The following is a 144,179-nucleotide window of genomic DNA, read 5'->3' on the forward strand; positions in this document are numbered from 1 at the left end:
AAACTCCGTTCCAAAAATCAAGAATATATTCATATATGTCATTCCATATATATCTGCGTATACAAGCCATGACCCACCATTGTATGAAGAATTTGTATGACAAGATACAACTCCATCAGGTCCAATTTAGTCCATCTTTGACGGTCTTCAAATGCAATATATGTAACTAAACTGAACTATGAAGTAAAACTTTGAACAGGTAAAACTGGATGAGAAGAAAAGAACACACTTGTAGATCTTAAGCGCTTCTATTGCAACGACGTAGGATACTGATACTGGATGTCCAGAATAAGTAAATCCATCATATGAGAGAAAAACCTGAAAGAGAAAGCATATACGGTCATGTACTAAATAACCATCAACTTGAGAGACTTACTCACGAGTGTTCAATGCATGTATGACTTCTGATACTTCAGGCTCACAAGTACAGCTCCAATGGACATATATGCAGAAGAAAGGGCCTGGGATTTGAGGTTCTATCTCTGGGTTTAATTATATCCCAACTTTACCTTTGCAAGGGACACAAGGTCTGGTTTTATGTTGTACTTGTCGCACCCAAACATTGTGCCCAGCCTTCAAAATACACCAATTACCTAAGAAAAAAACATATATGAACAAATCAGGTCTTATAATATTAGGATACAAATAAAGATCGTATGCATACATATATAGGGAAATATAAGAAACAGATCAGAGTAAGTACTACCTCGTCCGCAATAAAAAGAATGTCATATTTCTTTACGTACAACAGCTTGAATCTGCATCAAATATGAAACATTTTATCGTCTAATGTGTCTTCTCCAACAATTTCATAAGGGAAAGGGAAATACTAATTTATTTATAAAATTATTTTATAAAAATAAATTTATAAATATATTGTAACGTTCTTAGTTTTACTATAAAGTAAATATGTTGTATCATATTAAGTCACATTAGTTAATCTGTAACTTTATTTTTACTATATTCTTTGATGGAATAGCATTTTCATTCAAGATTTTAAAACCTTAAGTTTCCTCTACACCTTTTGTGTTTGTGTTTTAAATCTTTTTTAGTTTTTTAATAAATCAAGTGTCATCACGCAGTGATGCTATGTACGTACATTAAGAGGGTCATCTGAACTGTAAGCATCTGATGATCAAGTAGCATTATTGATCTATCATTTTATAAACAATTGAAATTTTAATAAACAATACGAGAAATTTTAAAAGTCCAAATGAATTAGAAGCGAAATGTTTATTAACAAAAATCAGACAGAAAATACATTTTTGCAAATTTTGAAACTCCAAAGAGCAATATATATATGTGTGTGTGTATATTTATATATAGGATGTGTGTATATATATATAGGAATTGAAAACCCAATAAAATTCTTTTAAACGAGTAAGACTCAACTGATTTTGCTTTAGAGAAATAATTCTTATTAGATTTGGGGGTTAGAGCACTGGCAACTGCAAGTGGAAGTTATAATTTAACTAAGAGAAATTTTATTTATAGTCTCCAGATAGAAATTGCATATGTAAATACTTCATTAAATAAAAAAAGTATCAATTTGTAATTTTAAAAAAATTTAAGGATAAAATTGATTAAACTTACATATACAATCTACATTTAGAGATTGTACATAGAATTGTTCTTTAACTAATGTGAAGAAAAAATTATCTACATTAAATTAGTTAAACAAATTTTATCTACAAGATGAGCTACAGTAATTTCAAAACTCAAGTCATATTTGAATTGAATTGTAGCTCAATCAAAATGAATATTTAATCATTTTCTGAGATCACTTCGCACGGCTCCCTTTCGCTTTCCTTCCCGCGGCCATGTCTCCTTGTTACCTCCCTATCTTCATCATCTATCTCTTTCTTCCCTCCCTATCTCCGGCGGCTCTATCTCCTTCATCCCTTCCTATCTCCCGCACAGCTCCTTTCTCGTAGCTCTGGGCAACTCTTATCTCCTTTCCCGCAGCTCTTGGCAGCTCGTGTCGCAGCCCCCTGGCCACAGCTCCTCGTGTCACAGAAGCGCACTTACGAGACAGACAGACACATTCACACACACACACACACTCACAGCTCGATAAGAAGAGAGAGGACCATCGTCCACAAGGCCCAAGGCCTAAGCCTGAAAGCAACAGAAACCTGAGGCTGAGATCGGAGGCAGAGACTCCGTCCTTTCACAGATCGGACCAAAACCGTGAGTTGTTTTCCCACATTTGCCACACTCTGCTTCTTTCTCTGCCCTCTCGGATCTGCTTACTCGTGCATGGTTGAAATGTAGCTCTAAATTCAAATCTTCAATGCCTCGATCCGTGCGGTGTCGTTTGCAAAGAACAAAAATCTCTGATTAGCGGGGATTAACGCAGCTATTTGCTCTAGTTGAGTTCAGTCCTCTGTGTGTACTCGTATATACGTTGTGTGTATTTCATAGCAGTTAAGATTCAAGCAAAAGTTTAAAGCTATGAATTTTGACGTCCGCGTGAATTAGATAATTAATTATTTATAGTTTGAGTCAGCAGATGACTGATCTCTTTTCTTGATTGAATCTAGATCAATTGGTGAAATATTGGCTTTAATGATAGAAGAATATCCTAGTCGCTTATATGCTATTAGTGCTTCTCATTTACTTTGCTAAGACTGAAAAATTATGAATTCTTCCTGATTTGTCTCCCAATTTCTGGAATTGGTGCTTCTTAGTCAGTGATTCTATATTGGGCTCGTGAGATCCTAAATATGGATTGAGCAAACGCCAATACCTGCCTCTACGAGGATTCTTTCTATTGTTTTGTAGTGCTCGAGTGCCTATCTTTACCTTGGGAAACCCCTTCTTTCTCCTGGAATTTTCACATCCAATTTAAGGTTTGCTTCTTGTATGGACAATTGTCTGTGCTCCCTTCCATTCTTCCTTCATTAAAATTTTCGCTTATATTTGGTTGGTCCTGTAGTTTTCTCTTGTTTTCTGCTAATTATTTGTAGTTACCATTACGTATGTTTCCTTCTATAAATATCTTAGCATATGGCTCCAATGATGGCATGAAATCTTTGAGACCTGATTGTCCAATTTGATGACAACTATAAGCATATTTTTTGAGGATGCCTTGCAATTGATGAAACCCTTTGGCGATGAAGCGTACCTTGTGCTGTTCAATGGACTCGCCAGCATGATGTTTTGTGCGGATAACCCACTTGCAACCAACAATGTTAAAGGAAGGGGGAGGAGGAACAAGGGTCCATGTTTTACTTTGGAGGAGGGCTTGAAACTCTCTGCTCATGGCGTTGCGCCACTCAGAGAATCGACTGGTGTAGTAAACAGGGTCTTCGAGAACATCAACAGAGGCGGTAAGGCACTAGCGGGGAGGGGGTAAGGTATGTGACCATGGTTGAGCTGTTTGGGCCTGAAGGTGTTGGTTTTTTACTGTGTAACGATGGGAGATCGTGGAGGTGGTGGGGGATTAGAAGGAGATTCTAAGGTAGAGTTAAGAGATGGCGAGTTGGAGGTTGAAGATAGAGAAGGGTTTGTTTGATGAGACGAAGGGGATATATCGGGTGTAGAGATTGGGTTGGAAGTAGAGTTGGGGTTGTTGGTTGAAGTTGATGGAGTTGGGCGCATAATAGAAGGCAACGTAATGGGTAAGGCTGTGCATGTGGGTCGAGTAGCAATGAGGCCTGATGTTGAACGGGAAGAGTAAGTGAAGGAATTTTCATTCAAGAAAACATCACGGGATATATACATTCTGTTAGAAGGAAGATGTAGACACTTATAGCCTTTATGAATGGGACTATATCCAAGAAAAAGACAAGAAATAGCAAAAATTAATCTTGTAATTGTTATGGGGCTGAAGATTGGACCGACATTCAAAACCAAAAACTTTGAGAGAGGAGTAATTGTGGTCTTTGTTGAAAGGAAATAGGTAAGGTGATTTGTTTTGGAGAGATGAGATGGAAGAAAATTTATTAAATATGCAGTAGTGTGGAACGCGTCCGACCAAGACTTGTAGGGAAGGGATGCCGTTGCTAAAAGAGCAAGACTAGTCTCAACGATGTGATGATGCTTTCTCTCAACCATGCCATTTTGTTGGTGAGTGTGAGGGCAAGAAAGTCGGTGTGCAATGCCTTGGGAATTAAGGACGCGAGTGGGGGTCAAAATTCATCGCCCCAATCACTTTGAACAATTTAAATTTTAACATTGAGTAATCTTTGAACATATTTTTGAAATAACAAAAAAGTAGATGTTGCATCACCCTTAAAGGCGAGGGGGTAAAACCAAGTGTATCAGCTATAGTCATCAACAAAGGAAATGTAGTATCGAAAACCATCATGTGACATATAAGGGGATGAACCCCAAACATCTACAAAAATTAAGTTCAAAGGTCCTGAAGACTGATTAACAGAAGTCTTAAATGGCAATTGCCGACACTTGGCAAGGGGACAAGTAGAACAAAAGAAACTAGGCTGAGTGGGAAGAAACAGTAAACACTTGGTGCGTAGAATGTGAGAGACAATCTGAAGAGATGGATGACCTAGGTGATGGTGCCATTGAGCTATTGTAGTTCTTTTACCAACAAGAGCAACCGAAGATGACTTTGGGATGACAGGTGGAGGAAATAGGTAGAGTCCATTACGTGTTGGTCCTTGGATTAAGGGAGTCCCCGTTTGCTTGTCCTTCACAAAAAAATGTGAACCATGAAACTCAAAGAAAACACCGTTATCTTGGCAAAATTGATGGACAGAGACTAGATTTTTTGTGATTTGAGGAACATGTAGTAAATTACGAAGTAAAAATTTAGAAGATGATATAGGGAGTTGGGAGTTACCAATATGAGTGATGGGAATACTAGTGCCATCGCCTACTCTGATTTGTTCTGGGCCAAGATATTGCTCTGCCGAGATGTTTAAAGTTCTGAAGATCAGAAGCTAGGTGGTTGGTTGCCGCTGAGTCAGGTACCATTGTTGGTCTGAGAGAGAATGAGAGTTACTGTAGTGAGCCGAAAGAGATCTTGGAGGCCCGTACTGATATGCTTGATCAAAGCGGTGGTAGCATTGCAAAGCAACATGCCCAACCTTGTTACAAACTTGACATGTTGGCTTGCTAGTTTGTTGAGAAGGAGAAGAATGAGAAGTGCGACCACCATGATTTTGACCCACACGACCTCCTTTTTGACCACCACGAAAAACACTGCGTCCTCCACGATGAAAGAAATGGGTGGTGAGATTGGCAGAGGGATTGAGTAAAAGACCTTGTTGAATGGAGTTAAGAGAGGTGCGAGTTTCAAAAGTGAGAAGAAGATTGAAAAGCTTAGCTGAGCTTATGGGGGTGGCTCGTGTAGTGACGAAGATGACAAATGATTCAAATTCAGAGTTGAGTCCATTGAGGAGGTAGGAGACAACTTCAGAGTGATGAAGAGGCTCCCTGGCAGCTGTCATTGTATCAGAGAGGAGGTGAACTTTTCGGTAGTAGTCGGTCATAGATAGAGAGCCTTTTTTGAGATTTTGGCCTGAGATTGGGAGGTGAACATGGTTTCAAGAGTGAACCATAGTTCACGGGAGGTGTGAGAAGAAATAACTTGGGCAAGATTGAGTTCTGTAAGAGATGACAAAAGGACACTGAGGAGTAGTTGGTCAGTTCGATGGCACTAGAGGTACGCAACAGGGCTGGTTTATGGAGTGGGGGAGATAGAGGAAAAGGGTGAGACAACGGGAAGAATAGGGGGAGTGTTGGGGTGTATGTGGAGACTGATTTTGGAGCTGAAAAATGTGTTTGCTAAAAGTGTGTTCGATAGTGCGCTCGAGCGAAATTTGCTCGACATGCGCTCGACACTGGGCTCGAGCGAAGCTCAAGTCCGAGAGTTTGCTCGAGTCCCGCTCGACAGTGAGCTCGAGCGAGGCACAAAACCTAGTGTTTGTTATCTCCAAACTCCATTTCAAAAATCAAGAATATATTCATATATGTCATTGCATATATATCTACGTATACAAGCCATAACCCACCATTGTATGAAGAATTTGTATGACAAGATGCAACTCCATCAGGTCCTATTTAGTCCATCTTTGACGGTCTTCAAATGCAATATATGTAATTAAACTCAATTATGAAGTAAAACTTTGAACAAGTAAAACTGGATGAGATGAGCGTATTAACACCTCTTGTTTGTCTTTACAGAGAGCATCTTTTAATTCCAAGATATGTTCCTCTTTTTTTTTTATGGTTTTTCTTTCGTTTCTTTTTGTTGTTGTTGATATTATTCTTCCCTATTTCTCGATTTTGAACTTAGCCCTCTCTTCATTGCCGCCACAACCTGATAGATTTTAAGAGAAAAGTATTCTGATTCTCATTGATTCATCAAGGTATACAAGTGAGGTATATATATATACAAGGCAAGTTCTAGTTGTCAGATCATTGGAGTGGAGCCTTTTTGGTGGAAAAGCAAAGATTGTGAAAAGGATCGCCGAGGTTTTTAAAAGAGTCCGGTAATATAAGTTATAACGCTGGGCTCCAAGAAATGCTTCAAGAAATGATGCAGCTTCTTGAAAACTCTCCTTGAGTTTTCTTTTTCTGCATAGTTTTGTTCCCAGATTTACGTAAGGCTGCATGGCAGCCGCTGATGAAGTTGGTAGACGATTTGTAGATTTAGTTTCGGTGGTTCCTCAGCCTCTTCCTGAGTTGGCCGTGTCTCACCGTGCGCCAAAAACCAAGGACGGAAAACTTTTCTTTCAGTTCTCCAAGGAGGATATATTCCGTTCGGCAGAACCATTCAGGTTCTCAATAGTTTTGAAGTTTCTCCGTAACCAGCCATCTTTGGACTCTATCCGAAACTTCATTCGGAATCGATAGGGCTTGGAAGGTACTCCACTTGTTTCAACCATGAGGCGTCTGAGAAATGTTTTCGTTCGTATGGTTTCGGAGGAGGACTGCATGAAAGCTTTATCAAGGGAGGCATGCAATATGGACGGTATTCCTTATCGTGCCTTTCACTGGACGCCAGAGTTTAAGGAGGAGGAAGAACCATCAATAGTGCCGGTTTGGATTGCTTTACCAGGTTTGCCTCCTAATTTTTATCATGAATCATTGCTTAAAATCTTGACAGCTCCAATCAGTAGATTTATTAGGCATGATAATCCCACACGTTGTGCGACTCGCACTGATGGTGCGCTTCTCTGTGTGGAGATGGATGCGGCCATTGAGCCTATTTCACATTTTTGGATTGGCATGCCGAGGTTGGGTTCTAGTCGAAAGCAGGAGATTGTGTATGAAACACTACCTGCTTTCTGTTCCATTTCTAAAATTCAGGGGCACAATGTGCGTACATGTCGGGCTGGAAAAAAGAAACCAGAAAAGAAAACGTGGGTTCGGCAACAACCAACAGATGGTGATCAAGAACCAGATAGGGAAGAGCCTAGATAAATAGTATTGGAAGAGCCTAAAGAACCAGTTATGGAGGAACCTGGGGTGGAAGATCAATCTAAGTTGGTTCTTGGGTCTTCGGTTTTAGCCTTTCCAAGAAATCATGCAGAACAAGTTGATGCAGAATACGTGGATGTTAATTTGGTTTTAGGGGCCCCTGCTTCTACTTTAATGATAGAGGAATTAGTAGTGGACACAGAAATTGGAGAGGCAGTAAATACGGAGAGTCTTGCTGAGGTGAGGCAAACGGATGCTAGTTTGCAATCGGAGGCAGTCACGCGAGAGACAGAGCAGGTTACGAAAACAGAGCATTTGGCGGAGGAAGAAACAGTGATTACGGAAGAGGCCCAGCGGACTGATGATGCTTTTTGTTTGGAAGAAGGGTCTTTATCGGATCCGGAACCTGATATTCATGCGGAAGTTTTTTCGCAAGATAAGGAGTATCATTCGGACATAGAGGAAGAAACTGGGAAGAGGAAATATAGAAAAAAAAAAATTCAGAAAATTAGGAGTTCTAATCGAGTGATTACTCGAGCCACAAAATTGTCCCTATGATAGGTTCTATTTTGGTGTGGAATATTAGGGGACTAGGTTCCTCTATAGGTCGTTTAAAAATACTGCAAAGAAAGTTGAATTGCAAGATGATTGTTTTAATAAAGCCTTTCCAGAATTTTGTTAAAGCTCAATCATACATGCGGACTCTTCATTTTGATAATGTAATTTCTAATGAAGAAGTTGGTGGAAAAATATGGGTCTTGTGGATGAATGATTTAAATGTACAGATTATGCGGATGACCTCACAGTTTTTGTCTCTAAGGATAGTTGAGGGTCAATTTCAATTTTTGGGTAATTTTATTTATGCAAAGTGTAATATAATGGATATGCGGGTTCTATGGGAGGATTTGAGGTGGAATAGTATGAATAATGATCCTTGTTTGTTTGCTGGCGATTTTAATATTATTCGTACGAATTTGGAAAGACGGGGTGGTCGTCCTAGGCCAATAGCGGCGATGGATGATTTTAACCAATGGATCCATTAGGGTGGTTTAATTGATTTAAGTGCTCAAGGTAGTAATTTTTCTTGGTGTAATGGCCAGAGTGGTTTAGCTAGAGCTTGGGCGAAGCTGGATCGTGTTTTATTGGATGCAAATTTATTGTCTTTGTTCCCTACGGCGTCTTGTTCGTACTTATCAAGGACGACTTCAGACCATTGCCCTATGTTGGTTGAATTTTTTAAGGATACTTATTCCTATGGTCCTCCTCCATTTAGATTTCAGCAAATGTAGGTTGAGCATCCAGAATTTATTGGTTTTATAAAGCAGGTGTGGGATGTGCCGGTGATTGGGACGGGGCTTATCATTCTTGCTTGTAAGCTTAAAAAGGTGAAAGTGGCTCTTCGTGAATGGAATAAGCGAGTGTTTGGTAGGACTAATACCCATATTGAATCTTTGGAAGCGAAGGTTGAGGGTCTGGAAGGTTGTCTGCAAAGAAAGTGAGATATTGATGCCGAGAGGGAGCTTGTGCTGGCTTCGGATGAATTAAATTCTTGGAGACTTAGGGAAGATGTCAGATTAGCTCAAATGGCTAAAATAAAATGGAATATGGAAGGTGATCGTAATTCAAAATTTTTTCATGTATGGTTAGCTAATAAACGACGTAAAAGAATCAAAGGGATGAGAACTCCGGATGGGGTAGAGTTTAACTCGCCAGAAGAAATTCATAATGGTGCTGTTGAGTATTTTGCGGATTTTCTTAAAAATACTAACCAGTCACGAGTACTTCCAGATTTATCAGATTTGATTTCACCAGTTATTGATGTTGAGGATTGTACATGTCTTTGTCGTACCCCTTCATTGGATGAAGTAAAGGAGGCTCTTTCTTCGATTCCTATAAATAGTTCTCCTGGGCCAGATGGTTTTGGAGCAGGTTTTTTTAAAACTTGGTTGGAGGTGATTAAGATGGATGTCTTCGCAGCCGTTTCTGAATTTTCTATTTTCAAAAAGCTTCCGAGGTTCTTTTTGGCTTCTTTTATTGTGCTAATTCCGAAGACAGATGTGCCTACTGGTTTTGACAAATTTAGGCCTATAAGTCTGTGTTTGGTTTTTTATAAAATTTGTTCAAAATTATAGTAAATCGTCTGGCAAATTATCTTCCCAAATTAATATCTCTTGAACAAGGAGCCTTTATACATGGGAGGAATATTTTTGAGAATATTAGTATTACTCAGGAAATGGTTCATTCCTTGAATAAGGACACTCATGGAGGAAATATTATGATTAATGTTGATATGGCTAAAGCATACGATCGAGTAGATTGGAATTTTTTGTTGGAGGTTTTTCGTTGTTTTGGATTCTCTCATTCTTTTTGTGATTTAATCCGTGCTTGCATTTCGAATATTTGGTATTCTGTTTTGCTTAATGGAACGATGAGAGGTTTCTTCCAAGGTGGTCGTGGGTTACGTCAGGGGGACCCATTATCGCCTTATCTTTTTATTATTATTCAGGAAGTTCTTTCTCATCTTTTGAAGCAGAGTGTGTCATCACATAAGATTGGTAATTTCTCCCAACCTAGAGGTACTCCTCAGATCTCACACCTTATGTACGCAGATGATATTGTGATTTTTTTTGAATGGGGGAAAAAATATGTTAAGGAACTTTTGTTGGTTTTTGAAAAGTATAAAGCATGGTCGGGTCAGATGATTAATAAAGAGAAAACAACCATATATTTTTCTTCAAAAATTTCTGTTGCTCGTAAGAGAGCCCTAAAAAGACTGACAGGGTTCTCAGAAGGTTCCTTTCCGTTTAAATATCTAGGGGTTCCGATTGTATTGGGGCGTCTAAAGCATGTGCATTTGGAGGAAATGGTTAACAAAGTTTGGAAAAAAATTAGTGGTTGGAAAATAAAAGATACTTTCATCAGGTGGCCGTCTAATACTTCTTCGACACGTGCTTTCTAGTATGGCTTTACATTTATTTGCTGTTTTGCAGGTTCCTCAATCAATTATTAAAGCTCTAAATCGTATGATGAGTACATTTTTTTGGGGGGAGGTTAATGGTAAAAGTAAAAAAAAGTGGGTGTTGTGGGAAAATATTTGTAAGCTAGAAAAGGAAGGGGGCCTAGGATTGCGTAAATTAGAGGACATGCAAAAAGCATTGCATATGCGGCTTGCATGGAATTTAATTCAGGGTAAATCCTTATGGGCAAATTTTTTTAAAGGAAAATATGCGGGATCTTCTCCTTGGTCTCTCATTGATACTAAAAAAGGTTCTAGATTTTGGAAACTGATTATGAAGAGTATTCCCGATGTGCTTAATAATTCAAGATGGAAAGTGACGGAGGGGAATATTTTTTTCTAGTATGATAAATGGAAAGATAGGGGTCCTTTATTGGAGGAGGTCCAGATGGTGGGGAATCCACGGATTACAGTAAAGGAGTGTATGCTGAATAATAGTTGGGATATGGACCTTTTGATTTCTTTAGTTGGTCAAAAGAATGTTGATGATATTGTTGAAGCTTTGGCCGGTTGTAAGGAGGGTTCGGACGTGTTAATCTGGACTAAACATGAGAGTGGAAATTTTTCTACTAAATCAGTATGGGATTGTATTAGAATTAAAGGTTCTACTTTGGATTGGCATCCATGGATATGGCATAGGTTGTTGCCTCTTAAAATTTCGGTTTTTATGTGGAGGGCATGGAACGTAGTTTTGAGTGTTGATGATAGTCTTAGAAGGATTGGGGTCCCGATTGTCTCTCGTTGTGATTGCTGTGAAGAAGGTAAGTATGAGGACCAAAACCATGTTTTGTTTGGAGAAGAGTTTGCATTTAATATATGGTGTTATTGTGCTAATATTTTTGGTTTACCTCTTGGTCATACTTGGATGGAGACAGTGACAGCTTGGTTAAGACATGCGTCAACTGATTCTCAAGTGGGGATTCTTGTGGGGTTACTTCCGTCGATTATTAATTGGCATCTTTGGCATAGAAGATGCACTGCCCGTAAGGGGGGGCGGATTCAATCTGTTAGTGCGGTTTGGCAAATGATAAAAAATTGGATGAGTTCTTGTAGCCATGATATGAAAAAGGTAAAAAAATGTTCTATGTATGATCTTCAGATTTTACATGCTTTGCATATTCCATCTAAAGCCCCCGTGAGGCAGTTTATTAAAATTGTGACTTGGCAAAAACCTGTTCCAGGATAGTTTAAATTGAATACAGATGGTAGCAGTCTAGGAAATCCAGGACCTTCGGGGGTGGGTGGTATTATTAGAAATGATCAGGGTCACTTGGTTCGTGCTTTTAATTCTTATATTGGTTTTGGTTCCAATAATAGAGCTGAATTGTTAGCATTGCTGCAGGGTCTTAAAGCTTGTAAAAATCTAGGGATTATTTTTGTGGAAATAGAATTAGACTCTCAAGTGGTAATCTCTTGGTGGAATAGGCGAATATGTGGCATGTGGTATTTGGAAGATTTTTGGGAGGATACTCTTGCTCTTATGGATTCAATGGTTTGCACAGTTAGGCATGTTTATAGGGAAGGTAATAAAGTTGTTGACTGGTTGGCTCGGAGTGGGGCAGCTAGTCTTAATATGGATTGGAATATAGCTGGAGAATTGCCTAGGGTCCCTCGAGGTTTACTTCGGTTGGATAAACTTGGGTTACCTTCTTTGAGGTGCTGTTAGAATTAAGAATCTGGTTCTATTTGGTTGTTGTGTTGGTTTGGTTAGATTTTATTGTATATGTTTGTTGTGTTAATGGTTTTTTTGCAGGTGAGGAGGTTGTTTTTGTAATTTTCTCTAGATATACTAGATTTTTTTTTAATATCTGGTTTCGGATTTTTATATTGTAACGCCAGGTATTGGTATGTAACCACGGTTTTCCTCCGCCATAAATGAGTGTTTATTAATATAATCAGGACGGGATCACTCGTGGACAGGTGATTCTCGGCTCTTCATAAAAAAAAAAAAAAAAGTAAAACTGGATGAGGAGAATATTATTGTAATTTTAAAAAAATTTAAAGATAAAATTGATTAGACTTACATATACAATCTCCGTTTAAAGACTGTACATAGTATTGTTCTTTAACTAATGTGAAGAAAAAATTATCAACATTAAATTAGCAAAACAAATTTTATCTACAATATGAGCTACAGTAATTTCAAAACTCAAATCATATATATATTTTTTTATAACAATGGATCTCATTCCCTTCATTGAAAGAGGACATACTTTAAACGTTAGTAGAATCCCAGTACACTATTGTAACTGACATGGTCTAATCTAGACGGCTTATCTCTAAAGACCGAAATCTAAGAGATAGCACAACTATGTTCTCGACAGAGTTTGCAGTAACCAAACATAAAACTCCATACCCAACTAGACGGAATATGGAGAAACCAAACCCCAACATCACCGACTAAGCGGAGGGGGGGATAACACCCTTTGGACCTAAGTCCGAAGGGACAAACATTTTTGGGTTTTTTTGTTTTCTTAAAAATAAAGACAAGGCATAAATAAATTACATTGAGAAAACACTGTAAAAAGAAAAAAATAGTACACAAAAACGCCTCAGAAGGGAAAACCGACGATCGATCTTGGAAGATCTAGAGTCGCCGATTAGGGAGCAGCCGCGCGTTGCAACGGCGAAGAGCTCTTTGGTGGCGCGTGAGGGACACGCGCCGACGAGCTCAGGAATTTTCGTTCCACACGTACAGGCTACGCTCCACTCCGGTTGGGGCCGTGTTCGGTGGACATGTAGATCGGCGGCTGGGCAACCTCTCCGTGGGGCGCGTGTTGACTATAAGGACCCGAAAGATCATGAACAACAATTCTCCATTTATTTGACGTGAAAAAACAAAAAAATAAAAACAAATATACAAAATGAAACCAGAAAGAGGGGAGGGAAGAGTGAGGGGGGAAGGAGCCGAAGCTCCCATCCCCTTGAGCCGGTCAGAAAGTTGCGAGACGTTTAGAGAGAAGCGGATTAGAGCACTCTTATTAGATTAGCTAAAAGTTAAATTCAATGAGTATTTAGTTATTAAAGAGTAAAATATGCTCACATTGGATTAGTCAAATTCTAAATATTTAGAATTTAGCTACAGTGACTTTCAAAAGTTTTTCCAAATTTGAAGATTACTGTACATACATCAAATACATATTTTATTAATTATTTCTCTCTCCCTTTCTTTCTATCACATATTTTATCACAATTAATATATTAATTTGACTTAGTGATATATTAATTTAATAAGAACATAATTATTAATTAACATATAATAAGTAAAATAGTAAAATATGATAAAATTAAATAAATTAATAATTAAAAAAATTAAATATTTTTGAAATTATTAATTATTCATTACCATATAATGAATAAATGTATAATCTAATGTGAAGATTTAATGTGAATAACCAAAACAAAATTTATCTTATATTATTTTATTATTATATAATGAAAAAATAGCTATTCCAATGTGAAGATTTATGTGAATGAAATAGTCAAAAGTCAAATTTCTCTTACATTCATCAAAATTATCCTTTAACTTTGACTAATCCAACGAGAGTGCTCTTAGTGAGAATCCGGTTATGGCTTGTCAACTTCATAGGCTTCAAAACTCAAGTCATATTTGAATTGAACTGTAGCTCAATCAAATCGAATATTTAATCATTTTCTGAGGTCACTTCGCACGCCTCCCTCTCGCTTTCCTTCCCGCGGCCATGTCTCCTTGTTACCTCCCTATCTCCATCATCTATCTCTTTCTTCCCTCCCTATCTCCGGCGGCTCTATCTCCTTCATCCCTCCCTATCTCCCGCACAGCTCCTTTCTCGTAGCTCTGGGCAACTCTTATCTCCTTTCCCGCTGGTCTTGGCAGCTCGTGTCGCAGCCCCCTGGCCACAGCTCCTCGTGTCACAGAAGCGCACTTACGAGACAGACAGACACATTCACACACACACACACACTCACAGCTCGATAACAAGAGAGAGGACCATCGTCCACAAGGCCCAAGGCCTAAGCCTGAAAGCAACAGAAACCCGAGTCTGAGATCGGAGGCAGAGACTCCGTCCTTTCACAGATCGGACCAAAACCGTGCCTTGTTTTCCCACATTTGCCACACTCTGCTTCTTTCTCTGCCCTCTCGGATCTGCTTACTCGTGCATGGTTGAAATGTAGCTCTAAATTCAAATCTTCAATGCCTCGATCCGTGCGGTGTCGTTTGGTTGCTTGTTATTTTGCCCTCTTTGATTTCTCCCTCTCTCCGGATTTGCCTTTTCGTGCACTCGGTTCCATTTTCTGGTTCTTCATTGCTGCTTCGATTTGAAATTGTAATTTATTTGTTTGCTTGTTTGTTTCGAGCTTTGTTTCGCTCCCGTGGAAATGTAGGATAAATTGTCATTTTTGGAATCGAAAGAGCACTTTATTTTCCCTTAGAAATTGTAATTTTGACGTCCGCGTGAATTAGATAATTATTTATTTATAGTTTGAGTCAGCAGATGACTGATCTCTTTTCTTGATTGAATCTAGATCAATTGGTGAAATATTGGCTTTAATGATAGAAGAATATCCTAGTCGCTTATATGCTATTAGTGCTTCTCATTTACTTTGCTAAGACTGAAAAATTATGAATTCTTCCTGATTTGTCTCCCAATTTCTGGAATTGGTGCTTCTTAGTCAGTGATTCTATATTGGGCTCGTGAGATCCTAAATATGGATTGAGCAAACGCCAATACCTGCCTCTACGAGGATTCTTCGTATTGTTTTGTAGTGCTTGACTGCCTATCTTTCACTTGGGAAACCCCTTCTTTCTCTTGGAATTTTCACATCCAATTTAAGGTTTGCTTCTTGTATGGACAATTGTCTGTGCTCCCTTCCATTCTTCCTTCATTAAAATTTTCGCTTATATTTGGTTGGTCCTGAAGTTTTCTCTTGTTTTCTGCTAATTATTTGTAGTTACCATTACATATGTTTCCTTCTCTAAATATCTTAGTATATGGCTCCAATGATGGCATGAAATCTTTGAGACCTGCTTGTCCAATTTGATGACAACTATAAGCATATTTTCTGAGGATGCCTTCCAATCAATGACTATTATTTTTTCGAGGATGAAATATGGGTCGCTAGAAACCAAAAGTTTAGCCACATATTTCATTAATTCAATGGAAGAAAACAATTTGTTTGATATTCTTGATAATCGAGTTTTGAAGGAAGCTAAGAAAGAAGAGATTATTGCAGTCGCCAACCTTGTGAAAAGGTGCTTGAACTTGAATGGAAAGAAACGACCTACGATGAAAGAGGTCGCAAAAGAGTTGAAGGCAGTACTGCAAATCTCACGAAAAGCCTCTAACCTTCACCAAAACTTTGAAGAGGTCGTACTCAAGAATGAAATGTTCGATCAGTATAATGTTTCTACATCAACAATTGCAGGTATGGACAGCGGCATAGCCTCATGTTTAGATGCTGAACCATTATTATCGTCTTAAATATTAGGGCCAGTATTTGCCCAATTTCATCTTGTGGGCTACATAATTTAGTCTTTTGGTTGAATATATCTTGAAGTTAATGCATGCCAGCCATGAATATATCACTGAACATGGATTGTATATGATATTATATCTTATGGTGGAATGAGGCATGCAAACATATACGCCTTTTATGGTCTCAGCTCCTCTGAGCAGCTCTTCACTGCCTTCTGGTTTTCCACATGATTACAGCTTCAGAATTATTAATACTAGTAAAGCAAAAAAATGGAACCTTTTTTATGTCCTTTATACGAGCATTAACAAAGCAAACATACTCTTCAAACTCAAACCAAAAGTTCCACGCTATTATAAATACTATCAGTTGGTTCTTCTATAAATAGAGCTCATTTTGATGTAAAGATAAGACGCTGTAATACAATTTAATTAGTTTTCTCGATCAGTTTGTCCTCATTCCTTTTTTCTCTCCCCCCAACTCCATTATTTCTTTAAGAGTCCCGCTCCCAAGCGGTCTGGCTGCTTTTCTTAATATAACAGCCTTCTACACATCAGCTGCCACATCAAAAATTACATCAAACTTACAATACACTCATGCACATCGTAAAACACTAAAATCAAAAGCGGAAGAAGCCGAGGCTGAAGCAGAGCACTGCTGTCACCCACCACATTTTTCGTCGCATTACATAAATTCACAGACTTTCCCAGGTTGAATCTGGTTTTTCCTGCATTGATGTTAATGGGAACTCATATTAAGGAATCAAAATCTTAATTCTAGAGCCGGTATGTTTGGAATAACAAAGACTATCAACACCGAGGACAAACTTTTGCAAAACAAGAAAAAGGAGTGCAGGATGTACCTCCCTTGACCTCGCCGACTGCTTTTCTTTGCTCCTGGAGCTGTTGCTGAAGGCTGGCATTTTTTTCCTCCATCCTATTAAGCTCTTCGTTGTTCGGGATGTCAAATTGGTCTTGTCGGGTGATGTAAATCTTCTGCTTACCGTACTCCTTGAGAACGAGATCTCTCCAGTATCAGCCAGAGTATCCAATGCCTTTTGAACTACCACCTTCTTGAGGTTAAACTTTTGCAAATAATCGGCCACATTTTGTGAATTTAATGGCATGTGTTGCTGTACAAGAAAAAAAAAAAAAGGGCCCAAAATTTAAGATACAAAAGAAAGTGTGAATATCGATTCAATGCACCTCCATCAAAAAAGAAGCAATCTATTTTTTGAGGAGAAAATTTGGTAAATGATTAAGAGTGAGTATGATAAATGTGATTATAGATTCAACTTTTCTCGACGGCAAAAGAATGGAAAACATCCCACTTGATCAAAACAAAGACAACCAGATGAATGATTGAAAAGAAATCACCACCTCATGCGACAGAAAAGAAGAAAACAAAAATGTCAAAATAATCAACGATTTATAGTCATTGAATGGTTGCTGAAGACTACAATGCAAAACACAACACATAAGGGTAAAATTTTTCTACAAGAAAAAAAGAAAAAACCCGTCTTCATGCAGGGCACCACAGTAGCTGCCCACTCAAATGTGGAAGACGAAGATGGCATAGGAAACTTGGGGAGTTTTGTGAGTTCCGTCCGTCGCAGATCTTGGGGTCAAGCTCCGTCGCGGCTCGGCAGGGTGGAGTTCTGGGTTTCGTGAGGGTGTGAAGAAGATTTGGGGGGCAGAGCGTGGGTGTTCGAGGGGGTACGAAGGGGTTGACAAATAATCTGATGTAGTGCATATACAAGATAACAATGGTGGAAAGCCTAGGTGTCATTTAATTATTTGCGGGTTGTTAATCGAACAACCTTGGACAGACCGGTGTTAAAGAGCTTTGTTACACAACCTCCATCACACTTCAGCTGATTGGTGATCATGACGATTGGCTGTGGATTAATCCGACTTATTGCGACAATTAATTAATAAAGGAAAGAAAATAATTAATCCACTTAAATATACTAAGGACGAGGATCTCATTAATTGGAAACCACCGTGGCCACCTTTTTGTTTTTTAATGGACTTGTTATCACTTGGCATTTGTGATCTCGGCCTCTTTTATCTAGAGTTATAAGAGATATTAATGTTGGGAGATCACCAGGTGGTCTCCATACCACAAATTCTCTTTGTTTAAAAATTTTATATAAATTGGGTCAAACATGATAATCTCAAATTATTATAAGTAAGCTGTATGCATGATAAAAGTAGTACGTACTACAAGAAATTAAGCTATTTCCGGCAATGTATATTGCCGCAAATACTCAATATTATAGCCGCAAATACCTTATTCCGGCTAAAAACACTTGCCCAAATGTCGCCGCTTGAGAAAAGCCAAGTAAACCATTTTGTGCCGATTTTCAAAAATGGACAGAAATGCTGCTCATTAATTTCATAACATTAATGATCTATTAGATGGAACTAAGTTTTGTTATGATTGTAAGGAAAGCTAATTAACTATATCTTAACTAGTTGTTTTGGAATTTAAATTCAAATATAATTAATAACCATGTTTGGATACTAAGTTGTTTACAAAATTTATTAACATTTCTCAAATTTTCTCATAACGTCTTTATAATTCTTAAATATTATTCAAATATTAAAAAACTTTTATTTCAAATTTTCATTTAGGTCGCCTCGTTTAGATCTTAATCTTATCACATCTCATCTCATCTCATCTCATTCTCCAACATTACTCAAATATAAATACTTTTTAATTTCAAATTTTTAACTTTTTTATGTAATTATTCCCTAATAATTACAACTTTCCCAAATTTCAAACAAAACAAAAAAATAATAATTCAACTTTTTTAAATTTCAAAATAAAAATAATGTTAAAAAATTTTATTACAAAAATATTATAACTTTATAGTAATTTTCTCTTCTTTATCAAAACCTAATAAAACATCTTAACTCAAACATTTCACAACTATTCACAAATTTTTCATCTCATCTCATTATCCAAGCGAGACCTTAATCATTACCTAGTACTCATTATTCAAACATAAAAATAATATAGGTTTTACAAATTTCAAAACAAAAAATAATCTTAAAAAAACTAAATTAAAACAAATTTTCGATTTTATCTTATATTCTCACTTTCACAAATTCAAATACAATACTTATTTTAAAAAAGACTTTGATTCATATTTTTTTTCTCTCATTTTTCAAAGCCTAATCTCATACAAATTCTCAAAATACTTTCAAATATTTTTAGAATCCAAACCTCAAACTTTCCTCGAAACGATCTTTAGTTAAGAGCCGACCTAGCCACTAACATATGAAAGGTCATGGTTAGTTCAACGCAACTTGAGTCACGACAAGTAGTAGTACTGCATTAGATCGATAATTTATGAGAGGAGAGGAGAGGAGAGGAGAGGGAAAGGAGAGCTACATGTGGCATTGGGATACTCAATTCAATGTAGACCAGACTTTGAGTGAACATTAGAGATTTGAGAGGTAGAAATTATAATTATGTCCGACAAGTACTCAAATGAATCCTTGATCAATTTGTCAAATTCCATTTTTTTATAAGGAACGGACCGACTGATATTAAGTTTAATTAGCATTAATTATTTTGGAACTATTTTTTTCTTTTCTTTTCTCTGACCACTAAGTACCTTTGAAACGACCGACTCTTCCTACAGCATATGTAGCCAACTTTCATACAAATTCTATATAAGGATAACCATTGGCAACTTCCAGCTTTGAAATATCTGACTGAAGATCAAAGTACAATATATATAAACCGATGATCTGAGGCTTTGGCCTTAGTAATTGACCATAATCATCATAGAAAGAGATCTATATGGCATTGCAAATGTTACTGTTTCGGATGCTGGTGTTAGTCATGTGTTCAGTCAATGCCTTCGCGCGAGAATCGAACGTAATAAACAGTTCATGTCGAGAACATTGTGAGAATAACGTCGTTAGCATTCCATACCCTTTTGGAATCGTAAATGGTTGCTACGTCGGAGATTGGTTTGAAATAGTCTGCAAAACGAGATTTTCAAAACCCTTTTTGAAGAGGTTCAACCTGGAGGTGCTGGAGATTGACATAGCTGTACCAGGCACAGTTCGCGTCAGCTATCCCATATTTTCGAGCTGTACCGGTGGCATGGACAGGAAAAAGAATCTGGAGTTAGAGAAAAGTCCTTTCATCTTCTCCTCCTACAACAACAGCTTCGTTGCCATGGGTTGCAACAACTCTGCCTTCATGTGGTCCTTGCCCGAGGTATCGATTTCATATGGTGGGTGCAAATCCCCTTGTGACAGAGGTCCATTCAAAAATGGAAGTCGTTGCAACGCGACAAACTGTTGCCAAACAACAATCCCTTCTAATCTCCATGCATTCACTACAACTATAGAGCCGAAAAGTACTAAGTACTGCAACTATGCATTTTTGGTTGACCAGGATTGGTTTGAGAACAATTTCACAGAGCTTAATCCCAATATGTCCGTTCCAGTGGTATTGGAATGGGGGCTTGACATTACTTCTTACTATCTCTTCCCACAATGAAAAACTCGACGACAAGGGATTACAAGGACTCGACCTATTATTGTTCTCGGGATTATCCTCCGATTGGGAATAGAAGAAATCCGTATCTTCAGAGGAAATTTCACTTTTTTGTGCAGGTGCCGTTATGGCTACAGAGGAAATCCGTATCTTCTTGGAGGATGTGAAGGTAAATTTGCCAATTTTATAAGCATTGTTATTTTTTGATTGATACTTTACACCATTAGCGTCATATATATGATTTGTGAACGAAATTAAAAAAAAAAAAAAAAGAGTTCTATTGCAAATTAAATCATATTCTGTAACTGTGTAGCTAGAAAGCGGGTCTTTTTATATACAAACACAACTTGATCTTTTTACAAACCTTTTTATAATTATGTTAATTTAGATATAAGATATCAGTTATGAAAAAATTTAAATTCAGATTAAATGGAAAACTCATAATTAAAAAAAGATATGTCTTTTTTATGAAATGATATTATCACATCAGGAAAAATCATTTGCACTGGTGTGCATATTTTATGCTCTTAAAATTTTTTTAAAAACAAGTCACAATATTATTAAAAAAATACTTATTTAATCATTAAGTAAAAAAAAAAAAAATTGTCGAGATCCAATCAGAACCCAACTGTCGGTGAAAGTAGCATTTTTCTTTAGAGTGGTGCTACTTTACCACCTGCAAGTGCCCGCTCATTGTGCCATCTAATGCAAATTGTACTTTTCTCTTTTTTTTCCTTTTATTTCAAAATTTTAAATATTTTTATAAAATAAAAAATACAAATATACTAATAATTACTTCCTTAACCATTAAAAAAAAATTAAATACATAAACAATTAAAATGATAGAATAAATTGAACAAACAAAGTAGGATTATTTTTTTTTTAACAAATTCCATTACAGTATTGACAGATATTGACGAATGTGCAGACCCTCGCCTCAACCATTGTACATATCATACACGCTGTGAAAACACAGAAGGTAGTTACCGTTGTGTCGCTGCTAAGAATGTCAGGCCCTTTATAATCATAGGTATGTCTTCCTTCTTTTGTATCGACGAGTTGAAGCCATATTTTCATAAAAAGTTAAAATAACATTAATTATGCTAATTAGGGCTCGTTTAGATAGTGAATGAGATAAGATAAGATAGTTTTAAATAAATTAAATAAAATATTATTATAAAATTATTTTTTAATATTATTATTTTGAGATTTGAAAAAGTTGAATTATTTATTATATTTTACGTAAAAATTAAGAAAAATTATAATAATGTGATGAGATGAGATGATTTATGTATCCAAACGCAGCCTAGAGAACTAGACCCTACCTCTTTTAGTGAATATTATTTATCCATTACCTCATCCATATTAAATATTTCAACAACTTTCTTCTGATCAATAATATATTTATATATTTATATATATAATTACTATATAAAATAATATATTTATATATATAATATTTTAAATATATATATAGTTCGGTCGATTTCAGTTCGGTCCGGTCCAAAAATCACCCACCCTAGGACCGGACCAAGAACCGAATTCATCACAAATAGTGGACCAAAACCAATCAAATAAATTTTTGGTCCGGTCCGAACCGAAAAGTTTACAGCCCTACCCACCATTTGGGGGACAATTAAAGAAATTGTATGACAAGATAAAACTCCATCAGGTCCTATTCAGTCATCTTTGAGGGTCTTCCAATGCAATATACGTAAACTGAACTATGAAGTAAAACTTTGAACAGGTAAAATTGGATGAGAAGAAAAGAACACACTTGTAGATTTTAAGTGCTTCAATTGCAACGACACAGGATACTAGGTGTCCAAAATAAGTAAATCCATGAGAAAAAGTACCTGAAAGAAAAGGTAAATACGGTCATATACTAAATAATCATCAATTTGAGAGACTTGCTCAGGAGTGCTCAATATACCGAGTTTGTTGCTTTGAGAATGTATGACTTCTGATACTTCGGGGTTCACAAGTACAGTGCCAATAGGCATATATGCAGAAGAAAGGGCCTGGAAAATTCAATACATAATATTGAAAACTGTGCTTTGTGCCAGGCTTTGAGGATCTGTCTCTGAGTTTAATTATATCCCAACTTTACCTTTGCAAGGGACACAAGGTCTGGTTTTATGTTGTACTTGTCGCACCCAAACATTGTGCCCAGCCTTCCAAATCCACAAATCACCTAGGATAAACATAAATGAACAAATCAGGCCTTAGAATACCATGAAACAAATTAGGATTTGCACACGTATATGGTAATATTAGAAACAGAGAGTAGTACCTCATCAGCAATAAAAAGAATGTCATATTTCTTTACAACAGCTTGAATCTGCATCAAATATGAAGCATTTTATTGTCTAATGTGTCTTCTCCAACAATTTCATGAGGGGAAAGAGAGGTCTTTTTGGTATTCAAAGCATAATAACACATAATCAAAACTGAGAGGTGGCAGGTACCATCACCAAGGAAAAATAATTTAAGAAAAATGATAACAGAATAAATGTCTGAACTTAATTAGTCATTTTAAGTATTGAAAGTAGAAATGAAGTGGGTGTTCTTCTGTGTGTATAATGTACTTCTAGAAATCAAGGACTACTTTCATGACAAAAGTAATAACTAGGTATAGGTCGGCCAATACGAGATTTTGACGAAACCAGTTTTCTTTGCCGACAATAACTGGCACCACATGACAATAATCCCATCAATTCTCGTCCTCATCGTTCTCTTCCTCTTCTTCATTTTCCTCTTCATCATTCATCTCTTCTTCATCTTTCTCTTCCTCTTTATTCTCTATTTCATTTTGTCCTAAAGCCTAAATATAAATTTAAATGATGGTCCAAAAATTTCAAAATAAGGTTGATTGATATCAACTAAACATATGTGGGGTGCTCACCTGTGCATGCACAAATGTGTTTACTAAGTTTTGCAATTCAATTAATTTGTTCCGCATTTTATCAAACCCTTCCTTAGATATACCATTTTCTTGCTTAGATGTTGGTAGTGAATATTGACAAGTTTGCGTTGTAGGGGTTGGCCCAAACCCCAAACCGCAAACAAGTCCAGGTCGTTCTGGGTCCATAACTTTATAATAAACATCATCTAATATTCAAACAATGATTCCTCCACATACCCCATTTCTATGGGACTTGTGTCCTGTGTTAAAAGTTCTTCCATCTCAGCTTGTAATAGGTAATAAAAAATACACATTCTTCATCTTATAAATCCATTAAAATTAAAAAATAATAAATTTGAAAATAAACATACCACTTTCTTCCTCATCTCATTATTGTAGTGGGTGCCATCCTTTTTCTTATGGATCGTGACAAACAACTGGGCTCGACTTGGCAATGTCTCAGTTGATTTTTGTTGTGTCCAATATTCTAAATTAAACACATATATCGAAAACAAAGAACTAACAGATATTCAATAGTAAATAAATACTAATTAAATAAATATTGCATCGTGGCCATATCTTGCATAACTTTTTTATCTTCCGCTGTGAACAACCACTTGCTTCTTACAACACTACTTATTTTTATTACATTTTGACTACAACATCACAAAGATTATAAGAATTATGATTAAAATAACTAGTTAGCTAATTTTCTAAATCTATAAGAGAAATGCGCGTATTGTTACCATATATTCTAGATCGAACCAAAGATTGGCCAACTCCGCTAGTTGCGATAAGTCCACCACATCGGGATATGCCCTTGCCACAACTTGTGCTACAGAGGTCTTTTTCACGAAATAACTTTTTTTTCAAGGTCCTTTAGTATCCATTTGTTTAATGTATCCAATTTGTCACCAGAAACTTTAAACTTGCCCTACAGTCAAAAAAAATCTACACAAGTATATGTATTGTTTTCTAACAAAAGTTTCAAAATATACCTATTTAATTAATAATAATGGTTTAATACAAGTTATATTCTTATATTATACCATTATAAGACCTCACGCTTCCTCCTTTATGGTTTTAGGCATCACCTCATATCCTTGTAAATTATTAGAACCAACTTATTAGTTCTCACTATCAGACCACCAAACCTTACCACCTTTGAGTCTTACTTTTTGATGGGTTGATCAAGATTATTGAGCTTCATATCAATTCGCTACCCTTCTGAAAGATGTCAAATGTCATGAATTGAGTGCAATGGTCACTTTACTCTACCTCCATTACTATCTGTAAAAATGGATTTAGTGACATTGTTACTATTATGTAAATGTGTATTCATAATGAAATAAATAAGAAGTAAGAAAAACAAAAACGTAAGGCCAACAATGACAACAAAACGATCTCCAATGTCGGAACACAAGTCGACATTTTCTGCTTCCAAATGTGGTTCTATTGGTACAGACGTGCATGGTTGGGTCTCTCTGCTGATCTTTATATATGTGGATAGTTGGCCTCCCATTTGTATCGATATAGAAGGTTGGGTCACTTTCTGTGAAGATAATGATGGCTATGAAGGACAATCTACAGAAGGTGATGACTCAACCATCCTATCAATGGAAGGGGGCGGCCCATCGACAAAGGGTAATGAATGGGCCGCCCTATCAAGGGATGGGTGTGATTGCGTCTCACTGTGGACAGTTGGTATTGAAGTAGATTGTCTTTGCAAGTGTGGTCTGATAGTCTTCGCCTTCTTTTCTGGACCCATTGTACCTATACAAACATAAGTTTACATATATGCAAATCAATAGAAATAATAATATTTGGAACATGATATGAGATAGAAGTAAAGTTATCAGAGATATCATGTTAAAAAGTCTAAATATATATTTCTTACTCAACACTATTGAGGAGTTTCGATCGTCGTTCCATCTATGTCATTTTGCATCCACACAACATCGTCAATAGCAGGTTCAATAGCTTCAACGTTGGAAGTGTTACAATATTCGTTGACTAAATATTCATCCTCATCGTCGTTTGTCCCTTCCTCTTCACCAGTGTCATACACGTCTCTTGGTTTTGTCTTAAGGATGACAATCCAATTTGGGCATCTTTCATCTGCCACATAATATACTTAAGATACTTGGGAAGATAAAACAAACAGATCATCAGTTATCCGATTACCAGTGTCTACTAGATGAGAAAAATTAACAAGACTAAACCCAAACTTGTCCTCCTTGAAACTTTTACCCCTAGTAACGTCTGTCCAATCACATTTGAACAACACATATCGAGATCCATCATAATACATAATCTCAATTATGCGTGCCAATTGGTCATACCAAGCAGGGCCATCTTCAGTACACACACTAACACCACAATTCTGAGTTTTCTTCCCATTTTCGTAATTCCTAGTGTGATATTTTGTGCCACTGATGACAATTCGCTTAAATTCTTTGGCAACTTGCAAGAGACCTTTAGAATGTATTACGACTTTATGGCCTAAAACACTTCTTCCATTGTCATCCATTTTCATTACCTGAAAGGTTGGGTTAATAGAATTGACTAAATGATGAAAACTAGAGAGACATAACAAATTATGTGATATAATATTGAATGGGGTATAAATAGTACATAGTCTTGAAACCAATTACAAAATCGGTCTTAGTGCCTTTTCTGTAGTTCGTCATTTGATAAATGCCTCTCATCAATTGTATTCCTCAATAGAAGGATAATTCGTCTGAAAATTTTGAATGGGAAGGGACGTTCTAGATTTGTAATGGAAGAGTTCTATCGAATGAGTTTTAGATGTAGTTTTAAGACATCCATGGTTAGAGTTTTCTTTGAATTCTCTTTAGATTTTTGCATCTTCCAACGTCTTTTTATTTTTATTTTTTTAATTTTAAATATTTTTTTAATTTCAACGTCATTCCATTTTCTTCTTTTTTTCGTTCAACGTCTTTTTTTATTTTCTTCTAAATCTTCACAATATGGCATTTTTTCATATTACCTAAAATTGTACTCCTATATTATATCTTTAGCATCTTAAAAAATTGAACTTAACATTTATATCCAAAACAACACTGATGAGAGTTGCTAGACAACAGGCCGCTAAAAATTTAGTCTTTTTTTCTTTACAGTTGAAAAACAAAAATGATCATAGCTATATTGAAGCCTAACACTGATAAAGATATATTATTTAATAATTACTGCTATTAATGCAACAGGGAAAAAAGAAAAAAAAAAGTGAAACATAAGTGCCGCTGAAGAGGAAGGCTACACGAAAAAAAAAAAAAAAAAGAGTTTGGTAGAAGCCAAAGAAGAAAATAGAAGTAATACTTGGCAACCTCACGCCAACCTACAATGACACTTTGCCAAGCCTAGAGACTTCAAATTCAAAAGTTAATGGCGGCTTTTAGATAAATGCCGTTAATATATTCAATATGTTGCCAATGTATTATTGGTGGCATTAAAATAAATGCTGCCAATATATATATATATATATATATATATATATATATATTATGCGCCAGCAACGTACTAGTAGCGGCGTTTATGGTAACGCTGCTATTTTAATTAATGGCAGCGTTTAGCTAAATGTCGTTAATTTATTCAATGTGTCGCCAACGTATTAATAGTGTCGTTTAAATAAATGCCGTTAATTTATATGATGCACCAGCAATGTACTAGCAGCGGCGTTTATTGTAACACCACTATTTGTATTAGTAGCAGCGTTTAGATAAAAATTATTAATTTTTTCAATGTGTTGCTATCATACTATTGGTGGCATTTAAATAAATGCCGCCAATTTATATGATGCACCGATAACGTACTAAAAGCGGCGTTTATTGTAGCGCTGCTATTTTATATTATGGAATGGCAACGAATTAATGGCAGTGCTTTGATAAACATCGTTACTTTATGAAAGCTAGCGATGTTTCAGGCAATGCCTCTAAATTGTATACAAATGCCGCTAATGAGATTTTCAAGTATCAGCGCTTTTGCAAAAGCCGATATGTGAAAATAGCGACCACCCACTACCGGCGAATGGTTACGCCAGCAAAAAACCGCTGGTAATTAATTAGCGGCGTTTCTTTGGGCAGATGCCGGCTCTTAGTGAACACTGGTAATGCCTTTTTTTTTTTGTACTTAACGATGCCGAATTCGTCACTGATGTGGAAGATGGTTATGATAATGAGAAATATTAAAAAGAGGAATATCTATCCACAGATGAAGAGCCAGTGTCAGACTAGACCACCTACTGTAAATGGATGGAAGGTATTGTTCTTGTATTTGGCACATGTACATGTTTATGTGAACCCTATCTCTTGTCTATGTTGGTGGATTTGTTGTTCAGTTTTTCTTTAACTCATGTTTAAATTGATGATCTGTCTATTAGAGGGAGTAATTGTTGACTACACTTGGTGGATATTGGTGGAAATTTTGGGGAATGAATTTGGATTTGTGTGTTGGGATAGTTGTGGAATTTAGAGGTTTTGGATAAATCTGATGGGATTTGGTGAGGCTGACTTAAAAAACACATTTCTATATATAGCTTATAGTGAGTTGGAAAAACACACATATAAACGGCCAGGTTGATATTTGTTTGAGATGAGAAAATAATTGCCAGAAAAATTCATTTGTGTCAATAAGTAAATTAGCCTACCAGCATTTTATTTAGCTGTCGCAACCAATAGGCCTAAAATTACTTAGGCGTATATGCTGAAATTTTATTTTCAGTGAAAAGTTTAAGTCAATGCAAATAAGTATTTTTCCCAACAAATGTACAATTACAACCCAAATTGGCCCTTGAAAAAAGACATTGAAATCAACCATTAAATGCACTATCAATAGAAGATGTGAATATTTTTGACCTTTTTACCAAATTAGTGGTGGAAAATTATCATAGTTGATAAAATTTGTAGTCATAATTTCGGTGTTTGGAAAAGAGTTGAGAAAATTTTTTTGAGGCAAAGTCATGGAGAAATCGACGACCATAAGTTGTTGCAAAAAATTAATGCATAAATGATGGATTTAGTGAACGTTGAATAAAGAGAAGTTGCTTTTTGCAGTATAATTTGTTACATTTGCGACGAAACTAATTTGTTGGTAATTATCTTTTCCAACTATGATATGATCATCCGTTGGGCTTTTTCCGGGCATTTGTAGGAATTATTTGCGGTAGTTTCAGACCGTTGGAAATGATATTTATTTTCAACGATTATTTGAAATCGTTGCTAAAAAACAATTGTAAAGAAACATTGACATCCAACGTGAATCGAATGAGAAACTGATGGGAAAGTCTATTTTTGGCAGTTTTTGGCACTTTTTACAACTAATTACGGTGCTGAAAAGGGCCTTTTCTTGAACTGATTCAAACAATTAAATTGAAAAAAACTAACAGCAAGCACAAGTTAATCATAACATTAAATTCGGATATACAGGACCCAGGTAATTGGAAGATTACCGGCCACTATATTATCTTTAAGTACTTTACATATATATATATATATATATCTACTATATACATAAGTGCGAATGTTGGATAAATAGTATTTTCGTCTAACATATTTTTTTTCAATTTTGTCCCTTATTTTATAAGGAATTTACATTTTGTTCTGTTTCTTTTATTTCTCTGATTATGGCTATATTTTCTTTTTAGTTTTGCTACGCAACATCCACCACACTCTACACTCTACATAATTTTTTAATTATTTTTTTAAAATTTTTTTGAGTTTATTCTTTTTAAATTATTTCAAATTTTTTATTCATTATTTATATAATAAATATTTGATAAAAGAAAAAAATAATAAAAATTAAAAAAAATATAGAGTGTGGAGTGTGAGGAGGTTGTAAAGATTTATTCTTTTCTTTTTACATTTCTGAATTTCTAACTTCTTCTGACGGATTGAAACCATCTGGATATCTACAGTGTTTTCCTCCACTATTTTCTTTCCAATTTTGTCCCAAATTTCCAATAAGGAGGTATATGCTGTAGAGAAAAACCCAAGAAATGACAAGAATCCATTAATCATTACCACTAAACCACGACGATGAAAATCTATGCCCTCTATAAAGAAAACCCATAGACGAGTTTCAAATTTTAAATTGAACCAAAAAGAAAAACACAACCCAGAAACAAACGGATCTACACTCCAGATTAGCGAAGAAAAATAATCCGGAGGAAAGTTGAACAAATTTCACATGCAATCGAGAAACCCACCAATTTCACAAACACCAGTGCGTTCACAACACTCCAGATTTATGAAGAAATTTAGAAAAATGCTGCCTTTCCGAAGGTTTTTACGAAATAGTAGGAAAAAAAACCAGAAGAATCTATGCGTGACGATGGTGAGGACGACGACGCAAACTGAGTTAGTCTCCATCAGCATGAGAAAAGGAGAACCCATCACTGTCCACTCCTCTTCGGACTCCCAACGCCATTACCAACCACACGAAGCCAACAAAATAAAGAGAAAAACAACGGGCTTTGGGAATGTGTGAAAAGTACACATGGAGGCAAAGTATCTACACAAGATAACAAAACGAGAACGACCACCCTGATCGCAGCTTTTTGGAAGGTGTTTTTGTATGGAAGTGAAAAGGTTGGATAGAAACATGGTGGCCATGTTGGCGGAAGAAGAGAGAGAGGGAGAGAGAGAGAGAGAGAGAGAGAAGTACTTGGGTTGGGGGTAAAGGAAAAGAATGGGGTATTTTGGACTTTTGCTCTTCACATCTGAAAAAATAGAGAACTTGCGTAGGTGGGTTGGGGGGAAAGGAAAAGAGGTGAAAATAATACATAGAAAGCCTCGTTTGCATTTAAAATTTACATTAATTCATCTCAATTCATTTCATCTCATTATTATATTTTTCTCAAATTTTTATATAAAATATAATAAACAATTTGATATTTTCAAATTCCAAAACAATTTTCTCAAATTCCCACACAAAATATAATAAATAATTTAACTTTTATCTACTATTCACAAACCATCTCAACTCATCATTGAATCCAAACCACTAATTTTAAAATCAAATTTTTTATTCTTGATCTAGAATTAGATTTTTTTATTATAAAATAAAATGATGAGTTTTAATAAATATTTCTTAGGAGAATAAATTCATCTAAATAATGAGAGTTCTTAACATAAAATAAATTAATGAATATTAAATAATATTCTTAAAAAATAAAATCATTTAAATAAATTAATTTTTTAAAACTATATTTTTTTCGAAACTCCAAAATATAAAAATGTTTACTTGAAAATTAATCTTTGTTCAATAACACTAGAAATACCTCATTTAAAATGATTTTGGTAAAATATTTAGAAGATTATACTTGACTCAATTTAAAAATCATTGGCTAGATTTAAAATAAGGATATTAGATTTGAAATGATTGTTTTTAAAGAAATGTTATTTATCATCTCCACACCACACACCAATATGTAATTTCTTTTTTTTTTCTTGATGTGTAAATACACATGTTTAAACATCAATATATATATGTTTAAATTGAATGATAAAAAAAAAAAAATCACATGTTACTGTATAGTATAAGTGATGATGAGTTAATTTTTTTTTTTATAATTCATTATTTTTTCTTTTTAAAATAATTTCTTTATTTAAAAAATAAAAATTATGTAAAATTAAATTAGATACACGTGCAAGACACATTGTCCTTTCCTAATATATATATATATAAATATATGGAAAATGCTAATCCCACCGCTTGAACTTCCAGCTTGCACTTACCGCTTGACGTGGCATCCAGGTGGCTGACTTAATAGAATAAAAACTGCCATGACTGCATCTCTCTTTTTCTCGAAAACTGATCTCTACCTTCTTCTCCCTCCCTTCTCTCTGTATGTCGAAAACACAGTTCATAAAACCCACATTCACGCTACCTTCTTCTCCCTCCCCTCTTCCTCGAAAACAAAGTTTCAACCAACTAGTTCATGAGAAAGTATCATCAACAAAGATGTACGGTGCCATCAATCTTCTTCATAATTCTCTTTGAAATCCTTCGGTTTTACATGACTAAGTACTGTCTGATTCTAATTCTAGGATAATATAAATATTCCCTGTTATTCTTCAGGAATTTATGTGATAAATCTGGCAATTTCAAGTAGCCAGCCACTCCAATGTTTGCTCACGGCAATGTATATTGATAAAATAGTTGATGATTTCATTCATGATAACTGGGCCTTTAATAGGCGTTTTACAGGTGCAAATAATAAGGGAATAACTGACCACTACGCACGGACTGGTGCGTGACCCACTCAATTCGCATGGATTGGTGCGTGACCCACTCAACCTTGCCCATGAACATAACAGCCCATAGACTTAGTCTTACTCTCAACCCGTTGGACATTAAACATGCATAACCGAAAATGCCCTCAAATAATAAAGTAAATTCCTTAACCTAATAACTAAAACAATTTTGGGCGTGTAACACAACCCCTTCCTTCAGAAGAACTCGCCCACGAGTTCGGGATATGTCCTGCGCAGCTCTTCCGCGTCAATCTAGGTCGCATCTTCTTCGTTGGTGCCCCTCCATTGAACCAGAAAGTCAACCCCTGCTCGGTTTCCCTTCTTCTTGAGCCTTCTCTCTATTATCTTTTCGGGCTCGGGAGCCATGGCGCCATTCTCCATCACTGTCGGTAACCTAGGGTTAGGGTTTATTTGATTCCCAATCTTCTTTTTAAGGCAAGATATGTGAAATACCGAATAGATCTTATATTCTTTGGGTAGATCGAGTTTATAGGCAACTTTTCCGAGTTTTTGAATGATTTGGAGGGCCCAAAATAACTTGGGGAAAGCTTCAAATTTTTCCTTACTGCTACTGTCATTTGTCTATAGGGTCTCAACCTTAAATAGACCCAATCCCCCACACTGTATTCTCTTTCTGTTCTTTTCTTGTCTGCGTACAGCTTCATTCTTGTTTGAGCTTCTTGCAGGTTCTCCCGTGCCAATGTGAGGATGAGGTCTCGGCTCCTCATTTCTTCTTCAACGGCTTGTACTGCTGAGGTTCTTGGTTCATACGGGAGGAGACGTGGAGGTTCTTGTCCGTAGACTATCTCAAAGGGAGAGAACCCGGTGGAGGAATGCTTTGAGGTATTGTATGTCCACTCGGCTAGAGCTAACCAGCTAGCCCAATCTTTGGGTCGGTCACTGGTAAAGCACCTGAGGTAACCCTCTAACCATTTGTTCATCACTTCGGTCTGCCCGTCCGTTTAAGGATGGTATGCCGAACTCATTAACAGCTTGGTTCCACTTAGATGGAAGATTTCCTTCCAAAAGTTGCTTGTGAATATTGCATCTCTGTCACTGACTATGCTCTGTGGTATGCCGTGCAATTTAAAAATATTTTCCATGAATGCTTTCGCCACTATTGCTGCTGTATATGGCTGTGCCATTGGTATGAAATGACTGTACTTGCTGAACCTGTCCATTGTCACCATAATGACACTGTATCCCTTAGATAGAGGCAGTCCCTCTATGAAGTCCATACTGATATCCACCCACACTTTACTTGGCATTGGCAGAGGCTGTAGAGCCCCCGCTGGTTTGAGATTTTCTGTTTTGTTTCTCTTATGAATTTCCTGATGTCATTTCTCATGCCATGCCAAAAAAATTCCCTCTTGAGTCTGGAGTGAGTCTTCTGTGAACCAGTATGCCCTCCCATGGGGCTGTTATGGAATTGCTGCATGACTTGCTCCTGCTGTATCTTGAGGGTCCCCAAGTGATGCCTCCCTTTATAAAATAGGAATCCTCCTCTAAACTGGTATTTGAGGGAATCGAGCTTACCCTGATGGTAGTGGTTGAGTAACTGCTGCAACTGGGGATCTTGAAGATATATTTGACGGAGGCCTTCCCACCAATTAACCATCACCATGCTTATTGCCTTGACTTCCCCATGGTTAGTCAAGGCTACATCTTGATCTGAATTGTTGCCTTGATCTGGCAGCCGGGAAAGAGCATCTGCTGCTTTATTTCCTTTGCCACTTCTGTACTCAACACAAAAATCAAAGCCTAATAACTTTGTTAACCACTTTTGTTGAAAATGTGTTCCAACTTTTTGCTCCAAAAGGTATTTTAGGGCTTGTTGATCAGTCTTTATTTTATATCTGTGGCCCAACAAATAATGTCTCCATTTCCGAACAGCTAACACAAGAGCCAAAAATTATTTTTCATAAATGGATAGAAACAGATTTTTACCTTTTAAGGCCTGACTTAAATAAGCTAGTGGCCTTCCTTCCTACATTAGGACAGCTCCCAACCCATTTCCAGAAGCATCACATTCAACTATGAACATTTTGGAAAAATCTGGAAATCCGAGCACGGGTGGAGTCACCATAGCTAACTTCAATGCTATAAATGCTTGGCTAGCTTCCTCACTCCACTTAAAAGAATTTTTCTTGAGTAATGCAGTCAGAGGGGCTGCAATACTTCCATATCCCCTTACAAACTTCCTGTAATAACCTGTTAAACCCAAAAATCCCCTTAAAGCTTTAGGATTCTTAGGTTCAAGCCACTCCATCATGGCTGTAATTTTTAATGGATCTGCTTTAACTCCTTCTTTGGAGATTACATGGCCCAAATACTCCACCTCTCGACAGCCAAAAACACATTTTGAGGCTTTAGCATACAGCTGGTGCTGTTTTAAAACTTCTAAAACAGCTTTAAGATGCCCCACGTGTTCTTCAACAGATTTGCTGTACACAAGTATGTCATAAAAAAAAAACTAAAACAAATTTCCTAAGATACGGCCTGAATATCCCATTCATTAACCCTTGAAAAGTTGATGGAGCATTGGTGAGCCCAAAGGGCATCACTAAAAATTCATAATGTCCCTCATGTGTACGAAAGGCAGTTTTTGGCACATCCTCGTGTTTCATCCTGATTTGATGATAGCCCGACCTTAAGTCAAGTTTAGAAAATAATTCAGCACCATTAAGTTCGTCCAACAACTCATCTATATTAGGGATGGGAAATTTATTTTTAATGGTATCTTTGTTGAGGGCTCGATAATCAATGCACATCCGCCAACTCCCAGCCGCTTTTCTCACCAAGAGAACCGGTGAAGAATATGGACTTTGACTTGGTTGGATGATCCTAACTTTAAGCATCTCCCTGACCAGCTTCTCAATTTCTTCTTTCTAGTAATACGGGTACCTATAGGGTCGAACACATGTTGGTTTGGCTGCTTCTTGGAGTTGGATCTGGTGGTCATGACTCCTAGGAGGTGGGAGTCCATTAGGTTCCGCAAACACTGTTTTAAATTCTTTTAAAACAGCTTGTATGGCAAGTTCTACAGGTACTCCTCCTTGCTGGTCCTTGATCTCCATAAACTGCAACCATATCCCTCTTCCTTTTGTGAGGGCAGCCTTGCTCAAGCTGTGTTCTTCCTCTATGGCCTTCTCGGGTAGTCTCAAGCTCTGTAGAAATAAATTCACCCCTTCCACAAAGAAACTCATACTCAAATCAACAAAGTTCCACTGAATAGTACCCAAACTCCTTAACCAATCCACCCCTAACACAACATCACATCCTCCCAAGGTTAATAGAAACAGATTGGCTAAAATGTTACAGCTTTGCATCTTTAAAAGAACTGCCTTACAACAACCAAGGCAAGGAAGGGTGTCTCCATTGGCGACTTGGACTGCCAAGTGGCTTTCTTCCACTGGTAGTTTAGCCATCTTTGCTACATTCACATCAACAAAACTATGTGTACTAGTGGTATCTATGAGAACAATAACTAAGCAGGTGCCAATTTTCCCAACTAACCTCATGGTTTTGGGAGAAGGTGCTCCGACAATAGCATGCAAGAATATACCCAATAATTCAGCTTGCTGGACAGCAGGTATGGCTTCTGTATTAAGCTGGTTTAAAATCTCTTCTTCTTGCAATTCTTCTTCTTCTTCTCCTTCAAATTCCATTCATTCCAGTAAGTAAAGTTTAGGCCTGCTGCATTTGTGTCCTTGGTGATATTTTTCATCACGAAAATAGCATAAACATTTATCTCTTCTTTCTTGCATTTGGTTGGGACTTACACGATGTATGGGATAAGGATTTCTTCTTTGAAATGGTGGGTTGGGTATCGAGTTTTGAGGGGCTAGTAGTCTAAGTATTGGATTTGGGGCTGGTAATCGGGGTATGGTGTTTTGTCCAGGTAATCTGAGTGGTGAGGACTTGAATGAGGGTGCATGAGGGTTATTTTGGGCTTGGGGATTTCGGTAAAAACACTGTTTTCTAGTTACTTCTTCCTCTTGTAGCCTAGCCAAACCAAAAGCAGCAGCAAGGGTATTTGGTTTGAACATGGTAACAATGATCCGTAATTCATCTTTTAATCCACTTAGAAAAGCACTTATGCGAAACTCTTCACTTACCCCACTTATTTCGTTGGATAGGTTCTCAAAAGCTGTCTGGTACTCCTCCACACTCGCTGTTTGCCTTAGTTTGGTGAATGCACCTACTGGATCCTCGTATGCCAAAGGCCCAAATATGGTGCAAAGAGCCTCCAAGAAGTCATCCCATTTTGCCACTGGACTTGAATCTTTCAGCCAATAATACCAAGTCAGTGCCTTCCCTTCCATGTGAAAAGAGGCAATTTCTAGCTTGTGGTCTTCCGGAGTTTCAAAGTAATTGAAAAACTGCTGTGCCTTCAAGATCCATTTGCTGGGATCTCCTCCATCGAAGCGAGGAAAGTCCAACCGGAGGGATCTCGCTTGGATGCCCCCTTGTCCAACAAATAAGGGATTAGCATTTATTTTTGTATTGTTAGAACTTCCTTCCCCTGAACTAAGCTTGGCTGTAATTTGTACCAAGCTGTCATAACTTGATGCTAAGTTATTGAGTTGCTGCAGCACGCCCTCTATTAGCATTCCATGTCTGGATTGCTCCTCCTTCAGTGCAGCAATACTTCCTTGTAAATTGTTTACTGTTTCAGACAACTGTGACAGTCGTGTTCATTCAGCCATGTCGTAGGAACATGGCTCTGAGACCAATTTTGTTATTCTCCAGGAATTTATGTGATAAATCTGGCAATTTGAAGTAGCCAGCCACTCCAATGTTTGCTCACGGTAATGTATATTGATAAAATAGTTGATGATTTCATTCATGATAACTGGGCCTTTAATAGGCGTTTTACAGGTGCAAATAATAAGGGAATAACTGACCACTACGCACGGACTGGTGCATGATCCACTCAACCTTGCCCATGAACATAACAGCCCATAGACTTAGTCTTACTCTCAACCCGTTGGACAGTAAACATGCATAACCGAAAATGCCCTCAAATAATAAAGTAAATTCCTTAACCTAATAACTAAAACAATTTTGGGCGTGTAACATTCCCCAATCCCATAGAACAAAGCTGATCATCAACAAAGCATGAAAAACACAATAGACAAACATGATCGAGTGAAGAACAAAGAACAGAGGTATAATGGAGTCAGACCCACCACTTCCCTGCTTTTTTCGGTCTTTTTCTTTTTGTTGGGTGGAATGGAGCCAGCCTTGTTTGCTGCTCTGCTATAGGCGAAATCTGAAGTGTTGCAAATAATGAGAAGGGAATGCACTCTACTGGATCTATTCGTGATTGCTTCAATTCAAAGTTTTTTTTCTCCACTTTCTACATATCCAAACAGGCCATGCAAAATCCAAAAATAACAGAGGAGAGAAGGAAAGAAATCTAAGGTTGGAAGGAGGAGAGCTGCAACAAAGAAAGCTGGAAATGGGTCTCTTGTGCCGGACGAGGTCTGTCGGGGACGAGTTTGGGGGATATTTTTTCATCCAGGAGGGAAGATGTAAATGAGGCACTAAAAGAAGAAAAAAAAAAAAGCAACGTATTCCACGTCAAGCGGAACCAAAAGCGGGAAGATACAATGGTAACTGTAGCAGCGCCCATATATATCTCCTTATACTTAAAAGCGCCTATCGCCTAATGAACAGTGACATCAACAGTAATGAACAGTAACATCAACAGTAACATCAACGGCAAAATCACAAAACCGCAAATCTCTCCCTCTCTGCATCTTCGAAGCAAAACCACAGAGGCAACCGAAGAAAATCCACCATATAATCATCACAAAAATACCACAGAGGCAACCGAAGCAAATCCACCATAAAATCATCACAAAAATACACAGCAAAATCACAAAATCATCATAAAATCTTCACAAAAATACCACAAATTAACAAAATCACCACAAAATCACTATAAAATCACAACAAAAATACCATAAAATAAAAAAAATCACCACAAATTATGGTGGTGGAGGTGGCCTAAGGGGAAGTGGGCGTCCGTGAGGGAAGGTGAACATCCATGGTGGCTCGGCTGGGCGTGAGGACGGCTACGAGAGGTGGTCGGTGGCGAAAGGAGGTCCCAGTGGTGGTGCGGTGGCCAGAGGAGGTGGAGCTCCGCCGTGGGTGTGGAGAACCCGTGCAAGAGAGAGGTAGATTTCGTGGGAGCAAACGGCACGGAGATGGAGGCCGAGCTCGCTGGAGGAGGATGGCCGGTGGGAGAGGAGGCTACCGTGGAGGTGGTGGCGCCGGAGGATGGCGTACGGCGGCGCAGCAACATCAAACTCATTCGGGCTGTGCACAGCCGAGAGAGAGGAAGAGAGAGCGTGAGAGAGGGAGACCGGTGTGGGGGGACTCGCCGGAGTGAGATGATGCCGGTGGAAGAGGCGGTGAGGCTCACCGACGCACGGCGGCGTCGGGCTGGGCAGAGGAAGATTCGGCTGGGAGGAGGGGCAGCGTACCACGTACGCGTGAGCTGAGGGAGGAGAGAGAGAGAGGGGAGGGAAAAGTGAGGGAGAAAAGAAAGATATAGGGATTTATCCAGTCCTTTCGTTTTGGGATCTTTAAAATGATTTAACAATAAAAGATAAAAATACTGATTTAAATATACATAAATATTAATTTAATTAAAAATATTGAAATAAATTAAATAAACAATAAAATTTTATTAAATATTTTTAAGAAATTAATCTCAATTCTTTATTTTAAATTCTTAGATTTGATCTAACAATAGAAATTTAAACATTGATTTAAATTAATTTAAAATTTAAATAATTAATATATAAATATTATATTATACATAAACCATCAAATTTAATTTATTAAATATTAATCTTCCATCATTAAATAAATGATAAAATTTTACTAAATATTTTTAAGAAATTAAAATTATATAAATAATTAGAGTTTTAACATAATTTAAATATGATAATATTCTTAATTAACTAAATTAGGCAAACGTGCGTGGGGAAAATGTTAGTTTTTAGGTTTTAAATTACAACCTTTCATCTTTAATCTTCAGATTTAATCTAACGATAGAAGTTTAAATATTGATTTAAACTAACATAAAACAAATAACTAAAATATAAATATTCTGCCATACACTTAAAATTAACTTTAATTTATAAAATATTAATTCTTTATCATTAAGTCAAAGATAAAGTTTTACTGAACATTTTTAAGAGAATAACTTTAAGCAACACGCTGCTGCTGGGAATTAATGATTCTCTAAATTCATTGCACTTGATCTTCTTCCGGTGATATTTTTTTGTTCTTTTCTATATAGAATATACCATTTTTCTCTCAACGTCCTTGACTTACAAAGTCAAGAATTAAAGATATTTTGCTCTAACAATATTCAGTTGATTGGTGATCAGTACGATTGGCTGTGGATTAATTCGACTTATTGCGACAAATATTAATTAATAAAGGAAATAAAATAATTAATCCACTAATAAGTAGTATGATCATAAAAGTATATAAGTTGAAAAATCATTTGCACTGGTGTGCATATTTCAAGTAGCCAGCCACTCCAATGTTTGCTCACGGCAATGTATATTGATAAAATAGTTGATGATTTCATTCATGATAACTAGGCCTTTAATAGGTGTTTTACAGGTGCAAATAATAAGGGAATAACTGACCACCACGCACGGATTGGTGCGTGACCCACTCAATTCGCATGGACTGGTGCGTGACCCAGTCAACCTTGCCCATGAACATAACAGCCCATAGACTCAGTCTTACTCTCAACCCGTTGGACATTAAACATGCATAACCGAAAATGCCCTCAAATAATAAAGTAAATTCCTTAACCTAATAACTAAAACAATTTTGGGCGTGTAACATTCCCCAATCCCATAGAACAAAGCTGATCATCAACAAAGCATGAAAAACACAATAGACAAACATGATCGAGTGAAGAACAAAGAACAGAGGTATAATGGAGTCAGACCCACCACCTGCTTTTTTCGGTCTTTTTCTTTTTGTTGGGTGGAATGGAGCCAGCCTTGTTTGCTGCTCTGTTATAGGCGAAATCTGAAGTGTTGCAAATAATGAGAAGGGAATGCACTCTACTGGATCTATTCGTGATTGCTTCAATTCAAAGTTTTTTTTCTCCACTTTCTACATATCCAAACAGGCCATGCAAAATCCAAAAATAACAGAGGAGAGAAGGAAAGAAATCTAAGGTTGGACGGAGGTGAGCTGCAACAAAGAAAGCTGGAAATGGGTCTCTTGTGTCGGACGAGGTCTGTCGGGGACGAGTTTGGGGGATATTTTTTCATCCAGGAGGGAAGATGTAAATGAGGCACTAAAAGAAGAAAAAAAAAAAAAGCAACGTATTCCACGTCAAGCGGAACCAAAAGCGGGAAGATACAATGGTAATTGTAGCAGCGCCCATATATATCTCCTTATACTTAAAAGCGCCTATCGCCTAATGAACAGTGACATCAACAGTAATGAACAGTAACATCAACGGCAAAATCACAAAACCGCAAATCTCTCCCTCTCTGCATCTTCGAAGCAAAACCACAGAGGCAACCGAAGCAAATCCACCATATAATCATCACAAAAATACAACAGAGGCAACCGAAGCAAATCCACCATAAAATCATCACAAAAATACACAGTAAAATCACAAAATCATCATAAAATCTTCACAAAAATACCATAAATTAACAAAATCACCACAAAATCGCTATAAAATCACAACAAAAATACCATAAAATAAAAAAAATCACCACAAATTACGGTGGTGGAGGTGGCCTAAGGGGAAGTGGGCGTCCGTGAGGGAAGGTGAGCATCCATGGTGGCTCGGCTGGGCGTGAGGACGGCTACGAGAGGTGGCCGGTGGCGAAAGGAGGTCCCGGTGGTGGTGCGGTGGCCAGAGGAGGTGGAGCTCCGCCGTGGGTGTGGAGAACCCGTGCAAGAGAGAGGTAGATTTCGTGGGAGCAAACGGCACGGAGATGGAGGCCGAGCTCGCTGGAGGAGGATGGCCGGTGGGAGAGGAGGCTACCGTGGAGGTGGTGGCGCCGGAGGATGGCGTACGGCGGCGCAGCAACATCAAACCCATTCGGGCAGTGCACAGCCGAGAGAGAGGGAGACCGGTGTGGGGGGACTCGCCGGAGTGAGATGATGCCGGTGGAAGAGGGGGTGAGGCTCACCGACGCACGGCGGCGTCGGGCTGGGCAGAGGAAGATTCGGCTGGGAGGAGGGGCAGCGTACCGCGTACGCGTGAGCTGAGGGAGGAGAGAGAGAGAGGGGAGGGAAAAGTGAGGGAGAAAAGAAAGATATAGGGATTTATCCAGTCCTTTCGTTTTGGGATCTTTAAAATGATTTAACAATAAAAGATAAAAATACTGATTTAAATATACATAAATATTAATTTAATTAAAAATATTGAAATAAATTAAATAAACAATAAAATTTTATTAAATATTTTTAAGAAATTAATCTCAATTCTTTATTTTAAATTCTTAGATTTGATCTAAAAATAGAAATTTAAACATTGATTTAAATTAATTTAAAATTTAAATAATTAATATATAAATATTATATTATACATAAACCATCAAATTTAATTTATTAAATATTAATCTTCCATCATTAAATAAATGATAAAATTTTACTAAATATTTTTAAGAAATTAAAATTATATAAATAATTAGAGTTTTAACATAATTTAAATATGATAATATTCTTAATTAACTAAATTAGGCAAACGTGCGTGGGGAAAATGTTAGTTTTTAGGTTTTAAATTACAACCTTTCATCTTTAATCTTCAGATTTAATCTAACGATAGAAGTTTAAATATTGATTTAAACTAACATAAAACAAATAACTAAAATATAAATATTCTACCATACACTTAAAATTAACTTTAATTTATAAAATATTAATTTTTCATCATTAAGTCAAAGATAAAGTTTTACTGAACATTTTTAAGAGAATAATATTATATCATATACTTAAAATCAACTTTAATTTATAAAATATTATTTTTTTATCATTAAATAAATGATAAAGTTTTACTGAATATTTTTAATAGAAAAAAACTATATAATTATTTTAAATTTTTAATATAATTTAAATTTCATAATAAATTATGAATATGAATAAATAATAATTTTACACATATACATTAGATTATTTTAATATTAAAAATTATTATTTATTTATTTTTTAATTAGGCAGACATGTTGCACGTTTGCCACCGCTAGTATATATATATATATATATATATATATATATATATATAAGCAAAGACTTTCCACACATATTTATTGGCTGAAAGAATTATAATTCATTCAGCCTTTAGTGCATGCATGGCGGCGTACGTGTAATTTGGATATTCAAAAATATCACGAAATAATAATAAGTCCAATCACTGTGGAACTGGAAGATCAGCGGCACTTTGGTATCCTCTTTTTAAGACTGTTTATTCGAGTTTTCACCAGAGAATTCGGATATTCTCGACCGGGCAAATTTGGACTAGAATCTGGATCGAAATCGATTTTTAAAGTCCTGAAACTCGAGTTTTGGATTGTATTTTTTTTAAAAAAAATTAAAGCCTACATATTATAAATATTTTTTTATAAAAAAAAATGTTGATATAGCAGTCAAACTTTATTTATTTAATTTTTTAAATCAAATTGTATATATTCCTTGACTATCAATAAAATATCCGTAAAAAATAAAGCAAAAAAAATTTTAAAATAAATCATTCATTCTACATAACAGACCTACTCCGTGCAAAGACTAGAGTGGTAAGCGCCAGAAAACCGAGGTGGCTTCCCTTGAGCACATCAAACCTGATCGTTTTGCCTTGTACAAAAGAAGCTACGACAAGGCAACATGTATAGATCAATATAGATATGCTTCCACGTAATTTTCTAAGTTTCAGTGCAGTTTCAATCACACCCAATACATTCCTTTTCCTTTACAGGATCAAAGTCCAAAAGTTGGAAAATTTGTAAGCTCCTTTGGAAAGCGTTGGCTATACGATAAAGAATATTCAATATCTATATGCAGTCCAGAAAAGAATCTTCCTTTCGGGTTGAAAGTGAAAATGATATATAGACGTGAGTGCAAAAAACTAAGAAATTATAAAATGTATAATATGTATTTTCCTTTTAGATTTTTGTCCATTTAGTGGTTAGAAATGAAAAATATATATATATATATATATAAATAAAAATAAAAATCAAACATTAAAATCCTAAAAAAAAAACTGGTCCCAGTTAGGCCGAGAAAAAAGGGGACTGGATGAACAAGCCTACCTCTTTTTCTTGGCACGCAATTAATGCTATGACTTGATATTCCAAATTATAAACTTGTATACTTTGTTTTCCATCAAACATCAACTCTCAAACAAACACATTGATGAGAACTTTCGTTTATTTTCTTGGGAGTAAGCAACACGCTGCTGCTGGGAATTAATGATTCTCTAAATTCATTGACTTGATCTTCTTCCGGTGATATTTTTTTTTTCTTTTCTATATAGAATATACCATTTTTCTCTCAACATCCTTGACTTACAAAGTCAAGAATTAAAGATATTTTGCTCTAACAATATTCAGTTGATTGGTGATCAGTACGATTGGCTGTGGATTAATTCGACTTATTGCCACAAATATTAATTAATAAAGGAAATAAAATAATTAATCCACTAATATGTAGTATGATCATAAAAGTTTAATTAAGTGGTAAATTTCATATATAATCTATTATTTATTAGATGGAACGTCTAAGTTTTGTAATGATCGTAATTAACAATCTCTTAACTAGTCACTTAATTTGGAGTTTAAACCCAAATATAATGACTTGATTAAACTTTCCTGGAATCATTAGTACGTATTAACAATAGAGCCGACCTGCCTTTTCAGACAGCTTATGTAACTTTCATAGAAATTATTCGGATAACCATTAGTCTGATTTGATCACGAGGTCTTTCTTTTTCCCCTGTATCTGAGAACTTTCTTTCCTACTAACTTCGGCCTTTAAGGCAACTTCCAGCTTTGAAATATCTGAAGAAAGTACAATATATATAAACCGATGATCTGAGGCTTTGGCCTTAATAATTCATCATAATCATCATAGAAAGAGATCTATATGGCATTGCAAATGTTACTGTTTCGAATGCTTGTGTTAGTCATGTGCTCAGTCAATGCATTCGCGCGAGTATCGAACGTAATAAACAGTTCATGTCCACAAGACTGTGGGAATAACGTTAGCATTCCATACCCTTTTGGAATCGGAAAAGGTTGCTACGTCGGAGATTGGTTTGAAATAGTCTGCAAAACGAGGTTTCCAAAACCCTTTTTGAAGAGGTTCGACCTGGAGGTGCTGGAGATTGACATAGATTATCTTCCAGGCACAGTTCGCGTCAGCTATCCCATATTTTCTAGCTGTACCAATTTCACAACATCAACAACAGCTTCGTTGCCATGGGTTGCAGCAACTCTGCCTCGTTGCGAATGCGGTCCTTGCTCGATGACACGTTGTCATTTAGTGGGTGCACAACCCCTTGTGACAGAGCTCCATTCACAAATGGAAGTTTTTGCAGCTCCACAAACTGTTGCCAAATTACAATCCCTTATAATCTCCAAGCATTCAATACAACTATAGAGCCGAAAAGTAGTAATAGTGGCAGCAGTAGTAGTGAGTACTGCAACTATGCATTTTTGGTTGACCAAAATTGGTTTGAGAACAATTTCACAGAGTTATCAGAGTTATCAACGAATCCAAACATGTCTGTTCCAGTGGTATTGGATTGGGGGATAGACAATACTTCTTTCTATTCTCTTCCCATACGGAAAAACTCAACGGCAAGTGAATACAAGAAGTCAACCTATTCTTGTTACATATTTAGTTATCCTACTCTTGGGAATGACACTCAAAACTATACTAACTTGTGTGGGTGCCGGAGTGGCTACAGAGGAAATCCGTATCTTCTTGGAGGATGTGAAGGTAAATTTATCTTTCGTAACAACTTATATTAATTTACTCCATTTATTTAGTTCTCCAATTAAGTTTTTTTATTTGCAAGTCAGAAGTGTAAAACAAATTTTATAAGCATAGTTATTTTTTGATTGATACTTTACGCCATTATTATATGATTTGTGAACGAAATTTTTTTTTAATTTTTTAAAAAGGAGTTTTATTGCAAATTAAATCATATTGTGTAACTGTGTAGCTAGAAAGCGTGTCTTTTTATGTACAAACACAACATGATCTTTTTACAAATCATTTTATAATTATGTTAATTTAGATATAAGAGATCAGTTATGAAAAAATTGAAATTCAGATTAAATGGAAAACTCATAATTAAAAAAGATATGTCTTTTTTACGAAATGATATTATCACATCAGTAAAAATCATTTGCATTAAAATTTTTTAAAAAACAAGTCACAATATTATTAAAAAATACTTCTTTAATCATTAAGTAAAAAAAAAAAAAAATTGCCGAGATCCAATCGGAACCCAACTGTCGGTGAAAGTAGCATTTTTCTTTAGAGTGGTGCTACTTTTCCACATGCAAGTGCCCGCTCATTGTGCCACTTAGTGCAAATTATACTTTTCTTTTTTTTTTTCCTTTTATTTCAAATATTTAAATATTTTTATAAAATAAAAAAATATAAATATACTAATAATTACTTCCTTAATCATTAAAAAAAATTAAATACATAAACAATCAAAATGATAAAATAAATTGAACAAACATAGTAGTATTTTTTTTTTAACAAATTCCATTACAATATTGGCAGATATTGACAAATGTGCAGACCCTAGCCTCAACAACTGTACAAATACAATTACACGCTGTGAAAATACAGAAGGTTCTTTCCGTTGCGTCACTACTAAGAATGTCAAGCTCTTCATAATCATAGGTATGTCTTCCTTCTTTTGTATCGACGAGTTGAAGCCACATTTTCATAAATACTAAAAATAACATTAATTATGCTAATTAGGGCTCGTTTAGATAGTGAATGAGATAAGATATGATACTTTTAAATAAGTTAAATAAAATATTATTATAATATTATTTTTTAATATTATTATTATTTTGATATTAAAAAAATTAAATTATTTATTATATTTTACATGAAAATTAAGAAAAATTATAATAATGTGATGAGATAAAATGAAATAGGTTGAGATAATTTATATATCCAAACGTAGTCTTAGAGAACTAGACACTACCTCTTTTAGTGAATATTATTTATCCATTATCTCATCCATATTAAATATTTCAACAACTTTCTTCTGATCAATATAGACTACCATTTAATCCATAAGAAAGCTGACATCAGCTTCCAATTTATTTCTACGAAGATGGTTAAATGAATGTCTAAAATATAGATATATTTTTTATTTGTGAAATTGAGATATGCCCATATCATTTCATCAAGTTGGTTTAATTAATTAATATATATATATATATATATATAATTAGATAGTCAATATCTATGCAGTTTATATATTAAAGTTATCTATATGCATAGCTTATGCATTTATAGTGCAGTAAATACTCGGTCCAAGCATTGGTAATGGTCCAATGCCAATGCTCTCTTTTATTCCTCTTTTGGAAAATTGAGCCAAAAACGACTTGTAAACCTTTCTCATATTGTTTTTCTGCTTTGTTCTTGCTAATTTATAATTGTTTCTCACGTCTCTACTGCATTTTTTTTCAGAAATACTTATGCTATATTTTTGAAGAATTCGATTTAGGTTGTTTCTGTTAGTTTTAATCAATAGAGGTTACACATATTTGTTGTTAAGTAATGTTAGATATTATTTTATGGTGTGCAAATCACGCGTACTTCATTTAAAAAAAAGTGAGATCCATCAGTAAAAAATAAATTTTTCATGTGGGTCCCATGATTTTTTCACCTTCTTAGAAAGAAGCATGTGAGGCTTGTTAGTACTTAGTTCTCCAACCCGAAAGCTATACTTTTTTTTTTCAGTTTAATTATCATTCATCTTTAGGAGTACTTCTAATTCAATTTTATGTGAACCTGCATGCATTTGGCACAACATAGTACTTCATCGGCTGGCAATATTCTAGCATTCATAGAAATCATGTCTATCTAGTACTACTCAATGTTCCTAATCATCCATTTTATTATTTTACCATTATATAGTACTAGTGCAAGGAGTAATCTTTCTATTTCATTGAGTCAAATATATAGGTGTTAGCGCAAGCCTTGGTGTCTTATTTCTGATTTTTGGTGGATGGTGGTCATACAAAGTGATAAAGAAAAGGATGAGGATTAAACGCAAGGAGAAGTTATTCAAACAAAAATGTGGACTACTACTAGAGCAACAAATATCTACAAACAGCAAAGACAAAGTTGAGAACACAAAATTGTTTAATTCAAAGGAATTGGAGAAGGCCACTGATCGTTTTTGTGCAGATAGAATAATTGGACATGGTGGACAAGGCACTGTTTACAAAGGTATATTGGCTGATGGAAGAATTGTTGCAATAAAAAAGTCCAACGTAATTGATGAAGAGAAACTTCAAGAATTCGTAAATGAAGTCGTGATTCTTTCACAAATTAATCACAGGAATGTGGTTAAGTTGCTTGGCTGTTGTTTGGAAACAGAAGTTCCACTTCTAGTTTATGAATTCATTCCTAATGGAACTCTTGCCCAATATCTCAATGGCCAAAATGAGGAGTTTCCACCAACATGGGATATGCGTTTACGAATTGCTATAGAAGTTTCAGGGGCTCTTTTCTACTTACATTCAGTAGCTTCTTCACCAATTTACCATCGCGACATTAAGTCTACAAACATCCTCTTAGATGACAAGTATAGAGCAAAAGTAGCAGATTTCGGAATTTCAAGATCTGTTGCTATCGATCAAACTCATCTAAGCACACTAGTACATGGAACTTTTGGATATATAGACCCTGAGTATTTTTTGTCAGGCCAGTTTACAGATAAGAGTGACGTTTATAGTTTTGGTGTTGTTCTTGTTGAGCTCTTGACCGGAGAAAAAGCTATCTCATCATCAAGAACCAGAGATATCAAAAGTTTAGCTGCATTTTTCGTTAGTTCGATGGAAGGGAACAATTTATTTGACATCCTTGATAATCAAGTCTTGAATGAAGTAGAAAAAGAAAAAATCATTACAGTTGCAAACCTTGCAAAAAGATGCTTGAACTTGAACCGAAAGGATCGACCTTCAATGAGAGAAGTTGCAAGGGAATTGGAGGCCAACCAAATGTCGCCAAAAGTTTCTAATCTTCAAGAGAAATATGGAGAGATTTGAAGATGTCGGAACTAAAATATCCAAGGAATATGATGTTGTTTCTATATCAACAACATCAGGTATGGATGGTATATTCGCGACCTCATCTTTAGATTCATAGCCATTTTTAGTATCTTCTTAATCATCAAGTGATGTTACACTTGATTTGTGTTGTATTGTTTGTTCAATTTCATCTTGTAAGCTACATAATTTGCAGTTTTCATTATTTAACAAAGATAATCTTATATATGGTAGTATAAAGCATAAACGTCCACTAATTTTCTTTTCGGTTTCATAAGCATATATTTTTATATTACCCTCTGGGTTTCTATTGCTGTTTAGAGTTTGCAGCAAAAGAAGAAATCAACTCCTCTTTATATTTATCTTTAATAGCCACCTTCGGCTTTTTTCACCTTTTAAATCTTGCCAAATCATGAAGATTGTCAACCTGCTAAAAGCAACAAAACCCTTGGCGTAATAGGCCTCACAAATTTAGACCATGTTCTTCATGCTCAAAGGATCAAAGAAAGTTACAAGCTTCATGAACTGCTAAAAAAATAAGCTACATAACATCTTGGTTTATAAAGAAGACCATCAGGCTGAGGTGACCATTGATCGCTTGAATGTTTATCTACCATTATAAGGTCTATTGCTTAATTGGGTGTGTGCAGTTTTTTCTCTTCTTTTTCATTTTCTCACGGTCAAACCCTCAAGAAACCACAAATCTGCTAAAAGAGCCAACACCACTATATATTTTCCTCAGAGACTGAATCCACTCAATGGAACTCACTTCTCGAGAATGACAAGGGTACTTTAAACCCACCAGAGACCAAGGTTGTTGTGCCATCTAAACCCCTTGTGAAAGGATATCTGGAACAATTAATGAATCAAATCCACAAAAATCATCAAATAACTTTGATGAGAGGAGTGAAGCAACTAACTCTTAGCAACTCTCTCTCTCTCCATGTTATGGTCACATGCCATGGGCACGATCTTTCTAGTTGCCTGCTGAGTCAGCTAAATCTAAATTTGAAGAACCGGATTTGGAAAAGATGCAGAGAAATCAAACTAAAGATAAATTTTCACAGGTTATAACTTGGATGCTTTATTTAATACCATCTGTCTCACAAGTCACTAAGAGAATTGATGTTGCTTTACATGAAGCAAGATGATTTTTCGGCATTATCAACAACAAACTATTTCTGCTGAGACTTGAGTTCCTTTACCCTCTCTTCAGTAGCCCTCAGCGCTTTTCCGTAAATGCTTATTAGCTGAAAATTATTGCTATTTAGAACTTCAGAATTTGATTTTCATGAGACCCAAAAACTTCCAATCATATAGGAAAATCATTAGAATTACCATTTCAAACCAATGTAATAATGCCTTGGACACAGATTTAGGAAGAATAAGTTGCAATAGAATGTCAGTCATATAATCCAAAATAGACTCGATTCTTTTATTTTGTAACCACTTTTTCATTAGTTGCCATTTTTTCTTAGTCAAAAATCTCAACGCGTTTTTCTTATGAAAGCAGGCTATACATGTCTACAATGCAAATGTATAATCAACAAGAACAGCAAAGACAGAGCACAAGGAGTAGGGAAAAAAATATAGTTTTGTGAGAGAACTTTAGCAATCTCTGATTCCAAGAAATTACTCATAAGTAATAGAATTGCAAATGTATATTAAATTCGTCTCAACATCACCAAACGGAGCCCAATGCTCACAAGTCTATTATTCCTTCCAATATATCTCTAAATAATCCACTAAAAACTTTTTCTTTTGCAAAATCAAATATTTCTTATTTGATCTTCTAATCCATTATGTTATCTACTACTACACGTGCTAACATTCCATGCTTCTCACATAGTGCTCCAAAATAAGAGCCTATCCCCGCAATACATACATATCATCAAGAAGATAAGATTGAGAGATAGAAAATATTAGGAGGAAAAAACCTAAACAATATGCTTGTCTATCTCAACCATATATTAAGTTCAATCATGTAGTGAGGACCATCACAATAACGAGTAATCACAACATGACAATCTTTAAGTAGATCTACGTACAAGATATTCTAACCTATGAAATAGAACTTTGAACAAGTAAAACTGGATGAGAAGAAAAGAACACACTTGTAGATCTTAAGCGCTTCTATTGCAATGATGCAGGATACTGATACTGGGTGTCTAGAATAAGTAAATCCATCTTATGAGAGAAAAACCTGAAAGAGAAAGCATATACGGTCATATACTAAATAACCTTCAACTTAAGGTTGTGTTTGGATGTTGAAGTGAGTTGAGTTGAGATGATAAAATATTGTTAAAATATTATTTTTTAATATTATTATTATTTTGAGATTTGAAAAAGTTGAATTATTTATTATATTTTGTATTGGAATTTGAAAAAGTTATAATGATGAGTTGAGATGAGTTTGGGATCCAAACAAGTGTTCAATGCATGTATGACTTCTGATACTTCGGGGCTCACAAGTACAGCTCCAATGGACATATATGCAGAAGAAAGGGCCTGGGATTTGAGGTTCTATCTCTGGGTTTAATTATATCCCAACTTTACCTTTGCAAGGGACACAAAGTCTGGTTTTATGTTGTACTTGTCGCACCCAAACATTGTGCCCAGCCTTCAAAATACACCCCAATTACCTAAGAAAAAAACATATATTAACAAATCAGGTCTTATAATATTAGGATACAAATAAAGATATGCATACATATAGGGAAATATAAGAAACAGAGAGTAGTACTACCTCGTCCGCAATAAAAAGAATATCATATTTCTTTACGTACAACAGCTTGAATCTGCATCAAATATGAAACATTTTATCGTCTAATGTGTCTTCTCCAACAATTTCATAAGGGAAAGAGAAATACTAATTTATTTATAAAATTATTTTATAAAAATAAATTTATAAATATATTGTAACGTTCTTAGTTTTACTATAAAGTAAATATGTTGTATCATATTAAGTCACATTAGTTAATCTGTAACTTTATTTTTACTATATTCTTTGATGGAATAGCATTTTCATTCAAGATTTTAAAACCTTAAGTTTCCTCTACACATTTTGTGTTTGTGTTTTAAATCTTTTTTAGTTTTTTAATAAATCAAGTGTCATCACGCAGTGATGCTATGTACATTAAGAGGGTCATCTGAACTGTAAGCATCCGATGATCAAGTAGCATTATTGATCTATCATTTTATAAACAATTGAAATTTTAATAAACAATAAGAGAAATTTTAAAAGTCCAAATGAATTAGAAGCGAAATGTTTATTAACAAAAATTAGACAGAAAATACATTTTTGCAAATTTTGAAACTCCAAAGAGCAATATATATATGTGTGTGTATATTTATATATAGGAATTGAAAACCCAATAAAATTCTTTTAAACAAGTAAGACTCAGCTGATTTTGCTTTAGAGAAATAATTCTTATTAGATTTGGGGGTTAGAGCACTGGCAAATGCAAGTAGAAGTTATAATTTAATTAAGAGAAATTTTATTTACAATCTCCAGATAGAAATTGTATATGTAAATACTTTATTAAATAAAAAAAATATCATTTTGAGAAGAATATTATTATAATTTAAAAAAAAAATTAATGATAAAATTGATTAGACTTATATATACAATCTTCATTTAAAGACTGTACATGATATTGATCTTTAACTAATGTGAAGAAAAAATGATCTACATTAAATTTGCTAAACAAATTTTATCTACAAGATGAGCTACAGTAATTTCAAAACTCAAGTCATATTTGAATTGACCTGTAGCTCAATCAAATCGAATATTTAATCATTTTCTGAGGTCACTTTGCACGGCTCCCTTTCGCTTTCCTTCCCGCGGCCATGTCTCCTTGTTACCTCCCTATCTTCATCATCTATCTCTTTCTTCCCTCCCTATCTCCGGCGGCTCTATCTCCTTCATCCCTCCCTATCTCCCGCACAGCTCCTTTCTCGTAGCTCTGGGCAACTCTTATCTCCTTTCCCGCAGCTCTTGGGAGCTCGTGTCGCAGCCCCCTGGCCACAGCTCCTCGTGTCACAGAAGCGCACTTACGAGACAGACAGACACATTCACACACACACACACACTCACAGCTCGATAAGAAGAGAGAGGACCATCGTCCACAAGGCCCAAGGCCTAAGCCTGAAAGCAACAGAAACCTGAGAGTCTGAGATCGGAGGCAGAGACTCCGTCCTTTCACAGATCGGACCAAAACCGTGAGTTGTTTTCCCACATTTGCCACACTCTGCTTCTTTCTCTGCCCTCTCGGATCTGCTTACTCGTGCATGGTTGAAATGTAGCTCTAAATTCAAATCTTCAATGCCTCGATCCGTGCGGTGTCGTTTGGTTGCTTGTAATTTTGCCCTCTTTGATTTCTCCCTCTCTCCGGATTTGCCTTTTCGTGCACTCGATTCCATTTTCTGGTTCTTCATTGCTGCTTCGATTTGAAATTGTAATTTATTTGCTTGCTTGTTTGTTTCGAGCTTTGTTTCGCTCCCGTGGAAATGTAGGATAATTTGTCATTTTTGGAATCGAAAGTGCACTTTATTTTCCCTTAGTTATAAACATTGAACATGAAAAAGATGCTTTTTATTCGATCTTTTTGTTCTTGGACCGTTTTTTTTTTTTTTTAATTGGAAAATCAGGACCAGGTCAGATTTAGCTCATTCTCTGGTCAATCTGGATTTTTGCAAAGAACAAAAATCTCTGATTAGCGGGGGTTAACGCAGCTATTTGCTCTAGTTGAGTTTAGTTCTCTGTGTGTACACGTATATATTTTGTGTGTATTTCATAGCAGTTAAGATTCAAGCAAAAGTTTAAAGCTATGAATTTTGACGTCCGCGTGAATTAGATAACTGATTATTTATTGTTTGAGTCAGCAGACGAGTGATCTCTTTTCTTGATTGAATCTAGAATTGGTGAAATATTGGCTTTATTGATAGAAGAATATCCTAGTCGCTTATTTGCTATTAGTGCTTCTCATTTACCTTGCTAAGACTGAAAAATTATCAATTGTTCCTGATTTGTCTCCCAATTTCTGGAATTGGTGCTTCTTAATTCTAAATTGGGCTCGTGAGATCCTAAATATGGATTGAGCAAACGCCAATCCCTGCCTCTACGAGGATTCTTTCGTATTGTTTTGTAGTGCTTGACTGCCTATCTTTCACTTGGGAAACCCCTTCTTTCTCTTGGAATTTTCACATCCAATTTAAGGTTTGCTTCTTGTATGGACAATTGTCTGTGCTCCTTTTATTTAGAGATGGAAGAGGGTCAGTGGCAAGGATTTGGGACCGAAGGGCAGAGTAGGAATCATTGAGGCCGAGAAGAAATTGAAAGACACGTTCATCTTCAGCCCTTTTTCCAAGGTAGTAGCATCGGTGAGAGGTTGGAGATTTCCCAACTCATCCCAAAGTTGTTTGATATTGTTGTAGTAATCGGGTATAGAAAGTTGGTTTTGATGGAGGTTGGAGATTTCTCTTTTGAGATGGAAGAGGCGGGCATTATTTCCATGGCTAAAACGAGATTCGAGATCAAGCCAAACATCTCGAGGATCATCGTGATAGTCCAAGGAATTGGCTAGGGAAGGGGTGATTGTGTTGAGAAGCCAAGTTAAGACCATGTCTTTGGTGCGGCTCCATTGGGCATAATCAGGGGAGGTTTTGGCAGGGGCATGAAGACTACCATCAACGAAAGAGAGTTTGTGTTTAGCGTTGAGTGCACGGCGAATAGCACGCTGCCATTTTGGGAAATTGTCACCTGTGAGGAGACCGGAAACCAGAACGAGACTAGGAGAATCAGAGGGGTGGAGGAGATATGGGGAAGAAGATGGAGGAGGATCATCGGTTGAGGAAGCCATCGGGAAGGAGAGGTAAGTCAGAATCTGTTTTGGCCTGATACCATGTTAAACAATAGCTTGGCTGAATTGATTTGCATTATTTCATTGAGAATAATATATAGAGCTATGTACGGTGATGCTTTACATGGAAAGAAATCAAATAATTTACATGGAAAGAAATCAAATAATGCCGTTACAAATAAATCAAATAGCAAAATTGGTGGGATGTGCTAGGATCATGGAGACGGAAATTCTGATGAGCTGTTAATACATTCTTCCTTCATTAAAATTTTCGCTTATATTTGGTTGGTCCTGAAGTTTTCTCTTGTTTTCTGCTAATTATTTGTAGTTACCATTACATATGTTTCCTTCTCTAAATATCTTTGTATATGGCTCCAATGATGGCATGAAATCTTTGAGACCTGATTGTCCAATTTGATGACAACTATAAGCATATTTTCTGAGGATGCCTTCCAATCAATGACTATTATTTTTTCGAGGATGAAATATGGGTCGCTAGAAACCAAAAGTTTAGCCACATATTTCATTAATTCAATGGAAGAAAACATTTTGTTTGATATTCTTGATAATCGAGTTTTGAAGGAAGCTAAGAAAGAAGAGATTATTGCAGTCGCCAACCTTGTGAAAAGGTGCTTGAACTTGAATGGAAAGAAACGACCATGAAAGAGGTCGCAAAAGAGTTGAAGGCAGTACTGCAAATCTCACGAAAAGCCTCTAACCTTCACCAAAACTTTGAAGAGGTCGTACTCAAGAATGAAATGTTCGATCAGTATAATGTTTCTACATCAACAATTGCAGGTATGGACAGCGGCATAGCCTCATGTTTAGATGCTGAACCATTATTATCGTCTTACATATTAGGGCCAGTATTTCATCTTGTGGGCTACATAATTTAGTCTTTTGGTTGAATATATCATGAAGTTAATGCATGCCAGCCATGAATATATCACTGAACATGGATTGTAGATGATATTATATCTTATGGTGGAATGAGGCATGCAAACATATACGCCTTTTATGGTCTCAGTTCCTCTGAGCAGCTCTTCACTGGCTTCTGGTTTTCCACATGATTACAGCTTCAGACTTATTAATACTAGTAATGCAAAAAAAAAAAAAAGGAACCTTTTTTATGTCCATTATACGAGCATTAACAAAAGCAAACATACTCTTCAAACTCAAACCAAAAGTTCCACGCTATTATAAATACTATCAGTTGGTTCTTCTATAAATAGGGCTCTTTTTGATGTAAAGATAAGACGCTGTAATACAATTTAATTAATTTTCTCGATCAGTTTGTCCTCATTCCTCTTTTCTCTCCCCCCAACTCCATTATTTCTTTAAGAGTCCGCTCCCAAGCGGTCTGGCTGCTTTTCTTAATATAACAGCCTTCTACACATCAGCTGCCACATCAAAAATTACATCAAACTTACAATACACTCATGCACATGGTAAAGCACTAAAATCAAAAGCGGAAGAAGCCGAGGCCGAAGCAGAGCACTGCTGTCACCCACAGTTTTCATCGCATTACATAAATTCACAGACTTTCCCAGGTTGAATCTGGTTTTTCCTGCATTGATGTTAATGGGAACTTATATTAAGAAATCAAAATCTTAATTCTAGAGTCGGTATGTTTGGAATAACAAAGACTATCAACACCGAGGACTAACTTTTGCAAAACAAGTAAAAGGAGTGCAGGATGTACCTCCCTCGACCTCGCCGACTGCTTTTCTTTGCTCCTGGAGGTGTTGCTGAAGGCTGGCATTTTTTTTCCTCCATCCTATTAAGCTCTTCGTTGTTCGGGATGTCAAATTGGTCTTGTCGGGTGATGTAAATCTTCTGCTTACCGTACTCCTTGAGAACGAGATCTCTCCAGTATCAGCCAGAGTATCCAATGCCTTTTGAACTACCACCTTCTTGAGGTTAAACTTTTGCAAATAATCGGCCACATTTTGTGAATTTAATGGCATGTGTTGCTGTACAAGAAAGAAAAAAAAAAAAAAAGGGCCCAAAATTTTGTTAGACCAAATAAAGATCCCATACTTGCAGCTGGAAATCCCACACTTGCAGCCGAGTCTCTCCTTTCCAACTCTGTAACAGCAGCACAATCAGTGTGATTTATTTCCTGATTTTCTGCTCTTTTCCTTATATCATGTAAAACGTCTTCCTTCCATATTTGTATGTTTCCATACTTATTGTAAAGCTGTAACCTCATAGAATGTATTATTTAAGTCAAATGAAGATGAAGGAGAGGTGTGTTGGTCTCTCTGTTTCTATCCATTTCTATCAAGGCTATAGATTCTTACATGGTATCAGCCAGATAAGGCTAACGCCCAACACCCGTTCCTATAACCCAGCTTCCGCACAAACCAAACCACCATGGCCTCTTCGCTCCAAACCTCACCACAGTTTCCGAAATTGGATGGCCCCAATTATCTTACCTGGAGGATCCAGTTTCTTGTTTTCCTGAAAAGCCACGACATGGTTGGACTCGTTGATGGTACCAGCCTTGCTCCAACCAAAACTCAGCCTGACGGCACTTCGAATCCAGTGTATACTCGATGGTTTAAACAAGATAATTGTGTTCTCAGTTGGCTCTATGCCTCCATCACTGAGAAACTTGTATCTACAGTCCTTAATCTGGAGACTTCCAAACAAGTATGGGAAGCTCTTCAAACCCGTTTCTCTTCGGCCTCGCGGTCTCGTATTGCTTTTCTCAAACGACAACTTCAAACTATTTCCTAGGGTACTCGTTCATGCCTCTCGTATATTGAAGAGGCTAAGCTTTTCTCAGATCAACTCTCTGCTGCCGGCAAGCCTGTTGAAGAACAAGATCTCATCACTTACCTCTTGAGTGGACTCAAGCCTCAGTTTATGCCCTTTGTTACTGCATTCACCTTTGCAACCAGGGACAAGGACCTCTCTTTGGACGACTTCCAGACTGAACTCTTGAATTTTGAATTATTAATGGAGGTCTCTAGCCCCACGGTTCCCGCTGACAATCATTTTGCCTCTGCAGCTAATTATTCCAAGCCAACTGTGTCGAAGAAGAATAAAGGCCCAGGCTTCTCAGCCCCAAATCGCTCGGCTATTCCACCTACACGTTTCACATCTCATGTGGGGCCCTCTAGCAACAAGCTCGATGTATCTCACTCTGGTGACAACAGACCCATTTGTCAGATATGTAGTAAAAAGGGTCACATGGCCCTTGATTGCTATAATTGGTTTAATTTCTCCTATCAAGGTCGCTTGCCACCATCAGATCTTGCTGCAATGGCTGCTGAAGGTAATACTTCTTATGCTCAACAGGTGTGGTATGCGGACAGTGGCGCCAATGCCCATATTACCAATAATATGACAAATCTCACCACCGCACAGCCATATGAAGGAGACGAGACTATCACAGTTGGGAATGGCTCAGGTTTGATGATTCAAAATATGGGTACCACATCTCTTACCTCAAATCATTCCAACTTTACTCTATCCAAAGTCCTTCATTGTCCAAATGCTTCCTCAAATTTAATCTCTATCAATCAATTTTGTTTGGACAATGATTGTTATTTTGTACTAACTGGAAATGATTTTTCTGTGAAGGAGAACAACACGAGACGACTACTACTCCAAGGGCAAGTTAAGAACGGACTCTATCCAATTGCAGATAATAAATCTTGTTCAAATAAAATGTCTTGTTTTGCGGCTCAACTCGGTGTCTCCACCACTCTCGACATGTGGCATGATCGTCTTGGCCACCCGTCTCAAGTTGTTTTAAATAAATTGGCCTCTTCCAAACATATAGATGTTTCCTCCTCAAATAAAATAGGATTTTGTTCGTCTTGTCCTTTAGGGAAATCTAAACAATTACCCTTTAGTAACTCAACACGTCAAACAACTCATCCTTTAGCACTTATTCATTCCGATGTATGGACATCTCCTGTGTATTCGACCAGTGGATCAAAATATTATGTTCTTTTTGTTGACGATTTTTCTCGTTTCACTTGGCTATATCCCCTCAAATTTAAAAATGAGGTTTCGGCAATTTTTAAACAATTCAAAACACTCGTGGAAAATGTATTTTCTTGTAAAATTCAACAATTACAAACTGATAAAGGTGGTGAATTTACTTCCACCGTTTTTAAATCTTATTTACAAGAAAATGGCATATTCCATCGATTAACATGCCCTCATACCTCCCAACAAAATGGGATTGCCGAACGAAAACATCGTCACATAGTTGAAACCGGCTTAACTCTTCTTGCTCGGTCCCATCTCCCAAATATATATTGGCCAGATGCTTTTCTCACATCTGTTTATCTTATAAATCGCCTCCCCACCAAAATTTTACATAATTTGACTCCTTTTTACATGCTCCATAAAAAGCTTCCCAAATATTCACATCTTAAAATTTTTGGTTCTGCATGTTTTCCTCTACTTAGACCATATGAAGCGCACAAACTCTCTTTTCGAAGTAAAAAGTGCATTTTCATAGGTTATGCGAGTCAACAGCGTGGGTATCGGTGCCTTGATTATAACACTGGCCGTGTTTATGTGTCCCGAAATGTCATTTTCAATGAACAAGAATTTCCTGCAGCACGTGATGGAGTCTCTTCTTCGCCTGCCTCACCGAGTAGCGTCTTCCAAGGTATGTCTCCTTCTCTGCTCTCATTTCCCCCCTCACAAATTCCTCTCAATCCCCAAATTCCAAATTCTCCTCCTAGCTTTCCATCTTCAAACCATTCAGCCGAAAATCCAGCAGAAAATCTAGCAGAAAATCCATTCGAAAATCCACAAATTTCTGAACCTAATCTACCCATCACGATCTCACCACCTACCTCCATCCCGTACGCCTCTAATCTGTCCACCAGCCAACCCATTAACCCAAATAGCGAAAATCCTGAGATTTCCGAAATTGCCTTACCCATCACGACCTCACGTCTTGCCTCCATCCCGTCTACCTCCACTCTGTCCAACAACCAAAATGTTAACCCATATCGCGTCACAACCCGCTCGATGACTGGTAAATCAAAACCAAAACTTTTCCCAGATTTCATCTCTCAATACTCGACCAAACATCCTCTGAAGGTACTCTCCACGGTAATTACCGATGCTGAGCCATCCACCTACACCCAAGCTGCTTCTTCTTCTCAATGGCGTGCTGCGATGGGCTCTGAGTTTAATGCCTTGATGGTGAATGGGACTTGGTCACTCTGCCCTCGTCCACCCGGTAAGCATGTTGTTAGAAATAAATAGGTTTTTAAGATCAAACGACTCTCTGATGGTCGTATCAAGCGCTATAAAGCGCGTCTCGTTGCCAAGGGCTTTGATCAACAATACGGCATTGACTATGCCGAAACCTTTTCACCAGTAGTGAAACACACAACTGTCCGAATGGTTCTTGCTTTAGCAGTCTCTTTTAACTGGAATATACATCAGTTAGACATTTCAAATGCATTTTTGCATGGATTTTTGGATGAAGAAGTATTTATGGAGCAGCCTCAAGGGTTTATTGATGAGAATTACCCAGATTATGTGTGTCGTTTGCATAAGTCTTTGTACGGCCTCAAACAAGCACCATGTGCTTGGTTTCGCCGTCTATCACAATATCTGTTGGAATATGGTTTTATTGAGTCCAGTGCTGATTACTCACTTTTTATCTATACTAATGCTTCAGTAAAATTGTATGTGTTAGTTTACGTTGATGACATCCTCGTCACTGGTTCCAGCAAGGCTGCTATTGCTTCATTTATTTTATCTCTCAAGGACTCATTTCTTGTTAAAGATTTGGGTGAGCTTAGTTTTTTCCTAGGTGTCCAGGCTAGCCGTGATCCACATGGGCTACACCTACGACAAACTCGTTATATTACTGATCTACTTGACAGCACCAAGATGGTGGGTGCAAAGCCTCTCAACTGTCCATCAACATCTGGACCAAAACTCTCTTCCATCGAAGGTGAGCTCTTATCTGATCCTACTGAATATTGCCGTGTTGTTGGGGCTCTTCAATATTGTACCATTTCCCGTCCCGACATTGCATATGCTGTCAACCAATTGTGCCAATTTATACACAATCCCCGTGAACCTCATTGGACTGCAGTCAAACGTGTGCTTCGCTACCTTAAGGGTACTATTGACTATGGCCTCTACTTTTCTCCTGGTGCTATCAACTTACAAGCATATTGTGACTCCGATTGGGCTGGAAATCCGGATGATCGTCGTAGTACAACCGGGTATGGCATCTTTCTTGGCCAAAATCTTATTGCCTGGACAGCCAAGAAGCAACCCATCGTATCCAAAAGCAACACAGAAGCGGAATATCGTAGCCTGGCCATTACAACTGCAGAAATGTACTGGATCCGTATGTTTATGAAAGAACTTGGGGTACTACTACCTTCCACTCCAACTATTTGGTGTGACAATATTGGAGCTATTGCTTTAGCTTCCAATCCAGTGTTTCATGCTCGCACAAAACATGTCGAGGTCGACTATCACTTTATTCGAGAAAAAGTACTGAACAAAGACATTCAAGTGAAGCATATTTCTACCCAAGATCAGATTGGAGATATTTTCACCAAGGGTCACACTGCCCCTCGGTTTGCTTTCCTGCGGTCCAAACTAATGGTGATTTTACTCCCCATCACTTTGAGGGGGGGTGTTAGACCAAAAGAAAGTGTGAATATCGATTCAATGCACCTCCATCAGAAAAGAAGCAATCTATTTTTTGAGGAGAAAATTTGGTAAATGATTAAGAGTGAGTATGATAAATGTGATTATAGATTCAACTTTCCTCGATGGCAAAAGAATGGAAAACATCCCACTTGATCAAAACAAAGACAACCAGATGAATGATTGAAAAGAAACCACCACCTCATGCAACAGAAAAAAAGAAAACAAAAATGTCAAAATAATCAACGATTTATAGTCATTGAATGGTTGCTGAAGACTACAATGCAAAACACAACACATAAGGGTAAAATTTTTCTACAAGAAAAAACCCATCTTCATACAGGGCACCACGGTAGCTGCCCACTCAAATGTGGAAGACGAAGATAGGAAACTTGGGGAGTTTTGTGAGTTCAGTTCGTCGCAAATCTTGGGGTCAAGCTCCGTTGCGGCTCGGCAGGGTGGAGTTCTAGGTTTCGTGAGGGTGTGAAGAAGATTTGGGGGCAGAGCGTGGGTGTTCAGGGGGGGGGGGTACGAAGGGGTTGAGAAAGAATGCGGGTTGTTAATCAGACAACCTTGGACAGACCGGTGTTAATTATTTCTCTTTCTTTAATTAGGTGATCTTCCCCATGAAAGTTTCCTTGGCAAGTTTTGGGACTACTCAATAATTGTTGACCTGTCTCTGGGTAGGACTAAAAAACCCATCTTCTCTATAAGACTGTTGGTAATACTTTTTTTTAGCAATTACCATATTTTAACTTGTATATTTCATTAAAAAAAAGTTATTACTCTCTTATGTAATATTTAGGGAAAATATGACGTTACACACCACCAAATTATTTTAATCAAAGGCGATGTTTTGAAAATCAAAACTTATATATAATACGCGTCCTTCCTAAGTTATAATCTTCATGTTAACTCATGGAATCGAAAGTACTTTTGGGTTCGAATTGATGGGATTATGGTTGCAAACATATATAGAAGAATAATAAGTTTAATATATATATATATATATATAGAGAGAGAGAGAGAGAGAGAGAGAGAGCTATCTCAAGAACTCCAAACTTTGATAGACAAATTATTAAATTCTTCGCGCGCACAAATTATTAAATACATGATCGTAGACTTCTAACAAGAGTTCCTATGTTAACTTGACCTCAAATAAGTAGACTCAAAGATGGGTTATAATTTTTTTTTGAAGATGGGGTGTGCTTGGTTGTTGAGATCTTCTCAACTCAATCATGGATGAAATCTATTATTTTTTTAACTTGTTATAAAAAGGTTAAACTTATCTTAATTTACTTCATACATTTAAACACATATCTTCACTTATTTATATTCAAATATATCTAAATAAGAATTATAAAATATTACTATTTATAAATTAATTTAATTAGCTAAAATTATTTCAACATTCAAACGTAAAGAATATATATATATATATACACACAAAAAGTAGGACAAAAACTCAAATGGAAGATTACCTTGACACTTATGCATTGGTAGTTGTTTATGTATCTTTTTTGAAGAATGATTTTACATATGAAAAAAAATTCTCACATTAATTTATACATCTTTGAATCAAATAATAATAAAATATTATTATTTATTTATTTATTGTTTCTTAAAATTATTTTTTTATGTATATTTTATAATTAACATCCACTTTATATTATCAACTTAATACAAATTTAATGTATCAAAATTATCTAAATATAAATTCTACAAAATTGATTTTAATGGATATAAGAGAGAAAAAAATAGTAAATTAATGTTTGAAGAATAAATAGTGCTTCTTCAAATTTGAAGAAGTACTATTTATAGTTATACAAAAATTTAGAAATACATAAATTAATATAGATGAATTTAAAGACATTTTTTAAATTTAAAGATAAAAATAAAAATAGAAAAATCACTACCAATCCTCTATAAGTCACCCAATAGCTTATGTTTACAAAAGGGAAGACTTTTTCAACGGGAGATTATAGGCTGATATAATTATTCGTTCAGGCTTTAGTAGGGTCGTGTAGTGCGTACTTTGGGTTATTAAACTTTTGCAAGTCATCGATCTTTTTATTTTAAAAACAGAAAATATTATTCTTATCGTTAATTTTTATTACTAATTTTTACTATTAAGAGTTTTTAACTTTTTATTATTATTATTATTTACTTAATAAATAAGTAAATATTTTTTAATAATATTATAAATTTTTTATTTTTAAAATATATTTAAATATGTTAAAAAAATACATATAAAAAAATACAAAAAAAAAAAAATTGATTCAAAAGTCACTAGCGGCAGGAGCTCCCAACTATGGGAGTATCACTGCTCTTTAAAAAGAGTTTAATACACGACCTTCATCACATTTTATATTCTATATTTTTTTAAATTTTTATTTTTTTTAAATTTTTTTTTGAGTTTATTTTTTTAAATTATTTTAAATTTTCTATTTATTATTTATATAATAAATATTTGATAAAAGAAAAAAATAATAAAAATTAAAAAAAATATAAAATATAAAATGTGAAGAATTTGTGAACATTTATTTTTTATAAAATTTTTTTTGTGTTTGTTGATTAAAAAACGAAATAATTAATGAAGTATCTTTTGCTTTTTTTACACGGGGCCGCGTGTACAGAACTGTACGTACACTACTTTTTCCTCTCAACCTCTGGACTTGATAAAGTCCAAAGAAAATATTATAAAAAATAATAATGTTTTGATTTTCTTTTTCACGAGGGCCAATCATAGAAATAATACTCTTTTCTTCTCAACCGCTGGCCATGAAAAAGATTGTACGCTCTGAACTCTCGATTCTCGAAGGTCGCTCGATTGTAGAGTGCATGCACCTCATACAGACACTTATACTGATCATCATGCAGAGGAAATTAAATATATAGATATTTTTCAATTAATATTAAGTAAAAATACATGATTTTAGTGATCTGATTTCCCGTACGTACGTTTGTGCCTCTTTGACCTTTGTATCCCTACGTACGTATGATCTCATGCATAATAAAAGCCTCGGTCATAATAATTTTAGCCAACAGAAAAGTAATTTCAAAGTAAGATTGTCCGGCTTATGCAGCCAGCTAGCACGCACTTCATGCATGGGTATCCTCTTTTTCTTGCATGCTATGATATATTCTAAATTATAAACGGCTATATGTACTTTCATGTTTTCCTATCAAACATCAAGTACTCTCAAACAAACACAAAACTTTTGTTTATTTTTTGGGGAGGAATCAGCAACACGTATTCTGGAAATTAATAATTCTATCTCTAAATTCATGATCGACTAGTTCTAATTACGGGAATATATATATTATAATTGAACACGACAGATATCATTAATTGAGACGTGCAGATCATATTAGAAAAATAATTAAATAAATAAACTTTGGTTTGATCTGCAGATATGTTTCGTTGTCTAAATTCAAAAGTCTTCGAATATATTTGATTGAAGTGAAGAAGAAACTGATTCATATGCAAGAGGTTTTTAAAAATCACATCATATCATATTAGAGTACAGAATATTTTTAGAATAGAACAGAATCAAATCACAAAAACATAATTTATGCACAAAATTTTATATTCACTCTCTTTTGCACAATTCAAAAACAAAATGTCAAAATAGTTCATGTCTACACCAATCATGTTAGCAAATATTTTACTCTTAAACAGAATCTCACGAGTAATGCAGAACAAATAACTGAGGTAGTTCAAATTTCTTTTCATAACAAAACATGCATATTTTCAAAAATCAACCTCAATCCATTTTATTTTTATGCAAAGTCTAGCATAGGAATCCTGCTTACCTGAACTTCTAAGCTTATCAAAAAATTTTCTCAACATTGCTGAACAAATATAAGTCGTCACCTAAAAATAGTCACATAATTTTTCGTAAATTTCCACTCGAACACGTATTCCGAAATTTAAACCTGAAATGCTAAAAAAATCGTCCTATTTTTAATTCTTCGAAATCTAAAATTCTCATAACCCTGAAATGCTGTCATTTTTCAAATCCATCAATATCTGCTTAATATACTTAATCTAATTTCAACACAAACCCCAGTCCATTTAGGAAAACGAACCTAATCCACTTAAAATAATGAAAACTCATTGTAATAAAAAATTACCAGGCCAAAAATAATTTAGAACTTGAGCCCAATACAAAAACATTTGGGTAGCGAAAGTATCTCAACACTTTTCAAGTATTTTCGTACCGATAAAAATACTCCACATGCCAAACACAGTGAACCATCTTCATACCAAAGTCTCTCCACTATAATGTTTATCACTATTATATATAAATAAAATCATCATTAAAAAAAATCAATCATTGATGGGACCCACACCTTTTTCAATTATCTATCCAAAAGTCAATAACTCAACATACTTCATACATCAAAACAACTCAAAATACTCTCAATGGGACCCACAAACTCACTTCAATCTCTACTCATAACTATTCACAAACATTCTATAATATTTATCACTATTAAATATAAATAAAAAAAAATAAAATCACTATAATATTTATCACTATTATATATAAATAAAAAATAAAATTACTATAATATTTATCACTATTAAATATAAATAAAAAATAAAATCACTATAATATTTATTACTATCATATCTAAATAAAATCATCATTAAAAAAAATCAATTATTGATAGGACTCACATTTTTCAATTATCTATCTAAAAGTCAACAACTCAACATATTTCATATATCCAAACAATTCAAAATACTTTCAATGGGACCCACAAACTCACTTCAATCTCTACTCATAACTATTCACAAACATTCTTAACACTTTTCAGGTATTCTCACTACTCAAACGTAGCCAGAACACACTCAAAAATTAAAAGGCCAAGTAGAAAACAAGTCTCTGTGGCCCAAAATAAAACAATCCATTTTTAAAATCCTGTTTTTACAACTAAGATGGCCAAGTCGTAATTTCCAGAAATGAAGATTCTATACACTATATTTTTATCTCACTTTCATCCCATTAAGTATGATATGACACATTTATCACCATTGAATGATCATTTATTGCATGTTTTTTTATCATCCAATGATGATAAGTGTGCCACATCTTACTTAGTAGGATGAAAATAGCATAAGAGTGTGGTGTATAGCATTACTCTTACAGAAAACCTCATATAAACCATACGGAAGGCAACATAAATATATCCGTTTGAAAACTATGAAAAACATGTAGGGGTGATGCGGCATAGACATGCCGAGAGGGAAGGAGGAGTGCGGCGGAGTGAGGGGCTAGGTGGACGGTGGTGATCTTGGCGGAGAGAGAGAGAGAGAGAGAGAGAGAGAGAGAGAGAGAGAGAGAGAGAGAGAGAGAGAGAGAGAGAGATGAGAGAACACAGTGAAAGTATGAGTGGGAGATGGAGAGAGTACAATGTGCAGAAGGGAGAGATAACTCACCGTGGGATAGCGAGGAGGCATAGTTGGGAGCTACGTGCGGTGGCTTTCGTCATGTAACATGGCTGAAAACCGAGGGGCATGGGGATAGTGAGAGGCCGGCGGAGGGGAGCTCAGTGGACGGCTTGAGCAAGGACTTGCTCTGTTTCGGGAGTGGGAAAATAGGGGACAGCGGGCTGAGTTCGTGAAGAGGGTAGTGGCGCATGGTGGGGGGAGGGCTACGGAGTAGTACACTAGGCCTTCGGTAGGCGGTTTCCGTGAGGTGGAGGTGGAGGTGGCGGTGCGAAGGAGCTTGCTACGAACGTGCGAGGATGGAGGCTACGGCTGTTCTTGGTTCAGGGTTTTATGTTTGCGTGGCTTGGGCAGTGGCTACCCTTTGGTGGTGCATGGGGTGGTGGACGGTTTTGCGGGGGTGCAGAGATGACTCCGTGAAGCAACCGTGTGTGGCTGAGCTAGCAGGTATTGGGAGGCAGCGACAGGGAGAAGGCTAAAAAGGGCAACAACAGTGTTTTGGCAGTTTCTTTATGCATGAGATGATAAGTAAATATATATATATATATATATATATATATAAGGGTGGTATGAAAACCCTAGAGAAGGGAAGGGGAAAACGTGCATGTGGGATAAATGTATCTATATATACAGGAGATTGAAAACCAAAACAAACCCTAGAGAAAACAGGAAGGGGAGATGCACATGAAGAGGGAAACGAAATGCGAGCCATGGGTTTAGAAAGAAAATCTCATCGACTAGAGCTTTTTGGTCCGTTTCAAAACTTTGGGCCCATGACTGGTAGTGAAAAAAAATAATGGACTCTTAAATTTTGGGCCGATCCAAAACTCTATAATATTACGACTTGTCCTATAAATTTTCTCGGCCAATAAAACTATTTTTAACCCAATTCAAAAAAATATATATATTCCAAGAATTTAACCACAATGGCAAGTCCATTAGAAAAATTGATAACCATTAAAAAAACCAATTTGGGCCCATAAAATAGTACTCGAAAAATTTCAACTAAGTTTTTCATATACTTTACTAAAAAATATAAAAAAAAAGGTTTGGCACTAGGCCTGGGTGTTACATAAAGGGCTAGGTTGATGCTTGTTTGAGAGGAGAAAGTAATTGTCAGAAAAACTTATTTGTGTCAATAAATAAATTAGCCTATAGGTGTTTTATTTAGCTGTTGCAACCGATAGGCTTAAAATTACTTAGGCGTATATGCTGAAATTTTATTTGTAGCAAAAAGTTTAAATCAATGCAAATAAGCATTTCCGGCGTCAAATGTACAATTACGATGCAAATAGGCCACTGAAAAAAGACATTGAAATTAACGATTGAATGCACTGTCCATAAAAGATGTGAATATTTTCAGCGTTTTTACCAAATTAGCGACGGAAAATTATCATAGTTGATATACTTTGTAGTCATAATTTCAGCATTTGGAAAAGTGTCGTGAAAGAATTTTTGCAACAGAAGTTATGTAAAAATCGACGATCATAAGTCATTGCAAAAAAATGCATAAACGACGATTTTAGGGAACGTTGAATAAAAAGAAGTTGCTTTTTGCGGCATAATTTGTTACATTTGCGGCGAAACTAATTTGATGGTAATTATCTTTTCCAACGATGATATGATCATCCCTCGGGCTTTTTCCTGGCATTTGTAAGAACTATTTGCGGCAATTTAAGATCGCTGGAAATGATATTTATTTTCAATGATTATTTGAAATCGTTGCTAAAAAACAATTGTAAAGAAACATTGGCATCCAACATGTATCGAATGAGAAACTGATGGGAAAGTCTATTTGCAGCAATTTTTGGCATTTTTTGCGACTAATTATGCCGCTTGAAAAGTGCCTTTTTCTTGCAGTGGTATTCAAACAATTAAATTGAAAAGAAAAAAAAACTGAAAGCAAGCACAACTTAATAGAACATTAAATTCGGATATACAGGTAATTAGAAGATTACCGGCCAGTATATTAGCTTTAAGTACTTTACATATATAACTTGAGTCCTGCTACAGGCAGGCACGGTGTTGTGCCTGCGTGCGGACGCCACTGACGTGGCATTTTACCACGTCAGCAATTAATTTAAAAATAAAAATAAAAATGCAAAACAGGATAGAACAAAGCGGGAGAACAGAAACGAAAGGAAGAGATGCCAATATTTGAAGAGGTCAAGCGGCAGAACTAAAAATTTCTCATAGAGATGCTGAGATTTCGAACAGAACAAGTGGGAGAAACTGAGAAAAAAAATAGAGAAGCCGAGATTTCACTGTCAAAGTAAGAACCCCTTCTTTTGATTTTTTTTTCATCTTGCTTCGAATTTTTATTGCCGAGATTTCATCTTGCTTTGCTGAGATTTCATCTTGCTTTGCTATCTGTCGGTAGTTCACATTTCTTCTGTGAGTTTTATTTTTTTGAACCCCTGTATTTGGAGAAAATTTCTTCTGTTTGTATTGTTGTCGGTAGTCCATGTGAGTTTTTAAAAATTTTAGCATTGCTCTTTCAGACAAACAGAAGAAATGTGCCAAGTCCCATGTTGTAGTAAGTTGTAGTGGTCTCCAACTTCAAGTAAGAACCCCTGTATTTTAGCATTGTTTTTAAAAAACTGGAATTTTTTTTTGATAAAGTGGAGTGATGACATGAGGTCCAAGCCGTTTTAGCATTTTTTGTGTAGTATCTTGACTTCTTCTGCAACTGTTGAAAACTGGCTATTAAGTGGAGTGATGACATGAGGTCCAAGCTAAACTCATGTCCAGACAAAAAAAACAAAGAGGTTCTCACTTCTCATGGATTTTCTCTCTAATTTATAGCCTTTTGTGTTTCCTTCTTTTAATGAGTAAATAAGGGAAAGGGAGAACAGTTATAACTTATCTATAGCTTAAACGGCTGCGCGCAGTAGAAAAAACAACTGCAGCCACATCTTAAACATCTTTCCATGAAACTCCTATGGAACACTGAATCATGCTTTTGGATAGGGTTGATGGGATATTAGGATCATAATTAAACACAAAAATCTTATATATTAAAGTCAGTTTCAGGAATGTCATGCTGATGCTGTCATAGACAAGAAATATTAAACAACCAAATAGCTGCAAACGAGAATAAACAAATTATTCTCACAGAAGAAATGTACCAAATTATTCTCCAAACGAAACCCATTGATCGATCATGTACCAAATTAGTTTAAATTTCCCCAGTTACAGAAATATGAACAAACACCAAAGCATGGAAATTGTACTTTCATCAACTTTGAACTTACTGATCTGCATTTGGAACCGTACTTGAGAGGTCAACCAGCTGGCCGTTAACTTCATCTTCGTCAACCAGCGCCGGTAAATTAAGATCGATCAACTTGTGTCGAGGTTTGGTAGCATTTCTAGCATTACCTAAGTTGGAGAGGTGAACCTTCTTACATCTTTGTGTAGTATCTTACATCTAGACATTTCCATTCATTAAATTTTTACTACATTTGAAGTATTTGACATTTGACATTATCATTGGCTGTTCTTTAATTTTCAAACTTGATAGTACTGATCTCCATAATTGATACAACATTCATAGTGATAGAACTCATAAAACAGGAACTGAAAGTAAGACCCACTTGGTTTCATTGTTGAGGTAAATAGAGAAAGAAAAAGAAGATGCATCCCGCATAACAGCTCCTATCACCAATCCATCAACGCAGGTATTGTAAACCTCTTTCAACAGTTGGCGTGTGTTTATTTTATGTGTAGTCATTGTCCACTTGGGTTGATTAACATTATGTTGCTATATGTTAGGACATATCAAGACCACTACATCCAAATTACATGCCAAGTTACTACGGTCCAGTGCCTCATGCGTGGTTACCACCTTTTGTGCCTCCTCCAAGTGTCAGTCCATACCCATGGAGCAACCTGGATGGTAAAGTAGTTTATGGGTCTTATGTTATGAACTTTCATATTTGGTCTAATTATTTATTTTTAATTATCTTTGGGAGAACTGCAGCAAGACCCATGGAGCTCTACTGTAGCTGCCACGTCAAGTGCCGCCATACCAATGATGGGACCTCCTACAACTGCCTACCAATATCCATGGTGCAACTAAGTGATAATGTCTTGGAATATTTATTGCAGTCAGTGTGCTTTAATTTTATGAACTTGAATATTTCGTCTAATTATTTTTCTTTAATTTTTTTATGGAAAACTGCAGCAACACTAATGGAACACTACCTCAGCTACTGCGCCAAGTACTGCTATCTTTAGTAGTTCCGCTCCCGCGTCAAGCACTGCTGCCTTGTATAGTTTTGCCATACCAATGATGGGACCTCCTCCAACTGCCTACCCATATCAATGGAGCAACTAGGTGATCATTTTTTAGAGTATTTATTGTAGTTAATGTTAGACTTGAATATTGGTCTAACTATTTATGTTTACATTTTTTTTTTGAAAACTATAGCAACACCCATGGATCTCTACTTCCGCTCCCATGTCTAACTCCGCAAGTAGTGTCAATTCTAGTGTAGCTGTCAGTTCTAGTGTACAAACCAGCGCTAGTGTAGCTGCTAGCTCTTGTTCGGCTTTACCAACATTTATTTCTCCAACTTCTACCAACCCATATCCATGTGGCAGTGAGGTGATGTCTTGGATTCTCCACATGCACTATCTTTTATGTTATCCATAACATATTTTTACATATAATACTTTTTTCTTCTATTTTACAGGAAAATAAAGTGCAGCAAAGTAATTTTGTTGAAGAAATTAGTGAGGCCACATTAGACTCGATAGAAGTTGAAGCGCAATCTACTGCCTCTTTGGGTAATACGGTTGATACCAAGGAGGCTGGCACTGATGGGGGTGATATCACTGAGGAGCCAAAGCCAGGGATGCACTTTGAGTCGGAGGATGAGTTAATGAATTATTATAACCATTACGGAAAACAATGTGGTTTTCCGGTAATGACACAAAGGAGTAAAAGAGAGAAATATGGGACTGTGAAATATGTTGCTGTGGGATGTGCTTGGGGTGGCAAGGCACGAAATAGGGCATCAAATGTCTCGAAGCCTCGGCCAACAAGCAAAATAGACTGCAAGGCAAGGATGAATGTCATGTTAAAGGATGGGAAGCTGTGTGTCACATCTGTATTTAACACACACAATCATGTGCTCAGTCCAAAAAAATCGAGGTTTTTCAGATGCAACAGAGAAGTTAATGAGTCTGTTAGGAGAGTGTTGGATACAAATGATGAGGCTGGTATATGGATTAATAAGAGTTTCCACGCTCTTGTCACTAAGGCGGGTGGGTTTGAGAACGTACCATTTGGAGAAAAAGATTGTCGTAACTACATTGACAAGGCATGACACCTGTGTCTTGGTAAAGGTGGTGCTCAAGCGTTGTTTGAGTATTTTAGAAGGATGTAATACAAAAATGATGGCTTTTTCAGCCTTATGGAATTGGACGATGATGATAGACTGAAAAGTGTGTTTTGGGCGGACGCTCATAGTAGAGGGGCCTACAACTACTTTGGAGATATGGTAACATTCGATACCACATACCTGACAAATAGGTATGGAATGCCATTTGCACCTTTTGTGAGTGTAAATCATCATGGACAGTCAATCCTGTTGGGTACAGACCTTATTTCAAGTGAGGATACATAATCGTTTGTTTGGTTATTTAAAGCTTGGCTTGATTGCATGGATGGAAAAGCGCCTAATACTATTATTATAGATTAAGATCGTGCAATGAAAAATGCCATCGCCATTGTCTTTCCTAACACGCGGCATAGATATTGCTTGTGGCACATATTGCGAAAGGTTCCTGAGAAACTTGGTTCCCATGGTTAATACAAATGTGGCCTGAAAAGTAAGTTGCTATCTTGTGTATATGACTCTCTTACAATTGAGGAGTTTGAGAATTCTTGGAAAAGCCTCATTGATACTTTCAACTTGCATGAAAATGCATGGTTGCAAAGCTTATATGCAGAAAGAGAGTTTTGGGTGCCGGTATATTTAAAGAACTCGTTTTGGGCTGGAATGAGTACAACTCAACGTAGTGAGAGCATGAATGCTTTCTTCGATGGCTACGTGCATGCCAGAACAAATCATAAAGAATTTGTTGATCAGTTCGACAATGCTCTAAAAAAAAAAGTTGAGAATGAAAACCAAGCTGACTTCAATTCATTTAACTTCACCATTCCTTGCATATCACACTTGGCTCTTGAGAAGAAGTTTCAAGATGTATACACAAATGCAAAATTTAAGGAGGTTCAACAAGAGATAATGGGAATGATATATTGTCATTGTCGTTTTGAGAAAATGGAGGGAGTAATCGCAATTTACTCGGTCGATGATCAAGTAAAGGCTGAAGATTTCATCAAGGCGGTTACGTATACTCTTTACTTTAATGAGGCCGAGTGTGAGGTGAAGTGTGTTTGTGGGTTGTTTGAGATGCGAGGGATAATATGTAGACATATTCTTGCCATCTTTTCAGCTAAGAAAGTCCGTGAGTTGCCAGAGAAGTACATATTAGACCGGTGGCGGAAAGACATAAAACGGGCTTATACTATTATTTAGACCAGTTATGACGTTGTTGATCAGAGACCCGAAACTGTTAGGTATAAACGTATTTTGAGAACTTTCAATGAGGTAATAACTAATGCAGTTTCGTGCGTTGGGCATATTGAGGAAATGATTTCAAACTTGTATGCAATGAATGAGGTTTGGCGCACATCGAAGCCCTCCAACACAGATTCCAATGTTGGAGGAAGTACCGTGAATGCATTCACAGAAGGAAGTTCGAAGAAGGTGCTAAGTCCCCATGTTGTCAGAGGCAAGGGAAGACCCCCATGTAAGAGGAGGATGTCCACGATGGAGGAAAGAGTGAAGAAAATTAAAACTAAGACTGCAAATAAGAGAAAAGATCAGGGAAAAAGCAGACTGGTGAGAGGCTTACTTTTTTTATGTTGTCAGACTGTTTGATAATATACTATTACTTCTACTTACTTCTGAACTCTAATTATTTTTTATGTTGTCAGAGGCGTAAATTGGACACCGAACCATTGGAAAGCAGTGAAAACCAACTCGGTCTATTAGAAATGAGGATGCAAGAAAATGTACAAACTCCTATAATGGTCAATGAAGAAAGTGGACAACATCCAGTGATGGGAACACAAGAAAGTGTACAATTATCACTTGAGGTCATTTTATTGTATAGTTCGTGGTTTTTATTATGTGGGTCTTAATTTGTCTGCTATTATGTTCACAGATACAACTAGGAATGGATGGAACGCAGCCAAAGACGGCAGATGGAACGCAGCCCAGCAGTTTCTTGTTGCAAGATTTTAGAGATCCATTATGTTTACAACTGTTGTGTGTTGATGGAATTTGGGTTGTTTGTGGGTTTGTTGGCATGTGTGTTAGGGGTGATTTTGTAGGAATTTGAGTGTTGGTGTTGATATGCTGGAGTATGTTATGTATTAGTGGTTCAAGTGTACGTTTTGTATATGTGGCTTAGTATTTGAGGCCACGCTTTGCACATTTTGTATCCAAGTGCGCTATATATGTAAATTTGAGTTTCTATCCAAGTACTCAATTTATGTGGTTTTGATTGAATGTAAATGTTTGTTTGGTTATGAGTATGAGATGTCACATCTGTATTCATATTGCCTCTTATATCCACGTGGAAAAAAGTAACTCAATAAACCTGTAGTTTAGTCCTGTCAAATATTCTGACAAAATGATCAGGCTGATAAGTTATTTTCACGCATATATATACTTTTTTAATAAGCAGTGACACGTTCAGAAAAAATGCAGTCTTAGGAATGAAGATTTTATACAAATCATAATAACGTCTCAAATACATAATTTTAAAGTCTCGACTTACAAACGCTAAGTTTCTATAAAATACAAATACAAACTCATCAACGCAGTGAGAGTATCAAATATAAGTAAATAACTATGGCTATTAGCCAAAGTACAAGAAATAGTTTGCGTGCATGCAACATGTCGGCTTCTTGAGATCGAAACTGGGTGTGATCGTTATGGAGTGTCAACTCCCTCTTCTCGAACTCTGCTTCTCTCTTTTTAAGTTCTTCATCTGAATTTAATACTTCTGCTTCTCTCTTTTTAAGTTCTTCCTCTTTCCTTAATACTTCTGCTTCTCTCTTTACAAGGACTTGCTCTTTGTATTCACTACTATCTGACCACTTGAAAAAGTTGCAGTGTGGTAACCCCTGATTATAAATAAATAATCAAATATGTTTGACGTCAAAATTTTTGAATAAAACAGTAATATGAAAACATACACTTGCAACTACTATTAATTGCGTCTACCTCTTTGTTGTAGAGTGAACACCCAAAGAATGCTCGCCCCGGATTTCTTCGAGTATTTGATATTCTAAGTACAGCTTGATTCCCACAGCTGCACATCGGGACGTTACTCAATGTATGATTAAGCAACGATGTTGAAGCAACTGATGACGACATTCTAAAACTGTAGGAGATGTAGAGACATAACGTCAGTGACTGTGTGCTTGGTGTGATTGCTTTCGTTGGACTGGATATGTGGTAGGGATGTAGAGACATGCAGTGAGTATTTTAGACATGAGACAAGTGCTTTAGTTCTGTTTTTTGTAATCTAGTACTCCTAAAAAATGCTCTTCAATTATCAGCATATTCACTCTGCACTCATATGGGCTATACTTTCAAATTTATATGTATCAATGAATTCAGTTCTATGTACCTACTTCTTTGGGAAGGAATAAAAATGTTTGTGGCATTAGGTGACTTGAATATTATGGTACTCTAGAGTCATTTTCTCATGATTGGTTTACTTACTGCAGAGATTTTACATTGAACCTTTTAGGGATTTTCATGTTTAGAAGAAGATTTAACCAATGAATAATGACAATCTCTTGCTGTCTATGTGAGAGTACTCTCCCTTGTTTGCCTATTCATTACTGCTGAATCCTTAAGTTGGTATTCTTATTCTGGATTGAGGGCTGAGGCCCAACTAGATTAAGAGCTTGTTTAAAACCACCCAAAATATAGGCAAAAGGAGTTGGAGAAAGGTGTGAAGTTTCAAGTGTAACGTCAACATGATGGTTTCTGCTTTGGGTGGCTTCTAAATAAGCAGTTGTCCCCATAATTTTAGCAATTTGACTTGCATCCAACACCAAGTGGTGTTATGTTTTCTTCCAAACTCAGTACCACTAGCCAGCTATTTCCTTTTGGGCAACCCTTAACGATTCAACCACTTTACAAACCATCAGCATCTAGATATAATTTTGATTGGCCTTCTTAACGACTCTACCGCTAAATGAAACTTGGTTTTCTCCCTTCAAATTTAACCACCTAATGATTGGCTTTATCCCTTTCTTTAATCATTTCAGTTCAATCTAATATACAAACGTCTATGTTTACAGAATTTCCCTTAAATTCAATGCATCTAAAAAAGGGTAGGCTAGGTTGGGCTTTGGAACATGGACACAAAATTTAGTCCCAATCAAAGCACAATGTTTAATACATATATTTGGAGATGGAACTCTTTTTGTATGAAAGCTGTGAGGTATCCAGAAGTAAACATGTGAGATTTACAGCTTTGGCAACAAAGCTATTTTTTTTTCCATCACCAATTACCACCAACAGCACAAAATTTAGTCCCAATCAAAGCACAATGTTTCATACATATATTTGGAGATGGAACTCTTTCTGTATGAAAGCTGTGAGGTATCCAGAAGTAAACATGTGAGATTTACAGCTTTGGCAACAAAGCTATTTTTTTTTTCCATCACCAATTTCATACATATATTTGGCATGCCTTCCAAGCCACCCCCAATGTGCCTTCCGAGTATTATTTCAAATTATGCACTCCCACACAAAGATAGTGCTATCAGATGCAAAATCAACAAAAACAAACCAAATCAGAAAATAAATTAGAAACCCATACCAGGATTAAGGAATTTTCTTCCTCGGCGTCGCATGGCTCTCTTAGGGTTAGGTTTAGGTTTGGGAGAGAGATCGGGCAGGGGAGAGATTCCTGGAAGAAGAAATATAGAGAAACAAAGAACAAATTGAGAAACCAATAGAAACCAAGAGAAAGGAAGAGAAATGAACCTGCAAATCGAGTGAATCAGCTGCAGATCGAGTGAATCTGGGGAGAAACGAAGGAGCAAAGAGCTCTTGGGAGGGAGAACCAAATTTGATCAAAACTATAAAACGGTGCGTTTTTTGGATCGAAGGCTGGCATATCAGTGGACTCAAAACGCACAGTTTTATTTATTACAAAACGGTGCGTTTTGAGTCCACGTAGGCAGTCGTCCGCAGGGAGGCCTAGTTCATGCCTCGCTTTAGGATTTTTCATATAACTTTCCACACATATTTATTGGTCGAAAGAATAATAATTCATTCAGGGGGCGTACGTGTAATTTGGATATGCACAAATATTATGAAATAATAATAAACATGATCATGATGTCCAATCACTATCGCACTGGAGCATGAATACTTGGGTATCCTTAGGGGTGTCAAATCGTGTTAACGGGTCGTGTTCGTGTCGTGTCAGAGTATATACATTACAGTTAATGGGTCAACACGAACACGACCCGTTAAGGGTTTCGTGTCAAAATTCTAAACACGAACACGACACGGTTTGATAACGGGTTGACACGACACGACCCGTTATGACACATTAGGAAATAAATTGACACGACACGATCCGACCCGCTTCAACCCGTTTCAACCCGTTTACATTAATGGATTAAACTGACACGATATGACACGATCCGACACGACCCGTTTTATCCCATTATAAATTTATAAATTATAAATATAAATAATATCTAAAAAAAAACTATAAGTCTAAAATTACAATCCAAACAAATATCCACACACATTGTAACAATATATTAAAATTACATCTCAAATATGATAAACAAAACACACATAGTAAATATATTAATATTACAATCCCAAATATAATAAAAATTAAAAACACAAATCTAAACAAATCTAGAAGTTGAAGAATGAGGCGGAGCGTCCTCCAAGCCCTTGCCCTTGTTGTTCTCCAACTCCATTACATCTTCAGTTAACTCATCCAATTTAACTTCTTCTTGTATTTCTATTAAAAAAAAGACATCAGTAAAGTTTTATATCATTGAAAAATTACAGTCATTTATTTAATAAAATACTATAATATTACCTTGCTCTTCACCATATAACCAATCTCTAGTGCAAACTAATGCTTCAACAATATCTGCTTTTAGTGCACTTCTAAACTGATCAATGATACGCCCACCAACACTAAAAGTAGATTCAGATGCAACTGTAGAAACTGGAACACTCAAAATGTCACGAGCCATACGAGCAAGATCAGGATAACGAAATTCATTTCCTTTCCAAAAGGAAAGAATATCAATCTTTGCATTTCTTTCTGCCCTAGGTTCATCCAAGTAAAGATCCAATTGACTTTTTCTCATATAGCCAGAAAGTTCATCAGGTCTAAATGTATCAAATTCCTGTATACAAAAAACAAATAAAAATATTTTCAAGCCAATATGTGATATGAAACAACAATATAATATATAATCATTAAACAAAAAAGATTATTTGATATTACCTCTAGTAAAAAATTATCATATGAAGACTGACTTTCCTCTCTAATAACAGTGCTTTCAGAAGTTGTGGTAGAACATGTCGTTGTAGGAGCACTAGAAGAACCATATTCCATGAAAAGAGATGACATTTTGCTCCGAACATTCATATACTCTATAGAACATTCTCCATAAAGCTTTGTATAAGAAAAATCAACAAAATGAAGCTTGTATCGAGGATCCAATATAACTGCTATAGCCAACAACACATTGAACTCGGACCAATATTTCTCAAACTTAGCAAGCATTTTACAACACATTCTCTTCATGTAGTCATCTTCACCCTCAGAGTGCCTCTTTAATGTAAAATAAATCGAAAACACTGATGGAAAGTAGAGATTGGCTGTAGGGTATTTAATCCCAGAAAAATTACAGGTGTCTCTATAAAAAACTCTCAATAAATCGTTAATCTTCTGTACTCGTTCCCACTCAGATATTGATGGACAATGCTTAAAATTGGAATCAGTCAACTCCAAATGAGTAAAGGCACGGCGATAGAAAAGAGCACTCTCAAGCATAAGATAAGTAGAATTCCATCTAGTGGGGACATCCTGTCTCAACCCTTTCTTGCTATCCAAAGACATTTGATTTGTTGAATCCATAAATTTTACTTTCCTTGTTTGTGATCCTTTGACATACTTGATACTTTCACGAACTTTTTGGATAGCAACATCAATCTCTTTTAATCCATCTTGTACTACCAAATTCAGAATATGGGCACAACAACGAAGATGAAAGAACTCACCATCACAAAGAAGAGCTTTCTTAATGTTCAATTGAGTTTTTAACAACTCTACTGAAACATCATTAGAAGAAGCATTGTCTAAAGTCAATGAAAAAATCTTGTGTTGAATTCCCCATTCACATAGCAAATTATAAATTTTTTCAGACAAAGATATGCCATTATGTGGTGGTGGCATAAATGAAAAGTTCAAAACTCTTTTCTGCAGAACTCAATTCTTATCCAGAAAATGTGCTGTAATGCACATATAACCATCAGTGGTTATAGAAGTCCATAAGTCAGATGTTAGACTAATTCTACCAGGAGAATCATTTAACATGCATTTAATCCTTTTTTTTTCTCGATGATACATCTTAACCAAATCAGCCTTGGCAGTATTCCTAGAAATAATTGGAACATCTGGACGTAAATATTGTAATAAAGATCTCACCCCCGAATATTCAACAAATCGAAAAGGCAATTCATGCTTCACAATAGCAGATACCAAAATTTCTCTATATTGTTCAGTGTCAAATTTATGAGCGCTTACCGAAATATTTCCACTAGTTTGTGATAACATCATCTGACCAATATCTCGTGAACTTCTCCTAGGGCATGTCTCAATGTGACGCCTCATATTGCCGGTTCCATATTTGCTTGCTGCCATATAAATAATTCCACACATCTTACACTTGGCTCGTGATTTGCCATCATTGTTCTCAGAATCAGGAACCATTTCAAAAAAAGCCCACACATTTGATCGTTTCCTTCTTTTTGTTTTAACTTCCTCATTTTGAATACTTTCTGAGTCAAACGGGTCCAAATCAATCATCTCATCATTTTCACTTGCTACCGAACTCATCTGATAACAAACAATAATAACAAATGTAAGAGTATAACATTAATTGTAGGGGACCAATTTACGCTTAAAAAACGAAAGCAACAATCGTGTAGATTATATGCCCGTTTTTATAATTAATTACAAAATAAAGATCATCTAGAATATGCCCGATTGAGTATGAAAAAGATAGACTCGTAATACAATCGTGTAGATTACATTTCAAGAGACTTTGGGTAAAATAAAATAAATGAACTCTTTAATTGAATTTATTGGAGTTTTAGTTGAGTTAATGACAATAGTAAAAGTGTAAAACATGACTTACCTTCAAAAATCCCAAATATTTTAATTTTTTTTTCTTATTTTATTTTTCTCCATTTTGGAATGACATATGTCACATACAAATCAAATTTATTAAATTTTCTCCGCCATCTCTTCTTGGATTCAAACTTAATAATTTATTTTTGTTAGGAAGAATTCTCCGCCATCTCAACAAACCACAACAAAACTGAAAGATGCTAATACAATCAATCTTTGATGTTCAAAATAGGATTAATAGCTAATTTATATTGACTGCTCATCAGTCATCATGACCAACTCAGAATTTTTTTACTTTCTATGCTTATAACTTGATTTTTTTGGACAATTGTTTCAAGATTTTGGCACTTTCAAATACAATTACACTTAATTATTCATGACCTGCGTATTAATTTTGGCAGTAATTTTACACTTAATTTTACACTTAATTATTCAAATACAACTCAAGATTTTGGCAGTAATTTTACACTTAATTATTCAAATACAACTCAAGATTTTGGCAGTAATTTTACACTTAATTTTACACTTAATTATTCAAATACAACTCAATTTTGGCAGTAATTTTACAACCTGCGCATTAATCCCAAATACAATTACATACTGTAAACCTTGAGCTTAATTTGAATAAGCATACAGAAATTACGATTTCACAGCACATTTCACAACTGTACAACACATTTCCCAACTCCAAAATCAACTTTTCTTACAGTGGAAGGCACGGCGTGGGCGTGGGCGACGGGCTTGGGCGTGGGCGACGGGCGTGGGCGACGGGGCGCTGGCGGCGGCAAGTGCGAATCCGTGGTTTAAGTCTTTGTGGGCGACTCGGCGTCACCGTGAAACCAGAGGGGGGCGGCGTCACCGTGAGGCGTGAGGACTGAGGACTGAAGCACACTGGAGTGGAGGCGAGTCGCGACGCGACGTCACCGTGAAGATGAGTGGAGCGGCTCGAGGATGCATGTGGAGGAAGGAGTCGTGAGTCCACCACGACAAAAAATCCAAAGCAATCGACAATGAACGAAACCTTAAAACGGGGAAGAAGAACAGTAAGCGAAAATGGGGAAGACTAAATCCAATCCAAGCTGTGGGAGGAGGGGAAGCGAGATCCACGAACCTAAGAGGAGAACCCTATGCACATTTCAATGAAGTTAGGGTTTTTTTTAATTTGTTTTATACTTTGGGAACATGGGCTGATGAGTGATGACTCATCTGTTATATTTTTTTAATTTGTTTTTTTTAAATTAGTTTTTATACTTTTAGACTTTTAGTTATAATTTTTAGATTATAAGGGTAAAGGGTATAAGGGTAATTTTAACTTTCTTAACGGGTCATAACGGGTCATAACGGGTCATAACGGGTTGACCCGTTAGTGACCCGTTAAGCTATCGTGTCTTAACGGGTCAACCCGTTTTGACCCGAACCCGTTAAGACTAAACCCTAACCCGCTTTTATCGTGTCGTGTTCGTGTTGGGTTATCGGGTCGTGTCACATATTGACACCCCTAGGTATCCGTATCCTACTTTTAGGATAGTTCATCCAATTTCTGACTGAGAAATTCCGATATTTTCGATCGAGTTAATCCGGGTCAAACTCGGGTTAAAACTAAGATTGAAACCGATTTTTAGAAATCTAAAATCCGGATTCTGAGTTGCATCTTTTTTTTTTTTTAAAATAAAGCCTACATGTTATACATATTTTTTATGAAAACAAATGTTGATGCAATAATCAAACTCAATTTATTTAAATTTTTAAATCAAAACCTACATGTTCTTTGACCACTAATAAAAAGTCACGTGAAGAAGAGAGTATAAAAAAAATTATAAAATAGATGATTCATTAGACATAACAGGCCTAATATTCCGTGCAAAGACTAGAGTGGTAATTAGCGCCAGAAAACCGAGGCGGCATCGCTTGAGCACAAACGTGATCATTTTGCCTTGTACAAGAGAAGCTACGACAAGGCAACATATATAGATATAGATAATTTCCTTTGTTTCGGTGCAGTTTCAATCACACCCGTTTGATACATTCCTTTTCCTTTAAAGGGTCAAAGTCCAAGAGTTGGAAAAATTGTAACCTCCTTAAAGTTGGGAAGCGTTGTAAAGAATATCATTATGAACAGGGCTACCTCTTTTTCTTGGCACGCAAATAATGCTATGACATGATATTGTAAATTATAAACTGGTATACTTTGTTTTCCATCAAACATCAACTCTCAAACAAACACATGATGAGAACTTTCGTTTATTTTCTTGGCCCGGAGTAAGCAACACGCGGCTGCTGGGAATTATTAATGGTTCTCTAAATTCATTGACTTGATCTTCCTGTGATACTTTGGTACCTTTTTTCTTGGCACGCGACTAATGCTATGACTTGATATTCTAAATTATAAACTGGTATACTTTGTTTTCCATCAAACATCAACTCTCAAACAAGCACATGATGAGAACTTTCGTTTATTTTCTTGGCCCGGAGTAAGCAACACGCGGCTGCTGGGAATTAATGATTCTCTAGTTTTGTAATGATCGTAATTAACAATCTCTTAACTAATGACTTAATTAAACTTTCCTGGAATCATTAGTACGTATTAATAATTCTAGAGCCGACCTGCCAACCATGCATATTTATGTCGACGTACGTACAGTGGGTCGTTAATTCAATATTAATGCAACTTGAGTCATGATAAGTATGACATTAGAGAGCAGGTATAAGAGGAGAGGACAGGCGCGCGACCTACATGCGGCCTTGGGTCGACCCTTAATTCAATGTATATATATGTAGGCCATGTCCGACGAGTGTTTATCAAGGGAATTTCTTAAATAACATTAAACGTTGGATATATATATATATATAATGATACAGTGACTGAAGGGAAGTAAAGGGTTAGATATTTGGACATTAATCGAGCAGTGGATGGCCGATCCTTCAATTTGTCAAATTCCATTTTTTTATGAGTGGACCGATCGAGTGATATTAGCTCCTGTTTATGCGCATAAGTATTCTCATGTATTTTCAAATATTTTATTTTTAAGTATCACTCAAATACAAAATATTTTTTATTTTAAATCTTTAATTTTTTTCATCTAATTATTACCTAATCAATACAATTTTCTCAAATTTTTAACCAAAACACAAAAAATGTGAATACAACTTTTTCAGATTTCAGGCCAAACCATTCTAAGTTTAGCATTAACTATTTTGGAACTATTTTGTTTCTTTTCTCTGACCAGTAAGTACCTTTAATTTGAAAATAAAATGACTTTTCCGACAGCTTATGTAACTTTCAAAGAAATTATTCGGATAACCATCGTCTGAATTTGATCACGAGGTCTTTCTTTTCCCCCTGTATCTGAGAACTTTCTTCAATACTAACTTCTGCCTTCATGGCAACTTCCAGCTTTGAATTATCTCAACTACTACGTACGTACAATATAAAACCGATTGAGGCCTTAATTTGCCTTAATAATTCATCAAAATCATCACAGAGAAATGCAAATGGTACTGTTTTGGATGCTTGTGTTAGTCATGATGTGCTCAGAACTCAATGCATTCGTGCGAGCATCGAACGTAATAAGCAGTTCATGTCCAAAAGACTGTGGGAATAACGTTAGCATTCCATACCCTTTTGGAATCGGAGATGGTTGCTACGTCGGAGATTGGTTTGAAATAGTCTGCAGAAATTACTCTTATGATCTGGGATTTCCAAAGCCCTTTTTGAAGAGGTTCAACTTGGAGGTGCTGGAGATTAACATAGATTTACCAGGCACAGTTCGCGTCAGCTATCCCATATTTTCGAGCTGTTCCAATGTCACGAACAGCACTAATAATCTGGAGTTAGGGAAAAGTCCTTTCATCTTCTCCTCCTACAACAACAGCTTCGTTGCCATGGGTTGCAACAACTCTGCCTCCATGTGGTCCTTTCCCGATGACTCGGTTTCATATGGTGGGTGCAAATCCCCTTGTGACAGAGCTCCATTCAAAAATGGAAGTCTTTGCATGCGCAACGCCACAAACTGTTGCCAAACTACAATCCCTTCTAATCTCCATGCTTTCTCTACAACTATAGAGCCGAAAAATAATGGCAGTAGTGAGTGCAACTATGCATTTTTGATAGACCGGAATTGGTTTGAGACCAAATTTACAGAGCCGAATCCAAATATGTCTGTTCCAGTGGTATTGGAATGGGGGATTGACAATACTTCTTTCTATTCTCTTCCCATACGGAAAAACTCGACGGCAAGGGAATTCAAGAACTCAACCTATTCTTGTTATCGACTGATCTCGAGGATGGGAGACCTTGGTACTCCTAGGTGTGGGTGCGAGAATGGCTATAGTGGAAATCCCTACCTTCTTGGAGGATGTCGAGGTATACTATTTCTCTTTCGCAACAACCTATTTAATCCATTTAATTCTCGAAGTCTTTTGATTTGCAAGTCAACGTATATAGAAACTAGAAAGGTGTCAAACAAATTTAACAAGCATAGCTAATTTTTATTGACATGATGCATGATCTTTTTAAAAATGAATTTTATTGCGAATTTGGATTTGTTTGGGAAAACAAACTATCTTATTTCATCTCCAAATTTATCATAATTTCATTCTCAAACGCAAACACTTTTCAATTTAAATTTTTAACATTTTTATTTAATCATTATAATTTTATCAAATTTCAAAACAAAGCACAAAAAACCATACAATTTTTTCAAATTCTAAAATAAAAATAATATTATAACAATATTTTAAATTTATAAAATTTTTATTCTCTTATTTCCCAAAATCCAAAAAATTGTTTTACTCAAACTATTTTATTACTATTCACAAATCATTTCACTCATATTTATAGATTTCTCAATACATCTCAATCCCCAAATATATATCCCCAAGTCATTTTGTGTAGTTGTGTTGCTAAAAATTATGAGTCGGACCACTCTGCTACCCAGAGTAGTCCGCTCACTTTGACCGCTAGTTGCTTTTATAATCTTTTTTTTTATTCACATTTTTTAATTTTTTTAAATATTTTTTTAAAAAAATATATCAATACACTTAAAATTACTTCTTTAATCATTAAGTAAAAATAAAAAATTTTTGCCGAGCAGTTAAGTAGAGCAATACGTAAGAATTGGTGGGCAAAGTAGTTTTTTCCAAAAATTATAGGTATCTTTCATATCAGCTTGTAAATCTAGTTATCGTCATTTTTTTTTTTCCTATCTTTCTCCTATGAACAAAGTTTGTACACATTTTACAAATTCGTTTACAATTTTGTTTAGATTTCGACTATGACCACAAACCTTTCAACCCAAGCAGGTATCTACGTCAGCCATCATATATATTATAGGATATATAATATACTGTATCATTAATGATTTCAAATAGGAGACACATGAAAGTGAATTCTATTTTATTTATTATTTATTTAACATTATCCTAAATATCTATACGGACATTAATAAATAATATTATAGGATACTCCATTTTCCGCTCATCATATTTTCTCTTCTAGTACTTGAAACTGACAAATTTGAACAATTTACGAATTTTTTTTTTTTCCTCAGTTATGGCAGTACTAGTTGCTTATATATACACGCTTGGATGCATATGTAATTAAGACCTGGGACTTCGGAGTTCTCAATCTGTCCAACCCAACCCATGCATGAGTCAAGCGAAACAATCTTTTTTATTTTTCATATTTTTAACATTTTTAAAAAATAAAGGAAAAATATCAATACACTAATAGTTACTTTCTTAATCAGTAAGTAAAAAAATTAAATACATGAGTGGTCAAAATGAGGACCGAGCAAAATGAGAGGACATACTAACATTATTCATATTAAAAATGGCTGCTTTTGGATGAATCTCCAATTCATGTCTTTCTTTTTACTGACATGGCATCATGTGATCCATCATATCTACTTTTTAATAAAAGTAACTTAACGATTTGATGAAATACATCAAGTTATCAATTTATGAAATTATTTTTGTATAATCCTTTTTGTGGATAGTTGGCGTATTTCTCTTTTAACACATTCCATTACAATGGCAGATGTTGACGAATGTGAAGACCCTCGCCTCAACCATTGTACAAATGATATTGCACGCTGTGAAAATACTGAAGGTTATTACCGTTGTGTTCCTCCTAAGAACAAGAAGCCTTTCATAATCATAGGTATATATATCAGCTTCCTGCCAGTCCTTTAATTTGCAATATATTAGTTGTGAAATAGATCAGAGGAATTTCTTTTCATTCCATTCATTTAATAAAAAAGGAAATAAAGAACAGGATTTAAGCACGAAGAATTAAGCAATTGTTTTCAAAAATGAAAATATATATAGTATAGGCAAACTCAATTCAACGCAAATATTTAATAATTAAGGTTTGAGTCTCAAGAAGCGCTGCAGGACGGTCGGGTTGTTGTAGATAGAAGAGCAGCCCTCCATTAAGATAGTGACACTTAGGAAAAACCACAATAGACTAGTTAGACCTCAACACACAAAATCACCACATGCAAAAGAGGTAGAAATTGTTATTTGGGTAGAGCCATCAAGGTGTCTTTGCACCACCACCAAGCCCGCCGCCCAAGATTGGATGTGGAAAACTCCGGTCAAGCTATACCAGATGGGCAAGTTTGATCCTCAAAACCCTTATACCGGCGTTGACCCTCCCCTTCTCTAGACGAAAACCCACAAATAACAGACCACAACCCACAACAACACCTCCCTCTCTACTTACGAAACCTAAATCGATTCAGCCCCCTCACATGGAAAGAAATCTCTTCCAGACTGAATGATCCAATGAGACCTTCACGGCCATGGAGTGAACTGACTGTCAGCAGCCTTTCCACCCAGCAAGACCAAGTTGAGAGTGTTTTGGATATTCTTCATGGCGGGAAGGAGCTGAAATTTTGGATGCTTGTATGTGTAATATTTTTCATTTTCAGATTTATAAATCATGAATGTATCCATAGACTTTCATGTTTGAAATGTAAACCACTGGTTTGAAAAAGAAATAAAAAAACTCGCGAGTCACCAAGAAATATTCCAGACCATAACCCACTCTCGCACAACCACCATCTGACCAAAACCCAACAATGCCCCCCTCGCCGACATGGCCACGCCTAGAAAACCCTCATGCTCTCTACGAAAGCCAAACTCATCGTCCTCCATGGGTATGGATATCGATGAGCACTGCTTGGGTTTTTTTTCCTCAACATTTGATGATAAATCAAAGAAAACATGGCGGGCAGTGGAAGTTTTGGTCGACGGAGATGGTGGGCAAAAGAATGGTGGTGGTGGAACTGGGTCGAGCTCTGTCCTTGCCACCTTTTGGGTCAAGCACCGTCGGGGATGAGTGTAGGGTGGGATTTTGTTTGGGTTGGGAATTGGGATGGCATGGAAGATGAATGAGTGAGGGAGGGGTTGTATGAGTCTCTGATCAGGTGTATTTAAGTGTAGACAAAATATTATAAATTTCTTACGTGGTACACAATCATTGGAGGGCAGCTTAATGAGGAGAAGCAGTTGGTCCACTCCCCAGGTTTTCTCTTGAGTCTCAATGATAATTACGATACTAAAAAAATTAATAAGACTTATGGCTAGTTTGGGTAGTGGAGTATTTATTCATTATTTTATTATTGATTTTCACATACTTTTCACTTACTATTTACTACTATTCAATATTTTATCATTAATTTTTTACTACAATTTACATAATATTTAGATCATCTCACTATCCAAACATAACCTTAACACCCATTAATTTATTCTACAAATTTCGCATCAGTACTAGGACGTCGTACGTTCTTGACAGAGTTGGGATATATATATTGAAAAAAACTTGTGCCTCATTTTTAAAGAATTATAGAATTTAGGTTATTTATGTTAGCTTTGAACCATATGAAATCATCACAAGTCCCAAAAATCTAAACTGATGGTCAAAAGAGGTAGATTTTATTATTTATTAATTTAGATCTGAACAGTATTGAGTATAATTGGTCTCCAACCCGAAAACTATATTTTTTTCAGTTTAATTATTATTCATTAACAGCCAACTTACACTAAGCAACTATACCCCCATCTTTTTGGAGTATTTCTAATTCAATTTTATGTGAACAACATAATTTGTCTGGCAATATTCTAGCATTCATAGAAATGTCTTTCTAATTTGCAATTTTATTATTTTACCATTTGCACTAGTGCAAGGAGTAATATCTTTCTATTTCATTGAGTCAAATAGGTGTTAGCACAAGCCTTGGTGTATTATTTCTGATTTTCGGTGGATGGTGGTCATACAAAGCGATAAAGAAAAGGAGGAGGGTTAAACGCAAGGAGAAGTTCTTCAAACAAAATGGTGGACTACTGCTAGAGCAACAACTATCTACAAACAACAAAGACAATGTTGAGAACACCAAATTGTTTAATTCAAAGGAATTGGAGAAGGCCACTGATCGTTTTAGTAAGAATAGAATAATTGGGCATGGTGGACAAGGCACTATTTACAAAGGTATGTTGGCTGATGGAAGAATTGTTGCAATAAAAAAATCCAACATAATAGATGAAGAGAAACTTCAAGAATTCATAAATGAAGTTGTGATTCTTTCACAAATTAATCACAGGAATGTGGTTAAGCTGCTTGGTTGTTGTTTGGAGACAGAAGTTCCGCTTCTAGTTTATGAATTCATTCCTAATGGAACTCTTGCCCAATATCTCAATGGCCAAAATGAGGAGTTTCCACCAACATGGGATATGCGTTTACGAATTGCTTTAGAAGTTGCAGGGGCTCTTTTCTACTTGCATTCAGCAGCTTCTTCACCCATTTACCATCGCGACATTAAGTCTACAAACATCCTCTTAGATAACAAGTATAGAGCAAAAGTAGCAGATTTTGGAATTTCAAGATCTGTTGCTATCGATCAAACTCATCTAAGCACACTAGTACATGGAACTTTTGGATATGTAGACCCTGAGTATTTTTGGTCAAGCCAATTTACAGATAAGAGTGACGTTTATAGTTTTGGTGTTGTTCTAGCTGAGCTCTTGACCGGAGAAAAAGCTATCTCATCATCAAGAACTCGAGATACCAAAAGTTTAGCTGCATTTTTCGTTAGTTCAATGGAAGGGAACAATTTATTTGACATCCTTGATAATCGAGTTTTGAAGGAAGCAGAAAAAGAAAAAATCATTGCGGTTGCAAACCTTGCAAAAAGATGCTTGAACTTGAACGGAAAGGAACGACCTTCAATAAGAGAAGTTGCGATTGAATTGGAGGCCAACCAAATGTCGCCAAAAGCTTTTAACCTTCAGCAAAAATATGGAGAGATTGAAGACATCAGAACAGAAATATACGAGCAAGATGATGTTGTTTCAATATCAACAACGTCAGGTATGGATAGTGTCATCACGACCTCATCTTTAAATTCACAGCCATTATTATTATCTTCTTAATCATCAGGTGATGTTACACCTTGATTTGTGTTGTATTGTTTGCTCAATTTCATCTTGTAAGCTCCATAATTTGCACTTTTCATTGTTTCACAAAGATAATCATAGTATAAAGCATAAACGTCCACTAATTTTCTTTTCGGTTTCATAAGCATCTATTTTTATATACGAATAAAATGGTTCCTCAAGCTGCTCTAGGATCTTATTAAAACATATCCTCCATATTATATTACCCTTAAGTTTCTACTGCAGTTTAGTTTATAGGAAAAGAAGAAATCAACCCCTCTTTATATTAATCTCTAGCAGCCACCTTCGGCTTTTTTCACCTTTTAAATCTTGCCAAATGAAGATTGTCAACCTGCTAAAAGCAACAAAACCCTTGGCGTAATAGCTAAAAAAATAAGCTATGTACATAAGATCTTGGTTTATAAAGAATAACATCAGGCTCAGGTGCCCATTGATCGCTTGAATGTTTATTTACTATTACAAGGTCTATTGCTTAATTTGGTGTGGTGCATTATAAGTGTGGTGCTGGGCTTAAAGCGTTTTCTCACTTCTTTTTCGTTCTCTCACTATCAAACCCTCAAGAAACCACAAATCAGCTAAAAGAGCCAACACCACTATACATTTTCCTAAGAGACTGACCTCCACCCAATGAAACTCACTTCTCGAGAATGACAAGGGTGCTTTAAACCCACCGGGGACCAAGGTTGTTTGGCCATCTAAACCCCTTGTGAAAGGAGTGAAGCAACTAACAGTTGTTAGCAACTCTGTCTCCATGTTATGGTTACTATCTGCACCGCATACCATGGCCATGATCTTTCTAGTAATTGCCTGCTGAGTTAGCTAAATCTAAATTTGAAGAGCCGGATTAGGAAAGATGCACATAAATAAAACTAAAGATAAATTCTCACAGGTCATAACATGGATGCTTTATTTAATACCATCTGTCTCGATATCAAAAAAAAAAAAATACCATCTGTCTCACAAGTCACTAAGAGAATTGATGTTGCTTTACATGAAGCAAGATGATTTTTTGGCATTATCAACAACAAACTATTTCTGCTGAGACTTGAGTTCCTTCACCCTCTCTTCAGTACCTTCAGGGCTTTTTCGTAAATGCTTATTAGCTGAAAATTATAGCAATTCAAAGCTTCAAAATTTGATTTTCATGAGATCCAAAAACTTCCAATCATATTGGAAAATCATTAGAATTACCATTTCACACCAATGTAATAATGCATTGTGTTAAAAGGAAAAATGGAGAGAAGTATTGGACTGATAATCGTGTGTTTCGTATTAAGTTTTCAAATAAATAGATGTACAACGAACTAGCTAAGGAAATATATATACAAGGAAAGTGGACTAATTTGATTGAGTCCTAAAAATAAGCTAATTACAAAAATTGTGCGAGTCTTGATTCGGTGCATGTATGGAAAGAAATAAATCTGTCAATACTCCCCCTTAAGTTGGCGCATGGAGGTCCGTAATGCCCAACTTGAGCGAAAAATGATGAAAAAGTTCCTATCCCAAAGCTTTGGTAAAGATATCTGCAATTTGCTCATGTGAAGAAGTGTGGACAGCTTTGAGGAGGCCCGAGCGGATTTTGTCACAAATGATATGGCAATCAATCTCAATGTGTTTGGTACGCTCATGAAACACGGGATTGTATGCAATATACAGTGCAGATTGATTGTCACAATATAAAGTAAAAGGCTCAGGATGAGAGACACCAAGATCAGTAAGAAGCTGTTTTAACCAAGTGAGTTCATAGGTTGTGACGGCCATAGCTCGATATTCAGCTTCAGCAGAAGAACGAGAAACTGTACTCTGTTTCTTGGTGCGCCATGAGATCGGACTGGTGCCTAACTGAATAAAGTAGCCAGTGGTGGAGCGGCGGGTGATGGGGCAGCTGGCCCAATCAGAATCTGTATAGGCGGAAACATGTGTACTGTTAGATGAAGGAAAGAAGATACCTTGGCTGGGACAGCCTTTGAGGTAGCGGAGATCTCTGGTAGCAGCAGTCATGTGGGGAACCCGAGGAGCATGCATGAACTGACTGAGTGTGTTGATGGCATAAACAATGTCTGGTCTAGTGATGGTCAGATAGATGAGACGACCGACAAGGCGACGGTAAAGGCCAGGATCAGGAAGGAGATCACCATCTTGAGTAGTAAGCTTCAAATGTTGTTCCATAGAAAAAGGAGCAGTTCGTGCACCAAGTTGTCCACTGTCAGAGAGGATGTCGAGGGCATATTTACGCTGATTAAGAAATATGCCTGTGGAAGAGCGAGCAACTTCGAGTCCAAGAAAGTATTTCAGGGAACCAAGGTCCTTTGTCTTGAAATGAGTGGAGAGAATTTTCTTGAAAATATCAATCTGAGAGAGGTCGTTACCAGCTACTAAGATGTCATCAACGTAAACAAGAACAAGAATGATGCTGGTGGAAGTGGTGAGAGTGAACAAAGAATGATCTGCCTGAGATGAATGAAAACTTGCATCAAGAAGCACAGAGGTTAGTTTAAAAAACCAGTTCTGGGAGGCTTGTTTGAGGCCATAGAGGGATTTTCTGAGGCGACAGACGCGGGTCTCCCCCTTAGGACAATATTCAGGTGGTGGGGTCATGTAGACTTCTTCATCAAGATCGCCATGCAAGAAAGCATTGTTGACATCGAGCTGATGAATAATCCAATTTTTGATAGCTGCAACTGCCAATAAGCAGCGGACCGTGGTCATTTTGGCGACTGGAGCAAAAGTCTCATGGTAATCAAGGCCTTCAACATGAGTGTATCCTTTGGCAACAAGCTGAGCTTTGTACCTATCAATGGATCCGTCGACTTTGAGTTTGGTTTTGAAAACCCATTTGCACCCAATAGGTTTCTTACCAGGAGGAAGAGGCTCAAGAGTCCAGGTGGAATTATCCTCTTAAGCACGAAGCTCAACAGTCATGGCTTCGCGCCAGTGAGAGTGGCGGATAGCATCAGTATAGCAAGAGGGTTCAATACAAGATGTAAGAGCATTCAAATAAGTAATATGTGAGGGAGCAAAACAGCATTCAAATAAGTAATATGTGAGGGAGCAAAACAGGAATATGAAAGAAAAGCAGATAAAGGGTGAGCAATACCTGAAACCGATGAAGTAGGTGTAGATGTCGTAGGCTCTGCATGTAAGGTGGGACAAATATAGTCGTGAAGGTAGGCAGGTCGAGTAATAGTGCGGCGAGGGCGAGGAGCTGAACGAGAGGGGTTGATCAAGGTCGTGGGGGACGGAGAATTAGGAGGGACATAAGAGTCAAAAGAAACAGGAGAGGCAGGAGAGTCAGAAGAGATAGGAGAGTCAAGAGATATAATAGGTTGAGGGACGGGAAGAGGAACAATAGGAGCTGAAAGAGATGGAGTGTCATGAAGATCTTGGAAAGGGAATGTTTGTTCGTGGAAGGTGACATCTCGGGAGTAGAAGACGGATTGAGTCTAGAGGTTGTAGAGCTTGTAGGCTTTATGTGTGCTTGGATAGCCAAGGAAGACACATTTAGTGGCACGGAGTGAAAACTTGTCGCGGTGAGTGCTGAGAGTTCGAGCATAACAAAGACAACCGAATACACGAAGATGATCATAGTTGGGAGTTTTACTGAACAGAATTTCAAAAGGGGATTTATTTTGGAGAGTGCGGCTAGGAGTGCGGTTGATGAGATAGGCTGCGGTGAGGACACAATCACCCCAAAAGATAGAGGTAAGTGTGCTTGAAAACGAAGACTGCGGGCAACATTTAGAAGGTGCCGGTGTTTACGCTCCGCAATACCATTTTATTGGGGAGTTTCAACACAAGTACGTTCATAAATGATGTCGTGTGTGTGCAGGTATGTTTGAGAATGATGGGAAAGAAATTCTTGTCCATTATCAGTTCTAATAATTTTTACGGTGGTGTTAAACTGATTGTGGACAAGAGCGAAGAAGTGCATTAAATGGGTGTAAGCCTCAAATTTAAAACGCATAAGATATACCCACGTTATGTGAGAAAAATCATCAACAATTGTGAGAAAATAATGAGCGCCACATAAGGATGCCATGCGATAACCACCCCAAATATCACAAAAAATGCGATTAAAACGATAATCACTTTTATTTGCATAAGATGAAAAAGGTAATCTTTTGTATTTAGAACGAGCACAAACATCACATTCAGAAAGATTACAAGGAGAATTAAAAATACTGGGAATATTAAAACTGGAGGGATGACCTAGACGTTGATGCCATAGAGTCTTATTTGCAGTAGTTTGAGCAGCAAAAATGACAGGGGGTTCGGGGCGGTACACGTAGAGCCCATTGCATAGATTACTCGCTCCAATCAGCTTCATCGATGGAGAGTCCTGAAATAAACAAGAATTAGAGGAAAATGTTATAAGACAAGAATTATGAATGGCAATTTGGGAAACTGAGAGTAAGTTGAAGGATAGAAGTGGAACATAAAAAACATTTTGTAATGTGAGAGAAGGGGAGAGACGACAAGAACCCAACCCTTCGGCTGGGATATCTTGTCCCGTAGGAAGCCGAATGTGATGCAGAGAGGCAAGGGACTTCAAATCGACAAAGGCTTCCCGTTGGTGACAGATGTGGTGGCTCGCACCACTCTCCACCACCCAATAAAGGTGTCGATTGAAGGATAAATCAGATGGGGAGAAGAGGTTACCAGCAAAAGGGGTAGAGGATGGGTCAATCGAAGCGGGCGGTGGTGCTAGGAGGTTGAGCAGCTTCTAATACAACTCCGGAGGGAGAGAAACCAGGTTCGCAGTCGACGGAGGAGGAAGGGAAACAAGATTTGCAGTCGATGGAGGTGGCCCTAGGATGGACGACTGAGATTTGTTGGTGTGAGGCTCTCGGCCTGGAGGGTACCCGATGAGGGTCCAACAACGGTCACACGTGTGGCCATCTTTGCCGCATGCGGTGCACTTCAGAGGAGGCTGTGGGCGAGCAGCAGTGCGGGTAGCCATGGCCATGGTTTCGGATGCTGAGGGTTGGAGATTGAGGAGCCTCTATTGCTCTTCTTGAAACAGGATGGAGAAGACTTTGCCTATGTTGGGAAGCGGATCCATGGCCAGAATTTGGGTGCGAAGAGGAGCAAAAGAATCATTGAGCCCAAGAAGAAATTGGAAAACACGTTCATCATTAGCCTGTCATTGAATGTCTTTGAGGTCAGTTGCGGTTTGGAGATGGCTAAGTTCATCCCACAACTGTTTGATTTGGTTGAAATAATCATGGACAGAATTTGTGGTTTGCTGCAGGGAGGAGAGGGCTCGTTTTAGGTGATAGATGCGGGCTTTGTTTCCATGGTAGAAACGGGAAGAGAGGTCGAGCCAGACCGCACGGGGATCGGTATGATATTCGAGGGAATTGGTGAGGGAAGGGCTGATGGAGTTGAGGATCCAGGTAAGGACCATATCCTTCGTTTGGTTCCATTGAGTATATTTTGGTTTGGTAGGTTCAAGGGGTATGAGGGTGCCATCGACAAAGCCAAGTTTATTCTTGGCATTAAGGGCTCTGGTCATGGCTTTTTACCATTTTGGGTAGTTGTCACATGTGAGAAGGCCATTGACGAGAATTAAACTTGGAGAATCTGAGGGGTGAAGAAGGTAAGAGGAAGGAATGGGTGGGGTACTGGTGTCAGCCATGGCAGAGTGGCTGGATCTTTGATTTTAGGCTGATACCATGTTAAAAGGAAAAATAGAGAGAAGTATTGGACTGAATAATCGTGTGTTTCGTATTAAGTTTTTCAAATAAATAGATGTACAACGAACTAGCTAAGGAAATATATATACAAGGAAAGTGGACTAATTTGATTGAGTTCTAAAGATAAGCTAATTACAAAAATTGTGTGAGTCTTGATTCGGTGCATGTATGGAAAGAAATAAATCTGTCAATACATTGGACATAGATTTAGGAAGAATAAGTTGCAATAGCATGTCAGTCATATAATCCAAAACAGACAAGGAGCAGGGAAAAAATAGTTTTGGGAGAGAACCATAGTAATATCTAATTTCAAGAAATTACTCGTAAGTAATATAATTGCAAGCGTAAATTAAATTCTAATGCCCACGAGTCTATTCTTCCTTCCAATATCTCCCTAAATAATCCGCTAGTAAACTTTTTTCTCCGGCAAAATCAAATTGTGAAGCAGATACATAAGACTTTCACATTAACTAAAAATTAAAAACTTTAGAGACAATTAAGTACCTCCCCAATTATGGGACTGTCTGAGAATGCTTTTACATCATCTTGGAACTTCGGGGAAATGCTCTTTACTTGATCCACAATTTTTCTTTCTATGTAAAGAAAATAGATAGCTTTCACTCAAGGAAAGTCTTAATCTATAATCTTTGTGTTGATCATGCGGAATATACATGTATAGATATTTAGGTATATGTCATTGCATATTTGCATATACAAGCCATGACCCACCATTAGGGGTGAATTCAGTCCGGACTGGTCAGTCCAAAAGGGGTTTTTGGTAGGGGTGCTATCCGCCCCCCGCCCCACATGGGTAGGGAGTGGGATTTTCACTCCCGGACCCGCCCCCACATCCCGGGGGTGAAAATTACATAATTAACTTATTAACTTATAATTAACGATAATAGAATAGAAGAAAATTACATAATTAACTTATATAATTACTATATAAAATAATATATTTATATATATAATATTTTAAATATATATAGTTCGGTCGATTTCAGTCCAGTCCAGTCCAAAAATCACCCACCCTAGGACTAGACCGAGAACCGAATTTGTCACAAATAGAGGACCAAAACCGATCAAATAAATTTTTGGTCCCGTCCTAACCGAAAAGTTTAGAGCCCTACCCACCATTTGGGGGGACAATTAAAGAAATTGTATGACAAGATAATACTCCATCAGCTCCTTATTCCGTCCATTTTTTAGGGTCTTCCAATGCAATATACGTAAACTGAACTATGAAGTAAAACTTTGAACAGGTAAAATTGGATGAGAAGAAAAGAACACACTTGTAGATTTTAAGCGCTTCAATTGCAACGACACATGATACTGGGTGTCCAGAATAAGTAAATCCATGAGAAAAAGTACCTGAAATAAAGGTAAATACGGTCATATACTAAATAAACATCAATTTGAGAGACTTGCTCAGGAGTGTTCAATATATGTTGCTTTGAGAATGTATGACTTATGATACTTCGGGGCTCACAAGTACAGCGCCAATTGCCATATATGCAGAAGAAAGGGCCAGGAAAATTCAATACATAAAATTGAAAACTATGCTTTGTGCCAGGATTTGAGGATCTGTCTCTGAGTTTAATTATATCCCAAATTTACCTTTGCAAGGGACACAAGGTCTGGTTTTATGTTGTACTTGTCGCACCCAAACATTGTGCCCAGCCTTCCAAATCCACAAATCACGTAAGATAAACATAAATGAACAAATCAGGCCTTATAGTACTATGAAACAAATTAAGATTTGCATACGTATATGGTAATATTAGAAACAAAGAGTAGTACCTTATCAGTAATAAAAAGAATGTCATATTTCTTTACAACAGCTTGAATCTGCATCAAATATGAATTATAGATAACATGCATGAATGATATCTTGCTAGAGAGTGACAACTATATCTTTGTTATTACAGACTTTGGGAATATTAGAACTTGAGATATGATTGATTTATTTAATTACTCTCCCCACAACTCGATGTCAGATGCTTCCTTAAACAAAGCAAACCTGAGTATTATTGGCTTCTGATCCACTATTTGCAAAGAAGGCTTTTGCCATTTTTGTTGCCGTAAAATTTTCTAAAAGTTCCTTTGCCAGATCCTGTAAAAGGGAAGAATAATGGAGCATCATAGGATAGAAAAGAAAAGTGCCTCACTTATTATAAAGCATGTAGCAGTAATGGTTAATCTATTTATTTTTTGGAGACCATGTCACAAACCAAGGAATCTAAACTTTTGTAGATGATCCTGTGAGTCGGAGAATATCCATCTCCCAATTCCGATATAAAGAAAAAGTCGATCCCATAGACGGCGTCACCAATTCTCTAGAGAGACTCTCCTAAGACTAAATTCTCTCATTGTATTGAGTGATATGTGAGACTACAAGACATTATAAAATCATCACTGATATAGTGGATTTTACCCTCGACAACTAGTGGATGTAGGCTTTTTTGCCGAACACCTAAATTCTTTTGTCTCCTTTTATTTACTCATTTATTATTTATTTCATGGATGAGCGCGAAGAGTAACATATCGAAGCCCGAATTACCAACATGGATTAGGAATGACTCTTTCTTCATTTTCCGGTCTGTTATGCAAGTTTTGGCATTAACACCAAAGATGATATGATCATCCATTGGGCTTTTTCCTGGCATTTATAGGAATTATTTGCGGCAATTTCATATAGTTGGAAATTATATTTATTTTCAACAATTATTTGAAATCGTTGCTAAAAAACAATTGTAAAGAAACATTGGCATCCATCTTGCGTCGAATGAGAAATCGATGGAAAAGTCTATTTGTGGCAATTTTTGGCATTTTTTTACGACTAATTAGGGCACTGAAAAATGGCCTTTTCTTGAAGTGATTCAAACAATTAAATTGAAAAAAACTGAAAGCAAGCACAAGTTAATCAGAAATTAGATTCGGATACACAGGACCCAGGTAATTGGAAGATTACCGGCCAGTATATTCGCTCTAAGTACTTTACATACATACATACATACATACATATATATATAAGCAAACACTTTCCACACATATTTATTGGCGGAAAGAATTATAATTCATTCAGCCTTTAGTGGATGGGGGCATACGTGTAATTTGGATATTCACAAATATTATGAAATAATAATAAACATGATCATGATGTCCAATCACTATCACATTGGAGCATGAACAACACTTGGGTGTCCTCTTTTTCGGACTGTTCATTCGAGTTCCAACTCGGGAGTTTGGGTATTCTCGACTAGGTTAGTCCAGGTCAAACTTGGGTTAGAACCCGGATTGAAACCAGTTTTTAAAAACCCGAAATCCAGATTCTGGATTACACCTATTTTTTTAAAATCAAAGCATACATATGATAAATATTTTTTTATAAAAAAATATTGATAAAGTAGTCAGACTCTATTTATTTAATTTTTTAAATCAAAGCCTATATGTTTCTTGACCACCAATAAAGAGTCACGTGGAGTAGAGAGTAAAAAAAAATATATAAAATGGATGATTCAGAGTGTGGTAAGCGCCAGAAAACCGAGGAAGCATCTCTTGAGCACAAAGCTGATCATTTTGCCTTGTACAAAGAGAACGACAAGGCAACATATATAGAAGCTCTAAAGGTTGCGGGTGGTTTAGAGAGAAGCGAGAGAGTTTAGAGAGAGAAGCCGAAAAAAAACCCACAAGCAAAAAACTCTTTTTTTTCGGTTGCGGGTGATACCAACATGAACTCTCAAACAAACACATGATGAGAACTTTCGTTTATTTTCTTGGGAGTAAGGAACACGCTGCTGCGAATTAATGATTCTCTAAATTCATTGACTTGATCTTCTGATGATATTTTTTTGTTCTTTTCCTTGATGACCGATCTTTTCTATATAGAATATACCATTTTTCGCTCAACATCCTTGACTTACAAAGTCAAGAATTAAAGATATTTTGCTCTAATAATATTCAGTTGATTGGTGATCAGTACGATTGGCTGTGGATTAATTCGACTTATTGCGAGAAATATTAATTAATAAAGGAAATAAAATAATTAATCCACTAATAAGTAGTATGATCATAAGGAATCCTTTTTCTCTCCATTTGTTAGACAGAGAAGCTCTGCCTTCTCTTTAGAAAGAAAACCAATCCTTCCAAGTGCCGTTGTCGAAGAGGAAGGAGTGAGCCTTGGCTCCACCTTCCTCTCTATTTCCTTTTCCTTTTCCTCTTCATTTCCACTACCTATTTGTGAATATACTTTTATGGTAGTATTTTTCCACCGGCACAAATTTTCTCAGATGTGCTGCACTCCAGCCATGAACAGACGACACGCACCCCACCACGACGTTCCCCTCCCGCCAATCTACTGGGACGACACGAAACCACGCCCAAAATGTCTACGTGTACTGGCCCCCACGTGCGGTTTGTTTCTACTCGTGGTCTTCATGCGCCGCCGCACTCTGACAGCTCTGCCGACTACACGCGATGCACTACTAGACTCCCCACCCTTTAATCGTTCAGATTGGCTAGACCCCTCCTCCATTCAACCGACGCATGGTCCTCACGCGCCACTCCAGAGGCGTGGGTTGACTGTTCCTTCACTGCAGATATGCCCTTCCCATGCCAATCTATCCAAATTTTTACTTTCCTTAACCGATGATCTTGTGAGAGACTAAGGACCTCACCAACAAATATCTCAAGACTTTCAACTATTGTGCATCCGCTTGCACCGCTTCTAGCGGTGGCTTACCTTCAAAACGTCTTTTAAGACAGTTCCTTCTTAGCAGGGCTTGAGTAGAGACCAAGAAATTGGTCTCAGAACCTCTTTTTTTTTTTTCTTTTTTTCACCACAATTGCACTATGGTCGTTGTTTTGGGGTATTTTGTTGGGGAACCCCACTCCCTCTAACATGTATCAGCTTTTATTTTAATGAAGTTTGCTTGCTTAGAAGGAAGGAAAAAAAAAAAAAAAAAAGAGAGAAAGTATGATCATAAAAGTATAATTAAGTGGTAAATTTCATAATAATTATTTATTAGATGGAACGTCTAAGTTGTGTAATGATCGTAATTAACTATCTCTTAACAACCATGCATATATAATAGAGCTGAATATAATGACTTAATTCAAGTTTCCTGGAATCATTAATTAGTATGTATTAGTAATAGAGCCGACCTGCTGACCATGCATATATATGTCGATGTACGTACAGTGCTACTGGGTTGTTAATTCAAAATTGCAACTTGAGTCATGATAAGTATTACATTAGAGATCAGGCATGCATGAGAGGAGGGGATAGGCGCGCGACCTATATGTGGCCTTGGGACCCTTTAATCTGATCAGTAAGTACCTTTAATTTGAAACTGACTTTTCCGACAGCTTATGTAACTTTCATAGAAATTATTCGGATAACCATAGTCTGATTTTTTTTTTTTTTTAAAGAGCCGAAGGTGACATGTCCAATTGTGACCCCGTCCCAATTTTATTAATACCCTCACTTTTGGCAGAAGAATACCGTGGTTACATCCAGAGGTCTAGGATTACAAATATAGGACTAAGACCAAAACCATACCTCAAATATCCAACTTAATTTAACAACGGTACAAAAAAAACCAAAAGATACAAAACCAAGACCCAAAGTATTAACCTGCAAGAAAAACATACCTGGATCGATGTCCCCCCTAGCCAACTCTGCGAACTTTTCAAATATAGGGAAGACCCCCTCTATCAAGTCTAATGTTACCTCTAATGGGAGCAGGCAACTTAGATAACGTAGCCCAAGAACCAGTTAAACCTTTCGCACCCATTTTAGCCAAACCATTAGCAACCGAATTACTTTCTCTGTAACAATGAACTAAAGAAAGTTGAAGTCCAGCTAGCCTTCGTTGTACTTCTTCCCAATAATTCTCCATATACCATAGACCATATCTCTGAGCCCTCAACCAGTTAAGCACTAACAAGGAATCCAATTCAATTTCCACACATAAAAGACCCAACTGATCAATGTGTCGAAGCCCATGGAGTAAACCCATCAATTCAGCAAAGTTGTTAGAATTATAACCAGTCGTAGCGGCAAACCCACAAATCAAATCCCCTTTATAATCCCTAATAATTCCACCCGCACCCGAAGCACCGGGATTACCCAGAGAACAACCATCCACATTCAACTTAACCCAACCTGGCTTAGGATGTTTCCACATAACCAAAATGGCAATCTCCTTTCTCAGGGAATTTAAGAGCAAATTGAAACATTGTAAAATACCTTCATCTCGCCAAGTGAGCACATTTACCTCCCTAAGCTTTAAAGCAATCCATTACACCCAATATTTTATGGAACACCAAACCTGTTGGACCGAATCCCTCACACCTTCCATCCTAGCCTTACAACGATGCCCCCATAGCCTCCAAGTAATGATAGCCGGGAGAATACCAAATAATTGCCCAGGACGATTAGAATTCCTCGCCCTCCTATGCCAGCAATCCACCCTATGTCTCCATGAACTACCTACCATCAAAGGTACTCCTAGAACAACTGAGCAAATTCTCCAAATTTTTTCTGCAAACTCCCATCTCGCAAGAATATGATTAAGGTCCTCATCACCATATGACAAACAACAATCATAATGGGAAACTATAGGAATACCAATTTTCCTTATGCAATCATCCACCGGCAGACAATCATGAATGGCCTTCCACATTGTAATCGAAATTTTTTTTGGAAGAGCTGGGTTCCAGACCCATTTTGCCCAAGGAAATAGTAGACCCCTCGAACGAATACAATTCCACATGCTTTTAGAAGAAAATTTCCCATCAGCATTCGGGAGCCAAATCAGAACATCTCGCCCATCTTTAATCCTCCCCAGCTGCAAGATAATATCTTCAGCTTTTTGATGACCAATCAACAGAGTAAATAACTCCAAGTTCCAACCCAACTCAGTTTTACAATCTTCCAATTTAAGATTCGGCAAATCAGATATCTGAGTACTCTCACTTAAAGGAGAAGGATCATGCCAATTATCATGCCAAAAGAATAGGTTTCCCTCCCTCACTTTCCATTTAGAATGAGCTTGCACAAGAGGAATATTCTATAACATCAACTTCCAAAAAAGGGACCCTTTCTTTGGATCCACCATAGAAATATGTCTATCCCCAACATATTTACCATGAAAAAAATTGGACCAAAGAGAATTACCTTTCAATAAATTCCAAGCTAGCTTCATATGTAAAGATGACTTTGATCATGAGGTCTTTCTTTTTCCCCTATATCTGAGAACTTTCTTTCATACTAACTTTGGCCTTCAAGGCAACTTCCAGCTTTGAAATATCTGAAGAAAGTGATACAATATAAACCGATCCGAGGCTTTGGCCTCAATAATTGATCATAATCATCATAGAAAGAGATCTATATGGCATTGCAAATGTTACTGTTTCGGATGCTTGTGTTAGTCATGTGCTCAGTCAATGCAATCGCGTGAGCATTGAACGTAATAAGCAGTTCATGTCCACAAGACTGGGAATAACGTTAACATTCCATACCCATTTGGAATCGGAAATGGTTGCTACGTAGGAGATTGGTTTGAAATAGTCTGCAGAAATGACTCTTATAACGATCTGGGATTTCCAAAAGTACCCTTTCTGAAGAGGTTCGACCTGGAGGTGCTGAAGATTAACATCGTTGCAGGCACAGTTCTCGTCAATTATTCCATGTTTTCGAGCTGTACCAATGTCACGAATAGTAAAAAGAATCTGAAGTTAGAGAAAAGTCCTTTTGCCTTCTCCGCCAACAAGAACAGCTTCGTTGCCATGGGTTGCGACAACTATGCCTCCATGTGGTCCTCGTTCGATGAATCGATTTCATATGGTGGGTGCAAACCCCTTGTAACAGAGCTCCATTCACAAATGGAGGTTTTTGCAACGCCACAAACTGTTGCCAAATTACAATCCCTTCTAATCTCCATGCATTCAATACAACTATAGAGCCGAAAAGTAGTATTAGTCGCAGTAGTATATAGTGAGTACTGCAACTACGCATTTTTGGTTGACCAGAAATGGTTTGAGAACAATTTCACAGAGCCGAATCCAAACATGTCTGTTCCAGTGGTATTGGTTTAAGGGATAGACAACACTTCTTACTATTCTCTCCCCACAATGACAAACTTGATGTTTTTAATCATCCATTTTATTATTTTACCATTAGTACTACTGCAAGGAGTAATCTTTCAATTTCGTTGAGTCAAATATATAGGTGTTAGCGCAAGCCTTGGTGTCTTATTTCTGATTTCCGGTGGAAGGTGGTCATACAAAGCGATAAAGAAAAGGATGAGGATTAAACGCAAGGAGAAGTTCTTCAAACAAAATGGTGGACTACTGCTAGAGCAACAACTTTCTACAAACAACAAAGACAATGTTGAGTACACCAAATTGTTTAATTCAAAGGAATTGGAGAAGGCCACTGATCGTTTTAGTGTAGATAGAATAATTGGACATGGTGGACAAGGCACTGTTTACAAAGGTATGTTGGCCGATGGAAGAATTGTTGCAATAAAAAAATCCAACATAATAGATGAAGAGAAACTTCAAGAATTCATAAATGAAGTTGTGATTCTTTCACAAATTAATCACAGGAATGTGGTTAAGCCGCTTGGCTGTTGTTTGGAGACAGAAGTTCCGCTTCTAGTTTATGAATTCATTCCTAATGGAACTCTTGCCCAATATCTCAATGGCCAAAATGAGGAGTTTCCACCAACATGGGATATGCGTTTACGAATTGCTATAGAAGCTGCAGGGGCTCTTTTCTACTTGCATTCAGCAGCTTTTTCACCAATTTACCATCGCGACATTAAGTCTACAAACATCCTCTTAGATGACAAGTATAGAGCAAAAGTAGCAGATTTCAGAATTTTAAGATCTATTGCTATCGATCAAACTCATCTAAGCACACTAGTACATGGAAATTTTGGATATGTAGACCCTGAGCATTTTTGGTCAGGCCAGTTTACAGATAACAGTGACGTTTATAGTTTTGGCGTTGTTCTTGTTGAGCTCTTGACTGGAGAAAAAGCTATCTCATCATTAAGAACCAGAGATATCAAAAGTTTAGCTGCATTTTTCGTTAGTTCGATGGAAGGGAACAATTTATTTGACATCCTTGATAATCGAGTCTTGAAGGAAGCAGAAAAAGAAAAAATCATTGCGGTTGTAAACCTTGCAAAAAGATGCTTGAACTTGAATGGAAAGGAACGACCTTCAATGAGAGAAGTTGCAAGGGAATTGGAGGCCAACCAAATGTCGCCAAAAGTTTCTAACCTTCAAGAGAAATATGGAGAGATTGAAGATGTCGGAACTAAAATATCCAAGAAATATGATGTTGTTTCTATATCAACAACATCAGGTATGGATGGTATACTCGCGACCTCATCTTTAGATTCACAACCATTATTAGTATCTTCTTAATCATCAAGTGATGTTACACCTTGATTTTTGTTGTATTGTTTGTTCAATTTCATCTTGTAAGCTCCATAATTTGCACTTTTAATTGTTTCACAAAGATAATCTTAGTATAAAGCATAAACGTCCACTAATTTTCTTTCCGGTTTCATAAGCATCTATTTTTATACACGAATAAAATGGTTCCCCAAGCTGCTCTAGGATCTAATCTCCACTGAGAGGGGAAGAAAAAAAAAAAAGATCAAAGAACTAAAACATATCCTCCATATTATATTACCCTCTGGGTTTCTACTGCTGTTTAGAGTTAATAGCAAAAGAAGAAATCAACTCCTCTTTATATTTATCTTTAATAGCCACCTTCGGCTTTTTTCACCTTTTAAATCTTGCCAAATCATGAAGATTGTCAACCTGCTAAAAGCAACAAAACCCTTGGCGTAATAGGCTTCACAAATTTAGACCATGTTCTTCATGCTCAAAGGATCAAAGAAAGTTTCAAGTTTCATGAACAGCTAAAAAATTAAGGTCTCGATCGTCGATCACTTGAATGTTTATCTACCATCTTGGTTTATAAAGAAGACCATCAGGCTCAGGTGACCATTGATCGCTTGAATGTTTATCTACCATTACAAGGTCTATTGCTTAATTGGGTGTTGTGCAGTTTTTTCACTTCTTTTTCATTCTCTCACGGTCAAACCCTCAAGAAACCACAAATCAGCTAAAAGAGCCAACACCACTATATATTTTCCTCGGAGACTGAATCCACCCAATGGTACTCACTTCTCGAGAATGACAAGGGTGCTTTAAACACACCAGAGACCAAGGTTGTTGTGCCATCTAAACCCCATGTGAAAGGATATCTGGAACAATTAATGAATCAAATCCACAAAAATCATCAAATAACTTTGATGAGAGGAATGAAGCAACCAACTCTTAGCAACTCTCTCTCTCCTCATGTTATGGTCACATGCCATGGGCAAGATCTTTCTAGTTGCCTGCTGAGTCAGCTAAATCTAAATTTGAAGAACCAGATTAGGAAAAGATGCAGAGAAATAAAACTAAAGATAAATTCTCACAGGTTATAACATGGATGCTTTATTTAATACCATCTGTCTCGATATAAAAAATAAAATAAAAATACCATCTGTCTCACAAGTCACTAAGTGAATTGATGTCCATTACAAGAAGCAAGATGATTTTTCGGCATAATCAGCAACAAACTATTTCTGCTGAGACTTGAGTTCCTTCACCCTCTCTTCAGTAGCCCTCAGCGCTTTTCCGTAAATGCATATTAGCTGAAAATTATAGCAATTCAGAACTTCAGAATTTGATTCTCATGAGACCCAAAAACTTCCAATCATATTGGGAAATCATTAGAATTACCATTTCACACCAATGTAATAATGCACTGGACACAAATTTAGGAAGAATAAGTTGCAAAGCATGTCAGTCATATGATCCAAAACAGACTCGATTCTTTTATTTTGTAACCACTTTTTCATTAGTGGCAATTTTTTCTTAGTCACAAATTTCAATGTGTTTTCCTCATGAAAACAGTCTATACATGTCTACAATGCAAATGTATAATCAGCAACAGCAAATACAGACAAGGAGCAGGGAAAAAAATAGTTTTGTGAGAGAACTATAGCAATATCTGATTTCAAGAAATTACTCGTAAGTAATATAATTGCAAACGTAAATTAAATTCTAATGCCCATGACTCTATTCTTCCTTCCAATATCTCCCTAAATAATCCACTAGAAAACTTTTTTCCCTAGCAAAATCAAATTGTGAAGCAGATACATAAGACTTTCCTTATTTCTTATTGATCTTCTAAGAAGATGAGAATTAGTTCTCTAGCCTACCTCGTCAATTTCTTTGGGGGAGATAATAAATGGAGGAGACATCATTATGTTATCTCCTGCTACACGTACTAACATTCCATGCTTCTCACATTGTGCTCCAAAATAAGAGCCTATCCCTGCAATACATATCAATAAGAAGTATAAGATTCAGAGAGAAAAGATTAGAAAGAAAAGCTAAGCATGCTTGTCTATCTCAACCAAATATTAAATTCAATCATTTCGTGAGGACCATCATAAACGAGTAATCACAACAGGACAATCTTTAAGCAGATCTACAACATGTTCTGACCTAGTTGATGAAAGAAATTATAGGTAATTATGCAGCCTTAATCTAACCAATTTATCCCCTCAATAAATAAATATATTCATGCAGTAAACTTTAAGACAGAAAATTAAGATGGAACTTGCCCCATTCAGGAGGGAATGGATCATTAGGGGACTTGTTATCTACAAACTCTGTTCCAAGAATCAATCCAGTTCCCCGAATCTGCATATTCAGAAGAGTAATACAAATCAAATGTCTCAAAAGTTTTCACATTAACTAAAAAATTAAAAACTTTAGAGACAATTACGTACCTCCCCAATTATGGGACTGTCTGAAAATGCTTTTACACCATCTTGGAACTTCGGGGAAATGCTCTTTACTTGATCCGCAATTTTTCTCTCTGTAAAGATGATAGATAGCTGTCACTCAAGGACAGTCTTAATATATAATCTTCATGTTGATCATGCGGAATATACAGGTATAGATATTTAGGTATATGTCATTGCATAAATGCATATATAAGCCATGACCCACCATTAGGGGTGAATTCAATCCGGTCTACTCAGTCCATAAGGGGTTTTTGGTAGGGGTGCTACCCGCCCCCAGCCCCACATGGGTGGGAGGTGGGGTTTTCACCCCCGGACCCGCCCCCACATCCCGGGGGTGAAAATTACATAATTAACTTATAAAATTACTATATAAAATAATATATTTATACATATAATATCTTAAATATATATATATAGTTCGGTCGATTTCAGTCTGGTCCGGTCCAAAAATCACCCACCCTAGGACCGGACCAAGAACCGAATTCATCACAAATAGAGGACCAAAACCAATCAAATAAATTTTTGGTCCGGTCCGAACTGAAAAGTTTACAGCCCTACCCACCATTTGGGGGACAATTAAAGAAATTGTATGATAAGATAAAACTCCATCAAGTCCTATTCAGTCATCTTTGAGGGTCTTCCAATGCAATATACGTAAACTGAACTATGAAGTAAAACTTTGAACAGGTAAAATTGGATGAGAAGAAAAGAACACACTTGTAGATTTTAAGCGTTTCAATTGCAACGACATAGGATACTGGGTGTCCAGAATAAGTAGATCCATGATAAAAAGTACCTGAAAGAAAAGGTAAACACGGTCATATACTAAATAATCATCAATTTGAGAGACTTGCTCATGAGTGTTCAATATACCGAGTTTGTTGCTTTGAGAATGTATGACTTCTGATACTTCGGGGCTCACAAGTACAGCGCCAATAGGCATATATGCAGAAGAAAGGGCCTGGAAAATTCAATACATAATATTGAAAACTGTGCTTTCTGCCAGGCTTTGAGGATCTGTCTTTGAGTTCAATTATATCCCAACTTTACCTTTGCAAGGGACACAAGGTCTGGTTTTATGTTGTACTTGTCGCACCCAAACATTGTGCCCAGCCTTCCAAATCCACAAATCACCTAGGATAAACATAAATGAACAAATCAGGCCTTAGAATACCATGAAACAAATTAAGATTTGCACACGTATATGGTAATATTAGAAACAGAGAGTAGTACCTCATCAGCAATAAAAAGAATGTCATATTTCTTTACAACAGCTTGAATCTACATCAAATATGAAGCATTTTATTGTCTAATGTGTCTTCTCCAACAATTTCAGGAGGGGAAAGAGAGGTCTTTTTGGTATTCAAAGCATAATAACACATAATCAAAACTGAGAGGTGGCAGGTACCATCACCAAGGAAAAAAAATTTAAGAAAAATGATAACAGAATAAATGTCTGAACTTAATTAGTCATTTTAAGTATTGAAAGTAGAAATGAAGTGGGTGTTCTTCTGTGTATAATGTACTTCTAGAAATCAAGGACTACTTTCATGACAAAAGTAATAACTAGGTATAGGTCGGCCAATACGAGATTTTGACGAAACCAGTTTTCTTTGCCGACAATAACTGGCACCACATGGCAAAAATTGCATCTTTACCTGCATCATACATGTTCCCATTTGTGTGACCATGTTAATTCTGCCGAGTTAATCTTGAAACAGAAAGGATTATAGTGTAGAACGATTTTCTTATGATCCCAGTGTCCCTCTTGGCTGATAGTAAGGAGATGGAACAGAATGACTTATCAAGGCTCAAGATTATACAATTTTACTTGACTCAACTCTTGGAAACTGGTTGGTAAAATTGAAGAAACTCAGTGAGTCAGTTAAGTTTACTTCATAGTCAATTCAAACCCCGGGCTGGCTCAGGCCCAATAACTAAGGTCGCATGGCATGTTGGATTTCCTAAGTATGCCATTCAGAAACCATCTGTATGGTCATTGTATACTGGAAGGATTTCCTTGAAAATGTGTTGATCTTAATATGTGCCATTCAAGCATTTATTTAAATGCCCCTTGAAAGGTAGAAACTCTGAGTATGACATATGGTGCATTTTAAGATACAAACCATTTACCTTGTCAAACTATGTTGCAGGAGGAAGTATCACACCTCCTGCCCCCATGACAGGTTCGGCAATGAAAGCAGCAATCTGAAATGAGCAACCATATAAATTCAGCAACAAAAGACAATCATTACAGTGGCAGAATCATTTCCTCAAAAAGTTTAATGATTTTAAATTAAGTTAGTTACTGTCTCTGGTCCTTCTTTGAGGATAAGATTCTCCAAATTATTGGCTAATCTGGTTGAGAAGTCCTCCTCTGTTTCACCTGGAATATGCATTCATATTCCTAATTTAAATGATAACCAAATATGATAACAAGAAAATCCTAGGCATCAGATGTGGTGATAACCTGGAAGATGAAAGCGCCAGTAATGAAGGCAATCAGTATGCAATACAAATGGAGCTGGCAAATCAAATTTTTGATGCAAAGCGGGAAGGCTGTGAAAAAATCCTCCAGTAAAAGGACTATAAGAATTTGCATGAGTACAAAAAGTCTCAAACTGAAAAAAAAAAAAATTCTGTATGTAAGCCTACCCAGAAAGACTAGCTGATATCAAAGTTGAACCATGATACCTGTCAGAATTCAAAGAAGCATAAGCTACTTGGAGCACAATGTCAAGAGAATATAAAGAACAACACAAATTGCGTGCTCAACATACGACTTCTCTCGAGCTATAAATTTCTTTTTATTTGATCTTCCAAGTGCATTTTTATAATACCAAACCAGCTTCACCTACAAGAAAAAATTCAAGTTGTTATAGACGCATTATTTTTCTTGACTAGCGCTTTGGGGGGGGTGGGGGCGGCGTGCTAGCAACATTTGTCCAATATCCACATGTTAATATATCTATCATATTCTTCTCTTCTTGTATTTTACATGTACTGATAAATTTGTCTTGAGAATTATAGATAACATGCATGAATGATATCTTGCTAGAGAGAGTGGCATCTATATCTTTGTTATTACAGAGTTTGAGAATATTAGAACTTGAGATATGAAATTACTCTCCACACAACTCCATGTCAGATGCTTCCTTAAACAAAGCAAACCTGAGTATCATTGGCTTCTGATCCACTGTTTACAAAGAAGGCTTTTGCCATTTTAATTGCCGTAAAATTTTCTAAAAGTTCCTTTGCCAGATCCCGTAAAATGGAAGAATAATGGAGCATCATAGGCAAGAAAAGAAAAGTGCCTCACTTATTATAAAAGCATGTAGCAGTAATAGTTAATTCATAAGCAGAACATTTGTCCAACATTTGAATAGCATATTCTTCAAATTACCTTATTGGTCAACAATTAAGTTTTGTCATAATCTAGATGTTATGCATATTGAGAAGAACATTTTTAATAAAATCTTCAGCACTTTAATGAACATTCCTAGAAAAACTAAAGATAATATGAATACACAGCGTGACCTGGCCAGTTCGGGTGTAAAAAAGGAATTACAATTGAAGCACCAAGGTGAGCGGTGTTACACGAAGATGAGAGGCATAAATTTTGCGAGTGGTTGTCTGATGTGAAATTTCCTGATAATTTCACTGCCAATATTTCACGATGTGATTCTATATGTGATTGCAACCTATCAGAGTTGAAAAGCCATGACAACCATGCTTACAAAGACTACTTCCAATCGTTGTTGGTGGGTACTTAAGAAAAGATATTACATTGGCCTTGAATAAACTTATTAGTTTCTTTAAAGAGTTGTGTGCACGAACACTGAATATCAACCTCCGATTCCAACTTTAAACTAATATCGTCATCTTTCTATGCAAATTGGAGTTGATATTCCCTCTATTTTTTTATGTGATGGTGCACCTAGCTATCTATTTGCCTTGTGAGGTCATGCTTGTAGGTCCAGTCCAATACAGGTGGATGTACTCTTTTGAGAGGTATCTTGAAAAGTCCAAGCTGTATGTTAAGAATAAAGCCCGCCCTGAAGGATCGATAGTGAAAGCCTACATTCACCACCTCGAATGCTTGACATTTTGCTTGATGTATTTGTAAGATGCTAAGACAAGGTTTAATCAAGCGAACCGCAACATTGATGGCCGAGAAGAAGATACTATAGAAGGATTCTCAATTTTCAACTAGAAAGTTCATCATTTGGGTACAACGTCTAATGTGCAAATAGATGATAAGCTCCTTACCTCAACCCACTGGTACGTTCGCTAGTACGTGCTTAACAACTGAACAAAGATTGCACCCTACCAAGAGTATGCATCAAGCATTTCTCAATTACAAATACTTACTTCAAGTTGTACGAATGCTTACGTATTTCTTCTTGGAATACTACGTATTATGTTGCATGTCCCACGTCCAAATTTGATTTAGAGCTTATGAAATTTTGTATTCTATGTGCGGCGAGCACTACGACAAATGTAAGGAAAATAACCCAAATTATGTCAATTGCACGCATCAGAATGAGTTTCCAAGATGGTTCAAGAAACATGTAAGTTATCTTTCTCTCTTCTTACATGCAATGCGCATAATTTGACTACTACAACGAAACTATAAATGGTGATTTGTTCAAAATATCGTAATAGGTTTAAGAGCAAAGAGCAATCAACCCATTGGATGTGTCCATTGATCTATATGCGTTAGCATTCGATCCTGACCGTTCGATTACATAATATGCTGCCTGCATTATAAATGGAAAAGGTTCCATACGAAGCATCATGAACAATGTCGGCGTACACAAAATTCAAGTGTGTTGGTAACTAGTGACAATGAGTCCAATAATGTAGATTTCTATGGTGTTATCAATGATGTCATGGAGTTACACTACATGGGATGACATCGTGTGTACTTGTTTAGATGTGAATGGTTTGACATTGGTGATCCAAAACGAGGGGTACGAGTAGATCAACATATGACTAGTGTCAATATGGACAAGACTTGTAATAAGGATGAACCATTTGTGTTCGCATGCTAGGCTTCCCAATGTTTTGACGTAAAATATTTAAGGGTGAAAGGTAGTTAGTATGTTGTACAGAAGTTCACTAATAGGAATGTATATGACATCCCACCAGGGCCTTTGTCAGAAGAACATGATTGCGAATCAAGTGACGATGATGCATATCAAGAAGAATCCTCATATCATTACACACCTGTCCAATGTGTTGATGTGTTTGTCTCAACTCCACTAAGTCAAATTGATATAGAACCCACGTATATTAATGAAATCATTGAGACGGGTAGTCAATGAAGAAAACCAGCTGAATTTATCAATGACTACAAAAAAATTAAGAACTACCGATGTTTATATCATCAGCGGTTGTTTATGCACCAGTAAAAATATGTTATGGCCGGCGCTTATTTTATGCCGATAAATAATTGAATTTTCTGGCATTTATAGTTTTACACCGGTAATAATATATAGCTTTGGCGGCATTTAGAAAAATGTCGAAAATATATTAATTATACTCTAGTAAATTAGTCATTTCTTGACATTTATATTATTACGCCTATGATAATATATAGCTTTCACAGTGTTTAAAAAAATGCCGACAATTGAACAATTTTATGCTGATAAATTTTTGAGTTTTCCAGCGTTTATATTGTTACATCGGTAATAATATATAGCTTTGGCGGCGTTTACAAAAATGTCGAAAATATACCAATTATAGGCCAGTACCCAAGCAAATAGTGATCCGAATCGTGGAAGTACCAGAGCAGATAAGTAATGGAAGTATTGTCCAAAGCCCCAGCTTCGGCAGATGACATACTCAGGTATTTGGAAACCAATGAGTTGCTAGAAGACATACAGGAGGCCATGAAGATTAGAAATTGAGCAGCACGCTACACTTTAATCGAGGAAATTTTATATCGAAAGGGCCACTCAATGCCTCTGTTGAGGTGCATCTCCCCGGAAGAAGCTCAATACGTGTTGACAAAAATACATGAAGGGATTTGTGGGAATCACTCAGGAGGAAAGGTGCTGGCCGGAAAGGTAATGGGGGCGGCATATTACTGGCCTCAAGCCCTACGGGACGCCAAGGAATATGCTTAGAAATGTCGAAAGTGCCAAGAATACGCCAAGGTGCCCCATTGCCTACCAGAAGAATTGACTTTGACTTCGTCGCCTTGGCGATTCGCCCAATGGGGAGCTGACTTGGTTGGCTCGCTTCCTCCTGGCAAAGGAGGAGTCAAGTTTGTGGTAGTGGCTATGGACTACTTCACCAAGTGGGTCGATGTCGAGGCCTTAGCAACCATCATGGTGAACAACATCACATGGTTCCTATGGAGGACGATAGTTTGCTGGTTTGGCATCCCACGTACTATTATATCAGATAATGGGAGGCAACTCAATTTTGATCATTACTACAACTGGTGCCGAGAATTGAGAATCGAGTTCCTGTACTCATCCCCAGTACAACCAGTCTAACGGGCAAGTTGAGGCGATCATCAAAAACATTGATGGGAATGCTCAAGAAGTGGCTCTACGATAGAAAAACGGGCGTGGGCAGAAGAACTCCCCGTAGTCCTGCTGGCCTACAGGGTCATAGTGAAAACGGCAACTAGAGAAACTCCTTTTACCCTCAATTACGGCCATGAGGCAATGTCACCAGTAGAGATCAGAATCCCCACCTACAAAGTTCAGCACTTTGAGCAAGAATCCAATGATAGGCGGCTAGAGGAACAGAGGCCAAAATAAGAACTGTGGCCAACAAAAAAAGGGCCGAGAAGGCTTCAACAAGTGCGTGGCCCGAGAATGTTCAAGGTCGAGGATCTCGTACTCAAAGAGACAGGAATAACAACGTGAGACGAAGGAAAGATAGGCTCCTTATGGAGGACCCTACATGGTCACCGCCACAAATAGCTTGGGCACCTACCGTCTCTGAGACTCTCAAGGGAAAGTGCTGTCGCACCCCTGGAACGCCGAGCATTTACGGAAGTTCTATTGCTAAGCTAACTCATTGTCAAAAGTTTATATACTTCTATGCACACATTACAGGCCTTAATAAAAGAAGTGTTGTAATTCAATGGCAAATTTCAGGAACATAGCGTAACCCACCAATGAACTCTCCACCAACAAAATCAACTTAGTCTCCATCAGCAAAGTCAACTTCGTCAATGTGATCTGCATTGGCAAAATTAACAAAGCCTCCATCAACAACGTACCTCCTTGTGGGGCGAAAGGGGCGAGTATAATGCCTAAGGCTGCTCTACCCTTCTTGTGGAGGAGTGTGGGTCAGTCTTTGGCCACCCAAACATAAAGATTTACCTTCCCCATTAAGCGTTAACAGGCAGAAGTGGGCCCAATAACAGACTGCCTGAATGACTTACCTCCCTGCGGGATACCATAAGGTACGGTAGGCATAAAGGTTGCCTTATCCCTCCCACAATGAAGAGCAGGACCAGCCCCGCTGTTACTTGAATGAATTACACTGACCTCCGTTGCGATGAAGTGTGGGATCAGCGCTAGCCTGACCCAAACTTACCCATCCCTGTGATTTCAACGAGCAGGAGCGGGGTCTAGTCCCAACTTGCCCGAATAACTTACCCCGACCTCCATCACGGCGAATGAGTGAACCAGCCACATCACTATTGGAATTACCTACCCGCGGGGCGGGAAAGATAGGCCTAAAGATTGCCTTATCCCTCCCAAGACAGAGTGCGGGTCAGTCCTCAGCAACCTGAAAAAAAGTTTTACCTTTCTCATAAGCATCAATGGATGGGAGAGAGTTCAACAATAGACTGCCTGAAAGACTTACCTCCCTTCAAGATACCAGAGGAAAAGGTAGGCCTAAAGGTTGCCCTATCCCTCCTGCAGTGAAGAGTGGCATCAACCTCACGACCACCCCAATAAATTACCCTGATCCCTGCTACGACGGAGTGTGAGATCAGCGCTAGCCTAACCCAAACTTACCCTTTCCTACTGTGTCAATGGGTGGAAGCATGTCCAAATACAGACTGCCCGAACAATCTACCTCCTAGGATGTCGACAACGCAGGCAGTAGCATTGCAGAAATTGACAAGCACAGTACGACATAGGCCTGGGGGCCTAGGTTTGCGACATTAACTCCAGTCCACAAAAGCAGAATAATGATAACATCCTTTTTTCTTGACCAAGAGAGAAATACATAATGCTAATGGAGGAAGACGGGTACAATTCCAAACTGCCCCAGCAACTTACCTCCCCGCGGACCATGGAGGCAAGCTGAGCCCAAGGCAGCTTTGACTTCCCGTGACGGAGAGCGGGACTAGCCACAGGGCTACCTTAAGAATGAATCTATGCTAGTGAAGGAAGACGGGTACAGTTCCAAACTGCCTAGACAACTTACCTCCCTGTGGACCAAGGAGGCAAGCCAGCCTGAGGTCGTCTTGCCTCCCTGCTACGGAAAGTGAGAATAGCCCAGCTAGAAGTCTACGCGATAAAGGTGGGATAAAGCAGAAGAAAAATTTTAAAAAAAAAATCAGTGCAAGGAGAATACAAAGAATGCTGGCCTTTTTGAACAAAGTCGGTAAGGCCACAAGAGAATGGCTACATGATATAGGCCGACGAAAATGGCACAAACTAGAAAGCCACTGGAAAGTGGGTTCGGCAGGTTTAGGCTAGGCATTGGCGGGTGGTCCGTGAAGCCCTATGTGGTGAATCCTCATGGCCAAAACACCCCAAGGCCAACCACAAAATAAAAAAGATCGAAACAGCGGAAAAAGAATGCACAAAGAAACATAGCTGGGTATGGACAACAAAACGTAGTATTATTAATCATCGGCAGCTGCAACATGTGGCCGCAGAATTACGAAGAGCCAAGTACAGCATAAAAACAACTAGTGCAATGATGCGCGACTAAAGCTAGTTAGCATGACAGAAAATCAGGAGGACATCATCAAGTAAAACCTCATGGAGGTCCCAAGGGGACGACTACCTGATGACTAGTGGGGTAGTCAAGAATCCTATAATTCCCTGTGAGGAATCCCCTAGGTCGACAAAAAAAAAAAAAGATAGAGAAAGGAAGAGAAAGAGAAAAGAAGAGTGTGCAAAGACAACTGCCCGGGCACAACAACATGTAAGGCGATATCACTAATCATAAAGCTGCAGAGCTGCAAGGAGCAAGTTAGAACATAAAGTCGCAGAGTTACAAAGAGCAAGTACAACTTGAAATCGTAGAGTAGCCAAGAGACAGATACAACGCAAGACGACTCATCACAATTGAGCCTAATCAAATCATATTCTGTGGAAATGGAAGACAAAGATCTCTATCATTACAACGTGTCGATAACGCCCGAGGTTACCTCTAAAAAATCAACAGGGATGTAATGAGACAACTTATTGAGTCGTACGGTGATAGCAATCGCCCAGGAGCCACCTGAAACCACCTGCTAGTTGAGGAAACGTATGAGAAACTGTTGGAGGAGGTGAGGATGGCTGACAGGAATGGCCTCGAAGACAGGCTCAATAAGCAAAAGGGCGAGAATGAGAAGCGGTAGAGGAGGCTTGGGACAATAACAACAAAGAATAGCAAGAAGATCTGCCTGAAAAAGCCATGAAGGGGAGCCTTACGGCCACAACAGTAGAGAAGAGCAAGGAAATTTGACCGGAAGGAGCCGCACAACTTGCGGTTGAAGAAGGTCCACCCTCAGCAGGCAGGATCATTCCCTGCAAGGCTACCACCGAGGGTGCTCGGGACCAGACCCTTTTCTAGAAGAACACTCTGGTCTAGAGACTCCCTGTGTGGAGGAAAATCCCCCACACAGGACCCTGAGGTCGTACTGAGGGTTCTGAAGAATGTGAGTCTTCATCCGCTCTAAGCCATCGTTATAACCGAAGCTCCACACGTCATCGCGAACACCACAGACATATGACAACTCCTCCTGTAGACTATGGATGGTGGCTTCACGAGCTTCTAGGACCCGCCTGGTTTCTTCCTAGGCGGCACCCAAGTCTCTCCTCCGTTTATTTCCTCCTCCAGGGTTTTCCCCTTCTTTGTCAGAGCCTCGTGGGCACCTTTGAACCGATTCGTCAGCCACTTGTTTGTCTAGTCATTAGAGTCCCGCCATTGGCGTAGCTCCCAGTTCTCATCCTGCAACCACTCAAGGTCCAGTTGGCAGTTGTCAAGGGACCACTGCAACACCTCCCTCACCTCGGAAGCAAGTGAGGCCTCGATGCGAAAAATGCCAACTTCGCCCTGAGATCTTGATAAGTCGGCAAGGTCCTCCTTGGCTTCTTCCTTTTGCTTTTGCTCCTTCGCCACACAGTCTAAGGCCAACTGCGCAAGCGAGCGAAGTACCCGGTTCTCTCTCATCACTTCCTCTTAGTGTCCATGATGAAGGTCGCGAAACACTCCAACCCCTATCACGCAAGTCCAAATCAAGATCAAGAAAGGAAACAAACAAAGAGTCTAAGAAGTTTGTTAATTAAGATCTTACCCCTGCGAATAGCCTCTTAAGCCTACTCTCCATCTCGCGGATGCGATTGGCGTGGCCTACCAACGACCTCCTCGCCTTCCCCCTCAGCAGGAACCCCGTGTGTCATCATCTCCCTGGCCAAAACAGCAGCCCCCACTACTTCGACTTCGTTAGAGGAGTACGCCCTGAACTAGTAGCATGATGCAAGGAAAGTTTGCTATCGTCGTCATCTTCTTGGGCGCCAACTGCTCGAGCTGAATAGTGAGCACCATTACAGACGAACCTTCTGGGGGAATCGGAACATTGTCAGAATCAGATCTAATGGGGGGAGATCCTCCGGGGCTTCTTTCCTTTCCCCTCCATTGGCAGACTAAGGGAGCAACTACATGCCTGTGACGTGACAGGATTTATGGGGAAGCCCACGTCATAGCACAAGTTGGCTAAGGTGGGGGCAAGATATTGACGAAGGCTGTCCTCGGTTAGCAGGGCCTCCAAAGAAACATCGTCCGAATGCGCCTCCACCCAAGCCTGAACGACTTGAGCCTGAGCTCTTCCATCGGGGTCGAGTTAGGGCGGCGACCCTTATCCCCACCCACGGTGCCCCAAATAGCGTATACAGGAAACCGACACTTGATTGTCTGCCCGATCGAGAACCCCCATCCATCGCCCTACAAGAAAAAGAATTGGCGACTATACCCCTACACAATGGTATGTCGTGCCTCCAACCGAACCAACTCCTAGACTAGCTGGAAGCTATAGAGGTGTCAACCCTTCCTCAGAATGTTGTGGGTGAGGAAAAACTAGCGAGATGTGACGTCCGGGAAGTCTGACCCGGCCTCCTCTATCGCACAGTGCCAAATGATGCAGCAAGAAACAGGAATCCTCCATAAGCTGGGAGGAAGCTGGGCAGGTGCTAACTCAAAGAAAGACAATACTTCTCGCACTGGCTGACAAAAGGGCAGCCTAAGGCCACAGGAGAACATGGTGGTGTACGCCGCGACCTTGGTACCACAGCCCTTGGAGTCCACTGCCCCTTTGGTGGAAGAGGGCACCATGAACTCCACTTTTGAAGGGACCCTATAGGTCTCCTTCAACGACTCTAGTTCGACAAGAGTCACCACAGATTGCCACGTAAATCTAGCAAATTCTTCTGGGGCAGCACCACCATGGCCAACGATAGCCCGATCATCGCTAGAGGACCCAACCAATCCATAAGGGAGTGAAGACTTCTTCAGAGTCATGAGAGACCAAATGGAAAATAAAGGAATTTCGGAGGAAAACTGGAAGAAAACAAAGGAATGAAGGACTCAAGCAGCGAGCAAGGAACAGAGAGAAAAATGCAAAAGAAAGAATGAGTTAAGTGAACTTTTGCAAGGCAGAAATGGGCCTTATATAGGCGAGATCGACAGTTGACCTCCTGAGACAACATAACTCCATGTGTCCCCCAAAGCACCAGAATCCCTCGATTGTCGCAACTTCAACAGAGTGTATCTACTTATACGACGTGCGAAATAAATGATTGTCTGACACTAGGTCATGATGAAAGAACCAGAGGGGCGCCATTCGTAATCGTTGCAATCAGAGCAAAAAAGGCAGAGTAGTCTTGCAGTGCAAAGGCTAAAGGGATTTTTGCCACTTCAAAAAGCCCACTGGGCCTCAGCCCAATATCCGGCCCATGGGTCACCAGGGCCATACTTGGAGCAAGGTGTCTACCAGGGAAAGGAGTCAAGTAACTGATAGGACACGTCAGTCTGACATCACTCGACCACGTTTTGAACCTGGAAACTTTCATGAGACACAGCGGAAATGCGGAAATGCGGAAAACCCTCGATCCATTGACATCAGAACATCTACGGTTCAAAAGGGATGAAAATAAGGCCTGGAAACCACACCGCATTAATGGCGCCACTACCGAGCTACATGCCACATTTATGGTGCAATTGCAGAGCCACGCAACATTAAGGGACTCTGATAGCAGGAATAGTAGGAGAGCCACAAACTCGGTGGATACAAACAAGATCTGCACCTCTCCAGACCTATGGTATAAATAACAAGCTCCAGGTTCGAGAAAAGCTTTCTTTGATCCCTATACTCTTTCACTTATTGACAAACTTTCAAGAGAATTTACTAATTTTGATATCGGAGATTCCCCAACCCAAGGTCGCCCTTTCCTAATTGTCTTCCTCAGCATCTTTTGCAGGCCCATTTCTAAAGATCTGAGTTGTCGGAGTCTAATCCAAAAACATGTGGAACATGACGTTAACAAGTAATTTTGATCTTCGTTTGTAGATGGAAATTATTAAGAGAATAAATCCACAATAGATAGATCTATATATAGAATTAAAGTTAATCATGCATGCTTCCCAATAAAAGCTTCTCTATGGACAATGAGATATTTCCTCCCTTTTAGAGTTAAAGGCACTGTCATTTCATCTGCGGTACAAGAAGATTCACCTTTTACGATGCCAAGAATCACCGCAAGAAGCAGTAAATGTGACACTATAATATTTATTTTGTCCATATGTGTTCACCGCTAGGGGTTAGGGTAATAATGCCTGAAGCTCTTTTGAAACGATTGTTCCTCATCGGAGTTCGATACAAATTTGTTGATTGTTGAAGACGAAATGGGTTGTCTCGTCTGTAGGTCGGGTTTTCTGCCATCATCCATGGTCCATACTTCAAATCAAGATAACCTCGTTATTTTTAAATCTAAAATGTTACGATCGGTTGTAAATAAATTATAAAATAGTCACACTGATCACTAATATCGAGCAGTACAAGAATTTGATCTTTGCTCATTATCATCGAGCAAGGCAACACTGAATGACATTGCTCGAGATCAAAGAGCAAATCGAGTGCGATAGACACTGTTAAGAAATTTCGAACATCACAAAAAATTAACTCTTGTTAGGGATCAGCGAATAAGATCAACCCGACAGACTTACATACTGCTCGAGTACACCATTTTCAACCAGATATACATGTTTTGCACATGAAATCTGTACTAGTATTCTAAATAAACTGATATATATATTTAATTCACCATATCTCATCATTATAATTTTTATAAATTTTTACATAAAATATAATAAATAATTCAAAATTTTAAAATAATAATAATATTAAAAAAATATTCTAATAATATTTTATTTAATTTTTATCTATAACCATCACATCTCGTCTCACAATCCAAACTCCCCACCCATCAAACAGCACGTCTCAAACAAACACAGAACTTTCGTTTATTTTCTTGGGAGTAAGCAACACGCTGCTGGGAATTAATGATTTTCGTTTCTTTGACCGCGTGCTGGACAATTGCAACAAAGCTTTTTCACGCACGAAAAAAAAAAAATAAAAAACTGTCTCTCTCTCTCTTTTTTTTTTAAATATATATATTTATATATTAACAAATTTCATTACATGGCAGATATTGACGAATATTGTGCAGACCTTGACCTCAACTATTGTGCAAATTACACGCTGCGAAAATACTGAAGGTTCTATTTACCGTTGTGTCCCTGCTAACTGCTAAGAACACCAAGCCTTTCATATTAATCATAGGTCTGTGAGTGTGACGTCTGTTTCCTTCTCATGGGTCGAGAAAGCCACATAATTCTTATAAAGGGGGCCCAATTATAAAGATAAGTTAAAAGTGTGCATAAAAAGTAAACATAACATTAATTATGCTCTTTCACTGAGTATAAGTTATCCATTATCACATCCATACTAAGCATTCCAATATATATATATATATATATATATATATATATATATATATATATTTTTAAGAGTAATGCTAGGCATCAGCCAGAAGTCGCAGCACACCCTTCAGAATATATATTTTTTTTTCCTTCAACTCAATATAGTATATTGAGGATGTAAGCTGATATTTTTCATTTCTGTTTTTCAATATAGACTACCGTATATTTTTAAAGAAGGGTCGCCTCGCTAGCTTGGTCTGATCTATATAAAGAGGCTTATTAGTAGCCTTGGTTGCCATAATTAGCAGCTGAAGAAGCTTAATTGCTGCTTATAGCGGTGTTGCTTGTGCAAAATATGCAATCGTCGCATCGTTTGTTCCAGCTGTATTGTGTCTTGTGGTGTATACCTCGTAAAGACGGCCTGGCGTAGAGCAACTCGATCGATATATATATGTGTGTATATTATGCATGCATGAATATTATATATGTATGAATAAAAAGACTTCCTGATCTAGATCGATCTCTTCATTTAAAAGGTCTTGCATAATGTAATTTCATTTTCCTCAACGATGTTCTGCCAAGTCTTGGTTATGTTTTCGAAGACATCATTTGCAAGCCCAAACAACACACGAAAGGATTAGCCATGGTATATATCAATGAAAAATTCTACTACGCAGTGCCAGCCTTACACCTCACAACTATTTTTATTTTTTATTTTTTTCAACAAGTGTGTGGTACTGTAGGGCTACTGAATAGAAAAACTCTATATCATCAGTCTTTAAAACTTTACGACAACTCACATTTTGCTCTTGTTTGGGAAAAATTTATCTTCGGTGCAGTTGGTATAGTAAATAAATAAAATTATTCGACGAAACTGAAAGGAAGCACAAATTAATTAGAACATTTAAGGATATACAGTTAATTGGAAGATTACCAAATATATATATATATATATATATATATATATTAGCTTATAAAGTACTTTACGTATATAAGAAAGAGAGAATATACTATTTTTCTCCCAACATCCTTCACAAAGTCAATGAATTCCAGATCTCCAGCACCTCCATGTTAAATTAAAGCATTAATTCTCAAAGGGTTTTTGTAATATTCCAGATCATCATAAGAGTCATTTCTGCAGACTATCTCAAATCAATCTCCGACGTAGCAACTATTTCCAATTCCAAAAGGGTATGGAATGCTTACATTCCCACGATATTCTGGACATGAACTGTTTATTACGTTCGATGCATGCTACAACATACTGTAGTTTTTGCTATAGATGGAACCGTCACAAAAACAAACCAAACCGTCACAAACTGTTTTTTGTGACGGTTAAAAATCATCAATCATACTGACACAACAACCACGTCACAAAATATATGTTCTGGCGGTTTATTGTTCTAACATTTTTTGTGATGGTTTATGACCCAATGTTCAATTTAAGATTTGAACGTGATAAGCTTTTGGTGACGGTTGATTTCTGTCACAACAAGTACGTTCGAATGTACCAACAACTATTCGCATGTTACTCTACTTCATATGTATAAATCTACATTCGAACATAACGACTGAATGTTTGAATGTAACGGCTAAAAGTTTGAATGTAACAACTAAACGGTGGAATGTAAATATTGTATAATGTTTGAACATGAATTAAATAATGTTTGAACATAAACATGATAACATTCAAACGTGAACTTAAAAATGTTCGAACGTCCATATCTTAACATTTGAACATGAACATTATAATCTTTAACAGGAATTTGATAATAATATTGCAGTATCATTAATTTTAATTTTTAAACTTATTATTTATATTCTTTAAGGTGGAATAAAACATTCTTTCATGTTTGAACATACATGCAACTTACGTTAATCCACAAATAACAAATTTTAATTCAATAATAGGAAAAATGACAAAATATATGTAAAAATCAATAAAACATGTATACAAGCATAAAAAAAAAATACACAATGTACAATAATCATCAAAATGAGAAAAAATAAATAAACACGATGATTGTTAAAACATTGAAACCAAATAAATACAATATCATAGAAAATATTAGCTCCCATAATCCAAACCTGATCTCAATGAGATGTTTGAAAACTTGATTGAACTTCACATTCTTCTCGTCTGACTTGATATGACGAAAATTGATGAACAGATGATCAACATTCATTATAGCTTCAATCCCAAAACATTAACATCAGCAAATATATATAGCTGCAATACACAACCACTCTATTAACAATGAAATTTTTAGTTAACCAAGAACAGTGCACATTTTCATTTTCTAAGGAACGAACATGAAAGTCAAATATGATTTTAATAATTGTCAACTATATCTTGAAAATACAATAAATAAACCAATCTTAAAAATAAGAAAGTACATTGAACAAAACTATCAACCAAGGAAAGAAGAGAAGATTAGAAAGCCAAAACAAACGACAAACTATTTTAACAACCTTTTATCCAGAAAGCAAACTTGCTAGAAGTAAATAGCATAAAAACATGTCACAGCTCCTTTATAAAAAAGCAATGCTAGATTATGTACCTTGAGTAAAAATGTCACAGCCACCTTCATACAGGCACCAGCAGTTCCAAAAACTTTGAAACAAGTTGTAATCATATGATTTTGTTTTCTCAGCAACCAACAAACAATGGGTAAAACTCTTCGAAAAAAAAAATGAGAGAGAGAGAGAGAGAGAGAGAGAGAGAGAGAGAGAGATGATAAAGTAACTAAATAAAGAAACTTATTATATCCTGACTGATTTAAAGCATTTGGGTCATTGAATACAATACCTAATTCAAAGATTGAAACTTTAGCAGTACAGCAAATAAACTGCAATATTAACGACAAAGGCCTCTGAAATCATTAGAATGAAGTGCAGACCTTGATTTTGGAAGGGGTTTCCTGGACCAGTAATTATAATTTATATGAAAAGTTAATATTACTGAGAAATTTACATGAACTGCTATAACTAAGAATTTTTTTTTTTTTTTGTATCGGTTAACTTTCTCTAGGCATGAAAAGTAAGCTAACAATAGCAAGTCATGCCAAGGTTAACCAGAAAAAAAAAAAACGTAAGTGATCAATCGCCACATACAGTAGTATCCATTGGTATGCAGAGCAAGGTAGCACTAATTCCAGATGCAGCACTAGCAATGAACCACTCAAAATTTGCGGTTTCCTCAATTCCAATCAAGATGATTTCTATATGTAGCATAAGCATAGAAATTGATAGCCTTAAACGGTGCCGCGCGAAGAATATTGAATATTGACAACATTTCATTTCCAGAAACCTTGAAGCCCCTAAGTAGCCGCAATTTTAGTGATCAGACTTCACAATAGGATTCAGACTTCCAAATCCAAAAAAAATGTAAGTCCAAGCAAGCCGTAAAAACAATAACAAAATCAAATAACCAAATGGATATTCTACACAAACCAAAGAAATCCCAAATTCAAAACCCTAGAGAGATTGAGAGAGAGACTGTTAAGATTCTAACTCAAGCAGAGTAATGAAGTAGATGGGAAAGAGAATAAGAGATATTGTCGGGAGATCATCATGTCTTTATAAGTATATATGCATGATAAAAGTAGTATATTTAAGTGGTAATTAAATTTTGAAATTACCCAAGTTTCCCTATATCGTAACGCAGCGGAAATATCTATCAATTCACTCAACAAATTGGTTAGTCGTTAATCATGCAATTATTTAATAATTAAACAACAACGTAAAGTAAATAAATTGCATAGCACCATGATTGGTATCGAAAGAAAACCTTTTAAAGAACTCTTTAAAAGTAAAACCCTACAAGGCAGCCAAACCAAAATAAATAATTTTTATTATTTAAAAATCAGTTATAAGTAAAGTTTAATTACAAAACCTTTATCAATTGATACTCTTACTTGTCTAGACAATTGACAAATGTCTAATGTAGTTGTCGCCAAAACCTCTGACGATCTTCAAATATTGATTTTTCTCCTAGAACTCCAGTAGCTGAAACACGACCAATCAAATCTTAAACATGGAGCATGATCATACTCTTTGAGAGAAACAATATGAAAATTCTCCAAGGAACTTTCTCACCAAAATATGCACTGGAAAGTGTTTTGAAAATATCTAGATCTGAATCTCTACAGATCCTAACTAGTAGGATCCCTTAAATAAACAATTTGAAAGCAATTTTAGTTTCAGTAGGACTCTGCTGATGGTCGCGAAGTCGTCTCCTGACAAAATGCTGACATTTCGCGATAACTCTTCACTGCAGTAACAGATTTCAGATCAGCCTCTTCTCTGAATAAATGCATATTTCCTTAAGACTTGATTTTCACACTTATGACTTATCTAAACAAACTCTAATACCTCATAGATAAACTTATTATTTTTATAAATAAAGTCAATTAACAATTTACATTCATCCAAAATTACCAACTTAATGATAGGATAAACTCTATGATTTTAGTCACTTAATTCTATCCAAATTTATCAATTTAGTCACCTAGTTATACCCAAACTTTTGCATCTACAATCTCCCCCTTTGATGGATTGGTGACAAAACTCAGTTTGATGAATGTAGTATGTACCTGAAATACAAAACAATCAGCAGACCAAGATCTCATGAAGAAAATCTTAATGCAGTAATAAGAAGAAATGACATAAAATACTCTTTGAAATTAGTCTCAACAAAATCAAAGGTTACACGTAATCTAAACCTACTAAAATAGTGTTCTAGTCATCATCAATATCCATGTTCAGTATTTAGTTCTCACCCTCAATCTCTCCCCTTTTTTGTCTGCAATATACTTACTACACTTATTCATTCAACTCCGCCTCAACTCGTTCAACTCCCCCTTAGCAACATATTTAAATCTCTCCCATTTTGTTACTAATATGAAAAGACTCACTATATTTTCAATGATAGTTGTCATATGTAAATCTCATATGTGAAAGGACAGTGATTTTATCGGCATATTTCTTCCCCTTTGCACTTACTTTAAATCTCATCTGGATAATCAAGTCAACAAGATCAGAGTAAAAAAGTAACCAAGATCAGAATTGAATGAGTTCGAGGACAATGAAGACCATGACATTATTAACCCCTCGGAATTGACTCAACTTTCCACACGGACCAATTACACTTATGTTCTAGCTATGGGTAAGATAACCACTGCAATTATGCACAAACAAATAGTGTGACTTGATTGAGGAATAAACACAAACACTTGGTGTGCACTTGGTTAAAACCGAAATATATAATCACATAACCCACCAAAAATCATCCTCAGTACATGCATAATAAAACCTCATATGAACCAATATACAAGTACCCGAGTATTCTAGCCCTAACTTCACAACGCAAAAATCAAAATCACAAACTTCAGATATAGATGTGTCGAACCCTAGAATTGGAAGGAGATAATGATTTGAATAAACTAGAGGTCTTACTATGATGGGGAACCTTGAATCAAGAAACTCGGAACCGATTATTTCTCACAAGTAACTCGAATGAGATATGGAAGAGAATGGGTGACTTAGATAAATACACTCGGGGGCTAGGAATGTATATGTTTGGCTCAAATAACTTAAGTCACTTAAGTGACTGGTGACCGTGCACATGCCTTGTGCCGTAGAGTCTCCGTACAGTCCTACTAGGACTTATGCCAATAAAACAGAAACTAAGTCTCAGACTTCAACTTCAGAATCACAAATGCCCAACATTGACCCATACCTCAATATTAAATATATTTTATATTTTCATATTTATTTTATATAAAATAAATAAATAATAAATAATAATTTATATATATGTAAGCAATGAGGCAAGTAGCATGCCTAGATGCATCCTAGTTCAAACATAGTGTCACTCACAAAACAAATTCACTAGACTACACTCTCTTATTAGCAACAATCACTATGGATGTTCACACCTCATATTATCATCAATGTCAAAGTTCATGTGAGTATGTGAGTAAGCAAATTTATATAGAAAATTAACTCTTTATTTCTTTTTCTCTTCAATATATTTTTGATAATATTATTCATTAATATTTTCTTCTTATAAATGCTCCCAAGAGATTGTCACTCACATCAAAAATCAAACTTTATACTAGGGCCTACATACATGAATATCTCCTCCAAACACTAGTTTGTACAACCCCCTCATTTTTTATGTCAATTTTTGTTGCTCATATTTTTTCACAATGAATTAACCAGCGATTCTTTCTATAAGGACTTAAGGGCCAGATCCATGTATGGTGTTTATCTTTTTCTACAATGATTTAATATCTATTTTTTCTATATGGCTCAACCATTTGTATTTGGCAAGAAGATATCTCTTTATTATTGTACTAGGTTTAAATAATATTAATCAATTCAAGGTATGGACTCCTTCTATGGTAAGCATCTCAATACTAAATATGGAACATAATTATAATGAACATACATATAAGTTCCTCACAGTGCTTGTAAATGAACTTTGTCAAGATGACCCATAGTAGTATACACAAAGTGGACTGCTCAAAGTAGAGAGTTGCATAAGTTCAAGAATTTATTTTGTGAAAACACATGTACTCAAAACTTTGACATATCAAACATGCACTTCCAAAAAAAAATAGAAACAAACCAGAAAAAAAATAATGTATTTTAAACTAAAAAATAGAAACACAACAAAACAAAATAAAAAAATGCATGCCGTAGGCTAATGATATGCAAGGAATACATGAACATTCATAGCACTTCAATTTATCTTTTTGCTCATATTTATCTTTGTTTCATTTTTCAGAATCACTCTTTCTAGCAGGAAATTTCTTACCTCTCTTTTATTTTCCATTTGTTCTGTTGTTATTAAACAAGAATTTTCTAAATTTCCTTGCAATGAGATCTATATCCTTATAATTCAGATTTTCTTCATCACAAAAATATTCACAATCTTCTTCCACAGTCTTGAAAGCAATGAACTTACCTTTTCTTGTTTGAGGAAGAGAATATTCATAGGTTTATAGAGAACTTACTAGTTTTTCGACCTTGATTGCATACAAATCATTGCTTTCTTCAATGACTATAACTTTTGAGTGAAATCTTTCAGGCAAGGATCATAAAATTTTTCTCATGACCCTGAGTCATCCACCTTGTCACTAAGATTAAACTTGGAAGTTATAACATCGTTAAGTTTAGCATAAAAATCATTAAAACTTTCATCTTCCAGCATCTTAATCTTTTTAAATTTTGAAGTTAGCAACTGTAGTTTTAAATCTTTTACAATCTTTGTCCCCTCATGTGTAACCTCCAAGATATCTCATGCTTCTTTAGCAATCTCACACATTGAGATTCTTTTAAATTCATCGTGAGATACAACCATAAATATAACATTACGTCCATTGCTATTCCAATTAGAGTTGGTGATCTCATCTCTTGTCCAAGCATCAATAGTTATCTCGGGTTTAGTCCATCGTCGCTCAACTGCATACTACACATATTCATTCAAATACTTGATGAAAGCCCTTATACAAACTTTTCAATATACATGATTTTTCCCATCAAAGTATGGTGGGACATATAACAACATGGTCAACAAGGGAACGAATCACACTCGAATGAGTGAATTATGCTCTGATACCAATTGAAATTAACCAAGTACCCCTGTATCGTAACCCAGCAAAAATATCTATAAATTCACTTAACAAATTGGTTAGTCATTAATCATGCAATTATTTAATAATTAAATAATAACGTAATGTAAATAAATTACTTAACACCAAGATTGGTATTGAAGGGAAACCCTTTAAAGAACTCTTTAAAAGTAAAATCCTACGAGACAGCCAAACCCAAAAGAATCAATTTTATTATTTGAAAATCATTACAAGTAAACCTCAAGTACAAAATCTTTGTCAATTGACACTCTTACTTGATTAGACAAATTACTTATTTGTCTTCTACCGTAGAAGCAGCCAGAACCTCTGACGATATTCAAACATTGGCTTTTCAACTGAAACTCCAGTGACTGAAACACAACCAATCAAATCTCCAACATAGATCATAATCACACTCTTTTGAGAGAACCAATATGAAAATTCTCCAATGAATTTTCTCACCAAAATATGCACTGGAAAGTACTCTAAAAAATATATAAATCTGAATTTCTACAGATCCTAACCAGTATGATCATTTAAATAAAGAATTTGAAAGCAATTTTAGTTTTAATATGACTCTGCTAACGGTCGCGAAGTCGTCTCCTAACGAAATGCAGACATTTCGCGATAACTATTCACTGTAGTAACAGATTTACGATCAACCTCTTTTCTGAATAAGTATAGATTCCTTGGGACTTGGTTTTCTCCCCTCATCCATGATTCATACTTTAAATCAAGATACCTTCATTATTTTTAAAACTAAAATGTTACAATTGGTTGTAAATAAATTATAAAATAGTTAACACTGATCAGTAATATCGAGCAGAACAAGAATTTGATCTTTACTGAATATCACCAAGCAAGGCAACACTGAATGACACATTGCTCGAGATCACATAGCAAATCGAGTGCGAGAGACACACTGTTCAGAAATGTAGAACCTCACAAAAAATTAGAACTTGTTTGGGATCACCGAATAAGATAAACCCGACAGACATAAATACTGCTCGAGTAGAACATTTTCAACTAGATATACATGTCTTGCACAAGAAATCTGTACTAGTATTCTAAATAAAATGTTATATATATATATATATATATATACACACTTAGGAAAATGTTAGTATACCGTCTAAGTTTGCCTCTTTATTTTGACTACTCATATATTTAATTTTTTTTATTTAATAATTAATGAAGTGACTTTTAGTATATTGATGTATTTTTTTAAATATTTAAATATGTTAAAAAAAAAGATGAATAGATAAAAAGAAAAAGAAGAAAAAAATAAAAAGTCAAATTTGTGCTAGGCGCCCGCCCAGTGGTCATTGTTAGGTAGCAACCTAGCATCACTCATATACTTAATCAATCTCATCTCATCTAATTATTACAATTTTCACAAATTTTCACATTTTTTTTTTATAGAAGAGCCAAAGTCACCTGTCTATGAGTGACCTATTCCGAAATTTTATTAATAGCCCTCACTTGTGGTGGAGAAATACCGTGGTTACAGACCGACACCTAGTATTACAAACAATTCTACTACCAGATGTCAAAATTACAAACAAAATTACAAACCTACTAAAACGGGAAACCAATAAGAAACATTCCGCATGAACACGACACTAACGACAACGCAATGAAGGCAATCCCAGAATATCCAAACGGATTAAACCACGAAGCACCCTAGGCACCTCCCTAACAAATCTCCACTCAAAATTAAGACCCGACGCACCACTCTGAGCCAACCAATCCGCAGCTTTATTTCCCTCTCTATAAACATGACGAACAACGCACACCATAGAATCCATAAGAGCCAACGTATCTTCCCAAAAATCTTCCAAGTACCACACACCACACCTTCTCCTATTCCACCACGAAATCACCACTTGCGAATCTAATTCAATTTCCACAAAATTTATCCCCAATTCCTTACAGGCTTTGAGTCCCTGAAGAACAGTTAACAACTCCGCTCTATTACTGGTTCCGATACCAATATAAGAATTAAAAGCATAAACCATAAGACCACGATCATTCCTAATGATACCGCCCACCCCTGAAGAACCTGGATTACCAAGACTACTCCCATCTGTATTCAATTTAAACCACCCTTGAGCTGGCTTTTGCCAAGCCACTAGCTTTAAATGCTTTCTAACAGGAACCAAAACTGGAATATTCAATGACTGTAATACCTGTGAATCATGTCTGGAACCATTACTAACCTTTTTCATATCTCGAACTACTACTCCCATCCATCTACTAATAGAAAGCCGAACCGAAAAAATAGACTGAAACCTTCCCTCCATACGAGCAGTACAACGTCTAATCCAAAGATGCCAAGTAATAATAGCTGGTAAAATCCCCACTATTATTCCCAGTTGAGAATTAGAAGATGCCATTCGAAACCAAATTTGTACTGTCTCCCTCCAAGTACGACCAATAGGAATACCAAAAATAGATCCATAAAAATGCCATAAGGCCGATGCAAACTCACTTGTAAGTAGCACATGATCTTGATCTTCATAATTACCTTCATCACAACAATCACAGCGAGAAACTATCTGGATCCCAATGCGCCGAAGACGATCATCAACACTTAAAGCCATGTACCACACCTTCCACATTAAAACCGAAACTTTAAGTGGAAGTAATTTATGCCACACCCAAGGATGCCACTCCATACTAGATCCTTGTACTCAAATGTAATCCCAAGCGGATTTGGTCAAAAAATTCCCACTGTCATTCTTCATCCAGATCAAGACATCAGATCCTCCCTTACACCCAGCCAAAGCCTCAACAATATTCTCCACATTATCCTGACCAACCAACATACTCAAAAACTCCACATCCCAACTATTGGACAACTTGCACTCTTTAACTTTCAACATCGTATTACCCACTATCTGGAACTCATCAATTAGAGGACCCCCATCTCTCCATTTGTCATACCAAAATAAAATATTTCCATCTCTAACTCTCCACTTAGCATTATTAAAAACACTTGGAATACTTTTGACAATCATTTTCCAAAACCTCGTACCTTTTCTCATATCAATAAGACACCAACTCGAAGTTCCCACATATTTTCCCTTAAAGAAACTAGCCCACAGGGATTCTCCTTTCAAAAGATTCCATGAAAACCTCATGTGCAAAGCTTTTTTAATATCCCCCAAATTCCGCAAACCAAGACCACCCTCCTCTATTGGCTTACAAATACTCTCCCATGCCACCCACTTTTTTTTCCTTTTACCATTAATCTCTCCATAAAAAAATGTGCTCAACATTCGGTTTAGTTCTTTAATAATAGATTGACGAACCTGCAATACTGCAAATATATGTAAAGCTATACTAGACAGCACATGACGAAGTAAAATTAAACGCCCACCCGCTGATAATAATTTCATTTTCCAACCACTGATTTTATTCCAGACTTTATTAATCATCTCCTCTAGATGCTCATGCTTAAGACGCCCTAATACAATCGGAACCCCAAGATATTTAAAAGGATCCAAACCTTCAGAGAACCCTGTCAGCCTTTTAAGAGCTCTCTTTCTTACTAACGAAATTTTAGGAGAATAAAATATAGCTGTCTTTTCTTTACTAAGTTGCTGACCTGACCAATTTTCATATTTTTCAAAAGCCAACAACAGTTCCTTTACCGATTTCTTTCCTCCATTCAGAAAAATAACAATATCATCAGCGTACATAAGGTGAGAAATATGAGGAGTACCTCTAGCTTGGAAATATTTTCCAATCTTTTTTCCAACAAAGCTTTGTTTCAAAAGTCTAGAAAGCACTTCTTGAAGGATAATAAAGAGGTAAGGCGAAAGGGGATCCCCTTGGCGCAAACCCCACCTCCCTTGAAAGAAACCTTTCGTCGTACCATTAAGCATCACAGAATACCACACATTCGAAATACAAGCACGAATAAGATCACAAAAGGAAGAAGGAAAGCCAAAACACCTCAATACCTCAATCAAAAAGTGCCACTCCACCCGATCATATGCTTTAGCCATATCAACTTTAATCATTATATTACCACCATGTGTCGTCCTCTTCAGTGAGTGAACCATTTCCTGGATAAGACTGATATTCTCAAAAATACTCCGCCCAGGTATAAACGCTCCTTGCTCTAGAGAAATCATTTTGGGAAGAAGACCTGTCATACGATTCACAATAATTTTCGAACAAATTTTATAGAAAACTTAACAAAGGCTAATTGGCCTAAATTTATCAAACCCCGAAGGCACATCTACCTTCGGGATAAGCACAATAAAAGAAGCCGAATAAAATCTCGGAAGGCGTTTTGATAGAAAAAATTCTGAAATAGCTTCTAAAACCTCAACTTTAACCACCTCCCAGCAACTCATAAAAAAACCCGTGCCAAAACCATCTGGGCCCGGGGAACTATTAATAGGAATAGTTGATAGAGCCTCTTTCACTTCAACCAACGAAGGGATCCCACAAAGCCGGACACAATCCTCTTCATTAATAACCGACGATATCAAACTAGTTAAATCAGGCACCTCCCTTACCGGATTAGATCTTTGAAGAAACTCAATAAAATAATCAATAGCACCAAGATGAATTTCTTCCGGAGAATTAAACTCCATCCCATTCGAAGTTCTCAACTTATTAATTTTCCTATGCCTTTTATTAGATAACCAAACATGAAAGAATTTTGTGTTCCTATCACCATCCCTTCTCCACTTGATTTTAGCCATCTGCGCCAATCTAATATCCTCCCTTAGCCTCCAAGAAGACAACTCATTAGAACACCTCACTAACTCCCTTTCAATATCATCATCCCAATCTCTCTGCAACAAATTTTCCAGACTCTCAACCTTATCTTCAAGAATAGCAATCTGATTACTAGTTCTCCCAAATACCCTCTTGTTCCATTCACGTAACGCCACCTTAAGCTTTTTAAGTTTGCTAGCTAATTTAAAAAGCCCCGAACCTATGACCGATTCAGACCAAACATTTTGAACAAAATTCATAAAATCCTGGTGCTCAACCCACATTTGCTGAAATCGAAATGGAGGGGGGCCATAAGAGAAAGGATCACTTAAAAAGTCTATAAACATAGGACAATGATCCGACGTTGTCCTTGGAAGATACAAACAATGAGCATTCGGGAATAAAGACAGAAAATTTGCATCAAGTAAACTTACCTCCTTGTGAATTCAAGTAAACTTACCAACTTTGCCCAAGCTCTAGATAAACCCTGCTGACCATTACACCATGTAAACTTACCTCCTTGTGAATTCATTTCCATCAGCCCACCCTGATGAATCCATCTATTAAACTCATCCATTGCAACTCTATTCCGTGGACGCCCACCACACCTTTCCACATCCGACCGAATTACGTTGAAATCACCAGCAAACAAGCACGGCTCCACACCCATTCTATCCGAACTCAACTCCTCCCAAAGCATCTGTCTCACATACCTATTACACTTGGCATAAATAAAATTACCCAAGAAATGACAATCTCCTTCGGTAATACGTAATGACACAAACTGCGAACTCATGCGGACCACCTGCACATCCACTTCATTTTTCCAAAACACCCAGATTTTTCCACCATCATTCTCATTTGTTATCACCTTATCAAACTGCAATAACCGCATGAAACTCTAGATTTTATCCACACTCTGAAAAGGTTCCAGCAACACTACCAACTTTGGCTTATATTTAGACAGCAGTTTTTGTAACGTCTCTTAGAAGTACCTAAACCTCTTACATTCCAGACTAATATTGAACCAGTCATTGAATAAACTTATGTGTTCTAGTGATCACCTGCCTGGAACTCCTGATTTTCTCAAACTGCCGCTTTTGATATTTTCACTTTACAATTTCATCTTCTGCATCCGAGTGATATTCTTTCTCCTGTAAAAATACATCCGCATTTTTCTCAGGTTCCGGATCAGGAATCGAGCCATCTTCCAGATGTACCTCTTCCTCATGAACATCATTAACCTCCCTTTCTGCAGAACTAGGAATTACTTCCCCCTCCCTCATGTCTGTTTCCAACTCTGTTTCCCTTAATCGGTTCGAGCAATCCAATTTTCCTTCAATACTTCCTGGGTTCATATCTTCCGCAAGATCCAGAATCTCAAGATTTTCCTCTTGATCCTTTTCCGGTTCCAACTCCTCAACCAAAAGAATGGGATCAACTAACACCCGATTCTCCTCAGTTGCTTTGTTTGTTTCAACTTCTGTATCTTCAATAACTGGGTTATTAATCTTGTCCGTCGGCTCCTCCACAATCAGTTCTTGTTGCCGAACCCACACATTACTTCCTGCACTCTTTTTCCCAGCACGACAAGTCTTTAAGTTATGCCCCTGTATTTTACATTTAGAACAGAACGCCAGCAAAGTTTCATATATAATTTCTTGCTTTCGGCTAGATCCCAAACTAGGCATCCCAATCCAAAAATAAGGTAACGGTTTCTTAGCAGCATCCATTTTGACACAAATACGAGCACCATCGGTTCGAGTAACACAACGAGTAGAGTTATCACTTCTAATAAATCTACCAATAGGGGCTGTAAGAATTTTAAGGAATGATTCATGATAATAGTTAGGAGGCAAACCTGGAAGTACAATCCACACCGGTACAATCGAGGGTTCTTCTTCTTCTTTAAAGTCTGGAGTCCAGTGGAATGGACGGTAAGGAATCCCATCTATATCATTAACTTCACGAGACAAAGCCTTCATGCAGTCTTCTTCTGAAACCATTCTGATAAAAACATTCCGAGGATGCCTCATATTGGAAACGACTGGAATGCCATCAAGATTCCATCGCTTATGAATGAAGGCCCGAATTGCATCCAAGGATGGTCGATTCCTCAAAAACTTCAAAACAATCGAGTACCGAAAAGGCTCGGCAGATCGTTGGACTTCCTCCTTAGAAAACTGGAAAAAAATTTCACCATCCTTAGATTTCGGCAGACGAAACGCCACAGACAAAGAGGCTGAGGAACCACCGATACTAGATCCATGAAGGGCCGTCGACCTCCGTTGTTAGCAGCAGCAGCCATTACTTGCGTCAAACGTAGCAAGAAAAAACTTTCAAGAAGAAAGCCATTCTTGGAGAGTTCTTGGAGCGTCGTTTAGCGTGTTAAAGGTCATAAAAACAAAGGTCCCGTAATTATGGCCCAATTCACTTCTTCCATTATCATCCATTTTCATTACCTAAAAGGTTCGATTATTAGAATTGACTAAATAACGAAAACTAGAGAGACATAACAAATTATGTGATATAATATTGAATGGGGTGAAAATAGTACATAGTCTTGAAACCAATTACAAAATTGGTCTTGGTGCCTCTTTTGTAGTTCGTCATTCAATAAATGTCTCTCATCAATAGTATTCCTCAATAGAAGGATAATTCGTTTGAAAATTTTGAATGGGAAGGGACGTTCTAGATTTGTAATGGAAGAGTTCTATCAAGTGAGTTTTAGGTCTCATTTGTTTTCGTAGATAAGATGAGATTAAAGTTAAAAGTTGAATAAAATATTGCTAGAATATATTTTTTAATATTGTTTTTATTTTGAGATTTAAAAAAGTTGAATTGTTTATTTTATTTTGTATTGGAAGTTGGGAAAGTTGTAATGATTAGATGAGATGAGATGAGATGAAATGAAATGTTTTCTAAAAACAAATGAGGCCTGATGTAGTTTTAAGGCATCCATGGTTGGAGTTTTCTTTGAATTCTCTTTACATTTTTGCATCTTCCAACGTCTTTTACTTTTATTTTTTTAAATTTCAACATCTTTCCTTTTTCTTCTTTTCTTCATTCAACGTCTTTTTTGATTTTCTTCTAAATCTTCACAATATGCCATTTTTTCATATTACTTGAAATTGCACTCCTATATTATATCTTTAGCATCTTAAAAAATTTAACTTAATATTTATATCCAAAACAACACAAATGAGAGTCCCTAGACAACAGGCCGCTAAAAATTTAGTGTTCTTTTTCTTTAAATTTGAAAAAACAAATTAGATCACATCTATATTGAAGCCTAAAACTGATAAAGATATATTATTTAATAATTACTGCTATTAATGCAACAAGGAAAAAAAAAAAGTGAAACATAAGTGCCGCTAGATAGGAAGGCTACATGGAAGAAATGAAAAAGAAGAAGAAGAAGAAAAGAGTTTGGTAAAAGCCAAAGAAGAAAATAGAAGTAACACTTGGCAGCCTCATGCCAACCTACAATGACACTTTGATAGACCTAGAGACTTCAAATTCAAAAGTTAGTGACGGCGGTTAAATAAATGCCGTTAATATATTCAATGTGTCGCCAACGTACTATTAGTGGCATTAAAATAAATGCCGCCAATATATATAATGCGCCAGCAACGTACTAGCAGCGACGTTTATGGTAATGCTGCTATTTTAATTAGTGGCAACGTTTAGTTAAATTCTGTTAATTTATTCAATGCGTCGCCAACGTACTAATAGTGGCGTTTCAATAAATGCCACCAATTTATATAATGCACCAGCAATGTACTGTAGAGGCGTTTATTGTAACACCACTATTTGTATTAGTAGCAGCGTTTAGATAAACGCCGTTAATTTTTTCAATGTGTCGCCAACGTACTAAAAGCAACATTTATTGTAATACTGCTATTTTATATTATGGAATGGTAACGAATTAATGGCGGCGCTTTGATAAACGTCGTTACATTATGAAAGCTGGAAGCGTTTCAAGAAATGCCGCTAAATTGTATACAAACACCACTAATGAGATTTTCAAGTACCGGCGCTTTTGCAAATACCGATATGTGAAAATAGCGACCATCCACTATTGGCAGACGGTTACGCCTGCAAAAAATTGCAAGTAATTAATTAGCAGTGTTTTTTCGGATAGGTGCCAGTGCTTAGCAAACATCGGTAATGTCATGTTTTTTTGTAGTTAACGATGCCGAGTTCATCACTGGTGTGGAAGATGGTTATGGTGATGGGAAATATTCAAAAGAAGAATATCTATCCATAGATGAAGAGCTAGTGTCAGACTAGACCACCTACTGTAAATGGATGGAAGGTATTGTTCTTGTATTTGGTTGGAAATGTGTCTTTTTATTTTACCTAGTCACCAACAATATAACCACTATCCATTATTTCCTGGTCCATTTACATGCTTCAATATTGTAAATGCACTAGTTAATTTTATTTCCAAATATGCTTTCGGATGAACTCGTACATAAAAACTTGATGGTAGTGGGATATTTTCAATTTAAGTGTAGGAATGAAAAGTGCATGACATGCCGAGATCTCCAAAGCATGAAATGGTGTACTTCAGCAGGTTCTTTATAGATGTCAATTTTTGCTGATTGCAATAAACACCATAATAATTCACTAACCATCTTCTCGATGTATGTGATGTTACTGCAGGCGACAATATGTCCTCAAAGTTTAGAAGACAAATCACCAACGACATACAGATGACTGCATATGGAAGTTTTTGTAATCATAGTATTGTGAATGTGTTGCATTGTATAAGAAATTTACACCTCAATAAAAAATTCAATGGTGTACCAAATAATCGTGGAGTATGACTTTTGATGTTAGATGGAGCGGCGCCCACGTGGGACTTACCCCTCTCCTCTCCTGGATTGTAAAGCTTAGGTCATGCATTACTTGCTTGTAACGCATGCGTTACTGCCATTTAAATGGCAGATTGAATTTGTTTTTGGATCATCTAAAACCCAAAACTCTCTCTCTCTCTCTCTCTCTCTCTCTCTCTCTCTCTCTCTAAGGATTCACAAAGAAAATTTCTAAGGATTCACAAAAAATACCACTAAGGATTCACAAATAAAATTTCTAAAAAAGAAACGATACAAAGATCAGAGCGAGAGATGAAAGGAAATAAAAATAAAAAATTTGTTTTGAGGACTCCAGACAGATATATTTAGATCTCAAAGAAACAACACAGATCCAAACAAAATCCCTTCAAATTTGTATAAACTCACTACATATATCATACCCATTTACACTGACATACTGATGTACACCAAAACAAACCAAATTGAAAAACTATCAATAATATGTGTAGATCTAAGACATCCTTAGACTTAGATGCAATGGTTGCCCTTTTCGTTGTCTATGTTGAAATCAAAGGCTATTTTTTTTTTTTTTCTACAGGCTTTCCGTTGTTTTTCATAGAGAATTGAGTGGCGCAGTGGAAGGGCTGGGTATAATTTTGGTCTTCAAGCTTTTGATAAGGAGAGAGGGAGAGAGAGAGAGGGGTAGTGATTTTTACTATTTACTATTCCTTTAATAATCTTTAAAGGTTGTACTATCTATTTATTATTTATTTTTTTTTTTAATTTCTTTATCTGCATATCAGGGCTCCAGGTGCTATGTGCAATGGGGCATAGTGCCTTCACTACAAGGAATAAACTCATTTCCGGCGACGTCATTCACCGCAAATAAATGAATATATCGCCGCAATAAAGTATTTCCGGCTACCTCATCTTGCCCCAAAGTCGCCGCTGTTAATCAGCCAAGTAAGACGTTTTGTGCCGAGGTGGAGGACGGACAGAAATGCTTTCCATTTCCGGCGAGTATAGATCGCCGGAAATAAACATATATATCGCCAGTAAAGATATTTTTAGCATAGTTGTGACGTCTATTCCGGCGACTAAAAACCGCGGAAATATAATATTTGCTGCGAATTTAAATTCGCCGCAAATGTTTCATTCTTGTCGATGATAACGTGAGTTGATTATTTTTGGCGATGACATAGTCGCCGCAAATAGTCCTTACTCGCTGCATTTATTTTCGGCGAGTTACATTCGCCGGAAATATGTTTTTTTTTTTTTTAAAATCCAATTCTGTTTGCTTGTATTTTGTCTTCCTGTTATTTTCCTGATATTTGTAATTTCATAACAAATAATTGCTTGTTAATAAATTAGAAATCCTAAATTTGGATAAATTTATATTTGATTGCACATATAAATTATATGTCAACATCATTCAAATAACCTCAACATACATATTTAAAATTCACCAAGATTTAAGTGTACATTTTACATAATACCATCCAACATATCACAATGGAATATAAATTTACAAGTATTTTTCGTTCAAACTATAAATGTCTAGCAGCAAGTTGCCTTCATGAATGCGCCAGCTTCTTCATTGCAAGTGTTTTTCTTTCTAATCACCATATTCCAACAAGTATGGGAAGAGCTGAATTTGATTCACCGATTTGACTTCAAGTGTTTCAAAACAACTGTAAAGAAATGCAATATATTTCTGCAAAAACATAATATTCAAGGCCCAAGTTACAAGGCATTCAATTAATAAAAGATAGCATCTCTTATTTTTCCTTTGCATCTCTAACTAAAATATATATATATTGTATATATTATGTACATATATAGAACACGTAAAAACTCTCTGACAATTAATACAAGGGTCTCACCTGAAATTGGGACTACCTTTTACATGATTCAGAAGACTAACGAGTCCATTTCAGAAAGTCTCTACATACGCTAGCTCTTTAGTCTGGTATAAAACTAGCTTCCAAAATCACTGTACCCAATGTGAGAAAAATCCAACACATGGCAATTTGATCCTGCCAAACAAAGTACGCACCAAAAAGAACAAATTATATAGGTGAAAAGCCATATGCACTTAAGATTTTTTATATGAGAAATACATAATTTGCATTTATTGGAACTAATAAATATTAAGTCCGCTGCACTCACCCAAGGTGATTTCCTCTATGATATCTCGCATTCAACAACTTCATTTACCAAACAAAAAAAAAAATTAGAATAATGATGAAACAAGTTATTTATTCTTAGTCATATAGATGTTGAAAGATACATAAAAAGCAACAATGTCAGAACAAGAATAAATGAAAATTTGCAAGTCAGTCAGGTACTAATAATATTATTAAAAGGCTATGTATATACTGATAACTTACCTTGCTATAGCAATTTCATTGTAAATTGATGACCAAGAACTTCCAATGTGCATGTTGGTGGCAAAAGCAACGTACATCTCCAGACAAAAGCTACAAAATATCTTCAAACCAAAAAATATACTACCTACCCCACACCAGTAATTGATGTACAAAAGAGGAGGTTCTGGAGATATGGGAGACATTTTGTTGTTATATTATTTTAACTTTCATCTCCTTACCAAAATTGACAAAAAATTGTTACCCTCAAATTTAGTAACTGGCTATGCAGGTCCCTGAGTCTCTTTATGAGACTCTCCCTGGGTCTGCCTCTCTAACTCATATCTCTCCAAAAACTTGTCGTACTTGTCTTGTTTCTCCATTAATAACATGACATTCGCTCGTAAGTCATCATGTAAAGTCTTATAATGTGCAGTTTCTTTCTCACTTCTTTCTGCACGTTCAGTTAATTCTACTATTCGAGCATTAGTTGATTGTCTAGATGACTCGGGAATAACCATCTCGCCAAGACCCCGTACATACCCTGGCCTGTGGCCCAAAACTTCCTTAAATATTGTTGCAGCAGCCTCCTTAGTTTGCTTCTCAGGCTCCAGCTCTGCCATTTTTGCTGCCATCTCATTCTATCAACCATTGGAAAACATCACACAAGTTAATTGCTCGTAATATGTACTTAGCACTAAAAATATAGACATCAGTTTATCTCAAACATCATGAGATTTTACTTAATTAACACTCACATATTTCTCTTCCGTCATGGGAGTCACAAATTTGTCATTTTTCTTTGACCACCTGACTTCTTTAAAGAAATCAACCAAATTCTCCTCATTCCCAGACTGCAAATAAAATAAATTACACACTAACTTAGATTGAATATATGAACACCATTATGAAGCACAAATTAAAAGAGTACAAATAGCTAGCATTAAGAATGAAACTCAAATCTGCAAGATAAAACTCTCATTCAAACTATCAAATAAATTGTTGGGATTAGACTTACAACGTACAAACAATAACGATTGTTGAGTGTTTTTTCTGTTTTTTCATAACTAAATGTGCAAGTAATTATATTAGTCATTAATATATAGAGAACTCAAAGGAAATACACAACTTTGAAGAAGCCTAACATATCACGCAACACAAAGAAGTAATAATGTTACATATAGTCGGTGTGCATCTTGCAACCAAAATGGAGACTTACCCTCATCTCCATTAGCCGCACAAATGACCTTCGTCCAGCTGTGTGATTGTTTTGTTGCTTCTCCCTATTACTTTTATTTCGTTCAGACATCCGCTGCAATCACATAGGACATGATATACATCCATTGAATGTAGAGGTGTCAAAAGGATTATATGACTAAAAACAGAAGTAGATATAGTTGACTATTTTAACAAAAACTAACCGTTCTAACTAACATTTAATACAGGTGACTATTTTACCAAACAATTCCACAGCATGTTAATTAAGTATACGACTGCCAACTTACCTTAAAGTCATCGCTTGAATATCGAGCACATAACTTTACCCAAGTGGCTGGTGTCACCGACGGTGGCACATTCGCAAGTGCTTCTTCATTGCTCTCATATTGCTTGTAAGTTCTATGTAAATCATAGTGAATATGATTAAACCGCTTGCGTAGTGTCTTCGTAACCGTATCACGATGGTTCTTCTTGGTCCAGTCAAGGATGAAGTCAGCCTACAGACAAACATTAAGAGTATTAATTATAATCTCCCAACCCCGAGTTTTACATTGACAATGTTAGGCTTTCATCTACTCTATTTGAACATGTATTGCATTCTCCTACTTTTACCTGAATGCGTGTAATTAATTCTTCCTTCTCATTAGCCGGTACATCGTGCCAGCGAGCATGACTCAAGTCCACATGGTGCTTGACCAACCATGTAACCCTTGTAGTAAACAAGGTAGCATTTTCACAACAAGGTGCAGTTTCACCGTCCTTTATCCTCAAGGATATCTTTCCATACTTTCGCACCTTTTCAAACTCTGTGCTCTTTGCAGCTCCTCGCCCACGCTTCTGCGAAGTGGTACTAGGTTGTTTCCAAGAGTGAAAATGTCATCATAGTTCAATAATTAAATTAATCAACATGTTAAACATATAATGTAAAACAATATCCAAAATGTAAAACAATATAAATATAAATTAGCATTAATACCAGACGGGTTTGTGCTTAATGACGAATCAGCCACTGGTATGTCATTCGGTTCTGTGCTTGGCTGGCCATTACGTGGATCGGTTAAGTCATATGAGCTTGAGGATGAGTCATCTCTAAGATCCATCGTAGCAATAGGTACTTTATTGCGAACTTCATCATTGATTTGAGATCTCCCCCGACCATAGCTCACACGATGTGATCGACCTCTACCTCTTCCAGTTAGAGGCATTGATGAAGCACGCTATATAAACAAACTTCTAAAGTAAAATATAAATAAACAAACTTCTATATATGTCTATGTGTTTGTGTGTGTGTAATTCACTGAAACCCTTCATGAGTTTTTGGCTTCAACATTCATGGAAGCTCATGCATCATGCATGGGTCTTGTTTAAAATATAAAAACCTAATGATCTTGAGCAGATAATAATTATGATCAGTTAGTCATGAAAATCATAATCAGATATTTCTGATCTCAGCGCCAACAATGGGAATTGAAACAGTCAAAGAAAAGAAAAAAGATGATAACTTAATTACCATGCATTTCTGTACGTGAGAATTGTAAAACCAATTAATTAGTTGTTTTCAACCTACCTAGCTAGCTAGAGCTATATCTTGAATTAATACTTGCATGGATTACAAATTAATATCGTGATTGAATCTATATATCTAGTCTGTCTCAAATGTAATGCATCCGCATGAGTACTTTACCATGCAATATATTATGCAAGCTACCGGATATTATAAATGTACGTCTAGTATAGTAAACGAAAAGAAAAAGGAAAAACATTCTTAATTTTTAAGGCAAATATACATGCTAGTACGTATTTGCAGACTGATTGCAAAATTGATCCCTAATTTCCAGCAAATATAGTTCAACCTGTGATATTATGCAGAATTAACATGAGTATAACTAGTAGCTAGTGCATGCACTGGTCACCTCTCTCTCTCTCTCTCTCTATATATATATATATATATATATTATATCTAGTGTAAACTATGAAGTATTTTAATTAATTCAGTACTTGTCAGCATGATATATAATCTGAAATGATCAAAAGACTGATCAATATTTTCCACTATATGTATTATATCCATTAATCTCAAGTGTAATGGAGAAGATCATATTCTCCTTAATTATTGGGGAAGATGTCTCAAAAATATATATGCAGCTTGATCAGTCATTGATCAATGTGTATATATATATATACACAGAGAGAGAGAGAAAGAGAGAAATGCTAGGTAAAAGCCTTATATATGAAGTTGATCTTGTACATGATTCTTTGCCCTCTTTAAGTATTAATATTTTTGGCACCATTACTCTTTATTGGCTTCAGTAACATCACACGGTATGAAACATGAACAAGTTTAATAACATGATCAACTCAGTTAGTTATAATATGTTAATTTTAAGTATGATATTGCAACACAGGCAATTATAATTAGGTCATGCACATGATATTGTAGAAAGAGGAAAAAAATTAAAAGTCCAATATCTTTTCTAATGTCATCTAATTTAATTATGCAGTAATATTCAAATTACAGAATATATACTAGATCATATATATTTTAGGCAAACAAAACTCCGACTGATTTCTAAGATCATGAAGCAAATAGTGGTTAGTTTTGTCCTGATTGGTGAGACAGTTTCATGAGATTATCAAAGCAATAAATGCTTATAATGCATCAATATTTACCCTCATTTCGATGGCTTTGTACAAGGACATTGTACATAATATATAATAAAGTCCAGCTTGGAATGTTGCTGGAAAAAATAAATAAATGGCTGCTTAACTCATGTTTAGTTTGTGACCAGTAGTATTACTAGAACCAACCAGAATAATTAATCTTTTA

General features: G+C 36.7%; 5 protein-coding genes, 1 long non-coding RNA gene, 3 other non-coding genes and 1 pseudogene across 12 annotated transcripts; 6 read left to right on the forward strand and 4 right to left on the reverse strand.

The window, feature by feature from the left end:
* The first annotated feature begins 3,014 nt into the window (after positions 1–3,014).
* Positions 3,015–3,088, forward strand: LOC118349743. Its single transcript, XR_004802662.1, has one exon. It is a non-coding gene; the product is annotated as a small nucleolar RNA R66 (small nucleolar RNA).
* A 12,297-nt stretch (positions 3,089–15,385) lies between these two features.
* LOC118349745 lies at positions 15,386–15,459 on the forward strand. Its single transcript, XR_004802664.1, has one exon. It is a non-coding gene; the product is annotated as a small nucleolar RNA R66 (small nucleolar RNA).
* Positions 15,460–21,981: 6,522 nt separating this feature from the next.
* LOC108996782 (gamma aminobutyrate transaminase 3, chloroplastic-like) lies at positions 21,982–22,757 on the reverse strand. Its single transcript, XM_035694603.1, has 4 exons — positions 22,677–22,757; positions 22,494–22,577; positions 22,317–22,404; positions 21,982–22,239 (listed from the first exon to the last, which is right to left on the reverse strand). Exons 1-4 carry the CDS (start codon positions 22,728–22,730, stop codon positions 22,067–22,069), a joined length of 399 nt encoding a protein of 132 aa, XP_035550496.1. The 5' UTR covers positions 22,731–22,757; the 3' UTR covers positions 21,982–22,066.
* Positions 22,758–43,639: 20,882 nt separating this feature from the next.
* Positions 43,640–48,136, forward strand: LOC108996775 (annotated as a pseudogene).
* A 793-nt stretch (positions 48,137–48,929) lies between these two features.
* Positions 48,930–109,661, reverse strand: LOC109010285 (gamma aminobutyrate transaminase 3, chloroplastic). 2 transcript variants are annotated; one of them, XM_035694601.1, is made up of 14 exons: positions 109,568–109,661; positions 109,177–109,250; positions 109,052–109,090; positions 108,867–108,955; positions 108,706–108,782; positions 108,530–108,604; positions 107,630–107,677; positions 107,447–107,530; positions 107,270–107,357; positions 107,114–107,192; positions 106,379–106,469; positions 106,211–106,289; positions 105,803–105,918; positions 48,930–49,124 (listed from the first exon to the last, which is right to left on the reverse strand). In XM_035694601.1, the coding sequence occupies exons 8-14, from the start codon at positions 107,498–107,500 to the stop codon at positions 49,050–49,052; spliced, it is 582 nt and encodes a 193-aa protein (XP_035550494.1). In that variant the 5' UTR covers positions 107,501–107,530; positions 107,630–107,677; positions 108,530–108,604; positions 108,706–108,782; positions 108,867–108,955; positions 109,052–109,090; positions 109,177–109,250; positions 109,568–109,661; the 3' UTR covers positions 48,930–49,049. The 2 variants fall into 2 exon arrangements, with proteins under 2 accessions (XP_035550494.1, XP_035550493.1); XM_035694600.1 differs by lacking the exon at positions 48,930–49,124 and adding an exon at positions 105,123–105,232.
* LOC109019672 lies at positions 51,698–54,761 on the forward strand. Of its 2 annotated transcripts, XR_004802543.1 has the most exons (3): positions 51,698–52,095; positions 53,137–53,747; positions 54,346–54,761. It is a non-coding gene; the product is annotated as an uncharacterized LOC109019672 (long non-coding RNA). The 2 variants fall into 2 exon arrangements; XR_004802542.1 differs by having other exon boundaries at positions 53,137–54,761.
* LOC118349739 lies at positions 54,109–54,182 on the forward strand. Its single transcript, XR_004802658.1, has one exon. It is a non-coding gene; the product is annotated as a small nucleolar RNA R66 (small nucleolar RNA).
* LOC118349562 (homologous-pairing protein 2 homolog) lies at positions 55,039–55,799 on the reverse strand. The gene is made up of 2 exons (XM_035694602.1): positions 55,438–55,799; positions 55,039–55,302 (listed from the first exon to the last, which is right to left on the reverse strand). Exons 1-2 carry the CDS (start codon positions 55,700–55,702, stop codon positions 55,151–55,153), a joined length of 417 nt encoding a protein of 138 aa, XP_035550495.1. The 5' UTR covers positions 55,703–55,799; the 3' UTR covers positions 55,039–55,150.
* Positions 82,893–104,020, forward strand: LOC109010283 (wall-associated receptor kinase-like 22). 2 transcript variants are annotated; one of them, XM_035694598.1, is made up of 3 exons: positions 82,893–83,713; positions 85,388–85,510; positions 102,739–104,020. In XM_035694598.1, exons 1-3 carry the CDS (start codon positions 83,233–83,235, stop codon positions 103,944–103,946), a joined length of 1,812 nt encoding a protein of 603 aa, XP_035550491.1. In that variant the 5' UTR covers positions 82,893–83,232; the 3' UTR covers positions 103,947–104,020. The 2 variants fall into 2 exon arrangements, with proteins under 2 accessions (XP_035550491.1, XP_018846606.2); XM_018991061.2 differs by lacking the exon at positions 102,739–104,020 and adding an exon at positions 87,578–88,867.
* A 30,281-nt stretch (positions 109,662–139,942) lies between the features above and the next one.
* LOC118349735 lies at positions 139,943–141,362 on the reverse strand. The gene is made up of 4 exons (XM_035695330.1): positions 141,354–141,362; positions 140,893–140,988; positions 140,159–140,775; positions 139,943–139,975 (listed from the first exon to the last, which is right to left on the reverse strand). The coding sequence occupies exons 1-3, from the start codon at positions 141,357–141,359 to the stop codon at positions 140,419–140,421; spliced, it is 459 nt and encodes a 152-aa protein (XP_035551223.1). The 5' UTR covers positions 141,360–141,362; the 3' UTR covers positions 139,943–139,975; positions 140,159–140,418.
* Between the last annotated feature and the right edge of the window lie 2,817 nt (positions 141,363–144,179).

Source organism: Juglans regia, chromosome 10 (assembly GCF_001411555.2).
Source record: "Juglans regia cultivar Chandler chromosome 10, Walnut 2.0, whole genome shotgun sequence".
NCBI classification, from domain to species: Eukaryota; Viridiplantae; Streptophyta; class Magnoliopsida; order Fagales; family Juglandaceae; genus Juglans; species Juglans regia.

What these genes read in the sequence shown, in the direction of transcription:
- LOC109010283 (XM_035694598.1), top strand. Translation starts at nt 83,233, where the DNA reads ATGGGTTGCAACAACTCTGCCTCCATGTGGTCCTTTCCCGATGACTCG. An exon ending in CCTTCTTGGAGGATGTCGAG is followed by an intron (nt 83,714 to 85,387) that starts GTATACTATTTC and finishes TTACAATGGCAG; the next exon opens with ATGTTGACGAATGTGAAGAC. An exon ending in GAAGCCTTTCATAATCATAG is followed by an intron (nt 85,511 to 102,738) that starts GTATATATATCA and finishes TCAAATATATAG; the next exon opens with GTGTTAGCGCAAGCCTTGGT.
- LOC109010285 (XM_035694601.1), bottom strand. Translation starts at nt 107,500, where the DNA reads ATGTTTGGGTGCGACAAGTACAACATAAAACCAGACCTTGTGTCCCTT. An exon ending in ACCTTGTGTCCCTTGCAAAG is followed by an intron (nt 107,358 to 107,446) that starts GTAAAGTTGGGA and finishes TGAATTTTCCAG; the next exon opens with GCCCTTTCTTCTGCATATAT. An exon ending in TCCATTCCCTCCTGAATGGG is followed by an intron (nt 105,919 to 106,210) that starts GCAAGTTCCATC and finishes TATGTATTGCAG; the next exon opens with GGATAGGCTCTTATTTTGGA.
- LOC118349735 (XM_035695330.1), bottom strand. An exon ending in CCATGACGGAAGAGAAATAT is followed by an intron (nt 140,776 to 140,892) that starts GTGAGTGTTAAT and finishes AATGGTTGATAG; the next exon opens with AATGAGATGGCAGCAAAAAT.
- LOC108996782 (XM_035694603.1), bottom strand. Translation starts at nt 22,730, where the DNA reads ATGCAGATTCAAGCTGTTGTAAAGAAATATGACATTCTTTTTATTGCT. An exon ending in TTCTTTTTATTGCTGATGAG is followed by an intron (nt 22,578 to 22,676) that starts GTACTACTCTCT and finishes TGTTTATCCTAG; the next exon opens with GTGATTTGTGGATTTGGAAG. An exon ending in TTCTCAAAGCAACAAACTCG is followed by an intron (nt 22,240 to 22,316) that starts GTATATTGAGCA and finishes CTTTTCTTTCAG; the next exon opens with GTACTTTTTCTCATGGATTT.
- LOC118349562 (XM_035694602.1), bottom strand. Translation starts at nt 55,702, where the DNA reads ATGCCATTAAATTCACAAAATGTGGCCGATTATTTGCAAAAGTTTAAC. An exon ending in AGTCGGCGAGGTCGAGGGAG is followed by an intron (nt 55,303 to 55,437) that starts GTACATCCTGCA and finishes ACATCAATGCAG; the next exon opens with GAAAAACCAGATTCAACCTG.